The 120,331-nt window shown below is 41.5% G+C and overlaps 1 protein-coding gene and 1 long non-coding RNA gene across 3 annotated transcripts in view; one reads left to right on the forward strand and one right to left on the reverse strand.

Moving 5' to 3' along the window:
• The window catches only part of LOC116818841 (uncharacterized), a 32,864-nt gene extending 18,335 nt beyond the window's left edge, over positions 1-14,529 (reverse strand). The window contains exon 1 of the long non-coding RNA XR_012656118.1: positions 14,242-14,529. This is a non-coding gene — a long non-coding RNA (uncharacterized LOC116818841). The remainder of the gene's footprint in view (positions 1-14,241) is intronic.
• Positions 14,530-24,890: 10,361 nt separating this feature from the next.
• On the forward strand, positions 24,891-86,008 carry WDR36 (WD repeat domain 36). Of its 2 annotated transcripts, XM_032770079.2 has the most exons (23): positions 24,891-25,234; positions 32,982-33,009; positions 37,410-37,510; positions 37,997-38,114; positions 39,178-39,310; positions 45,061-45,118; positions 46,577-46,709; positions 47,493-47,668; positions 47,910-48,030; positions 51,576-51,641; positions 55,024-55,107; positions 59,137-59,291; positions 62,639-62,753; positions 64,124-64,289; positions 64,579-64,687; positions 69,829-69,908; positions 75,656-75,763; positions 77,353-77,450; positions 78,405-78,547; positions 79,209-79,331; positions 79,565-79,646; positions 82,529-82,716; positions 85,579-86,008. In XM_032770079.2, the coding sequence occupies exons 1-23, from the start codon at positions 25,040-25,042 to the stop codon at positions 85,726-85,728; spliced, it is 2,730 nt and encodes a 909-aa protein (XP_032625970.1). In that variant the 5' UTR covers positions 24,891-25,039; the 3' UTR covers positions 85,729-86,008. The 2 variants fall into 2 exon arrangements, with proteins under 2 accessions (XP_032625970.1, XP_074923251.1); XM_075067150.1 differs by lacking the exon at positions 51,576-51,641 and having other exon boundaries at positions 24,969-25,234; positions 85,579-85,888.
• Positions 86,009-120,331: the final 34,323 nt, after the last annotated feature.

A 120,331-nucleotide genomic window follows, 5' to 3' on the forward strand; every position in this document is an offset into this window, starting at 1 on the left:
TAATCCGAACTGTTAATATCGAATTTAGCGCTACTCCTCTCGTCGGGGTGGAGTACAGAAATCGATTTAAAGAGCCCTTTATATCGATATAAATGGCAACGTCGTGTGGACGGGTACAGCGTTAAATCGATTTAACGGCCATTAAACCAATTTAAACGCGTAGTGTAGACCAGGCCTGTGGGTAGAGGGAAGCAGAAGAAGAAAGGGAGGTAGAAGCAGAGGAGCCTGGCATAGGAGGACTATATAGGCATAGAGGGGGACAGGGTATTGGGGGGGTTGGATAGGAGCAGGTGAGTCAGCAGCTGGTTTGAGGAGAGAGGAGCTTAGATAGAAGAAGGAGGAGGGGGCAGAAGGTGGGATAGGGAGTGGATATGAGAGGGAGCAAGACCCAGAAAAGTCTAACCACTAGAATACACTCCCAGATTTAAAAAAAGTCTGACCATGAACACATGCAAGGGACTATTTAGGAATGAAATATTACCCTATGGGGTAAATGGTGTTGTCTTTTATTTGGATGACAGTCATAACTGGGAGAAATTCAAAGGAACATTTAAAAAACCTAGAAGAGATTCTAAAGAGACTCCAATGGGGTTCATTTGGTTTGCTTTGCTTTGTTAACCAAATCAGGTTACTGAGTTCAGGCATTGTATAGATACATGAGGGGGTGCACCTGTTAAGAGAAGACAAAAACAACTGAGAATCCTCCAGTAGCACAACAGAAATGCTCTGAGATGGCCATGTTAAACTATCCTGGAAGAACCATTCCAAACATTCAGCATTTATCAGCCCGATGTCTGCCTTGTTATGTAAAAATATTATGTGGATTTGACCAGAAAAAGAAAATATGGCTTTTGAGGAAAGCAAAAGTTCCAACATATTGGTACATTTTAATCCAGAGTTTCCTAAGACACTAGTTTGTAACACCACCCCTGTAGAATTTGGGGCTTTCATTGCACGTTTGTAAAGATGAGAGAGAGAAACCCATATCATTTGCTTCAAAAATATTTGGTATGTCTACACTACAAAGACTATATCAGCCCAGTGGACCTAGCCCCATAGTGTAGACACAGCCTACACTGTTGGAAGGGGCTTTTCTGTCCATGTAGGAACACCACCTTCCTGAACAACATTAGCTTGTTGATGGAAGCCCTCATTCACACCTCTGACCAACATAGTTAATGCTGATATAACTTTTCCGCGTGTAACAGGGTGCTAGCCAGGAGGTCTTAAGCCAGCCCCTGTTAGCCCAGCTCCAATTAAGAAGCATTAACTGGGGTTGGTGGGGTATGCCATACCTAATTGATAGAGGGGAAGCATCTGCTGGCCTTATTAGCCAGGGGGCTATATAGGACTGGCAAGAAGGAGCAGGGGAGTGGGGTGAACAGAGAAAGAAAAGGGAGGAGCCAAGGGCTGTGTGGAGTCCGAACCCCTCGGCAGGGGTTGAGGGAATAAAGGGTCTGTAAACAAGGCAGAGTCCCGGCCCTTCAGCGGGGTGGTTAAGCACACAGTCTGTAAGCCCAGGCGCTTGAGCAGGGCGGGGCAGTAAGTGGTTCACGCTCAGCTCCTTCAGCAAGGGGCTGAGCAGACACAGTTCAAACAGTGAGTCTATACAGCAGGCCTCTTCAGGCCAGGGGAGGGGGAGTCTGCCACCCTCAGACGGATGGCAGGGGGGGACGCAGGCCCTCCCACTCCACTGTGTCCCAGCTCGGGGCCCTAGCAGCAGCAAGGGTTCGCTGCAGTCAGCGGGGAATCCTGGCCACAACACACTGACATTGGTTCATAGTCCCCGGAAGCCAGACTAGGGTCAGCTTCCCCCGGGCCACTTCCAGTTTCCCCCTCTCCCGGTACCTGTCCTCCGCTGGTGTAGTCCGGCAGGTCCCAGACCATGGGTTCCTCTGGATATTGGGTGGTGGGATGCTCCGGCAGCTCCTCTGGATAGCGAGCGCAGGGCAGGTCAGGCCGGTGTTCCTCCGGATACCGGGTGTGGGGCAGGTCCGGCCAGCCCTCCTCCGGGTAGTGCGCACAGGGCAGGCTGGGCCCAGCAGGAGCTCAGGCCTCAGCATCTGTCCTCTTCGGCAGCCAGCCACCAACTGAGCTCTGGGGCCGGGCTCTTATACTTCCTGTCCCGCCCCTTGACTTCCAGGGGAGGGGGGGGACAGGCAGCGGTGGCTCCACCCACTGAGGCACCTGCTCTGGCCCAACCCCCTCAGGCGCGGCGGGGAGCCAGGGCGCCTCCTTACACCAGGCCATTATCAAGGAACTGAGAGAAGCTACTTACATGTAGAAAAAGAGGCTTTAGGCATCGTTTTTGGGGTTATTATATTCCATGAGTACCTGTTTGGGGAAAAAAATCATCCTCATCACTGATCTCAAATATTCCACTGCTAGCAGCAGGTAGTCTGTAGAGATGGGCTTTGATCTTAGCTGTTTAGCAGTAGGACATTTCTTATAGCCCATCAGAAAACCATGCTAATGCAGATGCATTGTCCCATTTGGTTCTTTACATGGGAAAACAGAGAGAGGAAAACTGTATGTACAGAGTCTCTTTTCTAGATCACCTTCCTATTACAGCTAAGGAAATTGCTCTGGAAATAGGAAAAGACCCCATATTGCTTAAGGTTATTCACTATATACTTTCAAGGTAGCCAAATTATATAACTAATGAGCAACTGAGCCCTTAGTATTTTATGCAACTGGACTCATATCCTTGGAGAATGGTTGTTTGCTGTGAGCACTATGAATACCAAAACATTTACAGAAAGGGATGCTAGTGGAATTACAGGAGCAGCACCAAGGAGTAGTAAAAATGGAAGGATTAGCCATTTTTAGATCAAAATATAAAAATGGAAAGTAGCCAGTATCCTGTAACAGCCATATAAACATGCCAAAAACAGCAATGGATGCACGTTGACTTTGCAGAAAAAAATAAGCAAACTTCCTTAGCAAGTTTACTTAGCAGCTTATTTTCGGTGGCCAAAGGATGTTCACATGGCAACAACCTCTTCTGCGAAAGAGTTGAAGTGTTTCACAATATGATTGCCACCTCTGGGTTACTTGAGGAGCTCATTTCAGATAGCAATCCACAATTTTTTTTCTGAAGATTTTCAGACATTTCTATGGCAAAATTCAGTGAAACCTATTTAGGCTTGGCAGAATTTGATTTTTATTTTTGTAGAATGATTGATAATATCAAAGTTTACCTTTGAGCTTTTTTAAAAAGATTTTTATCAATTTAAATGTTCACATTTGCAGGAAATTATAGGGGGCAGACAAGAATTATTTAATGATAGTAGACACTGAGATTCAAAAAGTTAGAGCTTTGTAACTGTTAAATACAAAAATTGTCAACATCACATGTTAAAATATATAAAGCAAATATTCTCCAATCAAACTCTAAGCTCTCAAACAGCATTTTTCTTTCTTTGCCTATGTTTAAATTTCAGTTGTTATTGATGGAAATATTTTTTCATCATTTCAAGCATGTATGGCAGTTACCAACAACAATCTAATCCCACCAAGCCTAAATATATTAGATCAACTCCCTATCATATAGCATCAACTGGATTGGCAGTGTTTTGTGCAGTCACTGAAATAAGCATTAGACAAAAATGATAGGAGACCCCTGCCATGCTGCAAATACTGTTTTTGTATATCTACCAGATTGTCACTCAGTAGACTCCAGCAGCATTGTTTTTAAGACGCTAGTTACATTCTAGATTTGATTTACTTAGACCAGACTTACTGAGAGCACTTGATGAAAGACAAACAGTGAAAACCCCACAACATGAACCTCCCAGGTTTTTCTGGCTATGGCAGACAGTGTTGGTACAAAGTTATAGGGGGAAAATGAAGTGGGAAATAAGGTGAGGTAAAGCAGATATTGGTACCGGTGATATGTTTGGTAGCAGTAAAAGGGGAGGTAATGAAGAGGCACATTGATCAACTTTTACCACATAAAAGCTCAGTAGGGTTACAGGATAAAGACCCTGAAGCTACTAAAGATGGCTGTAGTTTTTGTTGGCCGGAGGAGACGGAGTTGGTGCCAGAAGATGGTGGCCAAGAGAGGTGATCCTAACAGTATAAATAAGAAACAGAACAAAGGCCAGGTGCTCTTTGTCTCCCTGATAGGCATCGCCAGCTGCAGTAAAACTGAAGCCCTTCCATAAGGTTAAACTTGATATTTTTTTATTATTATTTGATTTGGTAATTGAAGAATTTACAGGACATGTGTGTGATGTATTGAAAACTGTGTTAAAATTGTGATCTATCACTTTAAATTCTCAGGTGTTTTGCTGGTCTTTCTTGCATAAGGAAGCCGATGGTCAGAGTCAGTCTGTAGACAGACAGCCTAGAGTAAGATGGGGTGAATTGTGCCTCTCTGTTTTGGGGTTCTTGTGTGGTGTTCTCAATTGTAAGAAATTAAGTAGTTATGTTGCAACTTTCCAGCAGGAGTATTTAATGTTTTTTATCCAATTTCTCTGTTTGGACACCAGGAAATCTAACAAAAGCAAGGGGTCCTCTTCTCCACCATACCAGGAGAACCCTCTTACCAATCATGGCACTGCCCTCGGTGACAGATCATTCCTGGGAAAGAGGGTGGATGATATGGAACCATTGCTGCTAACCCCTCTCTTCCCAAATAAAGTTTCTTACCAGTCTGGGATGGCTGGGTGGATGGGTCAAAAACCCCCAGCCTCATCTCAAATATCTTGGCTCTCTGAAAGCAGCAGTAGCTTATTCTGGTCTGTATGCCTGTCATCTAGGGGGGAAAAATGGTCCAAGTGAATACAGCAGTCAGATTAGTAAGCCATAATGTTAACAGTATGGATCGCAATTTGTTAGGAGACTTACAGAAGTCTTGTTGCCTTGGGATCTTCCCCTCATGCTAGTCATTCAAAACAATATCTCCTAAACAGATGATATCTCCTTCCTGAGGGATGCATGACATGGTGAACAGTTGTTCTTCAGCTTCAGCTTCTACTCATTATGTGGAGACTAGCCTTCACAGAGCAAGGGCAAACTCTTTTCTAGAAATTCACAGAATGTAGTGATGCTGCTCTCCTCTTCTGTGCTCCCTGCCTCATCTCCACTTGGTTTTGCTCCTCTCCTTCTCAGGATATCCTATGACCAATCCTGCTAGAACTTTGGAAGAAGCTTGAAGTTTCTAGTCAATACCAGGTCCTCAACATGGAAACTGGAAGATATCTTTCAAGATCCAGCTGGTCCTGGGGAATGGACAGATGTGTGGAACACACATAGGCCACGTCTAGACTACGTGCCATATCGGCGCGTTAAAATCGATTGCTCGGGGATCGATATATCGCGTCTAATCTAGATGGGATATATCGATCCCTGAGCGCACTTATATCGATTTCGGAACTCCACCAACCCCAACGGAGTTCCGGAATCGACATGGCGAGCCGCGGACATCGATCCCGTGCGGTGAGGACGGGTGAGTAAATCGATTTTAGATATTCGACTTCAGCTACGTTATTCATGTAGCTGAAATTGCGTATCTAAAATCGATTTTACCCCATAGTATAGACCAGCCCATATTGATGGCAGCTCGGCCCAACCTGTAGGAAAACTGAGTTTACTCACACAGATCTCCAGCTGTCCAAGGAAGACAGACTATCTGGGGATTCAGTACTCACAAGAATAGAAAGAACAATCTGCAAGGGACAGAGGGACCACAGGACAGAGTGCTGCCTTCCCAGAGCCAAGGCACAAGAGGTCACTCTAAGCCTGAATTGGCTTCTGAAGCTGACAGGTAAAGATCCATCAGTAATAGCTCATGTCGGCACCAATGATGCTGCATTGTGAGATATCACACAGATAGGTGATTTCAGGGAACTCAGAAGTGTGTGGAAGTATGTCCAAGTGATCTTCTCTGTGATCCTTCCAGTCCCATGAGCGAAGGAAAACAGAAAGGAGAAGATTCTGGAAGTAAGCTGCTGGCTAGATAAGTGGTATAGTGTGGAAAGTTTTAGCTCTTCTATGGGAAGAACAGTCAGCGTAGATTGGGTGGCCGACACCTCATTATAAAGTGAATCTATCTCTCTGGGGAAAAGCTAGCTAGAATAGTCAGGAGGGCATTAAACTAATAACAAAAGGGGAGGGTAAAAAGAGAGAAGATATGAGCATTTATTTAATACACAATCAAGATTTTGAGAACAGAACTAATCAAGGCATGAAAGGACATGAAAAGAAAATTTCTGATTACCTATATATGAAAGCTAGCTGCCTCAGTAACAAATAAGGAAATAAAAATTGCTCATTCATAAGCATAAATTTGATCTATTTGGTATTACTGAAACCTGGTGGAATGATTCATGTGGTTGGAATGTTAGATTATAATCATGGAGTTTAGGAAAGATCTAATGGGAAAGAGGAGTGGGAGTAGCACTCTGCTAAAACTAGCATTATCTGTTTCAGAGACATTGATAACTTGGAAGAAAATGATCTTGAATGCTTATGGATCAATGGCTGAACTAATAAAGTGCAAGATGGGGTATTAGATGGTGTCTGCTACAGATCACCAAATCACATAAGGGAATAGGATGACTGCCTCTTTACACATCTATTTGTAAAGGGTAGGGGGAAAAGCTGCACGATCCTGGGGGACACATGCTGGAGGTCTCATGCTGCCAGCACTAAAACTTCCTTGGAATTTCTAAACATTATAGATGACAATATCCTAACTCAAAATGTGCTGCATCCAAGCTGAGGGAATAGTATATTCAGGGGTGAAAGTAAGGCAGTACGGACCAGAAACAGCGTACTGGTAAAACGTGGCCGCCAGTACAGTACCAGCCCATACAGCTGACTTTAAAGTGCTGCCATGTCAGAGCTCTAATGTTGCTGCCCCTTTTGCACCCCCCATTGGCAGCCCTGCTGGGTCCCTGCAGCACTTTAACATTGTTTCCCCTACCCCTCCCCACCCCCAAACGCAGACAGGGATGGGGAAAAAGGAGCAGCTGCCCCAGGGCCAGCAATTTAAAGGGGCATGGGGCTCCAGCAGCCAGAGCCCTGGGCCCTTTAAATCACTGCTGGAGCCCAGGCGGTGCAGGCCAGGCAGCGCGGATGGGCTGGCTCGGGGATGCTGCCCTCAGCCCCGCCCCTTTCACCCAAGGCCCCTCCCCTTCCCAGGGGGCTGGAGCCAGCCCCCATACTGGTAAGAGTTCAATTTTACTTTCACCCCTGACTATATTAGACCTAATTTTGACAGATAAAAAGGAACTGATCACAGTACTAAAAATTACTGGTCACTTGGGAACAAATGATCCTGATTTGATTACATTTATAATGTGTAGAAGAACAAAGACCAGACCAGTAACATCTCTTGATGATTTAGAAGGGCCAATTTCACAAAGCTGAAACAATTATGAGCCAACTCAACTGGGAAGAAGAATTTAATCAGAAAGATGTCGAGGACTGGGAATTGTTTAAGAACACTGTACTGGATGTCCAAAAAGGTACCATCCCATAATCACAGTAGAAGGCTGAATAGGTTTAAAAAACTGAACTGCTGTACACCTCTACCCCACTATAACACGACCCGATAGAACACGGGTTCACGTCTGGCGCAGTAGCAGCAGGTCTCTGGCGGCGCTTTAAAGGGTCCGGGACTCCAGCTGCAGAGGGGAGCCCCGGGCCCTTTAAACCACCGCTGGAGCCCTGCTGCCGCTACCCCAGGGCTCTGGCAGCGGGGCTTGCTGGCGATTTAGAGGGCCCGGGCTCCCCGCAGCAGCTGGGGCCCAGAGCTCTTTAAATCACTGCCGGAGCCCTGCCACCCATACCCCAATATAACGGGGTTTCAGCTATAATGCGGTAGGGATTTTTAGCTCCCCACAACCATGTTATAGTGGGGTAGAGGCACATACACACCCCAAATGGAAGAAAGGAAAAGGAGATAGTAATGAATATAAATGGGACGCTAGGAACTGTAGAAATTGATACAGAATGAAAAGGGACACAAGGAGAAATCTAGCACCAAGAAATATAAGGACAATAAAAAGTAATTTTAAAATATATTAGGAATAAAGAGAATCCTAACAATGGTAGTGTTCCCATTACTAGAGGGAAATGCTAGAATCATCAAACATAATGCAGAAAAGGCAAAAGTATGCAATAAATATTTGTTTTTATTGGTAAAAAAACAACAACAACAGATGACTACATCATCTGATCTGGAAAAAAGGGTAAACAGTGAGGTGACAAAATTTGCAGATGATACAAAACTACTCAAGATCGTTAAGTTCAAAGCAGACAGAAGAGTTTCAAAGGGATCTCTCAAAATTGGGTGACTGGGCAACAAAGTGGCAGATGAAATTCAATGTTGATAAATGCAAAGTAATGCATATTGGAAAACATAATCCTAAGTATACATATGTGGTTTGAGTATTGGCCTGCTAAACCCAGGGTTGTGAGTTCAATCCTTGAGGGGGCCACTTAGGGATCTGGGGCAAAATCAGTACCTGGTCCTGCTAGTGAAGGCAGGGGCTGGACTCAATGACCTTTCAAGGTCCCTTCCTGTTCTAGGAGACAGGATATCTCTATTTATTTATTTAAACTAGCTGTTACCATTCAAGAAAGAGATCTTGGAGTCATTGTGGATAGTTTTCTGAAAATAACCATTCAGTGTGCAGTGGCAGTCAAAAAAGCAAACAGAATGTTGGGAATAATTAAGAAAGGGATTGATAATAAGACAGAAAATAGCATACTGCCTCTATATAAATCATGATATGCCCACATCTTGAATACTGCATGCAAATATGGTTGCCCCAGCTCAAAAAAAGATATATTCAAATTGGAAAAGGTACAGAAAAGGGCAAGAAAAATTATTAGGGCTATGGAACAGCTTCCATATTAACAAAACTGGGATTTTTCAGATTGGAAAAGAGATGACTAATGGGGGATATGATAGAGAGCTATTAAATTGTGAGTGGTGTGGAGAAAGTAAATAAAGAAGTGTTGTTGTTTACTCCTTCTCGTAACACAAGAACTAGGGGGTCACCAAATGAAATTAATAGGCAGCAGGTTTAAAACAAACAAAAGGAAATATTTCGCCACACAATGCACAGTGAACTTGTGGAACTCCTTGCCAGAGGATGTTGTGAAAGCCAAAACTATAACAGGGTTCAAAAAACAACTAGATAAATTCATAGAGGATAGGATGCTGGGAATGGGTGACAGGCTGGATCACTTGATGATTACCTGTTCTGTTCATTCCCTCTGAAACACCTGGTATTGACCACCATCGGAAGACCGCATACTGGGCTAGATGGACCTTTGGTCTGACCCTGTATGGCCATTCTTATTTTCTTCTGTAGTCATATCAAACAATACCACTCTTTCCATTCCACTAGTATCTCAGGAGTCTGTTAAACAGCTACAAAATTTAGGCCAATCAGCAGAGCCGGATAATTTGCATCCAAGACTTTTTAAAACAGCTGGCTGAAGAGCTTGTTGGACCGTTAATGTGGATTTTCAATAAGTCTTGGACCACTGGGGAAGTTCTAGAAGACTGGAAGAAAGCTAGTGTTATGTCAATATTTAAAAAGGGTAAATGGGACAATCTCAGTAATTATAGGCTTGTCAGTATATCAATCCAAGATAATTGAGCAGCTGTGTGTTGGGATATACAAATCCCATACTGAGATGGAAGGGGTTAAAGAACAGTAGTGGGCCCAAATGGCCCCGCCAACCCTGCAGCACATGCCCCAACTGGAGATGGGCTGCTCCTTTTTCAACCCTAACTCAGAAGCTGGGGAGGAACACAGATCTATCCTGAAGACTCCTGACAAAAGGTGCTAGAGAGGCTTCCTTGTGTATGCCAAGTTGGTGGGCCTGCCCCACAACTGAGGGGATGCTAACCACTAGGCCTCCCAGCCCACTGAGGACCCTATTACAAGCTGATACAGGATTCCATTAATAAAAAATTAAAGGAGAGTACTATAATGAATGCCAGTCAACATGGGTTATGGAACATAGATCCTTATTTGTTTGTTTTGTTTGTTTTTTAGATTACAAGTTTGGTTGATAAAAGTAATAATGTTGACATAATGCTCAGACCTGTGTAAAACATTTGACTTGGTACCGCACAACATTTTCATTAAAAAACTTTAACGGCATAAAATGAGCATGGCAAACAAACATTACATGGATTAAAAGCTAGCTAATGTGGAAGAAAACAAAACCATCACTGCTAAAATTTGCAGATGGCCCAAAAATTGGGAGAGTGGTTAAGCAATGTCCTGTGCTATACAGAAGGTCACACAAGATGATCACTGTGGTCCCTTTGGCCTTGGAATCTGTTAAGAAAATTAATCCAAAAGTAACTTCACATTTATGTACATCTTTTTCAATGTATCCTTTAGTTCATTAAGGTTAACATTCAAATGTATTTCGGTGGGGTGGGGGGAATTAATTCTATACAATGCCGGTCATCTTTTTAATTTACTGGTAAATTTTAATTTTAATCATTTTAACTAAATAAAATACAAACTTTTTTTATTCCTTTACACTTTGGGCTGATGGTACTGTTATGCTAGGGAGTTGGAAGAAACCTCAGTGAAGCTGGTGGGCATAACTGCTGATACAGTGCAAACCAGAGCTGGGGCATTGATTGAGCTGAATGGGGGAGAGAAGCAGCAGAAACACAGAACAACACAAAAAAGGAGTAAAGAAGCCCAGATATAGCAAGAGAAACCCTGGTAACATGACCTTGAGGGGGAAAAATGCTAAGAGAACACTTTTTGGATAAAGGCTGTCTGACAAGCTTGGAACTATGAGCAAAGAAACTCTCTCCTGTGGTTCAATTCCTACTTTGTTCAAGGAACCAAACTTTGTAGGGTGTTAGTAAATAAACAGAATTCCATCAAAGGAATACCTGACTCTATCAATTCCTCCTACCAATGGAAACAACTACTAGACGCTAGCAATTAGCTAACCATCTGAATCAAAAGGGATAACAATGTTGTCAGAAGACACAACTGCATGACTTTTGCCAACAAGACACATATTTGTGAAAATTAGAAGGTTTTTGGAGTGTTAGCTTTACACAGAAGATTAAATAGCTTGATTCCTTCTTTTTCTGGAGCTTGTTTTAGTATTTCCGTATATATTTCTGGGAAAGGGAAAGAACACCAGACTGTGGTGAGAAGTTATTCATCATCCTCAGTAGTTGTTGGAGTCATAAGAGGAGGGAAATTAAGCTAGATAACAGCAGAGTTTTTGGTGAGACATAATTTGACTTTACAGGATATTTTCATATGTGAAAAAAGCAGTTGAAAGACCAGCAAGGTTAGTGTTTCTTCTTTTTTTAAAATGTACTGTCTTTTTCATTAAAAATGTGGGTTAATATTAATGCATGGATTTTTCCCCATGTCCTTTTTATTCATTCCTAAAAATGATTTGATTTTATTGCTAATGTTGTTTGAAATGCTGTTCCATTGCTAATTTCAGTACCAGGAGTCTGATCCTGTTCCCTCAAATTTCTCTCGTCTATGTTCATGAACAATGGGTCCCAGCAGCACCTGCCAAGTGACCCTCACAAGCACCAGCCATATAGGAGGAGAACTCCAACGCCTCCATCTTCCTCAGATTCACTCCTTCAAAGGCTCCAGGTTCTCTCCCCATTCCTCCTCCCTGATGTCACACCTGCGTGCTACCAAGTTCAGCACCACCAGATAGGACCACAGACTCCTTCAGCAATAACTCACTGACTCACTCACTACCTGTCTATTCACTTGTCCTAGTCCCATTAATTGGTTTTGACCTCTCTGCCTGCTGCTTCACCATATCTCCTATTTCATTTTCCTAATCCTTGGTCCGTGCCCATTTCTTGCCAAGTCTCTCCCCTCTGCATGACCTCGTCAGCTTTCACACACCTTGTGACTACTACTCTCCTCGCATCTCACCAAAGAAAACAGAGAGGGATAAATTAAAAAAAACACCTTTATTCTATAAATAATAATATATATTGTAAACGAGGGTGATGTACTGCATGTTACTGTAACAATGGAAGCCTCAAACCACTCATGTAACCTTATTTTGTAACCCTTACTATTCCTTGTCCAACTTTCCTCCACCTCCGCACTGGTCTATTCATCTCATGTGTTGCATCTTGTCCTATATTTAGATTGTAAATATCTCAAGGCAGAGGATGTCTCTCTTTATTGTTGTTAGTATTGCCTGTAAAGCCCCTCCCCCCTACAGAGGTTGCTGTATTAATAAAAAGTCAGTGGACAAATATCAGCAGGCAAAGGACTGGGCCCCAAAACTATGTTCTTGAACATTCCAAACTATATCCACACTTAATTGTAGGTCAGAAATAAAATCATCTGAACAACTGATAGAACTTTAGGAGAATTGGGGCCTGATCCTACTCACATTAAAATCAATCTGAGTTTTATCCTTTATTGTAACAGCTCAAAGAAAAATATGTCATGTAGTAAGTCTCTATTTCATTCTAATATAAAATGTGTATCCACAGGATACACAATAAGACCTTAGTGCATCTGGTACACAAAATACTGAAATGGCCTGATCCTGCAGTCCTTCCTCAGGCAAATCTCCCACTGAATGAATACAGGGGGTTAGGAAATCCATGGATTCTAGTTCTAGCTCTTCTATGGACTTTGTGTTAAGCAAGTCATTTTACCCATGAGAGAGACTTGGTTTATACATCTGTAAAATTAGGATAATGAATTAAACTCCTTTGCAAGGGACATGTGAGCTTTAATTAATATTTGTAAAACATATTAATATCTTCAGATGCAATAAGCTACAGAAATGCGAAGGACAATGAATATGCCAGTTCAGAAAACCATCGTATATCCCAGCAAGGCCATAAGTTGATAATTCTTTAAGAAGTTATGTTCTTGGTAACCCTGGAAAACTGACAGCTATAAATGTCTTGACCAGTTGTGCTCTCTGTCATATGCAGTTTACTAAAGGACTAGGTAAATCATACATCTATATAAAATACGAATGTACTTGACATATAGAATCTTGTCTTCCAGACTCAACAATTCAGTTAACAGTATGTACTAGACTGGATAGCATTTCTCAAATTTTAAGACCTAACTTAGCACATTTAAAACTCAAATATCTGTGGTGTAACTTTGTGGCAATTTCAACCAGTATAATAAGAATGGATTTTTATTCTGATACAGTACTCTAAACCAAACTTATTGCAGGTTCAATACCACACTTTGAGAACCACTGATTTAGAACCAAACATTAAGGTGCTGATGCTGCCCTGAGCCCTTCACCAGGCAAACCTTCCCAAGGTGTCTCATGCTGGGCTCTAAAATTAATGTCCAGTTGTGAAAATGTGAATGCTAATAAGCTGCCCAAGTTCATACAGGATGTGTGTGATAGAGGTACAAATAGGAAAGAAATCTCCTGAGTCCTTAGTCCTGTCCTTTAATCGTCGAATACCAAAAGCGTATAGTGTAGTGTAAGAAAAATTAAAGCATAAAGTGGGAGGAGTTTCAGTGACTTACTGACAACACTACTACAGACTCTTTATAGGAAACACTTTGTTTTTCTGTTCATACTATCAGGGCACTGTTAACAAGCCTTCCAAATCTCTGGATCATAATGTTTGCAATATGGTCTGTTGCTTTACTACTTTCTATTCATGGGCTGATTATAGTTTACAGCACACTGATTCAGCCTTTGTGTTCTTAGTCTAGCACGTAGAGAATGTGAATGGTAAGTGGTTGTGATTTTGCTACATTTTATTAAGTGCTCCCACTGAGATCCCTAGTGCTGTGAATATTTCCTGCTCTTTTCTTAATACAAATTGGATTCTGAAACCAGGATGGCTCACAGTGTGAATGCTAGAAATGGTCCTGAATCACAAAGTCTGGGTACAGATCCATGCTTTCTATACCTTGGAGATATTCAGAGCCAGAGTCTTGGTTTAATACCATAGAACTAGGAACTATAGTCATAAAATACTAGCTATGGCTCCAGACTTCCTGCTAGAGTTTGGCTCTAGCTATCTCTGTTATTATACATTAATTATTTTGTACTCTATGGTCTACAGTGTCCTATGGCATATTGCAACAGTAAATTAAGGATAGTATATTTTAAATGTATTTTGATTTTTTCAGTGCCTGTCCAAAGTTTTAGGAGGCTTACATATTAAATAAAAAACTTGTAATAACATTATAAAATCTACAGTATACTTGCTATCTGAACTTCCCATATAACAAAAGGGTCTCTTACAGTGATCCCCAGACTATCCTCAGCTTTGAACCCATCTTCTTCTAAATGCCTGAGGAAGAAAAGGAAAAGAAAGAACAAGAAAAGAAGGTTGACTTTGCATGATGTCTGGTACAGTACTGCATGGCGAGAGAGACAGCCTTGTAACCCACCTCACTTAAAAACTACTTCCTTACAAAATCAGACATAAAAATACAAAAGTGTCACAGTACACTATTACTGAAAAATTGCTTACTTATTTTTACTAGATAATTATAATTCAACTGAATGTTAAAATTGTACTTACATTTCTATGTATAGTATATACAGCAGAATAAACAAGACATTGTCAGTATGAAATTTTAGTTTGTACTGACTTTGCTTTTTATGTTACTGTTGTAAAACCAGACAAATATCTAAATGAGTTGGTGTACCCTCTGGAAGACCTCTGTGTACTCCCAAGGTATGCATACCCCTGGTTGAGAACCACTGTTGTAAACAGGTCCTAGCCCATTTAAGGCTTTTTATTGGCTAAAAACATGTTAGGACTGTAGTTAGAAATCTTAGTGTTCAACATTATCAGAGTGTCCAGGTATCCTTGTGGTCAAAAAGGATTCCCTTCCTGAAGTGGGTTTTATTCAAAGGGAAACGAATGGGTATCCTCAAGATATTCTTCCTTACTTTATTTTTACTTATATTACATACACATCTCCCCAAGGCAGGGCATCCAATATGTTGAATGAAGAAATCAGTGGTGGGCATAACTGTCAGAACAGAGGGCTGCTGTGAGGTTTTGATCTACCATTAATTGAAATGTCAAAACCTGTATAGTAGGTGCCTGGCAGCCTAGTGAAAGAGCACTGTGCTTCTGCAGGAGATGTTGGGCCTTGTGGCAACCTACCAGGTAATCTCTTCTCCCCAACCTCTCTTCGCCCTGTTCTATCTAGCCCTGCAAGCTGCACTAGTCTGCACCCTTATATGTACAGTTGCCAAATCTCCAAGATTGTTGTCTCCAGGAATTAAAGATTAATCTTTAATTATAGGTTATGCCATGTGATAAAAGCTGGAGGAATCTGTCAAACCAGAGCTGGCAATCCTACTTACCAGGCCCTGCCGGCTGCATGAATTAGCAAAGGCAGGCTGTGCAGAGCCCTGCCCTGAAGGCTTTCGCAGACTCACAGAACTGGAGGGCTGCTAGGGACCCCAGAGGCCAGGAAGCCCAGCCCCTTGCACAGAACCTAGAGCTCAGCTGCAGGGGGCTGTGCAGTTCCGGACTTGTCGTGTTCCTCCCCTCCCGCCCTCGCTGTGTCCCAGCTCTCTAGCAGTGTTTTCCGGGAGAGCGGAAACCCGTCCCAATGGCTCAGTCAGTGAGCCAGTAATAAACATGCCCGGGCCGGCCCTCAGCCTTCGCGCGCCTAGAGCAAATCTGGCACGCGCGCCAGCTGCCCACTCGGGCTTTCTTTAATGACTCACGTCTCCGAGTCATCTCCTAGGTGACTCCAACTTCCTCTGAAACACCGGGTCGCGCTGAGTTCCGAGCGGCGGCGGCGCTCTGGCAGCCCCGCCGAGGTCAGCTTTCGCACGCGCTGGAGCCGGGGGCCAGCTGCCAGCTCACTGCTGCCCCCCGCTGCCCGAGCAGCCGGGGCATTGCACGCCTACCTGTGTGTCTGGAGAGCTTTCCGGGACACTTTCAATAGCCCCAGTCTTGGGACACACGCTTCAGTATCTTAGGAGGGCAGCGCTGGGGGTATCGTGGGGGAAAGGATGTTGGATGGGCACAAGGGGGATTTGGGAAGGCCAAGTTGTAGGATCTCTCTCGAAACACACACAGCTGCTGTTCTGGCCACTCGCAACCTTGTGGATACCATTCCATTGCTCGCTTGTTTATGCAGAGACGCTAGTGTGTTTACAACTTGTGGCACGTTACCTTCTCTCTACAGTCAACATTTTGATTTTTTACTGAGAACTTATTTTGGACGGGAAAAGGCTGTCTGGATCACCAGACGGGGTGTGTGTGTGCGGGGAGCATAAAATCGGTCAAACTTGTCAGTAAACTAATGGCTCCGGATTGGAAACTGTTCCCAAACAGCCTATTCTCAGCGGCAGGAATTCAGAAGCCCCTGAACTACAGCCCATCCAATACACATTCTGCTGATGCTACCCTCTTCCTTTCCGACCAGGCGCTATATACAGCCAATTTCTCCTCACTCTGGGGGAGTCCCGGGTAGGGTGGTGACCAGACAGCAAGTGTGAAAAATCGGGACAGGGGGTGGGGGGTAATAGGAGCCTATATAAGAAAAAGACCCCAAAATCAGGACTGTCCCCATAAAATCGAGACATTTGGTCACCCTGGTCCGGGACATAGCTAAATAGCTCTGCACTGGACAGCAGTGTGCATAATACAGTATTGAATAAGCAACATACTCCTCACTAAACACATCTAAGCAAGATGCGTCTCTGCTGGCACACAATAAAAAAGGGGAACAATCAACGAGTGTGCTTGGCTCTGTGTTCATTCCAGGGCTGCACACAGTATGATAACCCGATGCAAATAGACATCATCTGCCCCGTCGGCTATTTAGTTGTTACTAGGTTGGTTAAAAATCTTTGAAATAGGATTTTTCTTTGCGTCTTCGCTTTTGAACAGTGTGGCTTGCAGGTTTAGTGGGAAAAGCACACATTAGCCATGGACTTTCCCGCTCCAATCGTGTCCCAATCTGTAATGGCTACAAACCCTTCTCTGGGGACTGCTAGGTGTCCGGTTGATCTGCTTCTAACAGCATCAAGCCGAACACATAACATTTCCTTCTGGACAAAGTATATAACCCTAACGTTGATCGAGGTCGTGAAAAGGCAAATGTCAGCACATTCATTATAGCCTCCTCTCTCTCTCTGTATTCTTTAAAACCGACTTATATTGCACCCAAATATTGAGTGTGCATCTGTGTGTCTGTCTGTCTATTCAGACATACATATGGATATTCTGCTTCAAAGGTATATGGAACAAACTGCAGTTGTTGAACTTTGTGCACTTACTGCAAGAGTTGTCTTATTTTTTATGGAGGTATCCCCGGATTACAAACTTTGTTTATACTACAAGATTTCTCTATTTCTTTTTAAATTACTAATTACACAACTTCATTACAATACTATGAATAACTATTTTACAGCCCAGGAAAAGAGGTGCATGAGACATCAAAATGAGCCCCAGCTATGGCATTTGAAAATACCATTGACCGTAGGCGTTCAGATACATACCATATATATGTGAACCCAGCAAAGCATTGAACCCCAGCACTGAAAATCCAACTTCAAAGAACATAATGGGTAATCATCATGTTTCTCTAGTACTCAGAACTACAAGTATCACTTGATTTATTTATTCTACAGAACTATAGCTCTAATTTTTTAGTTTCGTTGCTGGTAATACAGTTCCTGATAACTAATGCTGGGTGTGTTGTTTTTTTTTTGTTTTTTTCCTTCTTCTTCTTCAACAGTCCTCCTGAGGTTGATCTTCTTTCTTCAGGTTGCTGACTTAGTGCTGATGTCTACTTACAATTTCAGTAACTGTAACCATGAAGCCATAAAAGATGCATTTCTTAACGTTATCTCGGTACATCTGAAAAAGGTACCGTAGAAAGTGAGTTTATAAGGCGAGGTTGTTTGTCTTACAGCATCAAATGGAAACTGGTGGCACAGTAGCTGCTTCGACAGTTGTCTTTAATGTTAGTGGAAAGATACTTTTAGAAAACGCTGACTGGTAAATCTGGGACCTGAAAAGCTTAGAAGATGGTTTTCTCCAGACAATTCCAATACATTTGGAGAGGAGTGGGAAATCTTCCCCTAATTTCCCAGGGTGACATGAAGCTGTGTTGGGCAAGACGGTTAAACGGTGGAAAGTATGATAGTAACATTTCTCTCCAGCTACCCTGTAAATTGTAGTAGATTAAAAGAGGAGAAAACAAAGCAGATACGTTCCTTACAAACCCTGCGGTTTATTCCACACTTCAGTGCTGTAAGAGGGGAGAAGAGGAGGGGGAAATAAAATGCACAGCATTTTGCAAGTGCTGAAGAAAACTGCTTATTATCACTGTGATAAATGTTTGTGATTGGGTGTAAGTAGTGCATGAAGGGAGTGAACATATGGCTCTACAGATACGTTTTAGTGAAAAAACAGAGCACAATTTTTTGAAGCTAAGACTTCCTCTGGCTAGGACCTTGGCACATAACTTGAGTAATTGGAGGTAAGTGACATGTTTATAAGAGCACAAGCTGTAGGAAGAAAATACAAGAGAATAATAAAAAAGTGTAAAATAAGGACAAGCCGATTTGCAAAATAGATATAAAACCAAAAACACGATGTAATTTTGAACTAAACAGGTCTGAACGCCTCTAGCTAGGACTTTGGCAGATAACTTAAATAAGCAGAGACAAGTGATAATCTTTGAGGGCATCAGGTCAGGGAAGAAAACACAACCGTATATACAGCTGTCGAGATCACTATAATTGATGTATAAAATAGATACAAAATCAAACAATACTTTAGAAAGTTCTCTGTTATAAATTGTTTTGCATGACCCTCTAGTTCTATAACTGACTCTTGGTTAATTAATACAGAAGATTATGATCTTCTTTCTTTCTAGCTAAATGATCAGGATTCTCACGGATGCGGGGAACAAGTGAGTGTTGTGTGTGTGTATGTGTTGTTGTAGTACGTCATTGCTTTCTGATGCCGCGCAATGATAGTACCATGGAGAGGTGCCAGAGCAGCCAGAAGTTTGAACTAGGTGAACAAATCCCAACATCGTTAGTAAGCGACCTTTTTATTATTAATTATTATTATTATTATTAACATATACATATATTATATGTATGGGGGGTGGGTAAGCTATTTTGAATGACAACAACAAAACAAAAAGACTAGAAGATGTAAGGGTGGATACCCTAGTGTCTCTCGCCTCCCTCACTGTGTTAAAAGATGTAATTGGAAGCGGGAAGAAGGTAGAAATTCATGATTATTTCTTCTAAGACAGTAATTTCAGATAGCGGGTTTAGAAGGAATACGGTTGAGGAAAGAATAAGAAACAGCTGGTTTAGTAGTGCTAGGACGGCTATAATAGGTGCCATCTATCGGCTACTACACGCCATTACCGCTGCTAGTCACAATATTGCTTCTCTTCGCACGTATCAGGAAGGCGAACTGCTGCAATGTATACAAAACACTGTCAGATGCTGCCTAGCGCGTTCACAGAATGAGGATGTCTGGACCTTAACTCGTGCCATTCTGACTGCAACTTGCGCTGACTATTTCCCAGGCAAGGTAAGAACAGGACAGAACCTATAGCACATCTTTATTTTCTTCTCGAATGTTTTGAGTGAGGTGGAGAGCGCTTATTTTCACTTTCGGAAATCAGCTTGGGAAATATGCAAATCACTTAGTATTTGAGGCTGCTTCTAAAACCAGAGGTTCTGTATTAGCTCCTAACGCTGGACTCGAAGGCAATCAAAAAAGGCAAAGGAAAATACTTCCCACTAAAAGTAGTATGCCAAAGATTCGTGGAGCAAAGTGAAAAAGACAGGCCCATAGATAATTGATTCTTTCCCAGAGATTTCATTCAGACGCAGAGCACTGTTCTGCAGCACCATACCTCTCCGGTCTTGTGTACTCAAATCAGACTCTTAATTCCCTACGGGAGCAGCTGATGATATCAACAGCGAAACTATAGCAGTCCTGGTCCAGGTGATTTTACCACCATAAAAAAATTGTAAAAATATCGAAACCCATCTGAGTTCTGTCAGTACTACAGTTTCTATTGTTTATGGAGTAACGCTGGTAATGAATTACGGGTCTTATTTTGCCTGTGTAGAGAAGTCTCTGAGGAAATCTTTTTCCTGTTTAGCTTAACGGTTAAATATGTTTGACATCCTGCTATTTCCCCCCAAAATTAATCTGTAGTATATCCTATGACTATTATTTCCCCCCCTGCTTTTCCACGCATATTATGTCTGATTTCCAAGATTGTCAAACCTATCCTAGGAAACACTATTTCACTAGGAGGGTGGTGAAGCACTGGAATGGGTTACCTAGGGAGGTGGTGGAATCTCCATCCTTAGAGATTTGTAAGGCCCAGCTTGACAAAGCCCGGGCTTGGATGATAGTTGGTGTCGGTCCTGATTTGAGCAGGACTAGATGAACTCTTGCAGTCTCTTCCAACCCTAATATTCTATGATTATCCCTCTTTGATAATATTCTATGATTAAGCCTTGCCTTTACTATGTATATTTTAATTGGACCTAGTTAATTACCCACTAGCTGGACGTGGTTAACACTGGTCTGATCTTTCAGGTAAACCAACAACGATTTTTAGCACAGAACAAACATGTAGGAGTGTCCAGATTAGCCTGTGCACACGTGTTAGCTACCAATTAATGGGAAGTAAAAATTCTAGTGTAGACATAAGGTTAGTAAGTAGCTAAGATCAGTAAAGTGACCATGTAAAAATAGTGCCTTCTTGCTCAGAGCTGCTCCCCCTCTACATATCGAATCACAATTGCTTCCTTTTACTGACAAAAATAACTTGTTTACTTTTCATTCTTATTAGCACACAAAACCACTACAACTATGGGAGAGTGAACCAGGTTCTATTATGGCTCATGCATAGTAGACAGAATTAACTAAAGGAAAAATAGTCTAGCTATTGTTTCAGAGGATGCATGGGGTAAAGATTCTTGGTCTTCACATGCAAAAGGAGGATGGATCTAAGCAACGACAAGACCCTTTAACCCCAACCATATACTGGCCTGCCCAGGTCTCACTCTCATCAGCTCAATGTTTATGGCCGTTCAGGGGTCCCCACATTGTGAGAGGGCTGTGCCATGTGTTGGTAGTCCATTGCTGATGAGGATGATGATGCTGTGCTGTGAAGGTAGTGTGTATCCTCTGCATTGCTTCCCTCTAATCCTGTCTGGTTTGTGCAGTTGAAATACTCTTGTTCACTGCCAAGGGCACCTCCATGGTCTCAGACAGAATTTGCCTCTAAACTTCAGCAGCAGAACTGATTACAACTGGTGATGTGTGAGCCAGAAAGAGCAGCTTGACTTTCTGAGCCCAGGTTAAGTTTCCAGTGCTGCAAGTTAGTGAGAGGGTAAAAACGTTCATGTAAACCCAGCAGTTTGTTCAATGCTGTCTTTGCAGTGTCATGTTTTAGAACATAACCACACCTAAAGTTACTGCCTGGCAGATGTGGCTTTTAGTTAAAGGTTGAGAGCAATGTAATGAAGGCTGATGGAAATCTTGGGGATACTTTAATGTTGATGCTCAAGATAGGAGCTGAGTTCTGTAGAAGTTTTACTGTATTTGGACTAACCTCTTGCCTGCTGTACTCATGCAAGTAGTCAAAGAGGCTGCTCACCTCACTCAAGAAAACAGGATTTGGCCTTTTGCAAGTAAAAACCAAAAGTACTCTCTTGAAATGCAGCTTTCCCCCACTGCATCATGTATTCAGTTTTTGTGGTAACAACACAATCCTTTCTGTACTAGGAAACTCAATACTTCTCCTGTTAAGTGACTGGCAAAATCTCACCAATTTCAACAAGCAGAATTACACACCTACGGTAATCTGCTCAATATATGTTGTTGTTCAGATTCCCAAATGCAGTTCAGCTAGCACAAGAACCGTGTGCCATTTAGGTCCTATTTACCTCTATGCATGAGGTGAATTTCACCTGCTGTGAATTGTGATGTGGTGAGTTTTAATATTGTTAAAGTCATCATTTTTCAGCTATGTTCCAGTGTTCATAATAATTATACTATTTTTCTTGTGCTTCCTCTGAATGTATTAAGTTCTTATGTATCACAAAAGGAAGTTAACATTTCAGAATGAATATTATTGGCCAAACTATTGGAAGAAACTAACAATTTAATCTGAATTATAACTCAAGATGAATATCGTCCTTGCACAAATCCTTTACAATCAGAAATGCATAGCAGACTGATAATTTTTTAGATGTAGAAGAAACAGCATCAGTATGAAAAACACTCTTGGGGCTTGATCTAGCATTCTTTGTACAGCCAGAACTCCCACTGGCTTTGGTGGGAAAACCGTTAGCCAGTGTCTTTGATCAGCCCTGTAAAATGTGATTACAGTTTAAAGTATAATTCACTGATCTCTGCTCTCACGGTCAGCAGCATGTTGAATGTCAAGAACCTAGATCCAATATCCATCGAATGAAAAAGCGAAAGAGATCTCAGAGAGCACGACCATGTGAGAAGCACAGACTTCAAGAACTACGGGCAATATTGAGGAGTTATATTAATACCAAAAAATAGGTTTCCCTCTTAATTCTAGAAATATTTATGACCAATGATGCAAATTTGTAAAGTGGTATATTTTACAAATGATTTTTTTTAATTCACATTTTAAATGTTTTTAATTTATTTTGTAAAACCCTTTAATATACAATTTGCTAAACAAATAGCTTACAGCCATAATGTAAGGATTAATTAAAACAATTTTCATGAAATTGTTTGCCATACTTTGTATGTATGTAAAGTGGATCAAAGGAGGCAGCTTGGAACAGATTAGAAAAGGTCCACAGGAATGGGAAATAATGGGATATAGGGAAAGGGCAACATATGGGTGCATGGAGAAAGATCAGCCAGGAGAGAGGCTTTGAACATTTTTTAAAAAGTTTTAGAAGTGTCTGGCTGTGTTGGAGGTGGTTAATCCAAATGCACCTTCAATGTTCATTCTTATGAATGCTGACAGTAGGTTGTGCGTGTCAGTTATTTTTCTAAATTATAGTTTGGTGCTGTAGCTGTGTCGTTTTAGACACGTTTTATCAGTTTTGGTAGTGAATATTGTGCATGTCCTTATCTGTATGTTTGGCAGTGTTAGTGGTAGGTTTTGCATGAGTCCATGCATGTATTTCTGGCAGTGTTGTTGCTGTGTTTTGTGCATATCCAAGCATGTGTCTGTAAGAGTGAAAGTATTAGTCACTGGGGTTTTGTGCAATTGTTTTTCCGGCCTCTCCAGTGTTTCATCATTATGAAGGCACATACATTATATTGGTATTTGAACAGAGCAACATCTGAGGTAAAGAATATAGGATTTAGTGGAGGTTTTGATTTTTGTCCTATTGATCTGGTAGGAGTGGAACTTTAATAACCAAACTGTCTCAGCTTTGAAGCCCTGGTAAAATTTGACCTAAAACACACAAATGTGCACACAATCATCTAGTGATTCCCAGATACCTGGTTTAATCAGAAAATGGTTTCATTTGTTTAAAGAATGTGGGCAGCTATATACAACATAATATTATCAAATAACATAATCGCCTCTCTCCCCCTATCCAACCTGACTGTGCAGAGCAAGGGGGTGGAATTCCTTGTTTTCACCTCTACCCTTCTACTGGAATGAAGGGAAGGGTGATCCTAAAAGCTACTTTACTTTGGCCTGGTCTACACTCAAAATTTAGGTTATGGAGCTCAGAGGTCTGAAAAATCCAACAGCTTTTGCAGCAACCACAACTATGGCACCCACAAAAGGCTTGAGGTGCTGGGAACAGTTCCAGGGGCCTAGAAAAATCTCCCAAAAGCATGAGACTCAGATCAAAAGCCTGAGGTTAGGCAGGTTTTGACAACCATTATTTCTTTAGTTTTCAGCTTTTCTTTTCTCTGTCACAAAGATTTGTCCATAGAAGCTATTCTGGAGCAAATATTTCTGAATAACACAACAACATGCTGAGAATTAGGGTAGCCACCTAATCATGTTTTCCCATACTTGTCCCTTTTTGGAGGTTGTAGCTGTCCTGAGAAATCTATAAGGGTGCTTAGTAAACACTACCATCTGTTCAGATTTTTGGGCTCAGGATCATCCCAGACATCCTGTGTTTTTCTTTTGGCTTTTTCGTACCTCGGTGGCAACCCTAGAAAATGCCAAATTTGTGTGAAACTAAGGGGGAAAAACCATCAATCCCGATCTAGATCATAAACTCCTTGGGACACCAGAGGATGTCTAAAAACTCAATCCTACACATATTGAGTTCTTACTTCTGTGAAGGGTCCCACTACAATCAATGGAGATGGCTCATGTTAGCATCAAACACTATGCAAGTTTGCAGGACTGGGCTGTTATCTGCATCTCATGCAAGAGGGGGAGCCATCTCAATGATTAACAAATAGACTATAATCATACAAAACTGACAGATACTTTTCCACATGAGGGCGTTGGGGCTCATTCTCCTGCTTTCTTTCAAGGCCGGTGATATCTGTTGTTTTTCTCAAAGCCTCAGCTCTTAGAGTCAGGTGATGAGACTCTCAGGTTGCACCTTTAAATAAACAAGTAAGATCCGAGCCCTGGTGGCTGGGGAGCAAAGTCTGAGACCCGTCACCTGGGACGGGAGCCCCCATTTCATTAGTCGGGGTCTCGGGCTGCCCAATCTGGAAGCAGGTGGGGCTGGCACACGACCGCACGTAGGGACACGGGGTGGGTGCGCTGGAGTACGGCTCAGAGACCGCGGTGACGTAGAAACACTGACTACGACACAGGGACCTCGACAGGAAACCAGTCGCCGAGCAGGGGGCAGCGCCTGCGCAGACGCGATCGGCTGTGGGGGGGTCTGTCTCCGCTCAATCGCGGCAGGCGGAACTCGGAGCGCGCAGGCGCAGAGGGGCGCCTTTCGCGGACGCTTCGGGGCCGCTGGGCCGTTGCTAAGAGCCGGAGGGGGCCGGCGGCGCCGGAAGGGGCGGGGCTGTTTCCGCAGCGCACTTGGACGGACACGTGCTTTTGTGGGTGCAGGCGCCGGCGACCCAACCTGGGGGATGTCGCGTGCGGGTAGCGCGGTGCGGGCGGCCCCCGGCGGGAGCAGCGGCAGCGGCAGCGGCAGCGCGCTCTTCTCGGGCTTCCGCGCTCTCGGCCTTTACTCCAACCACCTGCCCCACGTGCTGCGCTACCACCAGCGCCACCGCGAGTTCTACCTGGTCACCGCCGCGGGGAGGAGCTTCCACACCTACAACGTGAGTGACCCCCCCCCCGATCATGTGGCGCCCGTCTCCACCCTCCCCCGTGGGCTCCTATGCCCGCTCCTGTCCCGCAGTATGGTGATCGCCCCCGTCCCACCGGCGTACAAGCCGCGTCCCCTCTCCCGGCCCAGCTTCCTAGACCTACAAGGTGCCTTGTTTCTGTTCAGGGTTTTATACGACTGTTGCAATAACTCCCCCCATCCCTTCACCCACTTTTTAAGCAGGGAAAAGTGAAAACAAAGTGTAAGTCTATGACACTCACACTGTGCAGCCTCCTGCCCGGAAGCCCGCCGCTTCTCTGTTTTCCTCGATCAGTATGGACGTTACAGCACCTTCCTCTAGATCTGTGCAGATTTTCCTCTGTGCTGTAATGCCGACTCGCCTCAAATGCCCCACTTGGGCCACATCATACAGAGAGTTAATCTAATCACACAAAAAGTGACTTGTCAGTAAATGAGTGTTCTTTGAATGCCTAGAAGGCAAAAAGCAACTGGGGAGAGGCTGTTCTGGGTTTCATTTTTGATAAACTGGTGGAGAATTTCAAAATGGAAGGCGACTTGGGTGAAATTGATCATGAAGTGATAGAGTTCATGATTCCAAGGCAGGAGTGGGCAAACTTTTTGGCCCGAGGGCCACATCAGGGAATAGAAATTGTATGGAGGGCCATGAATGCTTACAAAATTGGGGTAGGGGTGTGGGCTCTGGGGTGGGGCTGAGGACGAGAGGTTTGGGGTGCAGGAGGGTACTCTGGGCTGGGATCGAGAATTTTAGAGAATGAGAGGGGGATCAGGGCAGGGGACTGGGATGTGGGGAGAGGCTCAGTGGTGCGGCCCCTGACCCAGCGCTCCAGCCAGAGTGGGGCCAAGCTGTGTGGTACAGCTCAGGGGACATCTTAAAACGGCTCACGGGCTGGATCCGGCCAATGGGCCATAGTTTGTCCACCCCTGTTCTAAGGAATGGTAGGATGGAAAAGAGTAGAGTGAAAACAATAGATTTCAAGAAGATAGACTTCAGCAAACTCAGGGGGTTGGTAGGTAAGATTCCATGGAAAGGAAGTCTAAGGAGAAAAACAGTTCAATAGAGTTGACAGTTTTTCAAAGAAAGATTAATAAGCGTTCAAGAGTAAACTGTCCCGCTGTGTAGGGAAGATGGGAAGTATGGCAAGAGACCATTCTGGCTTAACCAGGAGATCTTTAGTGATCTGAAACTGAGAAAAAGAGTCCCACAAAAAGTAGGAATGAGGACAAATTGTGAGGAATGAGTATAAAAAAACAATATGAGCAAAATGCATGTAGGGGCTAAGCTACACAGGCTAAGTCACAGAATGGGATTAAACTAGCTAGAAATTTAAAGGGTAGCAAGAAAACATTTTACATATATGTTCAAACTGAGAGGAAGGGTAGGATAGGCCCATTACTCAAAGAGAGGGGGAAAGCCAGTAACAGAAAATGTGCAAATGGCAGAAGTGCTGAATTACTTTTTTGTTTCGGTTTTCACCAAAAAGATTAGTTGCGATTGGGCATCTAACATAGTGAATGGCAGTGAAAATAAGGAAGGATTGGAGGCTAAAATAGGGAAAAAAATGAAAAATTACTTGGACAGCTAGATGTCTTCAAGTTGGTAGGGCCTGATGAAATACATCCTAGAGTACTCAAGGAGATGACTGAGTTGATATTTGAATCATTAGCCGTTATATTTGAAAAACTCATGGAAGGTGGGAGAGATTCCAGAGGACTGGAAGAGGACAAATATAGTGTCAATCTGTAAAAAGGGCGTTAAGGATTATCCAGAGAATTATAGATGGGTCAGTTTAACTTCAGTACCCGGAAAGATAATAGAGCAAATAAGCCAGCAGTCCCCAACGCAGTGCATCTAAATGCGCCTGTGTCCTGGCCAGTGGTCGAGCATCCGCCGAAACGCTGCAAAATTTCAGTAATGACGCTGCTTGCCACCAACAAGCGACGTCATCGCCGCCGAAATGCTGCCAAATTTCGGCGGATGGTCGAATGCCACCACGGTCCTTCATCTGGTGCCCACCAGACGAAAAGGTTGGGGGCCGCTGAAATGAGCAATCAATTTGCAAAAAAGTAGAAGATACTAAAGTGATAAGTAACAGTCAATGTGGATTTGTCAAGAACAAAGGAATGGTTTGACGGGGTAACACGGCTTGTGGAGGAGTGGGGATGTTGGTGTTGAAGTGTTCTCCTACTGGTTTTTGTATGTTATAATTCCTGATGTCAGATTTGTGTCTATTTATTCTTTTGCATAGACACTGTCCGGACAGTCTCTATGCAAAAAAGTAGGAGAACACTTCAATCTCACTGGTCACTCAGTAACAGACTTAAAGGTGGCAATAGAAAAGCTTTAAAAACAGACTCTAATGAGAAACTGCTGAACTTGAATTAATATGCAAGCTAGAGACCATCAATTTAGGCTTGAAGAGAGACTGAGAATGGCTGAGCCATTACACACACTGACTCTATTTCCCCCATGTTAAGTATCCTCTCACCTTCTTGTCAAACTATCTGAAACAGGCTATCTTGATTATCACTACAAAAGTTTTTTTTCTCCTGATAATTGCTCATCTTAATTAATTTAGCCTCTTAAAGTTGGTAGGGCAACTCCCATCTTTTCATGTTCTCTGTATGTGTATATACATCTCCTTACTATTTGTTCCATTCTGTGCATCTGCTAAAGTGGACTGTAGCCCATGAAAGCTTATGCTCAAATAAATGTATTAGTCTCTAAGGTGCCACAAGTACTCCTGTTCTTTTTGCGGATACAGACTAACACAGCTGCTACTCTGAAACCAGTCATTAGCAGGAGTGTTGTAAGCAAGGCATAAGAAAGTCTTCTGCTCTACTCTGTGCCGATAAGGCCTCAACTGGAGTATTGTGCCCAGTTCTGGACACTACGTTTTGGGGAAAAATGTGGACAAATTGGAGAAGGTCCAGAGGAGAGCAACAAAACTGATTAAAGGTCTAGAAAACATGACCTCTAAGGGAAGACTGAAAAAAATTATTTTTAGTTTGGAGAAGAAAACTGTTTCCCCCACCTCCCGCAGTCTTCTCAAGTACATAAAAGGTTGTTACAGGGAGGAGGGTGAAAAAATATTCTCTTTAACCTCTAAGGGTGGGACAAGAAGCAATGTGCTTAAATTGCAACAAGGGAGGTTTAGATTGGACATTGTGGAAAACTTCCCAACTGCCACAGTGGTTAAACACTGGAACAAATTGCCTAGGCAGGTTGTGAATCTCCATCATTGGAGGTTTTTAAGAACAGGCTATCAGGGATGGTGTACTTAATCCTGCTTTGAGTGCAGGGGACTGGATTAGATGACCTCTTGAGGTCCCTTCCAGTTGATTGTGTGAGTTGAGTTCACTGGTATTCATGCAATCATGTTATTAGTTCATCACCTGTATTCAGTTGACTACTTATTTATTCATGAACCTGTTTGAGAATCTGTTGTCCTCATGTTTTAAAAGTTTGCCATGTAATTAAGGAGCAGTAGCAGTAACATATGATCAGTCATGCACCAGAAGGAGCAAATAATCAAAGTGAAAAGTTTGTGAACAATTCTGAGGCTGAAATGCATGAATGCAGTCTGTTCCTGCATGATGTTTTTTCTCCATACCTCTGCTCTGTTTTGAAACACTGACAGCACCAGGGATTTGTCCTTCCCACATTGTCAAAATGAGTTCATACTATCCCTCACCTATCTCTGCAGCTCCAGAACCAGTCCCTCACATGGTGTGGTATATCCTTAATTTTCATTAAATCATTGTTTCCTTGGTATAGAATGTGCCATTGGGAGAGGGATGCTTGATTTAATGTGCTCACTGAACTTTCATCCCTGAAGATCTTGGTACAAGTTTCCATTCACATGTTCCACCCACTGGTCCAAACCAGGGTGGATAAAAATGGATTTTTTTGTTTGTTTTATTTTGGGAAGGAATTTTTTTAAGTCTGATTTTATTAATTGTATTTTTTATGTTGTTACTTAAATTATAATTGTTCTTTTTAAAAAATCTGTTTTAAAATGAAATGAATTTAATACAAAATATTAAGACAAACTTATTGTAATGAGCTTCTGTCAAAAACTTTGAATTAAAAGCTGCTTTTCTGTATAAGGAAAGTATTAGAGAGAACTTTTTCCTTTAAAGTCAAGCTTTGTAAATGACACGATAGGTCATGCACTGTATTAAGGGCTTGATCCTATGTGGGGAGTCAGGGGTTGTGATACTGGGTGCAAGAAACTGGCAAAGGAATTTAGGAAACTGCCCAATTTTCAAGAAATCTAGGCAAGTAGGACCTTAAGCTCTGGTCACTTTCATCTATGCATATCTAAATATTTTCCCAGGCTGACCTGAAATCAGTTTAATTCCCTGACCATCCTTAATCTCTCTGTTTAATAAATAATTTAGTTGTAAATGTGAAACACACCTTGGTAAGATAAGCTTGTCTACGAAACATTTAAGGTGGTTTAGTTTAATAAAAATACATTTTATGTGCTGTTTTATGTTTAATTAAATTCCAGTTACCATCCTAATGCAGCTTCACACAAATCATGAGCAAGCGTTAATTATCTAGGATATAAGCAATGTATCATTCACCATTTTCTAACATACTTAAAATTTACAATTAATAAGAATCTGAAAATATTAAGCTATATAATTGCTTAAATACAGTAACTCCTCACTTAACGTTGTAGTTATGTTTCTGAAAAATGCGACTCTAAGCAAAACGATGTTAAACGAATCCAGTTTCCCCATAATAATTAATGTGGGGGGGGGGTTAGGTTCTAGGGAAAACTTTTTTTGCGAGAAAAAAGGCATTATATCCATTTTAAACAAGCAATTTAATACAGGTATTGTACTATAGTTTGAGAGGTACCCCCACACAGGCATAGCCCACTGGCACTGCAGACGAGGCAGGCAAGGAGGCTGAAGATGCAGTAGGCTAGGAGAAGCACCTTTCGCAGCAGCAGCTTCCCAAGCACAGGCACCGACTTTGCTGGGGGCTCAACCCTCGGTCCACCTGCTCCACCTGTTCTCCCAAGCCCCCACCCTTAACCCGCTTCTTCTCCCCCCCCGCTCCACCTCTTCCCCCTTTACTCTGCATGACATGTCCTTGCTCCTCCCTCCTCCCCCTAGCCTCCGAAACACACAAGCATTGCTGCCCACAGGGGAGGAGAAGGCTGTGCGCTGCATCCTCGCTCCTCCCCCCAGCTCCTCCCCCCCAGACAGCTGATTTGGAGATGGGGAGAGCAGGGGGAGGTGCTGATCCATGAGGTCTGCCAGCGGGGAGGAGTTGCTGGGGCTGGGGGCTGTAGGGGAGCTGATGTGGGGGCTGCCAGCTGTGGACAAAGCAGGCAGCCAAACTGTTATAGGGGAGCACTGCACAACTTTAAAGGGGCATGTTCTGTAATGGAGCGGGGACATAACATCGAAATAACGTTAACGCCCTCTTGCTTAAGTGGGGAGTTACTGTAAATGTATATAATTATAGTGTACCATACTAGGTAGCAAAAAGATGTACAAAGATTCTATTTAATTGTAAATCAACATGCTTTAATAGTTATATTAACCAATGAGAATGCAACTTTCTTTTGAAAATAACTGAAGTACTAATGAAAATTGATTAAAATCCGTTTAAATTATGACTTTTCACTTGGTGATTTAAACATGATTTAAATTGCTGATTTTAATCAACCCACCCTACCCCAGACCACCACACAGAGTTGAGAAGCCCAGATATAGAGGGTAGTAGACATGTGTTTCAGATCAGAACTCTGGTTTATAGACACATTAGTGTGGAGAAAATTTGCAAAGATCACCTGCTATATGAATGACTGACTCCAATTTACAGCCTGAATTCTGCAAAAATTTAAGCAAATATGTAATTTTAATTTGATGGTTAGTCCCATAGACTTTAATAGGGCTACTCATATGAGTAAAGGTATGCATTTGTTTGCAGGATGAGGACTATGTTGTCAATTCCTTATTTTTTCTGAGCACTAAAGTCTCCACATTTTCCTCAAATATATAGAAAAGGAGTAATGAATAAAGACTAAATCAAAAGTGACTATATTAACAACCCAAGTCACTCTTCACAGAGTCAATTATACTTCAGTACTAGTTTTTATGCTTGAATTTACACAGATAACTAAAACCTTTCAGAATATCATAAATCTTACTTTTCAAATTACTACTTAAATCTAAAAATGTAACATGTTCCAGGACTTGCATTATAATCAAATTTCAAGCATACTGATTTGCAGGGGGCATCTTAGAATGAAGTAGGAACAGTGAATGATATGGAAAAAAGAAGCCTCAACCCAGCAAAATGGGTGTATACTTAATTTTGAGTACGAATAGTCTTGTTAAATTTAGCATTTGAGTAGTCCTATAAGTTTAAGCACATGGTTAAGGCTTTGCACAGAAGAGGCCAATATATTTGTGGCATGAACACAGGGTCAGTGGGGACATGGCTTCCTGATGAATTGTAGTGTCATATGAGAAGAGGATACATGACACAGAACAGTATTTGAGTCCAGGACTAGATCCACAATAGGACTTAGATTTGCAACACTCAGGATTGTAGTATCACCCAGGGCAATCCAGAGCCTCGTAAGGCACCTAGGTTCCCTGTACAGTGCATGGGCAGAAACAAGTGCCGAAGAAAAGCCAGAAAGCTAGTTAATAGGAAATGCTGTGCATGCCTCTCAAAGGACTCAAGTGTGTAAGTCTGGGCTGGAGGGAGGTGCCTATCTCCACTTAGGATTGATAGTCTTGAGCTCTCTTCTGGAGTGAGGCACCTAAGCCATTCCTAGTGTGTGCGTGCCATCCTCCTCCCCCTCCCCCCCCCCACCCCATCCAATAGTTAGAACATTTATGTGGGATGTTGGAGACCTATGTTCAAATTCTTTCTCCACATGAAGGTTGTGGAGGAGAAAATCTAACCTGTATTTTCCACATCCCCAGGTGAGTGCTCTCACCACTGGCCTAAAAGTTAGGAGTGATGCCCCCTCTTACCTTTCTCCTCCAGTTGTTTGTGTTGGCTTTGGTATGGTCAGAGAATGCCTGCCTACTAGATGGGGCACTGTAGGTGTGGAGAGCCACTTTGAGGATCCCAGTGTGGATTAGGCATGAGAGAGGCGTTTGGGCACATAGGCTGAGGCAGCTGTCCACGTGCTTGCTGGCAGAAACTTAGATTCCTGAGGAACTTTAATGGTGGAAGGGCATATGGGGAGTTGGGTGCCTTAAGAATTAGATGGCAGCTGAGCATGTGTTTTGAAGATCTCAGTGGTACCTAAGTGTTGGATTGGAGGAGTGTCTAAAGTGGTAGTTAGGTGCCTAAGACATTTGTGGATCTAGCCACCCACCACTTTTGTATATATATGTCAGCCCGTTGCAGATGTTTTGATATCCACAGAATCTTCTTCGGATCTTGGTGTGCCTTAAGGTTAAGGACCTGCTCCACGCTGGGAAAGGCAAATCTTATCTCCCAGATGAGATGATTATGAAGAAGTTCAGTGATTGGGAGTATTTGTTTCTGTGTCTGCTGGGGTTTTACACACTGGTTTCTAGTCAGATCATGGCTCTAAAGTTCAGGAGCACCTTTTTCATGCATGGTTCTGAATTTGCAAATGCTAATGTTTCTAGAATGCTGGATTAGTATTTGTAGGAAATTCAGAGCAGAAAACTACTAAAGATCTATCTTTTTGTTTGTTTCTTTACAGGTAAAGAAACTTGGTATAGTTGCTGTTAGTAAGTATACAGTTTGTTCTACATCATGCAAATTACTTTTTTTCTAAACAGCTAACACATCTGTATAGACATGAATTGTGTAATAGGAAGCAAATCTCATCTATAACTAGCTATGGCAAAGTATATTAAAATAATATTAAGGTTGTAGACTCAAGCACTTAAATGTCAGAAAATGCCAGAATTAAGATTGCCCGTGCAACCTTAATTTTGCGCCCTTGGTATCTGCTGTGATGAAGTCTTTAATTAGATTATCACATTTTTCCACAGTACCCCACCCTCATTTAGTGAATTGGTAGATATTCAAAATTTCTTAACCTACATGTAGCTCCAGGTCTTATATAACAAACTATTCAAACCCCAAACTGAAAACAGATTTACTCATTCCCTCATGGCCATTTCTGTGGAGCTCTCACCCATAGTATCTCAGTGCTTCGACACATTAATGTGTTTATCTTCACAACACTCGTATAGGTAGTTGTACAGTTGGGATACTGAGGCACAGAGAATTGAGGCCAAAAGTGCCTAATAAATTTGGGTGTCCAACTTGAGGCACTTAAGGTGTGATTTGTTTGTTTTTAAGTGTACTTAGCATTTTTAAAGTACTTCGTATTTTCAAAGCACAGTTGCAGTTGAGTTCATTTGCACTTGAGTGCTCAGCTCTTCCGCAAATCTAAGTGCAGGTGTCTCACTTTGGGCACTCAGAAAATGAAGAACATACAATTAGAGACCAACCATGAAAAGTTTGGTTTGTGTCTTGTCCATTATCCCATATGAACTCTGTATCAAAGGCAGGGGTAGAATCTAATTAGCCAGGGTGTCATTCATCTGCCTTAAAGGTGAACCATCTTTTCTCTTCCTGCAATCTCCTGACCCATTCACTACACATTTGGTAACACTTGCAGCAAATGAAGCAGGGATCCGTTAGACGACAAATTACACAGCCTTGATTAATTCCTTGAATCCCATCCATCCTGTTTACTGAATGAGGCAGAGGTCCTGTGGAGGAAGACTAGTATGAGATCATGAACTTAGACTGTACTGTAATGCATATGTGCACCTGAAATCCTAATTCAGGGTACACAGGCAGCCGTAGCATTTCCTAACTCCTGAGTGCTTGATTTTTGCAACCTTAACGTTCTTTTAATGTTGTTTTTTTGGGGATGTATATTTCCTAGAATTGAAAAGAAAAAAAATCCAGAAATTCAGTCACTTGGAACCTATTGACCCCCAGATTGGGTCATCAGCAGGTTTCAGGGTTCAGATTTCTGTCACTTGAGCTACCATAATAACTGATAACAGCAGAAGGCTGTCTTCATTCTGAGCTAGTCATTAGAACGGAGGATGATAAATACTTTGCCATTGGGTGTCAGAGCTATTTGCTGCCAGTAAAGGTATGTAAAAACTCAGGACTCCTGGATTCCACTCTGGATTTTGGAGGGGAGTGTTCTCTAGTAATTCCTTCTATTCCTGTGCCCTGGACCATTACCGTCCCTCTCTGCACCCACTGGCAGCGAAGCTCCCCTTACCCCATCCCACCTCCTCCTCCCCTGAGCACACCATATCCCCTCTCCTCCGCCTACCTCCCAGTGTTTCCCACCTGACCGCTGCCAAATAGCTGTTTGGCAGCATTAGCATGCTCCGGGAGCAGTGTGAGCATGGCACACTTGAGGGAAGAGGTGGGACCCGGGAGGGGATTTGGGGAAGGAGTTGGAATAGGGGCAGGGAGGGGGTGGAGTCTTTGGGGAAGGGGTTGGAATGGGGGCAGGGCAGGGCCTCGGGGTGGAGTGGGGTGGGGCTGGGCACAGGGGTCGAACATCCATGGGAAAGGAGAAGTCGGTGCCTATGTAAGTGGGGGTAGAAGGAAGGAAGAGAAGGTGGAAACGGTCAAGGGGAGGGGAATGTGGGAAGAAGGATGGAGAATCATGGGGGAAGTGGGAGCCTGGCATGCAGCATCTGCTTGGCAGCAGCTGGAGCTTTCCTGTGAAGCAGGTCCATCAAACCCTCACTCTGACAAGCCCTGCCCCCCAGATCCCCACCCCACTGATCCCCAAACAGCTGCACCTGGGCCCCCACCCCATCAAGCTCCGCTCCCCCTGCACCTGGGCCCCCCACACCCAGACACACCCCTACAGCTCTGCTGAGCCCCAACCACTTTCACCTGGATCTGCTGTACAGTCCCATTCTCCCATCACCCGGAACCCTCCCAACCAGCCCCCATGCATCCAGATCTCCCACTGAGCTGCCCGTACCCAGATTGCTCCACAAAGAAACCTCTCACACCAAACCTGGATCCACCCACACTAAGCCCCTCCACACTTGGATCCTGCTGGGCTGAGCCTGCTCACCCACACCTGGTTCATCTGGTGCAGAGGGGCAGGGTCCTGGAGTGTTTCTGGGGCAGGCCCAGCCCTTGCACTGTGTCAGGATCAGTTGCAGCCTCACTACTGGGTCCCTGTAGTGGGGGAGCGGGGAGGTTTAGGGTGATCACAAAATCACAGACTATCAGGATTGAAAGGGACCTCAGGAGATTATCTAGTCCAAACCCCTGCTCAAAGCAGGACAATCCCCAGACAGATTTTTACCCCAGCTTCCTTAAATGGTCCCCTCAAGGATTGAGCTCACAACCCTGGGTTTAGCAGGCCAATGCTCAAACCACTGAGTTAGCCCTCCCACCTCAGTGCAGCCAGTGGCCTGTGTTCCCCACTGGCATGCTGGAGCCACATTTATTTATTGACAAATAAAATCTGCTGAATTTTGCAGAATTTTAAAATATCATGTACATAATTTTTAGGTGCAGAATTCCCTCAGGAGTACTTTCTGCACCTATCCACTCCTCCAGACTCCTGCTGCCCATGATCCTATGGAAGCCCTCCCCCACGCAACAGGTTCCTGCTCCACCTACTTGGATCAGCCTCATTCACTCCCCTATCAGCTTCACCTCTCCTCTGTCTCCTGCAACACCCTCTCCCACCCCATTTCTCAGGCCATTTCTATAGGGACAGTTGTGACATAGCTATGCTGCTGTAGCTATGTCGTCATAACCCCATATTGTAGAGGCAGGCCTACAGTGATGGCAAGGTTTTTTCGTCAGTGTAGGAGCACAGCTTACCCAAATGATAGTAGCTGTGTCAAGGAAAACAGTCTTCCATTGACCTACTTGCATCTACACTTGGGATTGTGTCAGCTTAGCTACGACAGTTGGGGTGTGGATTTTTCATATCTCTCAGTACCATAGGTATGCCAGCCTATGTTTTTAAGTGTTTTCAAGCCTCATTCCTCTGCATTTCAGTATGGCTGCTTCCTCCTCCTCCTTACTGCTTGGGCACAAGCAGCAGGAGCATTATCTCTTCTGTGAACTCAGTCTCTCTGCTCTCTTCCTGTGCCCAGTGCCCAAGAAGCCTAATGGATGGCAGGCAGAATAAATACAGGGAAAGTGCTACTCAGACTTGCAGCCCCACATTGAAGCATGTTCAGTACAGACAGAATCTGCTAATCCTACCCCCCCCTTTCAGATTTTGAGTCCCTGCTCCAAAGCATGGATGCATTAGAGCTTCCAAATGAAACCATTGTGTGGGGGAAAATTAATATATTCAAAGCAGTGTGTGTTCTAGTAATCTCATTTTGGACTGTGTTAGCTAAAACTTTTAAGTAGTTAACCTGAAGCAGATGCTCATCATGGGAAGTTTCAGTCCAAATGATTTAAGGCTGGCAAAGGTATTAATCAGTGAAAGTGGGGATTTTATAATGGGATGTGTCAAGCAGCCTTAACTGTAGGCAGCATTAGTAGCTCCCTTAAGACTTGATGACAAATACAAAAATAGTTGACACTTTTTTATGTCACTTGTATTATATGCTCCAGTCTTAAGGTGCATTCAGTTTTCTTAACAAAGGCTGTTCTTGGGCTGTAGTAGTCTTGAAAATATTATTTTTGGGTAGCTTCTGTCATGTATAATGCAGACATGAGGAATAGCTCTGTGGTTTGAGCATTGGCCTGCTAAACCCAGGGTTGTGAGCCCTGCCCTTGAGGGGGCTACTTAGGGATTTGGGGCAAAATCAGTACTTGACCTTGCTAGTGAAGAGAGGGGGCTGGACTCAATGACCTTCGAGTTCCCTTCCAGTTCTAAGAGATAAGTATATCTTCGTTTTAAAAAACAAAAAATTTTCATGCCCTAATGCACAGCGTTTCCTACATATTTTCTCATTGTATTCACTCCTAGGAAAACATTTCTCATAATTTAGCCACTTGTTGCCCAAAGACAGTATTTGATAATCTTCTCTTCTTGATGTACCTTAATTTGTTGTGGGTAATTTGCAACCATGAATGTGTTGATACATTGTAAGGCATTAGTTTTTGTTATGAAAATGAAAACTGTCAAACTTATTCCTGTCTTTATCCATAGGTAATGCTTTATTACAAGACATTACTTGTTTGGCAGCAGACAGAATGTTGGTCTTTGCATCATATGGCAATCTTCTCCACGCTTTTGCCCGGAACAAAGAGGTTTATATAACTTATTTATTGTGTAATAACCAGACAGTAAGCTAATATTGATATGTTTTCTTATTTAAGTCACTTATTCATATCAACTGTAATTTAATTTTGGAGACAATAGCCTCACAATGCTCAGCAATAACAACAATGGATAAGTTAAAATGAAAAAGCTTTAAGGACAAATTCTACTGTGGTTGGGCTGTGACACTTATAAAATGACAGCACTTTGATAAAGAAATAATCTTCAGGACACAAAAGTTAAAATACAATTAAAATGATGACAAAAAGGATTTGCCAAGTACACTTTCTCAGTACCAAGGAAGCTATCATAAATGAGGCTTAATAAAAGCGCATATATACTAGATAAAATATAGTATAAAGTTGTATATTAACGGGTTTCTGTTACAGGTAGTTGCTATTGTTCAAGTAATATACCAAAATGTTACAATATGTGAAAAGGTCGTACTGAAGTTATGTGTACTTTTGAAATCATAGGTGGTTCATATATATGATGGTCACAAAGGAGAAATTCACCTTTTGCAGCCATTTGGTGATCATATCATCTCTGTGGATATTGATAATGTTCTTATTGTTTGGGATGTACAGTCAGAAGGTGAGTCACTATTTCCTCATTCTGTAAGTGTCCAAACTGTAGTATATGATAAGTCATAAGTATTTGATAATGTCGGACAATTTGTTTAATGCTTATGTCAGAGTTCTTAATGTTCTTAAGGCAAAACAAAATGGTGGTTGCATTAATGTTAGAAGTCTTGATCCTACAGTGAGCTTCATCGGTGCAGCCCTGCACCCATTCAAAGCTCTGTTGACTTGGGGAGGAGAAAGGGTTGGAGAGGGGCATGTGGGTGCAGAGATCTACTTACGGATAATTGGTATCTCTTAACATTCCCTTTGTTCATGAGAGTTCTGGTGAATGAAGTATTTCCATCAGTGATGACTGAAAACTTACAGATATGCAGAGTAAGAAAAGTCCCTGCTTGAGAACTCCTTAGAGTTTTGATTTAAGGCATTTATTCTGTGTATTTTGACATGTGTTTAAGTTATAAAGCTTTTAACTTATTGAACATTTAAATAGATAATAATAGAAAAAAATTGCTTAAAAATATTATCTATAAATATTATAAAGTCTAATTGTGTCAAGTTTAAATAAGATTTTGGTGGCTCGCTGTTAGGTGGGATCACACTTTGGTGGCTTAATTCTTTCTTTTCAAAGAATTCTCCGATTTTGGTATTGGGCCAATGACTCATTAGCTTGACAGGTTCTCTTATGGTGGTCTGTGACGTTTAACAATTATTAAAATAACTACTATGCTTCTAAGGTGGAGTTCATGTATTAACAAGACTGTTATAATGTAAACAGAAGACATACTAATCAAGTGAGGTGAGATGTTCTGCTCAGAAAGCACAATAAGAATCCTTATAATGATATAAATCTGTTCTGCGGGGCAATATAAAGTAAGCTACATAACTTGCTATGAGATGGGTCAGGCTCATATGAGGTTTCTGGTGCTTTCAGGGAAGAAATCCCAGTTGTGAGGACTTCTTCCCATTTGTGCATATAAAAGATAAAATTATTATTTCTTAAAAATTTGCAAACAATGGCTAACTTGGAATGTTTGTAATGGCAGCATGACTAACGCAGTTTCTTATGTCTGCAGAAGAATACCTACAACTGAATTTTGATAGGGCTGTTTTTGCAGTTTCTGCAATTATGCATCCAAGTACCTACTTAAATAAAATTCTCCTTGGCAGTGAACAAGGAAGCCTGCAGTTATGGAATGTAAAATCCAAGTAAGATTCTTTATTCTTTAATTACATTTCACTCTCTAGGTGGAGTTATATTCAGAGTTTTAACATTTTCTAAATAAAATGATCTCTTAATACAGGTCTATTTTTTCTAAGTCCTTCAGCAGAAGAGCCCCTCAGTGTTTTCGGAAATATGGGCAATACAGTTGCCTCTCTCATGTGACTGAAAATGCTATTTTTCAAGCCAGGATTTTTTTGCTGTGAAGTAACAGGGACTGTGCAGGTTTCTTCAGTAATCTTCCTTGCTTTCATTTCCCGACCCCAACCCCACTCAGCATTTTAGCTAGTTGTCTGCCTGATGAAGTATGGCAGAGGAAGTAGTTGTAGAACTCCTCCCCCTTAAAATTGTTGTCCAGCCTCTGAGTGGGCCCATGAGGAGGAGGGAGATAGGCCTAGCTGAGTGTGGGGAGCAAGGTTTTGTACCTGCTGCAGGATTTGGGACTGAGATCACTACTCAGATTATGGGTACGTCTACACTACTGGATTATTCCAATTTTACATAACCAGTTTTGTAAAACAGATTGTATAAAGTCGAGCGCACGTGGCCACACAAAGCACAATAATTCGGTGGTGTGTGTCCATATACTGAGGCTAGCGTCGATTTCTGGAGCATTGCACTGTGGGTAGCTATCCCATAACTATTCCATAGTTCCTGCAGTCTCCCCCGCCCATTGGAATTCTGGGTTGAGATCCCAATGCATGATGGTCCAGAAACTGTCGTGGGTGATTCTGGGTAAATGTCGTCACTCATTCCTTCCTCCGTGAAAGCAACGGCAGACAGTCATTTCGTGCCCTTTTTCCCTGGATTGCCGATTGCCCGTGGCAGAACGCCATAGCATGGCAACCATGGATGACCCGTTTTGGTCCTTTTGTTCGACTGTCCACCGTAGTGTTGACTGGATGCCTGCTGACGAGAGGCGGTTACTGCAGTGCTACACAGCAAGCATTCAATTTGCCTTTGCAAGGGTAAGCGAGACTTGGCGTAACCAATTGTTTCTTGTACCGTCTGGCCCCATGCCATTGTTAAAATGCGATGATTGAACGTTTATCACGTTCTGTTACGGTCTGCTAGCTTCATCGGTTCTTTGCTCACCGTCTCGCCCCCACCCTTTCCTCTGTCTTCTTCCCTCCATGGGTCGTCTCTCTGGCTGGTGGCCTTCGGCTTTGAGGTCGCCGGGGGGTGCAAAAGACAAAAATGGGAATGACTCCCCGGTCATTCCTCCTCCTTTGTTTTATCTAAAAAATAAGAGTCACGTCCTGCTTATGAAAATATGGGCAAGTGTACTAGAGAACCGGTGGGCCAAGTGTAACAAGAACCAGAGAGCACAGCCGCTCCATGTCAGATCCCGCAGAAATGAATGGAGCCTGCAGTGCCATTCTAGGGGGTAGCCCCCTGCAACAGTCCCCACCCGTTTGCTTCCCTCCTCCCCCAACCCTCCTAGTTGCTATCCGTTGCAGTGTCCCCCCCTTTGTGTGATGAAGTAATAAAGAAATGCAGGAATAGGAAACACTGACTTTTAGTGAGATAAAATGAAGAGGGAAGGCAGCCTCCCGCTGCTATGATAGTCCAGGCAGTTACAAAGAATCTTTCTTTAGACATGAGAGGGGGGTGGGGACCTGATGTGTTTGATCTCAGCCCCCAAGTTTGCGCTAATGATGAAGACGGTTGCCAGCCCAGTTCCTGGTGTCTACATTCTGCCCGGGAATGAGCGTGTGAGTCATTCCTATTTTTACCCAGAGCACCCCAAGTTCGAACCTCAACCGTGAGTGCCATGTCTCTTATGTAGCACTCACAGGATGAATGACGGCTATCAGTCATGTTCCTGTAACTGTAGTGTCTGCCAACAGAGGAGGTTGTAGGGGGAGAAGATGCTGCTGTTCATGTGCCGCAGCTACCACGCGTCTGAGTAAGCAGCATGCAGGATAGACATCGAGCTAGTCAAGCTGTGACATTTGAAAATAGTCAAGAAACAAGTTTTTTTTCCCTTTTCTCCTTCATGGGGTGCAGGGGAGTAAATTGACGAGCCTAATACCTGAACCACCCGGACAGATTGTGTTGACCCTACAGGCATTGGGAGCTCACCAAGAATGCAAAATGCTTTTTCGGAGACTGTGGGGATACCATGGAGTCCTCCAGTAACCCTCCCTCCTTCCCATGAGCGTCCATTTTGATTCTTTGGCTTTTCTGTTACGCTTGTCAACACGCGTGTCTGTGTATCATAGCTGGAGATTTTTTTCAAAAATGCATTTGTCATTTCGTAAACGGAGCGTGATGGAACAGATTTGTCTCCCACATACCACAGTGATCAGATCCAGTATCTTCCCCATAAGGTCCATGCTGGAGACTCTTTTGGATTTGGCCTGCCATCGCGCACTCGTGCTGATTAGAGCTTCACTCTGGGCCAAACAGGAAATGCAATTCAAAAGTTCGCAGGGCTTTTCCTGTCTACCTGGCCCAGTTCATCTGAGTTCAGCATTGCTTTCAGAGCGGTCACAAATGGTGCACTGTGGATACCTCCCGGAGGGCCAAATATCGTCAATTTGTGGCCACACTAACCAAATCCAACATGGCATATACCGATTTCAGCGCTACTCCTCTCGTCGGGGAGGAGTACAGAAACCGGTTTAAAGAGCCCTTTATATTGATATAAAGGGCCTTGTTGTGTGGACGGGTGCAGGGTTAAATCGGTTTAACACTGCTAAATTTGGTTTAAACGCGTAGTGTAGACCAGGCTTCTGCCTCCTCACGCTCCACTACAGTAATTCAAGATGGGGAAGAGACTTGCTGATTGGGGACCCTTCCTGGTTGTTGATTCAACTTTTTTTACGTTGCCGCAATTTGCCAGTATAGGCATCTGAAATTGAAAACACGTAACTGCATTGTAGAAGTTGTTGGGATGAAGGGAGTTGTACATTCCAGTTCTCCAAAATGCAGTTTTCAAAAATGACTTCTGCACTGAGGACACCACGTCCCATTGACTTTCAGTAATCACATTAATACAAAAGGCCGTAATTATGACTCATGGCTTTTGTAGTAGCTGGTACGCTTGTATCTCTCTTGCATGGTGGGTTGATTAGATGTTTGAATTCATATGGTGGCAAATCTCCAGGCTATTCATCTGCACTCTTTCTGCCAAACCACAAAACTCCACTGTGCAGAGTCCTCTTGTACAGACTCCTATGTTTTCTTCCCTCCTTCCTCTCATCCTTGCAGAGTGGAAGCTCTGCTGTATTTTAGGGCCTTCCATTTCTGTGTGAGAGGAAGCGGCATTTGACCCTTTGACTGAAACAATATCTGTATTTGCTTGCAGACTTGCCACTGCATTGGGACATGTTTAGAATATCTTCGCAGCCAGAGCTAGGAACTTAATTATTTTTAAAAATAACTCAAATTCTTTAAAGACTGTGCAGGCCAAATAAGTGTTAATCAGTGATTTATTGAAGGAACATAAATCCAAACCATGTAGAGGTCAAGCATAGGAGTTTATTATGCACAGTGCTGGCGGAGTGTCACCTTGCTTATTAGGCTTAGAGACCCTGTCAATCAATTGATTACAATAGAATATATAGATTTTCCCTGGGCAGGGGAAAGTGACAGGGTAAGCAGTTCCACTTTCCCAAATAGGTTTTGCAGCAAGACAAGACAGCACATTAGCCAGTGGTTAACAGGTTACATAATGTCTCCACCCGGGGTCTCAAGTTAGCAAATTAACATTTAATTAATACTTTGATAAAATGTTATTAGTATAAAATATATATATATCGAATTCTGATTTAGGGTCCACAGGAATGAAGCAACTCCTTTGATTGTCCAACAGGTACATTCGTAGGCGTTAAAGAAACAGTGAGAGTATATGGCAATAAAGATTGTCTCCTTTTGTGTTTTAAGGCAGGCATTGGTCCCTGGGAAAGGGAGGTGAGAGGATGCCATATCTTATGTGCCAGCCCTTCATAAACTCAGGGTTGGATCTGTGGGAAGAACATCTCCCTACAGAAGAAACTAACACAATAGGAACAGGGATTCTTTGTTCAATTTGAAACATAATTTTTCAGTTATTGCTTCAACATCTGGCATTTCTGTATATCTTGGCAAAGGCAATGTTATCTTGTTTGTTCTGCGTTCTCTAAGGCCTTGGCTACACTGGCGCTTTACAGCGCTGCAACTTTCTCGTTCAGGGGTGTGAAAAAACACACCCCTGAGCGCAGCAAGATACAGCGCTGTAAAGCGCCAGTGTAAACAGTGCCGCAGCGCTGGGAGCTGCTCCCAGCGCTGTAAGCTAATCCCCACGGGGAGGTGGAGTACGTGCAGCACTGGGAGAGCTCTCTCCCAGCGCTGGCGCTGCGAGAACTCTCGCACTTCAAAGCGCTGCCGCGGGAGCGCTCCCGCAGCAGCGCTGTGCACTTGCAAATGTAGCCATACCCTTAGCTAATCACTGTTTGCTAGGCCTCTGGTCTCTTGACCAAACTCTGGACTTTGGGTCTGGAAAAGAGCTGGCACAGTCCATATATCAGGTTGTTATATAAAATGCACATGGATTTTAACCCCTTCAGTTATATATAGTTTTAATGAGTTTGTTCTTTTTAATTTGTTTTTATATGTATTTTAAAAATATACTTTAAAAATCTGTATTTAGTTAAGTTTTATTTTAATATATTTTGGTTTTGGCACAATGGCCTGTGGCTGAGTCACTATTAATAAGTTTGACTTAAGTTGGTATTCTATCTTTCCATGAGCTGGCTATTTCCAACGCTTGAGTGGGAGACCTCATTATGGATGAACACACACTCTGTAAATGTGAAAATGTATAACTACAATTCATGAGAATTTACACCTGTGATGTGGTTCAAGGTTTTAGTCTCATAGCAATTACACATTTTCAATAATATCATTGCTATTTTATTTTTATTCAAGGTAGCTATATGGCGCGATCAGTGCTGTACAAAAACTACTAAAAATAGGATTAAAATAGAATTTTTTTCTTAAATTTATTTGTTTAAAAAGAGAGTAGGTGATTGCAGATTGAAATGAGTGCATTGCTTGGGCTTGTTTCAGCATCTCACACTGGTATGTAAACATAATCCTCGATTATGTTTTAAAGGCCTGATCTTGAGCCAGGTGCCTAGTTCAATGCTTACTGATTTAGATAACCCTATAGCATAAATGGGAGCATTTGTGGTAATCTGCACTGTTAGTGGGTGCAAGATTGAGCTCTAAATTTGGTTTAAATGAATCTGCCTTGTAACCCAAATTAAAAAAAAGAAAAAAAAATTGAATAATTTTTGTATAGCATGCAAAACTAAACATTTAGTTTCATTATTTGATAACTAATAAAATTAAGTTTGGCTATGTTTACCAAAATATTTTTATTGGTGCTTACAGTGAAAGTACATATCCTCAGTCATGTCATTTAGTCCCTACTGTTACATCATGCACCTCTCATGCTTCAAGCATTCTATAATCAGGGCCTTGAGTACGATTTCCTTTGTATTCAGTTTTACCACTGCTCTACCTGAAAATAGTCTTATCCTGACGACAGAATGCACCAATATAGTTTTCAGCTTTTCAATATAAATGATCATATTACTCTAATTTTTAAATTCCATAGATTTTTTTTTTAAATGTATGTTGCTAGCCTTCATTCCCTGTCATGCTTCTTTCTAGATGTGCTTGTTAGACATTCGTTTTGACGTAGACTTTTTCTAAATGTAACTTTTGAAACACTTTCTTTTCACAGCAAACTTTTATACTCATTTCCAGGATGGGGCTTAGGGGGTGTGACAACCCTTGAACAGGTTAGTGGTTTTGATAGTTCATTGGTTTATAAAAGGTAGCTATGGAACAGCAGTCAGTTGTGTTTTAACATTCTTGTACAGTGCTATAGGTGCATATTGCGTACAGAGAGTATAGATAATATCCCTGCTCGGAGAAGCATACAATCTAGGGGACAAGCCCTGTAAACCCTTACTAAGTCACATAGCTTTTGTAACTTCATTCTTGTTATTCCACTGAGTAAGGACTACTTAGGTGACTTAAGTTTTTAGGATATTGGTGTACCGTAGGTCAGCTTAATTATGTTGTCAGTTTCTTGCTTCTGAATTTTTTTTTTTTAATTTAAATCAGGGCAGGGGGATCAAACTTTTGCCAAAATGAAAAGAACAACTCCAGAAAGAAGAAAAACCAGGGGGCTATTACAAACAAAATAAAAACACCCTCTGGTATCATACTTTTAGTTTATCTTATAACATCAGCTGCTCAAGCTTCTGCGAACAATTTTAATTTCATATAAATGTATTTTTAGTGCAACATGTTCAATCTCTTTGATGCTTTAGAATGGTCAAATAATTCACTTATTATAATCTATAATTGATCGATACTGTGTGGTAGGAAACAAAGTGCAAGATTTATTAAGTACTTGACTATAAGATTAACCCATTTATTTTAGACCTAAATTTACTTGAATGTCATACATATCAGGTGTTAACTTGCTATACCTGTAACGTACTGGTATAGAAAAAGCTTATGGACCATGAAGTAGGTTACACAGAACTTGATATAGCATATTCCATACAGAAACTAAGTTTGCAAAATTAAGCACTCAAGTCAGGAAATGAGATCCATGTGCATATTTTATACTGTACAGATTTTAGTTACGTATCACAAACACACACATTGTGGTAGACTGCCTCCCTTACATAGTGCACAAGTTGGACAGTGAACGAGGAACATGTGAAATTTACTAGACTTATTTGAACATATTTAAAGGGAAACATTTATACATTACAGTTATCTACCAAAAATATTTTTATAGGAAAATTTTTAATTGCTTAAATGTATTTCTGAAATTATTTTTATGCTAAATTAATGCATTCCCTCCCATTGGCTGCACATCCATAGACATCCTCCTACTTCACTGCACATTGTTGCTGCTGTGCACTGAAGGCTGAATTGCTCAGAGTTATACTGAAATCAAATCCAAAGACTCAGTAGTTTTATTCTTAATTTATTAATTTCAAACGTAAGTTTTTGGCTAGAATGGAGCAGAATCCCTGCCTAATTTGCTAGGAAGAATTATCTCATCTGCTTTGCAAATTCAGCCAGTTCGCTGAATGAAGTAGTGATGTAATAATATGTCATGTAGTTAAAGAATATATTAATGCATTTAGCAGAACTTATTTTTTAATAGGAAAAATACAGACGGATGCAGAGGAATCTGTTTAATTTCTCTCTCATCATTTAATTCTCTCTTACAGGCACCAGCAATAGATGTAGTTGCAATAGGTCTTGTGTCTGGTCATATCATTGTGCACAACATTAAGTTTGATGAAACACTGATGAAATTTCAGCAAGACTGGGGTCCCATCACAGCAATATCTTTCCGTACAGGTAAATTTCTAGCAGTTTGATTAGTCATATATGCAGATCAAATTAAAACAATAATATTAATTGAAAAGTGGAAAAATTAAACATATTTTTAATATATTGTAGTCACAAAACTTGGGGTTTTGTGTCTTGGGGGTTTTTTAAAGTTTACAACGACTGATAGTAATAAACTTGTGATATTTTCTTACATAGTTGGGAAAAATTGCAAATCTTGCAGGGGAATATTTAAAATCTGTATATGGCAACATTTTGCTATTTCATAAATAGGAAATAACATTCACTCAAAACAGATCAGCCTAGCAGTAGGGGTCAGAGTATTCTGCAGTACAGCAGACTTGGCTCTTGCTGCAGAATTGTGCTCTAAGATGTGTGGGCAGCACCCATTCCTGTCGTTCATCTAACTCTGAAATCTAAAGATAGCCAGTTAAATATCTACTGTGGGGTTTCGTGAATCTTCCTCTGAAGCATCTGGAACTGGCCATTGTCAGACCTTGATACTTAACTAGATATACCTGGTCTGATCTGATACTGCATATCCTTTGGTCCTATTACTGATGGTGCTGCTCCATTCTCTCTGTTAAAAATTAGATCACTATGATAAATGATTGCTTTAATTTTATGTGCTGTTTAGGAATGAATTTTTTCCTCTGATGGTAATCTTTGTGAGAGAGATTTGCTTACATGAATTTTGAAAAGTTAAAATGATTGATTGATTGATTGAAAGCTATAAGCAATGTTTAGTAAATAAATAAATCCCTCCGTCCCCCCCTTTCATTTTGTGATCAGATGGTCATCCAGTCATGGCAGCTGGAAGTCCTATTGGACACATTGCACTGTGGGATCTGGAAGAGAAGAAACTAACTAGTCAAATGCGAAATGCCCATTCCACAGCAATAGCTGGTTTGTCATTTGTCCAGGGAGAGCCACTTCTTGTTACTAATGGTGCTGATAATGCTATAAAGGTAAGCTTTTTTTCCTGCTACTACCATTGTGGTAAATTTATTTTTTTCCAGTGGTCCTCCAAAGTATGAATACTTGTGTAGACTGAGGTAGCTCTTTTCAGTTGCATCAGCATGTACAGTAAAACCAAAGTTACTGAACATGACAGGTTGTTGTTTCTAACTACGTTATTCCAATCTATTTTTTCAATAGGAGTTAGTATTATGTTTACTGATGTTCCATTTCTTTGCATTTCTCAAGCAGATATGGATCTTTGATGGTCCTGGAGGTAGTGGCCGTTTGTTGAGGTGCCGTATGGGACATAGTGCTCCTCCAACAAAAATCAGATACCATGGGCAAAATGGACAGCAAATTCTTAGTGCAGGTAGAAATCCTCTGAACTTCTCAAATGTATCCATTTTGTGCCACTCTGTTGTTTAAATACACTTTTCAGCTTATTGGCTAGTGATAAAAGAGAGATGACTAGCAATGTCTTTTGATTTCATTTTGACAGTGCATTGCAAATTACTGTATTTAATCATTTAGGTACATTAAGCATACTGAGTAATTCTTTGGGTGATTGCACATGTGAATTCCTCGCTTGATGTCTACACCTAGCGCGTGGTTGTTTGTAAACTTTCCTTCAGCTGTACCTGTTGGGTGGCTTGTGCTCCTTCTGCTGCCATGCATCATTGTGTAAAGGGCAGAGCAGCTCCTTGTCCTGCTTAGTTTCTTCTGATCACCCGTGACAGTCATCAGAACCCTTGTTCATTACCAGAACAGTTCTTTCTTAGCTTTGTGTATGATGTGTATAGTAGAGGTAGTCTGGTAGTTAGTATAGCTGTAGGATTTTGATGTTTAAAAAAAACCTGGTTTTCCCCTCCGCCTCCCGTTTCAGGGTTCTGCTGATGGCACCAAGGTATGCCGTAGTCACTGTGCTTCTTGCTCAGGGCCTGTGCTAGTGAGCAACTCTCACTATAGTTGCCTGAGGTGCCTGGCTAAAGCAGAGTTAAGACTGGTGCCAGTTTTGCAGGGAGTTCAAGCCTAGAATGAAGAAGCATAGGGAGGCTAGGGTGAAACTTCTGCTGTTGGAGTTGGCAATCAGGCCTCCATAGAAGCCGGCCCAGTCTGACTTGGTGCTGAGTACTGCAGCTTCAGTGAGAAGTGCACCTTCAGCATTACTGGAATCTGGTCACCAATGTCTCTTGGCTGTGCTAAGAAAGAAATATAAGACTTCCAAAGAGGCTCAGAGCAGGGGAAGATCTCTACCCTTAAAGTCTGGTAAGAGGGGTTAGAACATATTGAATTGAGTGCATCTGAAACCTAAGCACTCCTCTCCCTAATCAGTGCTCTAGTCAGCACAGTTGGTTTCAGTGCTGCAAAGGGCACCATTGAGCCCGGTGCCAGAAGCGGCGCTGTCAGCTTCATTGTCACCATAAGAAGATACCACCTCAGTGCCAACTGCACTGGAGGTGCTTGAGCAAATTTCTTGCTGCCTCTACCTCTTGGTACTGGTGTCTCCATTGGTATTGGTCTCCCTCAGCACCATTGTCCCATCCCTTACCATCTCCAGCAGGCCAGCCTGTGATACCAAAGTTGCCTACTTCCTAGTCAGTCCATTCGTACCCTCCAAGGGGAACCTTGCAGTGATGATGACTCTCCCTCTATCACCAGGTTCTCAGTACTGGTCCCTGGTATTGACTGGATGAGCCACTTAGAGATGGGATCTTATGTCTCACAAGCCTGAAGCAGGACCTGTCAGTCTCCTCAGGGATCCTCTCTCCCTGCCTACCATTGAGACCCCACAATGGGAGTTGCCAAGAAAATGTGGCTAGGTCACCTGGGGTCTAGCCTGGTACCAGTAGCCATTTTGGGACGCTTTGAGGTTTTCCTAGTTTCCAGATCTCCCCCCTCACTGTGCCTATTCAGTGCCATGAGGGCTGCGCATCTTCTGGGGACAGCCTGTGCATTGGTCTGCTCTGTCTGCAGGATCCGGTTCCAGGACCAGAACCAAACATCAGGAAGATGTAGGAGAGCTTCAGTCTCCTCACTCTTGGCTTTCTCTTCGTCCTATCCAGATGATGTGGTTTCTCTGGATGAATTTAAAGTCTGAGGAGTTGTGAGAGAGTGGCTGCAGATTTGGCCATCAGGTCAGGGAGTCCTCATATAATTTGATTGACATATTATTAACTCTCGGTCCCTCAAAAGAGGTCAAAGAGAAAATACTATGTGCGCACCCAATGTTTCGAGTACCTTTATACCCACCCACCTCTGGGCTCATTAGTCATGGCAGCTAATGAGAGTGAGTGACCAGGACATCAGACTACTGCCCCTAAATCAAAGGACACAAAGAGTGGACTTATTTGGCAGAAAGATTTATTCCATGGAGGGTTTGCAGCTGTGTATTGCTAACCAACAGGCTCTGCTGGGGTGATACAGTTTTAATTTATGGGGCTCCATGTAGAAGTTCAGCAATCTACTTCTGGAGATGGCTAGGCAGGAGTTCTTTTCTCTGGTCAATGAGGGCAAACTAGTCGCAAGAGCATCACTGCAGACTCAGTAGCTAGGACCACAGATTTTGCAGTTGCTAAGTAAAAATTCTCCTGGTTAGTCTTCTGATCTCCCCTATGAAGTCCAGAATATTATTCAGGACTTGCCATTTGAGGATACTTCTTTGTTCTCAGACCAGACGGACAGAGTGTTCCATGGCTTAAGGACTCTAGAGCCACCTTAAAGTCCTTAAGTTTGTACATGGTGCTTTCTGACTGGGGAAAATCTCGACATCAAGAGAGACCGTGATTTACCTGCTCCCCTCCCCCCGAGCCTTGTTTTTTGTGCCATTGTTACATAGCACTGCATGGTCAAACGGCCCTCAGTTCCTTCTCAATCACCTCAGCCTGAGACTGAGCCTTTGTAGTTGTCCATGTTGCTGGGCAGGGAGGGGAAGGGAGGGGCGGCAGGGCTGGCAAGCTCCCTACCTGGCCCTTCCTCCAGGGCTCCCCGGAAGCAGCGACATCCCCCTTGCTCAGCTGCAGGCACCGCTCCCACAACTCCCATTGGTCGTGGGTCCCGGCAAATGGGAGTTGTGAAGCCAGCGCTCTGAACGGAGGCACGGGACAGCGTGAGGCAGGTTTTAGGCAGTACTTACCTGGGGGGGCTCCCCGGAAGCGCCAACATCCCCCGCAGCTACCATTGTCAGCAGTTCCTGGCGAATGGGAGCTGCGAAGCCAGTGCTCTGGGCAGAGACATTGTGCAGAGCTGCCTGGCCATGCCTCCACCTAGCAACTGAGCGAGGGGAATGTCACTGCTTCTGGGGAGCCCCCCAGGTAAGCACCACTCAGAGCCCGCCTCACCCCCTCCTGTGCCCGAGCCCCCTATCCCCTCCCACACCCAAACTCTGCTTCTTCTGGCAGCGGGGTGGCCCAAGATTGCCCCAACAGCTCCACTGCTCCCGAAATAACTTTCTCATGTAATGCCCATCTACAGCCTTGTATGGTCCCCACCCAATGCAGTCTTGCTTTTGTTCATCTCTGCTCCTTTTTATCTTTTCCCCCTGCAGCTGGCAGAGTTGGTTTGGTTGATTTGTGTATTTTAACTGTGTTTTGATGCCTTAGCCTATTTTGGTTTCTTTAAAGGTTAGCTTTTACTCATTTCCTGGGTTTGCAACACTTGTTTTGGGATAACTGTAAACTTGTGGATTTTTTTGGTTTTTGTACATGTAAATTTGTGTTTTTAACCCTAACTCCAAGTTGTTTTGTTTTTGTCTGGGTTTATTGTATATCAAGATTTGGACATAAACTGCTTGACTATTCCTGTGGCATTCTGGTTTATCATAGTTCAAATGTCTGTTTTTTTATTTTTGTGACTTGGGCATAAGCTGATATTGTTATGGATAGGTATTTAGTTTTCTGTTTCTTAATATTCCATCAGGTCAGGATGGAACCTTGCAGTCTTTTTCCACAGTGCATGAAAGGTTCAATAAAAGTTTAGGACACGGTAAGTAGTACAACAAATGTACAAATGATATTTCTACATAATATAGTATTAAAAATGACATGACTTTGTTTTTCCTATTTGTACAAGTACCAAAGCATATCCTGTAGGGCACGGTGAGCTTCAGAGCACATTTTACATACAGCACATGTGACTGAAGTGTCTTTGTGTGGTAGTATAGTTAACACTTTAAATTAAATAGAATTAATTTGCTGACGACTGACTTTTTAGAACTATATCATTCTACTATGGGAAATAATTCCTAGTTTTTTTAATATGAATTATTTTGTATTAGTGGAGTATAGAATAGTAGGCATTTTTACTATTTAATTTTTTTACATATTTAATATTAAACTTTTTGTCTTCCCCTCACCCTTTAGACTGTATCTGTTAAATCTGGCTGTCCACTTCCTCTTCACTTTCCAACAGCACCTCGCAGCTGGTTGAGTGGCTTTCAAGCATTTTTTTTTCCCCTGGTGGAACTACATTTTGGGAGTATGCTGTGTTCCTTATTTAGCCTCTTAACAAATTAATCTTGAAAGTAACTTCTACTGCATCTGAGGAACTTGCTTTTCTACTAATTGAAATTATATAATGGGGTTACAAATGTGCATAGATAAAAATAATTGTAAAAGTGATCATCTGGTGATGTCATAAATTTGTTTTCTGGGGAATTTGTAATACTTGTGATATCTAAGTACATTAATAAGCTAAGCCTTACGACGTCCTGAGAAACGTGAAATAGTATCCAAATTTTACCTAAGAGGAACTGAAGTTCGAAGATTAAGACTTTGCTAAACTCTCACAGGAAATTCAGATTTCTTGACTCCAAGTCTTCCGTGTTAATCGCTAGATTGTATTTTCTATTCCAATATAAAAATAGTATATATCATTTCTGAAAAGATCTAAAATACCTATCACACAGAAACGGCATTTAAAAAAAGTTAGTTGCAGAGTCAAGAGTTCAAAAGTTAGGAAATGCCAGCATTAAGCTTGCCTGTGTAATGTTTGTTTGGTCTCCTTTCGTATATGTATTATGATACATGATCGCATGCTATATTTCTCCACAGTCCCTCTGCCTCATTAAATACACAGAATGGATGGTGCTTACTGGATGAGCTTCTATTCCATATTTTGTTTCCTCCTCATTGAATTTGTGGCTTCGGCCTTATTTACTGCAGACTATTCAAACCCTGCTCTGAAGACAGGAGTGTTAATTTCCTCAGACTTTTCTGTGGTGCTCATCCCTATAGTATCTGAGTGTTTCACAAACCTGAATCAATTTTCATAGCTCCCCTGGGAGGTTAGGAGATGACATTATTCCCTTATAGATGAGGAACTGAGGCACAGAGATAGTGAGATCAAAAGCATCTACCAAGTTTGAGATTCCTAGGCGTGATATTTCAGCACGTATATATTTAAAGCTCAGTTCCCATTGACTTCAGCTACAGCTATGTGTATTGAGCTCCAGGGCCTCAAGTCAGACTCCCAGGAACACCTGAGGAACACACAGTGACCACTTGTGAAAAGTTTGATTTATGAGGCTTGTCCAGTATGATACAGACTCTGTGACAGAGGCAGGGATAGAATCAGTTTTTCCAGGGAAGCATTCAACTGCCTTAATTATGAGAGTGTCTTTTCCTGAAGTTTCCTGCCTCCTTTACTGCACACCTTCCGACTACAGCCACTGCAGCAAAGAGTACAGGAATGCTGAAGAACACATCTTCACTCACTACACAAACCTGATTCATTGCCAGAGCGCTATCTATCTGGTACAATGAATGACAATAGTATGTCATTAAAGACTGTATTCTAATGCATATGCGCACACATGTTGAATTATTTCCTAACTTTCCAGTGCTTGACTCTGCAACCTTTCATATTGTTTTAATGTAGGTTTTTTTGCATGTAATCTACTGGCTTTTTAAAAAAGCAAACTAGAAAAAAAGTAAAAATACTAACACATGAAATCATACTGATCCCTGCATGGTTCAACAACAGGATTTGGACCTTTAGATCAACAGCACAGATCTCTGCCACCAGAATGAATTGAGTAATTGATTATATTGGCTCGTCTACCATTACTAAGGGGTTTAGTGCACACTTTGCCGGTGGGTTTCAGAGATTTGCTGACAGAGGAATATTGAGGCTTGTGACTCTTGGTTCAATTCCAGGTTCTGGAGTGGAGAGTGCAGTAGTAGAGAGCCTTTTGTCCCCGGTCCCCCAGGAAGCCTGATCACACACCCCTCTCCATGGCTCCCAGTTCCAGTTGCTTTTGCTTTCTCTCCTCTTCCCTGCTGCCAGCTTCTTGTCCTAGTATACTTCATCTGTCCTCACCTCTAGTCCAGCTCTTGTTCCCTCTGCATTGGAGTCGGACTGCTACTTCATGCTGTTTGTGGGCTCCAGCACAGAGATCATCAAGAGCACAGGAGAGAGAAGCTCTCTGCTCTTGGTTCCAGTGCCTGCTGCCAAAGAAGCAATTGGAGGGAAAGTCCTGATTCAGCCCTTTTGCCATGGGCTGGAGTGTGCCCAATACAGACTCTCTCTTCTGAGAGTTTAGGTGCCAAACGCTTAAAAGTTGCTTCTGAGCATGTGTGAATTGTTTTTTGTTTTTTCAAAGGCTTATAACTTGGCCAAATTTGAGATTTTACCAGGAACAGCAAAAGGCACATCCCAAACACAAGAATAGTCTGACCCAGTATGGCCAGTGGTCCATCTAGCCCAATATCCTGTCTTCCAACTGTGGCTAGTGCCAGATGTTTCAGTGAGAATGAACAGAACAGGGCAGTTTCTTGAGTGATCCATCCCCTGTCATCCAGTCCCAGCTTCTAGCAACCAGAGGTTTAAGGACATCCAGAGCATAGGATTGTGTCCTTGACACCAGTGCAACAGCCCCCCTGCATGCTAAATTTCAAGTCCTGACTCCAAAGCATGGAGGAACTGGAGCTTCTCAGCAAAATGATTGGAGGAATTTTTTAACATGGGCAAAACAATTTTTTTCCCCTAATCTCAATCTCAGAAATGGCTGAATGGTTTGTGCTGAAACTTTCCCAAACTGTTCCACCAGAGGTAGGCGTTCAGTATTGAAAATCATACCCTGAGCAGTTACTGTGGCAGAATTTAAGCAACTGAAAACAAGGTCTTTATAGTAGGAAGTGCTGGACAACTTTATAAGTAGTGCTATCAGTTTTGTCTATTATGACTTTAATGTTAAAAGTTTCAATTTATACATTTTAGAAATTTTTTTTAAACAAAAGTTTAATGTCTTCTATATTTTTACTGTGAACTTTACATTTAGTAGATTGTCTATACCTTAAGGAAAGTTTGTGGCTACATATATTTTTAACTGACTGAGAGTTGCTGACATTTTTCTGGTATTTTAAAGGTTCTATAAATAAAAAGAAATCAAAAAGGAAAGGTCTTCAGTATGATACAATGGCCCTTCCACCTATTACTGCATTTGCAACAGGTAGGTAATATTTTATGTCATGTGTAGGAGAGAGTCGTCCTTCTGCTCACAGTAACCTGCTTCTTCATTTTTACATTTTTTGTAACATATTCAGAAACTTCTGAATATGTCAGAAGCCCTAATTAATCTTTTTGAGGAGATATTTTAGAATGGTACAGCTTTTCATACAGTGAAGTGTGACTAGGTGGGTAGAAAGGTGGCATTTTTATATAAACTGTTCCCTCTGAGAACTCTCATTAGAGCTTCACACTCAATACGGGTGTCTAAGAGTGAACTGGATTTTACTCTGGCTCATGGCTCATTGGAGATGTTAACTAAATTTTGATTGCAGGATCTTTATTGTTGGTGATACGCAAGTCAGAAACACCTTAACTTTCTTTATATTTTCACGAATGAGTTTATAGGACTAGTCGACAGGGGGACCAGCTGGGAGAGAAATTGCTAGTCTAAGGAAATAGCTATTCGTGATTAACACATGTTCATGACATAGTTAAATTATCTTACTGTTACTAATGTGTGTATCCTGCATTGTCATTAAAATTTTATGTAGATGAATGTATGCAGAGAAATATTTCATTATTTTTTGATAGTGCCTACAATATGATGATTCTCAGACTGGATTTTTTTTGTTTGTCATGTTAATACATTGGAAGGATTTTCTCCGTAAGAGTAAGGCCCCAAAAACTCATCCTCTTGCACCAGAAGCAAAAGCAATTGTGGTTGCAATTTCATTTTAATAATGTCAACACATTAATAGCCTACATATTGTAAAAACAAATGTTCAGTTATAATTTGTGTAATTTTAAAGCTTACATTTTGGTTGTTCATATATTGCAGAGGTCGGCAACCTTTTGGTAGTGGTGTGCCAAGTCTTCATTAATTTAAGGTTTCACATCCCAGTAATACATTTTACATTTACACGGGCCAGCAGCAGGGGGAGTTCCGTTCATCCAGGCAGGCAGGGATCCCGGCTGGTAGCAGAGTGCCACTAAAAATCATTGCATATATTGCATAACACACGCTCCTGGTTTGGCTCTTTCAGTAGTAATTGTTACTCATTGTTGCTATCATTGGGCTATAGTCAATGTCCTTAAGTTCCATAAATTTGTTGACCTAGTTGGCCATTAGTGCAGGTCTTTCAAGAGTGTTAAAATATTTAGAATTCCTCTCATGTAGAATGTGCTCTCGTGGATAAAGTTACTGGAGTGGGAGCCAGGAGACCTGAGATCTATTCCTAGCATAGCTATTGACTTATAATTAATAATAATAATTGGAGATATACCAATCTCCTAGAACTGGAAGGGATCTTGAAGGGTCATTGAGTCCAGCCCCCTGCTTTCACTAGCAGGACCAGTTTTTGCCCCAGATCCCTAAGTAGCTCCCTCAAGGATTGAACTCACAACTCTCGGTTTAGCAGGCCAATGCTCAAACCACTGAGCTATCTCTCCCCCCTACTGTGTGACCTTGGGCAAATCACTCCACATTTCAATACTTCTGTTTCCCTTCCTGTGCATTTTTCTTGTCTATTTAGGTTGTATTGTTTGACTATACTTGTGGTTCATTTTTTAAAAAATGTTTGAGACTAAATAACCAAACTTGGCCAAATTTATTGTTTAGAGACAAAGCAGTACAATGGAAAAAGGAGACATATGTACCCTCCTTTCAGAAGCAGGTTTTTGCAGCATATTCACCTTACGCAGAAGGAGTGCTTCAAAGATAGCATTTCAGATAGTAGTAGTATGACTTGACAAGTTACAAAACTTTTTACACATCACTTAAACTCTAAGTGTAACCTGTTAGTTTGTGCTAGCTTTGTCCTTAGTTCCTCTTACAATTGCCCTTATTTTGTTTTGAATACTACATTCCGGGTGTTAAGTTTAGGCCTTTAATATAGGTTATCAATTTCAATTTTAAGTAGATCTGTTTTTTTAACAAAAGAACTTGTATTTAATTTAAATAAAATTGGAATTTTAATTTTTTTAATATATTTTTATCCACACCGCTGTATCTACTTCCTAACTGAACATGGTATAAAGTATTTATGCATGTTTGGTTTGACAGATTTCCTATTTTTCTATTGCCAAAGCTGACTTCAGTTTTGCAAAGTGTTGTGGGGTGCTTGACATGGGTCAACAGAATTGTGGGAAGAGCATAATACATTCAGCTAACATAACTTCCTAACACCAATACAGATTATATTAATAGCATGCGCATAATACCTATTAATGTGGTGTATACTATGCCCAACATGTATGTATTGGATAACCGCTATAAGCTCTTTGGGGCAGTGGTGGCCTCATACTAGGTGTTTCGCATTAGGGCTTTGATCTCAGTTGGGGCCTCTAGGTGTTACTGCAATAGAGAAAATTAATAATAAAATCAAATTGTTGAACTTTTATATTTTGTTTTTGAGAGAATAGAGGGATGAGATACCTACAGACAATGCACCCGTACCTTGTTAGTGGGCAAAGTGAAAATCTTTATCCTCCAGTGAGTTATAGATTTTTTTTTTATTTTATTTTATTTTTTTTAATATTGCTGGTTAAATTTAAAAGTGCAAACCACTATCGTATTAAACATTTTGGGGGGCTGTATTACAGAAATTTGTGCCTCCAGTTTTCCTGTTCATGTCCAGTCCAGTTAGGTAGAGACAGAAAGTTACTATTTGACTCCACCTACATGGAAATAAGGTGGTAGTCTTGTTCCATTTCCTGGTGAACGCACAAATGACCGCGACAGCTGGCATTAATTGCGTCCTTTGGTAGTCTAAGGCTATGTCTATACTACTGTGGTAAGTCGACCTGAGTTTACGCTACTGTAGCTGGAAAAGTGTAACTTAGGTCGACTAACCGCAGTAGTGTAGACATAGCGTGAATAACATAGCTGGCGTCGATGTAGCTTAGGTCAACTTATGGCGGTGTCTACACCGCACTAGGTCGACTTACCTTAGTCCTCTTGTTCCCTTGAGTACCGGAGTCTACTGGAGAGTGCTCTGCAGTAGATTTCAGTCTCCAGGGCTTTTAACTAGCAGTTTTCAGAAGCATGAATTTCACTTGGCTTTTCTCTTATTTCAGTGTCCAAAGTTGTGCAGACTTACTGTTCAGTTAAGCCTGTAAAAGGGTACAGCAATGTGAATAAAAATCTATTAAAAAAATTAAAATTCAGCTTTTTATTTAATTTAAATGTAGGTTTGTTGTTGTTTAAAAAATAGACCCATTTAAAATTAAATTGAAATTGACAACCTATATTAAGACCTAACTTCTTATATATTATTTAGATTGAAATACAAAAAACAATATAAAGCAGTACATATTTGCTGCTAAGTTTTAAAGACATTGAAACTACTGAACTGGTGGAAGTCACTTGTTAAGTGTCTGGAACCAGAGTTTGTTCAAGTACTAACCAGTTTTTGACAGCAGTAACCTTGTCTGAAGGTGAAAGGAGAATATATTCTTCATTTCGGTTTATTTAACTAGTTCAGTTAAATGGTTCATTCAAAGTTTAAGAAACCAGTTGGAAGTTCAAAAAGCAGGAAAGCTTGGATTGTTTTTTGGTTTTTTTTTCTCTTCAAAGGTCTGAATAAAAACTTGCTGTGAGAGGTTGAAATCCACTAGTTCTAAAATCTTGAAGGATGTAGTGATCAGAAACAATCAGTTCAATTACTTAAATACAACAGATACTTACTTTTGTTTAATAAATCTGTTTTAAATGCAAAATATGTTTTGATAACTTTTTAAAATGTATCCACCCTGGTGTTCATAATGCTCACAAATCTAGATTATAGCTTCCTTATGTGGTTTCGGTTTATTAAAATCTCCAAAAATATTTTTAAAATATTTTTTTAGCAATGTTTACTCTAGCTTTTTTTTTTTCTTTTACCGTAGCCTTTTGACTAGTTAACGAAAACATAAAATTGCAATGGCTTTGTTACATAATGGCTTTTGGAACTAATTTTATAAATTGTAATGTAAGAATTACTCTTACTTCAGAATGTCAGTTTCTAGAGTAACAATTTGGATTGTATTACAGAGATAGCACGTCAGAATGACTGGGATGGGATCATTGCTTGCCATCAAGGTTATATAACTTGTACAACCTGGAACTATCAGAAAACTTCCATGGGAGCGCATAAACTGAAACCAAAAGCATTCAGCAAAAACAAGCCTCTTGATGTATATGCAACAGTAAGTTTGGTTTTGGGGTAATCATATTTCTTCCATATTGTGGCATGGCTACTAATTTGCTATCCAGTTGCACAGAAACTGAATACTTAAAACCTAGAAGCATTTGGTAAAGATCTAAATAAGTAGAATTTTGCAAGGCTTATCAACTACATTGGGGTTAATTTTTCTTTTTTGTAAGTGGATAAAATAATAAAGTAAGTGCTGACTATTTCAGTCTTATTTATCTTGAAACTCCAAGTCATCTAAAATAGTGTCCTGAATCAGAAATAGGTGGGGGAAGAAAACAAATTTTTTTTTATGAGCTCCAATTATTTGAAGAATTGTAGCTACTCCATAGACATTTAAATAGTCAGGGTGTACCTTTGTTCCTCTCACTTTCATCTTTGTTTATGGTGGGAGAGAAGATTTTGTGCCTGGGCTGGTAAACTGTCATGACAGTTTTGTAAGGGTATTTTAAGCAATATTTTCTCAAGATTAACACCTTTTGAAAATGATAGGTACAGTAACTCCTTGCTTAACGTAGTTGTTCCTGAAAAATGTGACTTTAAGCGAAACGATGTTAAGTGAATCCTGTTTCCCCATAAAAATTAATGTAAATGGGGGAGGGTTAGGTTCCAGGGAAACTTTTTTCACCAGACAAAAAACTATATATTCTATAGCTTTATCCACACAGTATATGTTTTAAGCAATTTAATACTGTTCACAGCTATGATGATGGTGAAGCTTGGTTGAGGTGGTAAAGTAAGAAAGTGGAAGAGGGAGGGATATTTCCCAGGGAATGCCTTGCTGCTAAGTGATGAACTAGCAGTGGGCTGAGCCCTCAAGAGTTAACACGTTGTTAATGTAACCGCTCACACAAGGAAACGCGATCACGAGGGTGGGGAGACAGCATAGCAGACAGAGACAGACATGCACCTTTTATATGGGAGAGAGAGATGCACACTGCTCCTTTAAGTAAGCTGACCCACTCTTAAGTGCATTGTCTTTTTAAGTGGATCAGGAAGTTGAGACAACAGATGCTGCCCGAAGCTCGCTCTCTCTCTCTCTGTCCGTGTCCCCTCCCTGCTTGAAATGGAGAAGGGGTAAGTAGGGTGCAGGAGCAGGGGGGAGGGGGACACCCTGACATTAGCCCTCTCCCCCTTCCCCCCTGCAGAGCAAGCAGGAGTTTCTGGGAGCAGCTCCAAGGCAGAGGGCAGGAGCAGCACATGGCAGTGGGGGATAGGGACAGCTGAACTGCCGATTGATAGCCTGCTGGGCAGCTGCAGCACAGGGGACTTAGGGAAGCGGGGAGCTGATAAGGGGGCTGTCGGTCCACCCCAGTTCCAAGCCCCCTCCCCCTCCCACTCCCCCCAGCTAGCTGCAACCGGCTGCTCTTCCTGCAAGCAGTGGACAAAGCAGGTATCTGCCAATCGACGTTAGAAGGGAGCATCGTACAACTTTAAATGAGTGTGTTCCCTAATTGATCAGCAACGTAACAATGAAACAACATTAACCAGGATGACTTTAAGTGAGGAGTTACTGTATATTTCTAAGTTGCATGCAAAAAAGTACATTAAAAGAATGTTAAGGGCGCAAAGTCTATCACTCAAAAGTTGGGAAATGCCAGATTTAGGATTGCACATGTAACCTTAATTCTGCCTCCTTGGTATTCAACCTGTGCACTGAATAAGTACATGTACTAAGTCTGGTTGGAGGGAGCACTTCTCAGTGCTCTCTAGTCTGAACCCATAGGAGTTGGGGAAGCTTCTTCACTATGTGGTGCCCCCAGATGAGGGAAAGTGAGGCTGGTGTTGTGTGCCTGGTCCAGAGAAAAGTGTGATTGGGGAGTAGAAATGGGACCCCCCCCCTTTACTCCTCTTGTCTCCGCTACTTTGGCAGCTCCCAGATGTTCCAGTGTGGTAGGTGTTGGGGAGTGTAGCTGTTGCTTGGCTAGAAGCATAAACCAGCCTTAGAAACTGCACATTAAATGTTGGCTTCCTGTCAAAACAATTTCCTGAGGAACCCAAGTGAGAGAAGGAAAATGGTGACTCTTTCTTAAAACAATTTATATCATGGCTACATCTGAGTGGAATTTCAGGGGACAAAGAAAAGACCCTTCTCTAGTTAAGGGCATTCTCCCTGCCGAATTTCAAAGGTCTGCTGCAAACTATGGAAGTGTGAGGGCGTCTCAAAGAAAAGATCTTAATCCTTTATAATGGAAAAAGGCAGCCTAAACATAGACATTGCTGCTACTCCTTCTATAATGACTTCCCTAAACTTAGTTCAGAATACATTTTTTATTTTCTGTTATGTTTTCTCTTACGCAATATCACTGATCTCTGCCCACAGTTAGTTCTTTTCTATTTGGTAACAGGAATTGATGGTAGTTTGAGGTAAGTGCATATAATAGTTCTGTCATCAAGAATAGCAACCAAAATACAGAGTGCTTAGTACAAATGAGTGTGAAATCTTTTCCAACTGAGCAAGTAAATATATTGCTAAGCAGCTATATTAGGCTTCTTTAGACATGGATAATTTAGACAAGAGAATTCTTTGTATATATTGAAGGGGGTAATCAGTGGTACATCAGGAAGTTTCCAAGTTATCCCATTATAGGAAAATAACTAGCTAACTATATGGAATTTGGTGGTGGGTATAACTATTAGATTGAATTGTGGGTCTTGGATTGTTTCAGTTCACACACATGTATCCAGACCCTTCTTTGTGATGTCCCTTCCTTCTTAAACTCTTGGTTGAAAGATCTAAAATGTAAACTCTCATCTCTTTTCTGCATGCATCATAGTTGATTGTTTTCAGATACTGTTACTCCATTTCTAGCACCAAACTACGGTGGCAGCAGACTTTGAAGTTAACTTCCCTCACATGTCCTTTTGTGCAATGAAGGGCTAATCATATAGATTTGGTATTTTAGGTTACACTGATCATATCATATATCCGGCATTAAGATGCATGTGACTGATGATAAATGTTGTTTTACAATTAGTTAGGTGGGTATGAGAATTTCACTAACTTGTTTGTTTGTGTACTCTCATCTTCATTGCGTACTCTTTCTGCCATGTGCTTATTTTTATCATAACTTCTCTCAAGAAAGCAAATATAGCTTTCCATTCTGTGCGGGAGAAGGCAAACCATCATTTATGTTGTTAATGTTAAAACCACAAGAGAATTGTAATACAGAGATTTTGAAGATTTTCCTTTCTCAGTAGGAGATGCTTTGTAACTGCTGTAGATAGATAAGCGTATCTACAATTAAACATTTTTTCTTTGCCAATGAGCTATGTGCTTTACGTTCATGTCTCTTTTTTTTTTTTTTTTTTTTTTTTTTTTTTTTTCCCCTCCCTTCAAAGGTAGTTGACATTACTACATGTGGAAACTTTGCTGTAATTGGGCTTTCAACAGGACATGTGGATTTATACAACATGCAGTCTGGCATTCACCGAGGACGTTATGGAAAAGAAAAAGGTGAACTTTTTTTAATTACACCCTAAGAATAGCTGCAAATCAAAAGACTTTTTTTTATTGTAGTTTCTGGATGGAATGCAGGAATCTTGCTATTGAAGCAACAGATGGTTGTGATTACTCTACAGTTGTCTTCTATTCTTTCTGGGTGAAGGACAACGGCACTCCTGCTACTGTGGATAGTTGTGGACTTGGCATCTATTTAATTTTAAGTAATATAAACTTCATGGTTTTCAAAGGTGTTGGGTATAAAACTCTGGCTTTGATTAGGCTTGTGGCCGTGCACATCATATCCCCCATGACCTGCTCTGTTCTACTTCCGTAGCAGAACACCAAATTCTTGTACATGTCAGTATGCTCCCTGCTTCAAAGAATGTAGGGATAGCATGCATGCCTGCAGATTTGTAACCCAGCCCAGTTCTTTGGGTTTGCTGTTGAATTACTTTCTTGAAAAGTTGTGACTTCCGCTGTGTTGCACCTTTGTTTCAGACAACTGACTTCTGATCTAAACAGACATGTTTCAGTGAGATGTGGTAGTGGGAGCAAGTTACTTTTAGGTTAGATTTGGGGCCCTCAACTTTGGCATCTGGGTTTTAATTAAGATGTTAGTGGAGGCTGAGGAATGAGCTAACCTGTGGTTTCTCTGTCCCCCAAGAGAGGCATAAGACAGTTAACATGTTTTTGGTAATACTTGAAGTTCCAGGTTGGGGACAGAAAAGCTGCTAGCCTTTTAAGGCTTTTCCTCTCTAAAAGTTAATGAAGTCTTAGTGCCTTCCTGCTTATATTGTTTGTTGCTGATTATTGCCGTATATTCTATATTTACATATGGATTTACCAATTTTCAGAACAGGAAAACCTACATCAGAAATATATATAATTCAATGTCTCAAAATTTCAGTGTCCTATTAGTGGCAGAATAGGAAGGTAAAGTAATTGAAAGCAATTCAGAAACCCCAAACTGCAAATTCAGAATCAGGATTTTCAAGCAAATAATGAAGGCTAGTATTCTGCTTTGTGTCAACATGAAAAATTGTTCAGTTAAAACCTTCTGAATTGCCATCTTAACCTTGTTCTGTGTGTGTGTGTGTGTGTATAATATGTCACTGTCACACTGATGCTTAGTTATCTGTACCTTAATCAGTTAAACAGAATTGACCTGGGCACTGATGGAAAGCACTGATTAAGTATGTAAACTTAAAATATTCAAGTAATAGTATCAGGGGGCTTTACTATTGTTTGTTCGATATTTACTATTGTTTGTTCCTCTTGTTTAAATCTGTCTTTAGCTCTGAAGGAACCTAGGTGCCTCAGTAATTGGCACTATGTAGGTATAAAGCCCTGAAATGATGTTTATTTTTTGCTTTTGGATTAAGCACATGAAGGTGCCATTAGAGGGGTAGCAGTGGATGGATTAAACCAGTTGACAATCACAGCTGGAAGTGAAGGATTAATTAAATTCTGGAAGTTCAAGACCATGGACCTAGTTTACTCTGCAAATCTCTCTTCTTCTCCAAGTGCAATGCTGCTTCACAGAGACAGGTGAGAATCTAAAACTATTTCAATTACAGCTTAGATTGTTGTGTTGTAATCTTAAAGTCTAAGCCTCTCATAAAAGACCACAACAAAAATGTCTTTAATTTCCTAACATTTTAAGCTAGAAATGACTATTAGTCCTTCAAGGAGCTTTTTATATTGCAGAAGGCCTGGAAACTTGTCTTGCTTAGGAAATTTCAGTAGAACATAAAATTTTGTTGGGTAATATTAGGATATGCTTGTCTGTTTTATCTCTGAATATTAACTGCCAATATGTGCTACTAATTCTTTCCAGTGGTATTCTGGGAATTGCCTCAGATGACTTTGGCATTAGCGTTTTGGATATAGAAACAAGAAGGATCGTCAGGAAGTTCTCAGGACACCACAGCCAGATTAATGACATGGTGAATGTATATACTGTACATATTTATGTGCTGATAATCTGCAACAAAAGTAAATTCAATTTGAGGGTGATAGATTTGTTGTCTGTATATAACAGATAATAAAATACAAATGTGCATTTTAAGTTGGATCCCTTCTTCTTGTGTTCAGCTGCAGAAGTCAAAAAATTCAGGGTGCCCCTTTGGAAACTGCAACCATACATTGTATATGTCCTCTTAAGAATTAATATAGTTTGCTGATTGAGCATTTTAATGTTCAAATAGTAAATATACAAATTTTAGCTCACCAGTACAGACCTGGAGTTTTATTGTAATTTTATTACCAAAGGACGGACAGTTTAAAAAATGAATGTGTCTGAAACCTTATTTTTTGTTCTTAATCAAATGAAAAGTTAGAAGTAACATAACAGATATTTGAGGCCACACTAGTGTCGTTGAGGGCAGCAACTGGGAAGCTATCCTTCTTCGAGTGATTGCTCATGTATATTCCACAGTAGGTGTGCGTGCTCGCCACGTGCACAGGTGCCGAAAGTTTTTCCCTTAGCAGTACCCATACTGGGGGAGTACCACTGCGACCCCTAGAGTGACACCTCTATACTGTGCTATAAGGGGACCGCGTGCTTCCCCCACCCTCAGTTCCTTCTTGCCGCCAGTGAAGGTAGTCAGAACTTTGTGCTCCAGCTCTGCTGCAGCCTTTCTACTTATCCTTAGTGGTACCATTTGTGGAATTGTTACTTCAGTTGTTAGAATGGGCTCGGGGCATGCCCTGTGCCCTAGACTTCAAGTCGTGCGATTCCTGTCACCGTTCTCTGCCTAGGAGTGACCCGCATGCTGAGTGTCTCCGCTGCTTGGGTGAGACTCACTCGGCGAATGTTGTAAGATCTGCAGGTTATTCAAGCCGCAGACCAAGAAGGAGAGAGACATTAGACTCCATGCTCTAGTCAAGTAATCAGTGTTGGCCCCAAGCCCGGTGCACTGAGTGGACTCAGCTCCCACCGCTGGGTACGTAGCGAGGCACCCTCTACTAGCCAGTACCGTTCTCCCTTCAAGAAGCTGGAAGAGGGCCCTACCTCACAGCGGTACCGAGGCAAGGAAAGAGGGGAGGCTGGTCCCACATCGGGCAACCCACGGTCCCCCCCGGACTCAAGGTCTCCAACTCATGTTTAGCGGAGCAGCCCGGCGCTGTCCGCGCACACATCTCCACCAGTACGGATGCTGTTGATGATAGAGGCATTGCAGGCTGCAAAAGACATTGAGTCTCCTGGTTCCAGGCATGCAATCAGTGACAGATCCCCAGTCCCAGGGCAAACCCCCATTGGGGGTCCATCGAACCTCTCTTGCGGGTCGCAGTTCCCGCTCCGAGGACTGCTCCCTACACCGTTTGGCGCGCAGCGATCAGTTGTCCGGCTCATGCCCTCACTCGACGCTGACCAGACCATCCCGATCACCACCTGGACAGGAGTCTTGGGGACCCGCTACGCTGCCTGCCAGGCAGCATCAGGATTGAGGGAGGCACCAGGAACGTTTCTCTTCACAATGGGACTACCGCAGCCGGTCTTGAGGGGGTAGACGTTGTTCTTGTTCCAGTTCTCGCTCAACTAGATATTGCACTCAAGATTCCCCAAGGCCCATGGCTCCGTGCTGGCTCTTTCCCTGGCACTGGACGACACCATAATGGCGCCTCCATCACCAATCCCTCAGGAGGATTTTAAGGCACACCAAGACCTGCTAAAGCGAGTGGCATCCAGCCTTCAGCTGCAGGCTGAGGAAATGGAAGGCCCCTCCAATTCCCTCTTTAACATGTTGTCCCCCTTGACACCGGGCCGCATGGCTCTGCTCCTGCACCAGGGTGTAGCCAACTTTTCCAACACCCTGTGGCAAACTCCCACCTCCTTGGCCTCAGTCTCCAAGAAGGCTGAAAGGAAGTACTTTATGCCCACCAAGGACCATGAGTACCTCTATTCTCACCCGACACCTAACTCGCCTGTGGTAGGGTCGGTAAACCACAGAGAGCATCAGGGCCAACCCACACCTACCCCCAAGAGTAAGGATGCCAGACAACTGGACTCTTTTTGGTAGGAAGATTTATTCTTCAGCAAGTTTCCAGCTCAGGGTAGCCAACCACCAGGCCTTAATGAGCAGATATAACTTTAACCTGTGGGACTCCCTGTCTAAGTTTGAGCCTCTTCTCCCAGACCAGGACAGGAAGGACTTTAAGGCGCTAGTAGAAGAGGGGGCGGCAGCGGCAAAAGCGGCGTTGGATGCAGCCGACACGGCAACCTGCTCGATGGCTTCGGCAATTTCCATGCGCAGGTGTCATGGCTCCTCCTCTGTGGCCTGTTGATGGAGGCCCAGGACCTCCCTTTTGATGGGAAGGCGCTCTTCGTGGACCAGATGGATGTCAGGCTACGTAGGATGAAGGATTCCCACATCACCCTGCAGACATTGGGCCTCTATGTCCCTCCAGCTAAGGACAAGGCCAAACCACAACCGGCGGCTTAGCCTGCGAGGAGCAGATACTAGCCCCCATATAAGAGACTGAGAGACCAAAAACGCCGGTCTCAGCTGTAGTCCCGCTCTGCCCTGCAGCCTGGGCCCTCTAAGGGCAAGAGGCAGGGAAAGAGGGTGGTTTTGATTATTTTGCAGGGAGGGACTGGGCCAGTTGCCAGGGAGACCCCCTCCCCCCAATTAATAAAGTTTGTGTTCCGCAACTGTTTGCCTTCTGCATGGCGTGGTCCCGTATCACATTGGACCAGTGGGTCCTCAGCGCCATTTCCCAGGGCTACATGTTGCAGTTCACCTCACCCCCTCCAAACCACCAGCCCTTCCCTGTAGGCCCCGGGGACCTGAAGCATACCCACCTCCTAGGGCAGGAGGTGGACCGTCTGCTGCATCTGGGGGCAGTGGAAAGAGGTACCAGTAGAATTCCAGGGCAAGGGGTTCTGCCCCCAGTACTTCCTGATCCCAAAGGCCAAAGGGGCCTCAGCAGATCGCCCCAGCAGGGTTTTCTCCCCTGGTATGAGAGGTTGATCCACTTGGAAGTCGCTCACCAGCCTCTCCGAGAGTGGAGAGTTCCCCAGATCGACTTCTTTGCAACTCACCAGACGTCTCCCTCCTCCCCACCCCTGAGGACATTGCCGCTTCACCTGGACCTATTCTTCCAGGATAGGGGCTGCTTCCTCTATCCCAACCTAGCCACGCTCCACCTGACAGCATGGTTGCTCCGTGGCTAGATGAGGAGGAAGGCAGATGTTCGAAGCAGGTAAGGCAGGTCCTCCTGGAATGTAGGAAACAGTCCACACGCCACAGCTGGTCCAGGTTCTTCAAGTGGGTGAGTGAGCGGAGAGTCTCCCCTTCATCCATGCCTGTTAAGCTTATCCTGGACTATCTCCTGTCCCATAGGACCCAAAGACTGGCACCCTCCTCTGTCAGTGTATACCTGTTGGCTATATCGGCCTTCCACCCTCCGGTGCAAGGGCTTCTCCCACTCTATGACCTCCCGTTTCCCTAGGGGCCTTGACCACTCATTCCCATACGCGGGACCCCCTGTGCCGCAATGAGATCTGAACCTGGTTTTGTCCCAACTCACAGGCCCTCCCTTTGAACCCCTGGCCACATGTTCCCGGTCTCACATCTCATGGAAGGTAGCCTTTTTTGTGGCAATCATGTCAGCCAGCCGTGTCTCGGAACTCAGGGCCTTAACCTAGGAATCCCCTCTGTACAGTCTCCCACAGGGATAAAGTCCAGCTTTGCCCACACCCGGCATTCCTCCCGAAGGTGGTCTCCGCCTTCCATATGAATCAGAGCATGTTTCTCCCTGTGTTCTGTCCTAAGCCCCATTCCTTCAATGAGGAACGCTGCCTCCACACACTCGATATACGTAGAGTACTGGCCTTTTACCTGGATCAAACCAAACCATTCTGGAAATCCTCATAGCTTTTTCTTGCCTCGGCTGAGCGGGTGAAGGGGCAACCTATCTCCACCCAGTGTCTTTCCTGCTGGATTACCTCATGTATATGCACGTGCTATGATCTGGCAGGGGTTCCCCCACCACCAATCATTAGGGTACACTCAACCAGGGCTCAGGCCTCATCAGCTGCCTACGTAGCCCATGTCCCTATCCAAGACATTTGTAGGGCTGCCCCTTGGGCCTCAGTTCACACATTCACTTCACATTATGCGATCGTCTCCCAAACTGGGGATGATGCTGGGTTTGGCAGGGCAGTGCTCCGTCTCAGGCTGTTGTGAACTCCTGCTCACCTCCAACAGGTATAGCTTGGAATCACCTATTGTGGAATACACATGAGCAATCACTCAAAGAAGAAAAATCAGTTACCTGTTCCGTAACTGACATTCTTCAAGATGTGTTGCTCATGTCTATTCCACACCCCGCCCTCCTTCCCCACTGTCGGAGTTGTCCAGCAAGAAGGAAACCAGGGTGGAGGGAGCACGTGGTCCCCTTTATAGCGCGATATACAGGCACCTCTCCAGGGGTCGCCACGGTGCTCCCCCAGTGCAGGTACTGCTAAGGGAAAAACTTCCGGCACGGGTGCATGTGGCGAGCACGCACACCTACTGTGGAATAGACATGAGCAACACATCTCGAACGCCAGTTATAGAACAGGTAACTGTCCTATCTCTTCAAAGTCTATAATGGCACAAGAGATTCCCTACAAACCAGAAGTATAAACAGTAGTTTTAAGCATCTGTCGTAACATAGTTATATTTGTTTATTATACAGCGCTAAAGAGTGACATGCTGATGTGAATTAGATATTTGTTTTCAAAATGCTGTCAGGATTTGTATTCATTTACTAATTTATTCCAAATACCAAGAGATGAGTACATCTCTGATGTTGACGTCTTATGTTTCTATATATTTTTTTCTTTTACATTTTGTGGTGAATATCTGTGTGTGCAAAAGTGAGGGCCTACAAACATAATATGGGTCACTTCACTTATACGGTATCCTGCTACACCCTTGCTTTTCTAGCCTTAGGTCTTCTGTGATCAGAGACTATCAGTTTTGTTGTGTGGACAGATGTTTGCCTAGGGCTGGGATGAAACTATCAGTGCAGTCTTCTCTTATGAACTAAAGAAGGATGTGTGCTCGAAAATACTCATTTAGATTTATTATTATTACAGACTTTCAGTTCCGATGGCCGTTGGCTAATAACTGCATCAATGGATTGCACTGTTAAGACTTGGGACCTCCCATCTGGATGGTAAGTCAATTTAAGTAATGTAGCAGAGAGCTCTTACTTGCATATGAATTCCATGCATTAAACCACAAAAAAGGCTTGATGCATTGACGATGTCCCATAAACGTACACTAATTTAAAAAGTTGATATTTGTTGAACATTAGTATTTGAAACTGACTTGTTTTGTCTGGCATTAGTAATTTTTTATAGCCATTTTATGAAGCTCTTGTAAATGGGAATTTATAGTAGAAAATTATATAATTATAGTATAGGCAGTGTTTGAAGCCTGACATTGAAATTGTGAACAATAAGACTTCTTGGTTTTTTACTTTCAAGCACATGTACAATTAAAAAGGTTAGAAGGTCAATTTTACTTTGATGATAAAACCACATACCATTCAGGAAAGCAGAACATAAGGTTGCTTCCCATGTCAATGCAAAACACTTTGTAAATTCAAAAGCATAAAATGACTGTTTGTTATCATGTCTGTAGTATCAAACACTACGTTAAGATTGCAAATCAACTTTAGTTTTCCATTTCTACTTGCTTATAAACTTCCCGAAAATTTCTGCTCTGCTCAGAAATGTATATTCTGCCCTGAATGTTCAGTTTTGGCTGAGAAGTACACAGAATAATTCAGGAGGTGGGGAAGATGTATACAGAGGGGACTTCAGGCTCCCTTTGTGCTTTCCTGATCTAGGCTGATACCTTAGGGCATGTCTACACAGCAAAGAAAAACCTGTGGCTGGCCTGACTTGGGCTCACAGGGCTCAGACTACGGAGTTGTTTCATTGCTGTGTAGATTTCTGGGCTTGAGCTGCAGTCCAAGTTCTGGAATGCTGTTACCCCGCAGGGTCTTAGAGTGCAGGCTGCAACCTGAGTCCGAAGTGTACACAGCAGTGAAACAGCCCCATGTCCCAAGCCCCTTGAGCCCAAGTCGGGCCAGCCACATGTTTTTCTTTGCTGTGTAGACATACCTTTAGTGTAAGTTAGAGAAGCCTGCAAGCAGCTGGGAACCAACTGAAGATTTGCATTGTTATGTTGCTATGACAATATTAAAACTGAAAATTATTTACTTTCATTTAAAATACATGATGTGAGTTGTATCACAGAAAGATTGGTCAATAGATTGTTAAAAGTCATGCCTCAAGTTAGAGACCAAAAGATTAATGGATGAATTAAATTTAGAACTTCTCTCCTCAAAACGATTACAGATTCTTAATGTTGATTTCATTTCTTATTAAAGAAATGACTTGGAAAAGCATATGATAAAGTTTTTAAAGGCAATCTAAAACAGTCAGTGCACTTGCCTGGAGTGTTTAGCTTGTTTAACATTTGCATCTGTCGCTGTGGTACATAGATGCTATTATATTTTATAATGGAGATAGGAAGTCAACAAAATAACTCTAGCAAAATTCTTGTTGATGTGGAATCAAAATGACATGACATTCTGTCTGAAAAAAATTAAGGTAATTTAACTTGCTTGGAATTTAGGATATACTGAAATAGAGCAATGATGCTCATTAAACATTCAACTGCAGGTCTTGCTTTCCCTTAGTATGGTTAGGAATATGAGCTATTGTACACATACAAAAACAACTACTAATTTTGAAGCTGTATATAAGAGAAATTATAGATGTTGTTTGATTCAAAAACATCAATCTTTTACAAGTTATGATACATCTGTTTTTAGTGTGCACTCTGCTATCCACTCATTGAGCACGTTGTGTATAAATACTGCTGAAATCTGAATGATGATTAAATGGTCTCCTTAAATTTCACAGAAATAAATGATCCATCTGTGCTTGATTGTATGTCATTTAATTGTTGTAACTGTATGCAAATTTCTCTTTGTACTCAGTGTAGCTTGGACAAATTAACGTTAATTTACATGCCCTGTACTCATAATCTGGGTTATCTTTTTAACTCTTTCTAGCATTGAACTTTTTCCTAGTGCATACTGAGATCACCAACACATCCTTCTGCCTCTCCCAGCCTAACTCATCATACTTACATTTCCTTTTTGAGTGCTAATGGATTCTCTCTTGGTGAGAGACAGTGGTTTTATACAGGCATCTGCAGGGCTTCTTTTGCTCACCGCCCGCATTCACTGCTATGCTTCTGCTCTTGTGCTGTTGAGCAGCTCTGTTGGAAATCCCATGACCTGGCTGACTTCCCACATTACAGATTTCTCTCCTCTTTCAGTTCTGCCATCTTCCTTGCTAAACAACTCTACTACCACAACTTAATTAAATCTCACACCCACAATCCCTCATGCCTTTTTGTTACTTTTGGCTCACTGCTCAAACCCTCTGCTCCCCATATGCCTACTTCTCTCTCCACCCAGGATCGCTCTGATTTCTTCGAAGGGAAAATTTGACAAAATACAACACGAGGTGACTTCCTCTTCCTACAACTCCTCTCATCTTTCTCCGCTGTCACAGATGGAGAAGTTTCCCTCCACTTGCCCCAGTGGTCCCGTCAGATCTCCTGATCTCCCTCATACCCACTCTGATCACTTCCCTTTTGGCTCTTCCCCTCACAATACAAGCATGTTCTGGACTTTAATAAGTCACCTAGTTCAGTCTTCTGCACTCAAGGCAGCACTGAGTAATAACCAAACCGTTCCTGACAGGTGTTTGTCTAACTCACTGCCTCTCAACCTTTCCAGACTATTGTACCCCTTTCAGGAGTATGATTTTTGTCTTGCGTACCCCAAGTTTCACCTCACTTAAAAACTACATGCTTACAAAATCAGACATAAAAAGACAAAAGTGTCACAGCACACTATTACTGAAAAATTGCTGACTTTCTCATTTCTACCATATAATTATAAAATAAATCAATTGGAATATAAATAATGTATGTACATTTCAGTGTATATTATGTAGATTAGTATAAACAAGTGATTGTATGAAATTTTAGTTTGTACTGACTTCGTTAGTGCTTTTTATGTAGCCTGTTGTAAAACTAGGCAAATATCTAAATGAGTTGATGTATCCCCTGGAAAACTTCTGCATACCTCCAGGGGTATGCATAACCTTAGTTGAGAATCACTAGTCTAACATATTCTTAAAAACCTCCAATGACCGATATTCCACAGCCTCCGTGGGCAATGGTTTTTTTTTTTTGGTGCTTACCTGTTCTGACAGAGTTTTTTCTTAATGTCCAACTTAAACCTCCCTTGCAATTTTAAGCCCATTGCTTTTTGTCCTGTCCTCGAACATTAAGGAGAACAATTTTTCACCCTCCTCCTTTGTAACAACCTTTTATGCACTTGAAAACTATTATACTGTCCTCTCACAGTCTTCCCTTTTCCAGACTAAACAATCTAGACATTTAATCACTTTTTTTTTGCTCTCTTCTGGACTTTCTCTAACTTGTTCAGATCTTTCATGAAATGTGGCACCCAGAACCGGAGACAATACTCTGATTGAGGCCTTATCAGTGCAGAATAGAGTGGAAGAATGACTTCTCATGTCTTGCTTACAACATTCCTGCTAATACATCCCAGAATGATGTTTGCTTTTTTTCCCAACAGTGTTATACTGTTGACTTATATTTAGCATATGATTCACTATAACCCTCTGGCCCCCTTCTGGAGTACTCCTACCTAGGTAATCATTTCCTGTTTGGTATGTGTGCAATTGATTGATCTTTCCTAAGTGGAGTACTTTGCATTTGTCCTTATTGAATTTCATCCTATTTACTTCAGACCATTTCTTCAGTTTGTCCAGATCATTTTGAATTTTAATCTTATCCTACAAAGCACTTGAAACCCCTCCCAGTGTGGTATCATGCACAAATTGTAAGTGTATACTGTATGCCATTATGTAAATCATTTATGAAGATATTGAACAGAACCAGTCCCAGGACCAATCACTGCCGGGTTCTACTCGATATGCCCTTCCAGCTTGACTGTGAGCCCTGTTAACTACTCTGTGGGAACAGTTTTCCAACCAGTTATGCACCCATCTTTATAATAACTCCATCTAGGCTGTATTTCCCTAGTTTATGAGAAGGTAATGTGAGACCGTACCAAAAGCCTTAATAAAGTCAAGATATACCACATCTACTGCTTGCCCCAGATCCACAAGCCTTGTTACCCTGTTAAAGGAATGGTTTGACATGATTTGTTCCGACAAATCCATATTGACTGTTTACTTGTCACAATAGCATCTTCTAGGTGTCTACAAATTAACTGCTTGATTATTTGCTGCATTATCTTTCTCGGTACTGAAGTTAAGATGACTGGTTTTGTAATTCCTCGGATTGCCCTTATTACCCTTTTTATACATTGGCACTATATTTGCATTCTGCCAGTCCTCTGGAATCTCTCCCACCTTCATCTCTCTCTTCTCCTCCCTTCTCCCCCCATCCTAAGCATCTGTAGCTTCCACTGATATCTTGGTCCAGGTGTGACCACCTACACTTCTAAAAATCTTACGGTAAGTGACTCAAGTTGGACATTTAGAAAATAGAGAAACACAGTGGGCACGTGTAAAAACTTTGGTTTAAGTGACTTGCATAGCATCATAGAGGACATGTGTTGCAGAGCCAGGGAATGAACCTTTTTCTCCAAGTGTAATTAAGCCTTAACCAAAATCATCCTTTCTCTTCCTGCAGACCCGTTTCATTCACTTCACATCTTCCAATTACTTCAATAAATGAACCAGGAATCCTACAGTAAATGGATTGTTCACTACTGCACTGATTCATTTACTAAGCACTGTCTCTCCTACACCATATAGAGTAAACAGTTCTTTATTTCAAAGTGTCTTTGCATATGAAGAAATGCTCATTTAAAATAATAACTTCAAATTCCTTGCTTAGCAGGGAGTTTCTTGCCAGACTGTGCAGATTTTGAATTTCAGGAAAGGTTATGGAAAGTGGTGTATACAATGTTAGGACCTGATCATGTGTAACTTATGTAGGATCAAAAATATTAGTCTTGGGAGACACGTGTTGGTGTGACCAATTAAAACTGTATAATGAGTTTATTATAGGCTGATGTGCTATTAAATTAAACTGATGTTGCCTATTTAGTTTATTTCTGTTTTCCTCTTCATTATTGTCAAAATAACAGTTGTAGTTGAGGTTTTTAAAAAATACAAAATCCAATGGTTTTTTTTAATCTATTACAAAAAACTAAACACTGAATTTTCCTTTAAGTTATGATGGGAGAAAAATGAGAGAATTCAAGTACAATTGAGGATGCTATGCTGATTTTAATGTTTAGTTGGGAGATGCTAACAGTTTGTTTTTTGTTTTTGTTTTTTATGCCATGTAAGATGGCACAAGCTAACAATCAGTGGCAGTCCATTAGTGGGAACATGGGGAAGTGAAAACAAGATGAGAGCCCCAAAACATAGTGTGTCTATATAGATCTAACTGAAAATATAAAATGTATTTTCTTGCCCCTAAAAACCAATTTAGTAGTAAATCTGTGGAATTGGCGGTGGAGAAATGGTTTCTTGACTTCCACAAAATATGTAAAACTGGTGTGTAGGGGGCACTTAAAACTTTATTATATTGCCTCAAAAAAGAGGTGACTTAAAGTAATAAAGATTAGTCATCCACCTGCTAAAATACACATCATTTATTGGATTATTTGGAAAAAATCTAGTTTGTATGTATGCTTCCATAATCTAAGTGCAAATGTGAAAATCACATCTGTTTCACGACATAAAGTTAAGAAAATGAATTCATTGCCCTGTATATAATCCTTTTTGTTTGTTTGTTTGTTTTTTGTTTTGTTTGTTTTCATAGCCTCATAGATTGTTTTTTGTTAGACTCAGCAGCTATCAGCATTTCTATGTCTCCTACTGGAGACTTTCTAGCTTCATCACATGTAGATGATCTTGGAATTTATCTATGGTGAGTACATAATACATTTTAAAAAGTATTCAGAAATATACCTATTTGGGCATAGAATTATGGAAACTGGAGATGGAAAAAGGCCTCTTAAAGTCTATCCTTCTACTGCAAATTAAGAATTGTTCCTTTCAGTATATTCTTCATTGTTTTGTCTTTTCCAGTTCAAAAATCTCAAAAGGCTTCTGTTCTTAGGGGGACAGTTCTACCATTAAATATCTCATGATCTAGACACTTTCCTAACAGTCAGCTGATATTTTCCTTTTTAAAAATTTCTCCTCAGTACTGCTTAATCTCAGGAGGAGAAAGAGGAGCAGAAAGCCTAGCAGCTCAGAATGGTACCAGTCCCTCCTTCCCTGTCCCCTCCAATGGAAGGCTCCTTTGCTTCTTCCTCCCTTCCTTGCAACAGCCCAGGAAGGGAGTGAGGGGGCCCTGATACAACCTGTCCCCCACCACACCTAGGAGGAGGAGAGTGGAAATCCAGGAGCTGTAGGAGGACCAGATAAGAGGGGCTGAAGAGGGCAGAACAGATGTGAGAGCAGAATTGATGGGAGATCTGGGAGTGACGGGATTGACTGGGGACAAGACTTGACGGAGGGACTAGGGAGACAGGATTGATTGGGTTGTTTGGAGCAATATGAACTGCTGGGCAGAAATAGGGGTGGTGATAGACTTCCTCATTGTTTTTAGATCACTTTAAAAACTGCCAGTATAACAGTACTGGCAAACTCTCCTGGTGCAGATTCAGTATATACCAGCAAAAAGGTCCTTTTGATAATTATAGCTTATACCATGTCCTAGAGTGAATTAAGCTAAACCATTCAAATGGACTTAATTTTGTAGGTGTAGCTGTGTCTACACTAGGGCTTTTGCCAGTATAGCTAGGTTAGCAAAAAATTATATTTTAATCATCATGACTATGCCAGTAAAACATCTTAAGTATAGATTAGGCGTTATTTGTCACAAGCTTCCCTCAAACGTATTTCTGCTGGTCATAGAAATTGGGGGAATAATTGCTATTTGATGATGATGATGCTAATAATAATTAACCATAATATGGGAAATCCTCGTGCAAGCAGTGTAAATGTAAAGCACTTCACAAACATTAAGCCTAAAAACAGTCTCTTCAGGTGGGTAAGTCTAACTTTTTAGAGATAAACTGCAAAGATTAAGTGAAGTGACACAGTGAGTCAGAGCCAGAAATCCCAGCTCTTGTCCTCCACTCAACGTAATAAACACACATTCTAGGGAATGAGAAATTTAACATGTGCTGCTGCAATTTACATGGTAGCAGAAATAATACCGTTTGTAGTAATGGCTAGTTATTCTTGAAATGTGCTTTTGCAGCATGATTGTTTAAAAGCATGGGAGTTATTTTTCACTTGTACCAATATTTTACAGAAAACTTTTTCCAAGTTTTCAACTTTCTGGGTTAGGTTTTGTAGAGATGAGTGAATCTAACCTTGAGAAAGGGAGTCAGTGATGTGTCATATCATAATAGTATCAGAAATTTAAAAAACACTGTTAAAAATAATTGTCCACGTTTGTCTGAAAAAAATTCTAATAATATGTCATCTGTCCCGATTATTCAGGTCTAACTGTTCCTTGTATTCGCTTGTCTCTTTACGGCCACTTCCAGCAGATTATGAACCTTCTGTAATAATGCTTCCCGGAACGTGCCCTACACAAGGTAATTATGGGATGAAAGAGGCTTATTTCTAGTTGTGTAATGAACCTCAAATAGCAGATGTTTAATTTTCTCAGTCTACAATTCAGTATTTTCAACCACGAAGAAATTCATGTAACAGGAAAAAATTCCTTATAATTAAAATAAGGATTCTTTTTTTTCTACCATCTCTGGGGAAATTACTGTTTTTAAAATGTAACACACTAAGGTTAGTCACTAAAATTAGTTCTGCTTCTGGAACACATGACTTGCTCAGTCACACAGGGAGACTGAGACAGACATAGGGACAGAACCCAGATCTCCTTAGAGTGCATTAATCATAAGACCATCTTTCCTTTCATGTATGTAACTGTATGCATATTTGTCTATGAGCAATTCTATAAATATTGTACACACTTCAGTAGGTGAATAGAGTCTGAAGATTGTTACCAGAGTACCATAACTAGTAAACATTTCCCTTTCCCTTCTCTTGGTTGCCCTGTCTGCTTTTCCACACACAGAGATCATAAATTAGTTTGCTGCCATAATATATATTTGGATTATCAACAGCTACTCTGAAAGACACATGTAACTGTGCTAACCAATCACTTTTGTTATTTTAATATATTACACAGGCAGTAACATCAAATATTTTTGTTCATTCTGTCAAAATTTTAATAGTAGTCACAAAACTAGAAAAAACTGTCAAATTAGCTGCATTAGATCAAAATAAAGTTGATCTCAAATTAAATTTGGCCATACTGGTACCGGAACAATTTTTTTAATCTTTTCAAGTTTCCCTGATTCTAGGTTACCAATAATGTTTTGTCATTGTTGAAATATTAAATTTTATTTAATACAAAGTATTTAAAATGATCTCTCTAACTCAAATATAGTTCCATGTTAACATCCTACATCAGTGCTGATACCACTTGTTTTGGTTTACATGTGTTTATAAATGAAATTTGTCTCTGAAAGATGTGGACATCACAGGACATGAAGAAACAAGTGATGAAATGATTGACTATAGTTCACCAGAGCAATTGGAAGGGCAGCTAGTGACCTTGTCATCACTATCTGAATCAAGATGGAAAAACCTCCTCAATCTTGATGTTATCAAGGTAATATTACATGCACACCTCATACTGAAAAGCTTTATTATTGTGGCTTCTGGGTCAGATCTTGTGGTTCCATCCCACCTCCTTTGGATAGTTCTGGTGGCACAAGACAGACAGCTGACTTAACCAGTTGCCTTAGGACTCCACTGAAGTGGTGGGACTCCTTGGGTTGTATAGGAATTGCATAATGACCCTTGCATCACCACCTCAGCCACTATGGGCACTACACTGGCCTCTTTGAGGTCACTTTCCAGTCAGACCAGCTTAAACACCCCTATGAATCTGCTCTACGTTGAGTCACCAGACCAGTATCTGGAAGGGAGGGGAATGGAAAGTGGCATAAAGATAGCTTTACATGCCCCCCATGAGCTGCATCAGGCATAGAAGAGCTTGTCCAAAAGACCATCCCTCTGTCTTCAATATTACTTTAGGATTTTTCATTTGGAAAATATGTAATGCATTTCATAATGCCTGGGACAGTTTTGTAGATGTTTTATTGATTAACATTAGGAAGACTCAAGAGAGTACATTTCCAAAATATAGAAGTGTTGGGTTTTTCTAACAGTCTTGATTATCTTCTCAATAAAGATTTCTTTTTCTTAACTCTGTAAAATCAAAAACTTAAATGATAAACCTGATGATTTTAATTCAAATATTTAAACAGAAAAGGAATAAACCAAGAGAGCCACCGAAAGTTCCCAAATCAGCTCCATTCTTCATCCCAACAGTTCCTGGCCTCATACCACGATATGCTGCTGCTAAGGAAGAAAATGATGATGAACAGCAGGTAAAGATAAAAACTGAATAGCGTTTTAAATATTTTTGTGTGTTTTTCCCCCCTGCATATCCCAGACATACTTTAAAAGTCCAGCGCCAACTGTGTATGTTTAATGCATTCATATCCAGATTCCTCAAATGTTTTGTCCTGTCCATGAAAAATATCTTCGTAGGATGTGAAAGTACACATTGTATATTGGTATATGCTCCAAGTGATGTGTGTGACCTTTTTGTTTTGTTTAGTCAAAGGTAGTAAACCTCGGAGTATTGGCACAAAAATCTGATTTCTACATTCAACTTGAAGAAGCCTTGAGCAGTAATGAGTGTAAGTCAATGTGTGAAATTTCATTCAAGCGTAACGCACTATTAATATTGGGAATGAATGTTTGAGTTCTGATGAAGAATTAGTACGTCATGGAAAAGAGGTCTAGCATATATTTGCAAAGACAGCGGCACTAGGCAAACAGTGTCAAGTTAAAAATTAAATAAAATATAACCACTACATGTGAGAATGAGATTGACTTCTTAAAGACAATATGCTGCGATACCTTGAAACTTATGATGATCTAACACTGGTCTACGAGGCAGGCAGTAAACGCTTAATGTAATGTCTGCACATCTGATCCTTTTAAGCTGGTGATTCTTTAGAACTATCTTAGCAATACCTTTTTATTAACTTTTATTGTGAATGGCCTGCTCACCATATTCAGACAATTTAAGACTCTTGATCTTCCTGATTATTTAAACGTAAGGCTTAAACAGAAATAATTGTTTATAAAAAATAATCCTTTGGGTAACTTAACACTTAGTGCATTTTGAAATTTAAATGCTTTGAATCACCTGTAGAGATTCATGTACTTGGTGGATTTGTTTGTTTAAATGGTGCCCCTGCAGAGCCACTTTAAAATAGGATTTTAGAAGCAACTGTTAATTAAAAAGCACAGAACTGGAACATCAGTAGATTGTCATTAGAGACTTGTTTGCAAGCCAGCTTTGCTAAGATTTCTTGTGTTGCTTCTTAAACCCTTCAAATAAGGTTTTTGAGGTGAACCAGCTTATTCTGACATTCTCCTTTGTTTGAGTGTGAATCTCAGATTTAACTGGGTACAAGTGAAATTTGCAGACAACATAGACTGGCAATTTAAAGTAAAGCAGTTCCTGATAGGGTTGCAGAGCGGTTTCCATTGTAACACTTTCTCCTGTTTTTACATGTTCTCAACTTCCACATTTTGGATTATTTTTTGTGCTTTGTCTGTCCTGAGCTATTTTTTTAAGTTTTGAGTAAAAAATTTTCAGTAGTTTGAATTGTGGGAGAGTGAAACAAGAGAGATCCTTTCCATTTTTAAATAAACTCTGCTCCTTTTAGTACTAAGTTCAGCAAAAAGAACTCAACATCAAGTTCTGGAGTAAATCTCAAGCATGAAGAAATAGTCACGTTTTTAGTCCATGCCATTTTACTGCATTCTAAAATAGTTTGCAAACTTGATTTTTCACTTAACACGTTTGTATTTTTCTGTTGCAATGATAAAGCTGTCAGTATGAAAACAGAGGTGCTGCTGTCCTGTCAGTCAGTTTCTACAGAAGACTGTCTCCAGCCAAGTACTGAGCTTCATCCTTCAGCCACTTTGCTTGTGGAATTTCCATAGATTTCAAAGGGAATTCTGTGTATGGAGTGACTAAGGAATCAGGCCCAGTGCAACTGGGTGGTGGGGATGGGAGTGGTTTGGAGAGGGCTATTTCCTCACACCCCTCTACCAAGGTCATTATCGCCCAGCCTGGTTATTTCTTACTGCTTTAAGAAAATTGAGGATTTTAGTTTAAAGGAACTATCAGAATTAGTAGACTCAACATGTATCCATCTTTTTTTTTTCCTTCCTCTGGTGTCAGTAGGTACATTTTATGTAGCATATTCTATCATTTGGTGACTGACACTTTTTGGTTTAACATTCCCTGCCATAGTGCTAGTTGGTGATTGAACATGAGATAGATAGATAAAATTAGGTACTTTTTGTATCCTATTTTGTATACAAGAACTGCTATAATCAGCTGTTACAAACTGATATACATTTTTATGCAGTGCATTTAGTATCTCAATACACAGCCCTGTATTGGATCTTTTCAAAGCTGCTGTATAGATAAGTGTAAAGACTCTTTGAACAATTACAAGTATTCTCTGAATATTAACTCTATAAATATGTTGCATATTTGTATGCTTTTTTTGTTTGATTATCTCTAGAAATTAGATGCTGCATTTTAGCAGCACTATATTAATGTGACTTTTTTTTACAAATAAAAATTAGCTTTGTGGTTCTTGCTTCATATGTAGCTACTATAACACTCTAGATTGTAAAGTGTTTTGGCAAACAATATAGTGAAAGTTGTGGTCTCTTCTCAGTAACTTCAGAAACTCAAACTCTAACAGAATACAAAGAGAATTTAAGATCACTAATTTATGAACAGCTGCATTAGAAGTTGATCTTGTCATCAGCTTTTACTTCTGAGTTTCAAAAGAAGCATAACTAGAGGTTGCAAAAATCAGGTAGGATTGTAGTATTTGGCAATAGTGGGTAAGAACAGTAATGAAGAGAAAAAACACTTAAAATTACAAAGTGGCCATCTTTCTGTCACCATGCTGGGGGAAATTAATCACTAGCAAAAGTAATAACTGTTGAAAAAGCATTATATAACTTGCATGTTTTATTTACTTAAATAAAGGCTTACCTCAGTCAAAGTGCTATTCAACTCACATGTCTTGGTATATATTATATTAATAGCTTGAAAGTTCCAGTTTGCACTTTTTCTTATGCCAAGAATTAATGGTTTATTAGTGGTTAATGATAAACTGGTGGTTAATGGTAAGACTAAGTTCTTAATGATAAGCTGTACAACACTTTGAAGGCACCAAAGTCAAGGCATAAAAAATATTCATGAAGATACTTATAAGTAGTCCTTAGGGCAAGCCAAACCCATACTACTGATGATGAGATTCAGATACTACTTCCTCTCAATATGTGGTGGAATAGTAATTGCAGACAGATATGGCATTCTGAAGAAACCAAAAAGAAAAAACCCCAGCAAACTAAGAGACTCATCCAGAATGCCACCAAATAGTTGTTCAGAGATTTTGAAATATTTTTTTTCATATTGAGCATTTCTATATCACTTCATTGCAAATGTTTAACTTTCTTTTTTAATACTTTAATGCAGATAAATCTCCACTTAATATTCTAAAGGAAATGGGACCAGCTAGTATTGAGATAGAGCTAAGAGGCTTGGCTCCAGATGCTGGCGGCTCTGTAGAGGTGATGAAAAGCTTTTTGAGACTGATTGGGACAATGCTGAACACAAAGCGTGACTTTGAGCTGGCCCAGGCATATCTTGCATTGTTTTTAAAGGTAACTGTATATGTTCTGATACAATTATTGTTACTACTGCTGCTACTTATTATACCATAATGGTACATGGCTCTGTAAAATGGATAAAATCTGCCCAACAAAAAACAGCCCTGCTTTGAAGAATTTATCATCTTCTATGGTGATGGATTCAGGTTTACCAAAATGATTTACTGTATCTATTGACTAATATGATAACCCTACATGACCGTAGTCTTAACAACTTAAATGAAAAAGTAGAGATGATGGCAAATACAATACTAGCAGTTTTAAAAAAAAAAAGCATTTGAACGTGATTCATTGCCTATGATCATTTGGGTTTTTTTCCAGTTTGCCATTCGAATATGACTAAGTGCTTTTCTTAACCAACAGTTACTTAAAATGTAGTTAAATAACTGTTACCTATATTTTTGCGAGCATAAACGTTTGATTGCATTTGTTCTTTTCACCCTGGGAGTTATAGTTTTCAGCATGCATCTTAGCCTGCTGAGTTTGAGAAACGAGTGAGCTAATAATGAATGTATGTCAGGAGGTGTGAAGATAACTAAGTTGTCGTACTTTATCGTGGCAACAGGCACTCTTTTAAACAGAAGTGGCTTTTTAGTAAAATGGTTCTTTAAGTTGTTTTCTAATAATGATAGAATGTGTAGATTCTGCTGGTTGAGAGACTTTTTATTGTACTATAGGGTAGGAAAGGAATTACAATTGCAACTTTTTAAAATTTTGTCTTCAGATTCACACACCTGTGAGAGTGTCCATTTAACTGAGGCAGTTTAATAATCTTGCAGAGAATATAATTTAAGGGAGAGGGAGCTATTTAAAATTAGTTAGGCTAGAGAAATATAAACACATACTTTATTTAGAGTCCAGGGGGAGATAGACTAATATATTGTAGAATTTAGGCAGAACAGAAATTCCAAGCTCAACATGACTGATAAATTTAACTATGGAAAGAAAAGTGAACAGTGGTACTGTTGCTTGGTGTGTTGATTGTATATTGATTACATTACTGATTTAGTTTCTCCAGTTAGCACTCTGAAATTTGGTAGGTTCTTGTCCCAAGATCAGGCCCCGTGTTAGCAGAATTACTGTTCAGTTGGGAGCCCCAGTGTGTACAGTTGCAACACTCAGACTTAGGAAATCACACTGTATTTATAATAGTTAGCAAAGTCACGAATATTGTAAGCCAGCATGGCAAAGACACACAGAATGAGCTAAGCATCCATGTACTTATACCATTCTTGCAAAACAATCTGAAGTGTTGGTGATCATGGTGAGCAGGAAGATGACAACTATCACTAGTGGTGATCATCCTGGCATATCGCCGCAGGCATATAGGCTGGGATACAGCTTTTCTAATGTTGTTATACTGACACCACTATCCCTAATGCATGTTCAGTAGGGATTTCAGCCCCTCTTCCTCACTTGTAATTTCTTGCCCTACTAATACTGTGGTGCCATTCTCCCATAGCTAATTAATTCTCTTACCTCAAGTTTATTACCAGGGTAAATGAATTGACGTATATGCTATTCTTGTGGTCAGATATCTGTTGATGTCCCTAAATAAAAATATCACCAGCTGGTGTAAACCAGCATCTTCAGTTGTGATTATTACAAAACAATAAACAAAGCCTTGTGCCATCTTGTGATGTAAGGTCACTGTTAATTTACTTATGTATGTTAACTTATTGAGCAACTCCTCCTCCTCAGGCTATAAGGCCTTATACTTACGCTAACTGCTTAAACTACCCTTATAGGGCTAGGCGATCAGTCTCTTGTGTTTCTGCTATCCGTTCCTTACTCCTTTGTTTACTTACTATATAACTATGACTACTACATGGGCTATAGCAGTGGTCCCCAACCTTTTTGTGGCCAGTAGCACATTCATGTTTTCAGAAGAGTGTGGTGGGCACCAACAATTTTTCAAGACTTATTTTGTATTTGTACATTAAATAATACAAAAAAATTCTATATTATGTAATATTAAATATGATGTAAGAAAAAAGCCGTGAGGAAAGAGAACACTGGTGCCTGCAGCCCCGGAGTTCTCTGTCCCTGGCAGACATGGGGCCGCAGCTTCTCTCTCCTCCTGGGCACTAGGCAGGCCCCACACCTGCCGGGAACAGAGAACACTGTGTCTGCAGCATTAGTTCTCTGTTCCCAGCAGGCGCAGGGCCGTGGCTTCTTTCCCCTGCTGGATACTAGGCGGGCACACACAAATGCCCTGGCAGGTGCCATGGCACCCACGGGCACCACGTTGGGGACCACTGGGCTATAATATAGTAGTGTAGCGGTATGCTTCCCTGCATGGGCTTAAAGTTTGTTTCTGAGCTCTGTCCCTTGCTCCAGGTCAACATGTGCTAACTGTGTGAAGTCACTATGCTCCGCCCCAGATAAGAGGAGCCTGGCATCATTCTTCTTGCATTAGTCAGTAAAGGGTCATTTGAATAAACAATGCTGGTTGGCTTGAAAGTGCTGCATCCAGCCTGTCTGTGCCAGAGGGAGACTGGCTGTGATGCAGGTTTTTGAGGAAAAGCAGAACTACTCCCTGGGAAAAAGATGGGAGTGTGCAATGAGCATATCTTTTCATTCATATATCTGGTTTGGCATTGTTTGAGAAAATTTGCTGCCTTCTCCTAGTTAATACATATATAGTAGTAGTAGAGTAACTGATGGTAAAAGGGATCTGACAAAATAAATTCAATGTAATGCTGTCTTTCTTAAAAGAAAATAACATTACTTGCTTTACTTGGGGCATCACTCAAAGGAAGATGTGGGGTGAATAGAAAAGTTGATTCTCGCCCCGCACCCCAAAAAGGTGTGATCATTTGAATTTAAATAATTGACTACTTCTCTTCATTTCAGTTGCACCTTAAAATCCTTTCTTCAGAGCCAGTCTTGCTGGAAGAAATAGCCAAAGTGTCAACCCAACTAGAGGAAACCTGGATCCATTTACAGACTCTCTTCAATCAAAGTCTGTGTGTGTTAAATTATATGAAAAGTGCTTTGTTATAATGTGCCTTTGTTCCTATTTAAGAATGCTAATGTTGGATAAAAATCCTCTCACATTGATGATACTTTTAACATTGCAGATAAGTTTCTGATTCCAACAATACACCTTTGTATGTCTTTGTTAAATAATACAGAATTAAATATTTAACTTTTTTTTAACTCATTTAAATTCATTGTCAAAATTTAAATGTACAAAAATTTTAAAATGTAAAGTGCCCCATTAAATGACTACTGGAGGCAATGTAAATTCTTTTTAAAGATGAATAAACATTAAGGACAAATATAGCATAGCAAAGCTATATTATCATGACCAAAAACATATAATGGAGGAACAAATTATGACAGAGAAAGCAATAAACCTGCCAGTCTCTGTATAGAAAATACTTTGTGTGTGTGTTAGACTTATGCTGGAGCTTAAAAAAAGCTATTGCTTTGTTAACTGTGAGGTAAAATAGTGATACAGAAACTGCACAGCTCCTTGAAGCCCAATTGTCATTGTCATGACTAAGTTCTTGTTAAATCCAATTTGAAGAAACTAGTTTGTTTTCACACTCTTGTAACTCGTTCTTTTTATTTAAATCCTTTTTACTCAAGCAAAGATTGCCAGCTGTAATATCAAACGTAGAATGTAAAAAAAGTTGATCATTTGCGTGTATCAAGTTTATTATCTTGAAATTTTGTGAGACTCTATTAGTGATAATGGGGGATAAAAAAGCATTCAGATTGATGTTCATTGTTAGCAGCACTGAATGTTACTGTGCAAATGAATATTAATCTCAGTAAAAAAAGATATCTTGGTTTTTCTTTCCAAGAGAATCTTGAATTTTATAAGGGTCTTTTTCAACTGCTGCTGGTTCAGAGTACTTCTAGAAGCCCAAGAATGCTTTGTTGTTGCACAGGTTAGTTAGTTCATTCTGTTTCATGCACTACAGGTAGAAACATTGTCTCACTGAGAGCTGGTGTGTATATGTAGTTTAGAAAAAATTCTGATTAGAAGGGGCTGGTGCCGACCTAGGGCTATGATTTTGTCATGGAGGTCACAGAAACTGTGAATTTGAATAAAGTCCATGAAACAGAATGGTGTTGTGATCTGAGCGTGAGGGTGCAGCACCACTCAGATTTGGCCCATCCGTCCCTCTGTCTCCATCTGTGGAGGCACACATGAGCTAAACCTGAGTGGCATTGCAATCCCATGCACCAGGTCGCAATGCCTGGAGCTGGGACCAGCCGTGCAGGACAGGAGCCACTGCTTTCAGGTGAGTGTGAGCTCACTCTCCAACACCCCTCCAGTCCCCAATACCAGGCCTTACTTTTCAGTACCCTCTGACCTTACCATGAATTTTTTCTTCACCTCTCTGCCGTGAAATTTACACAAAATTTCTGTGCCAAAATTCTAATCTTGGGTATATACCATATGACACCATAAGAATGAAACAGAAGTAAACTGGTTAATTGCCATAAATGCATAACTTTTCATTCCACTATATCACAGACCTCAGTTTCATTGTTTTCTTTTTAAGTAATCTGTTCTAGAGAAACTCATGCTTATTTATCAAAGTGCACTATACTACCTGATGCAAGCTCTGCATTAAATTTTCAGGGTATGTGTGTATGTGGGCCGGGGGAAGGTGTGTGTGTGTGTGAAGCTATAGCAAGCTTGCAAAAATGAGTTGAAAAACAAATGTGAATATTTTACAAAATTCAACTGATATTTTTCTCCTCTGTGTTCTTATTATACTGGAGGCAGTGACCTAAAATGCTGTCAAATGTCAAAGCATCCCTTCCTTCAGCCAGGAGAGGGTGTAGTGTTCATACTTCAGAAGGTATGCCCTCTACAAAATAAATTGGCTGTCAGGAGATATTTGAAGGAATATGGCTGCTCTTATTTGGGATTTTAAAAAAAGAATTTTCTGACCTCTGCACTGGTATCTGGGTGAATTTCACTTAAAAATGTACACGTGTAACAGTAATTGCCAACTTTTACTAAAAACCCATGGTGAAAGAGAGGCTTTTTATGGGCCATGACCAGATTTTGGTATTTCCTGTGCAACAGGTAATGAACTCTAAATGTGAAAAGCAGCACAGGAGCTGAATTCCATGCACTGCATTTTGTTCTGCCCAGCTGTTAAAGAAACATAAAATCTTGCCTGAAAGAGGAACTGATATTTTTTTCAAGTATTCTTTTAAATTTCCTATTTATAATTGAAATCTGGCCATATATTCTGATATAGACGTGGGGTCTTGGTGTAAGTAGTCCTGCAAGGTGTGGAGTACCTCCTGAAATACAATGAACGTCCTCAGCTTGCTTTAATGTTGTTGGCAAATAGGAGTTCAGCAAGTGGCAAGATTAGCCCCAGTTTTTAGTTATGCTAGTTCTGTTTTTCATCTTAAAATATGTGCTTGGTTACTTTGAAATGTCTAGAAATAGTTGGTAAGATATGTCTAGAGATAAATAGGATTATACAGCAGGAACTTAAACTGTACTTCAGAAAAGATTAAGTAGAATTACAATTGAACTCCATAGTTAGGCTTTTGCATACTTAACACAATTCAGTTAAGTCACTCAACTCATGTCTAAGCCTAGTAATGTTGCAGCAGTGTAAGGTTATATGTCAAATAACTAACAGTAGAGGGAACTTAATTTATGATGATCTAGCAAAAATTTCAATACTTCAAAGTTAGCTAGAAATGTAAACTAGAAACCAAAGGCTTTTCTTGTTACTAATCATGAGGAGATTTAATTGTGGACCCATTTGTGGTATGAAACCTGATTATATGCAATACAGTTCTAACTGAATCTGATTGAAACAATTAATCCTTAAATAGCAATGAAGAAAAGTATGCCTGGCCCAATTGCTCCTCATTCAGTCTCCTTCCCCTTCCTGATTAGCATTTCAACTCTATGAACTGCTGATCTTCCGTTTGTCTGTCTTTTTGGAAAGAGACCTTCCATCCTACAACAATCGATTCCTTAGATCGTATTAGCCCTTTTGACCACAGCATCACATAAACATAAGAGTGGCCGTACTGGGTCAGACCAAAGGTCCATCTAGCCCAATATCTGTCTACCAACAGTGGCCAATGCCAGGTGCCCCAGAGGGAGTGAACCTAACAAGCAGTGATCAAGTGATCTCTCTCCTGCCATCCATCTCCATCTTCTGACAAACAGAGGCCAAGGACACCATTCTTTACCCATCCTGGCTAATAGCCATTTATGGACTTAGTCACCATGAATTAGAATCCCAGTTCCCTAATGCTATTTATACGTCTAAGCCCACAACCTCCTCAGGCAAGGAGTTCCACAATTTGATCTGGCCTGTGGAAGAAAGAACTCCTTTTATTTGTTTAAACCCTGCTGCCCTATAATTTCATTGTGACCCCTATTCTTGTATATGGGAAGTAAGTAAATAAACTTTCCTATCCACTTCTCACATCCACCATGATTTATAACACTCTATCATATCCCCCTTAGTCTCCTCTGTTCCACGAAAGCGAAGAGACCTAGCCTCTTAATCTTCCTCATATGGACCCTCTGGAAACCCCTAAATCATTTTTAGTTGCCCTTGCTGAACCTTTTCTAGTGCTAGAAATATCTTTTTAAGGGAGGAAGACCACAATCCGTACACAGATCGTGAGATGTGGGCATACCATGATTATATAAGGGCAACATAATAAACTCTCAGTCCTATTCTCTGTCCCCTTTTTAATGATTCCTACATCCATGTTTGCTTTTTGACCCTTCCTCGCACATACGTGATATCTCAAAGAACATATCCACAATGATCCAAAGATCTTTTTCCTGACTCATTGTAGCTGAATACCCCCATCATAATTGTTATGTAAGTGGAGTTTATTTTTTCCAGTCATTACTTTACATTTATCCCACATTAAATTTCCATTGCCATTTTGTTGCCCACATCACTTTAATTTGTGAATCTTTTGAAGTCTTCACAGTCCGCTTTTGGTCGTTAACTATCTTGGAGCATGTTTAGTATCGATCGCTAAATACTGTGTTCCACCTCAATGTAACCCTTTCTCCAGATCATTTGATGAATAATATGAATAGGAATTGGTCATAAGACTCGACCCCTTGGAACCACGACTAGTACCCCTCTTCCATTCGAGAATTTACCATTAATTCTACCCTTATTCCCTGTTCTTTACATTCTCAGTCCAATGAAAGACCTTGCCTGTCTATCCCATAAACAGCTAAGTACATAAACAGCCTTTGGTGAGGGACCGTCAAAGGCTTCGATAATTCTAAGTACACTATGTCCACTGGAGTCCCTTGTCCGCAATGTTTTGACAACCTCCAAAGAACTCTAATAGTTAGTAAGACACACAGTTTTTCCCTTAGCAGAAACCCATGTTGACTATGCTTACAACAGTTGTTCTATGTGTCGACAATTTTAATTCTTAACTAATTGTTTCGACTAAATTGTCCAGGTACTAGACTAGACTTACCCGCGGTCGAATGCTCGCGACCCTCTAAGAGCCCTTTTAAATATTGGCGTTACATAGCTAACTCCAAGTCACTGTGGCGTACTGAAAGCCGAGATTAAGGAAAGGTTACAAACCTAGTTAATAAGTTCCGGCAACTCACATTTGAGTTCTTTCAGAAACTCTTCGGGTGAATGCCATCGGGTCCTGGTACTTGTAAAGAGTGAGTTTTATACAATTAATTCCAAACTCTTCAGTGAAACCAATCTGGGACAGTTCTCAGATTTGTCACCGTACACAAGGATGGCTTAGGTTTGGAACCCGCTAACATCCTCAGCGTGAAGAACCGAAGCAGAATGAATCCATTATTTCTGCCTCTGCAATGACTTTAATCGTTAAGCATCCTTGTATTTTGATCGCAAAGGGGTCCCACTGGTTGTTAGCAGCTTCCTGCTTCTTGAGATTAAAAAACATTTATTACCTTGGATTTTTGGCTAGCCGTCAAACTCAAAAGGGCTTTTATTAGCCCTTGCAACTAAATTGGCATGTTATGCCACTTTCTATTTGCTCACTAGAGTTGACTGTCCACTCTTTAAAAGGAAGTCTTTTTATCTCTCACTGCTCTTTTACATGGTGTTAGCCCAGACGTGCTTCTTTTTTAGTCTTTTAACGTGGTGTTCTATGGGTAAAACATGAAAGTGGCCTGTATATGTGCCTTAAAAAGCACGCCATAGCAGCTTTGCAGGATTTCACTTAGTACTGGAATCCTGTGGCACCTTATAGACAACAAGTTTGAGATGAGCTAAACCGGGGTGAATCCCCCACTGTCGATGCCACAAGGATTCTTTGCTGCTTTAACAAAGATCCAAATAACACGGCTACCCTCTGACACTTTAGGCACTGCTGTTACTTTTTAACTTTTGTTAACTAACGCCCACTCATTTTGTATAGTCCCCTTTGAAAATTAAATGCCACAGTGTTGGCTTGAGATCTCCAGCACCAGAATGTAAATGCGTATATTTATGGCCACATGCAAGCAACCTGCTATAGGTACCTCTGAGAGCCACTCCTGGCGCCTCCACTCAGGGTTAAATCAGAGTGCCTCTCCCTGGGTCCCGTGACCAGATCCCCATGAAGCAGTCATTCAATATCAGAAATTTATTCTCATTTCGTCTGATAAAATTTCCCAGTCAGTATGGATATGAAAAATCCCCCACGGATATTGGTCTAATTTATGCTACTAATTTCCCTACATTTCATCATCACTATTAACCTGTCCTGGTCAGGTGGTCGATTAAATAGATCCCTAATGATATATTTTATTAAGAGGACAACTACATTATCTTCCATAGAGATCTAATGGACATCGTGATTCGCTTAAAGAATTTTACTTCATTGAATCTACATTTCTTCACGAATAGGCCACTCCTCTCCCTGCAACACCGTTCTGTCCTTCTGAATATTTTACCCCGGAATGATAGGTGTCCCATGAATTGGCTACAGTCCACCAGGTATCTGTGAGCCTATATATATCAATATCCTCCTTTAACAACAAGCACTTCTAGTTCACTCCATCTTTACAATTTAGATTCTCAGCATTTATGTCAGAAGCACTTCAAAAACTTGTCCCTGTTTATTTGTCTGCCTTTTCGTATGTGCCAGATTCTTTTTATGATGTTTATACATCTGATCTGGCCCTTTACATTATCCTCTTCTGTCCTCTGCTCCTGAACATAACCTGGATATTCCTCGTCACTAAGAGAAGTCTGTGTCCGATCCACATGCTCCGCTCAGCAGTCGGCTTCCTCCATCTCCTAGTTAAACAAAACTGCTCTACAACCTTTTAATGTTAGTGCCAGCAGTCTGGTTCCACTTTGGTTACGTGGACCCCCATCTCTCCTGTATAGCCCCCGCATCCCAAAAGTTTCCCCAGTTCCTATGAATGTAAACCCCTCCCTCTACAACCAAGTCTCATCCACGCATTGAGACTCTGAAGCTCTGCCTGCCTACCTGGTCCTGCGCGTGGAACGGAGGCATTTCTCTGAGAATGGCCCACCAGTAGAGAGTCGCTGTGATTTCCAGCGTTCCCTAGCAGCACTAATTTGCGTCTTCCAGGACATCTCTCCTACCCCTCTCCGTTATGTCATAGGTACCTACATGCATACTTGCGGCACGACCACGCTCCTCCCCGGCACTCACTCTAAGTCCTGTCACGATGCCTTAGAGATCGCGAGCCTTTGCACAAGCAGCAGCAAGTCACCAGAATTACCAGTCCCACTAGGCCGACTCATTACACCCGAACGTTCAGCCATACTACGTTTCTAATGGTCGAATCTCCCATTACTAAGACCTGCCTTTTCCTAGAAACTGGAGTTCCCTCCCCCGGGGAGGTAACTTCAGTGCAAGAGGCAACCCCAGCACCATCTGGAAGGAGGGTCCCAACTATGGGAAGGTTTCCCTCTGCTCCCATTGACTGCTCTGCTTCCCTGGGCCTTTCTTCCCCCTCAACAGTGTAGGGTCTGTCTGACCGGAGGTGGGACACTTCTAGAGTATCCCGGAAAGCCTCATCAACATACCTCTCTGCCTCTCTTAGCTCCTCCAGTTCCGCCACCCTGGCCTCCAAAGTCTGTAGTGGTCTCTGAGGGCCAGGAGCTCCTTGCACTGACTGCACACATACACCACTCGCCCACAGGGCAGGTAATCATACATGCTACACTTAGTGCAATAAACTGGATAGCCCCCACTCTGCTGCTGGGCTTCTGCCTGCATTGTCTCCTCGTTACTGAAAGGGTGGTTTAAAGATACAGGTTTTGCATGTAGTTTTATAGGTTTTAAAGGGGCATGGATAGGACCGACAAGGGACCCCCGCTCCCTTCCCACTCCCCTGCCAAACTCCCTTGCGAAACTCCCTGTTAGTAGCCCGTGGTCACAGAGCTCCCTGGTCACTTGTGCGTGGCTTTATAAAGCCCTGGCCTGAGTGAGTGCCCCGCCCACTGATTAAGGCTCAGCCAATTACCAGAGGCTTCTAGCTTTCAAACCTTCCTTTTGAAGCTCAGTCCCCAACTGCCAGCCACAGCACACGGTCCTTCAAACAAACAGACTGACAAACACAAGCTCAGCACACAGCAAGTAACCCCCAAACACAAACAAACACACTACAGTCAGTCACTTAGCCCACAGATGCTGTATTTGCTGCTCCTTCACCTGGAGAACTCCCTTGTGAAACTCCCTGTTAGCAGCCCCTGTTCGCATTGGGACACCATGTTCAGCTGTTTACAGATGACACAGAAATTGGTGGGTAAACTATCAGTAATGATTTTGTTTCCTCCCGGTTATTGATTAAAAATGTTAAGTATCACAGAAACACACATGCTAAATGATGACTTCCCCTTTACAAGTACATGCTGAGGCCTGTCAAAAAGCTTTAAATCTATTTAATGTGTGCCATATTCATTTTGTATTGAGAGAAAAGTCCACGTCAAAAATGATGCCCAGGTAATAGGCCCTAATAAGGCAGGTTGGTGGACAGAGAAAGGTGGAGGCAAAGAGCTTGTGGGAAAAGCCTAAGAGCTCTGTTTTAGCCATGTTGAGTTTGAGCTGATGGCTAAATATCTGCAAAGGCATGTCAGAGACAAACTGAAATTTTTGTGTGAACAGCAGGAGACAAATTTCCAGTAGAGGTAGATCTGTGAGTTTGTGTAATTGATTTTGTGTTTGTAAATGAGACTAAGGTGTAGAGGGAAAGAGAAAGGAACAAAAATGGAGCCTTATGGAACTCCCACAGAAAGTTGGAGAGGGTGATGAGGAGGATCCTCCAAAGGACATGCTGAAATAGTGAATAGGGAGGCAGGAGGAAAATCAGAAGAGCACAGATTCATGAAAGCCAAGAGAGAACAAGATTTCAAGAAAACAGCATAGTCCAAAGTGACTGAGAGGTCAAGGAGGATGAGGATGGAGTACTGGTTCTGAGCTTTAGCTAGGAAGAAGTCATTAGAAACTTTGGCAAAAGTAGTTTCAGTGGAGCATGAGACACAGAAGCCATATTGGAAAGGATCCAGGATGGAATTGGAGGGGAACTGCAGGCAGTGATCGTAAACAGCATGTTCAGTGAGCTTAAAGATGAAAGGGAGAAGGGGTGATAGGTGGAGTGGCAAGTGAGGTCAAAGGTTGTTTTAAGACAGAAGAAACTAGACAATGCTTGTATTGTGAGGGGAGAGGTTAAGGGGAAGAGTAAGGGGGCATGAGGGTGAACAGGAGATGAGATGGAGTCATGGGGCAAATGGAGGGGTTAAAGGAGGAGAGCAACTGAGAAACCTTTACCTGTGACAGAAGGAGATAAGCATTGTAGGAGGGGAAGGGGAATGGGAAGGCAGGCTAAGGGGAGAGGTAAGATCATGTCATATTTTCTCAATTTTTCTCTTGGAAGAAATCAGCAAGATCCTAGGCACAGAGAGAAGTGGAGACAGAGGAAGGGCGTGTTTGAGTAGTGAGACAAAGGTGCTGGGACTGAGGACATGGGATTCAATTAAGTTAGAGAAGTGTTATTGTTTAGTTGGAAGATAGCAGAATTGAAGGAAAAGCAAACAAATTGTAGTGGAGGAAATCAGCCTGATCACAAGTTGCATCAAAGATGCTCTGCAGTGCAAGAGCAGGGTGGAGAAGTGAATGTTGGGTGTAAGCCAGAACATGGGTTTGGCAGGCAAACCTTGTGATGCGGGGGAGGGATAAAGGAGTCAGGGATGGAGGAGAGTGAAGCACAGAGAGAATCACAACATACTAATGGAAGAAGGGGAAGGACAGGACTCAGTGCAGTTGAAAAGTCATTAGCATTGATGGACTGAATGACACGGCATGTGGGGAAGTGGGGTAGCTAGTGAACTATGTTGAAAGTCACCAGGTGGTAGTAGAAGAGGGGGATCTCAGCAACTTAGGAATCAGAGGAATATTAATACTTGGCAAAGACCAAGTCAAGTGAACAGCCCTTTTAGTTAGTGGGAGTTATATCAGGGCTGTAGGTCAAACAAAGAAATGAAGGTGAAGATCAGATGTGTCCTCAACATGGAGACTTCTGTGGCACAGGAATTCCAGAAGGATTGAGTTAACCTCTAATTGTATTGGGGAACATTTCACAATTACTACAGTTTTGAATGACTTTGCTTTTAATAACTGACAGTCTGTATGAACGGTGAATTAAAAGGATAAAATTCTGTTGCTGAGAAAGATCTGAACAGGATCTCTAACCACTGAAGAGAGAAGATCTCTTCTGTACTCCAGGATACCCTACTGGTAGGGATTAGAAGAATGTGTTTTTCTTATAATATGTGGGAATTCTCTACTGCTTTGCTTAATATACTAATATGCTACTTTAAAGCAATTTGGAAACTCCCTATCATTTTAAACAAAAGCAACTCAGTAATCTGATGAAGACAAGATTGCTGTATGAAGACCCTAGAATCTTAACTAATAATTCAGAATTAAATTCAGAAAGAACAGCTGTTTCACTTATGTGCAATGGGGGGGAAAGTGAGTTAATCAACCCAATTAGATTAAAGAGAAGGGGAGGTTGATAGTATTCTTAGCAACATTACCATCTTTATTGATCTTCTAGAACAAGCGTAGGCAACCTATGGCATGCGTGTCGAAGGTGGCACACGAGCTGATTTTCAGTGGCACTCATGTTGCCTGGGTCCTGGCCGCCGGACCTGGGGGCTCTCCATTTTAGTTTAATTTTAAATGAAGCTTCTTAAACATTTTAAAAACCTTATTTACTTTATATACAACAATAGTTTAGTTATATATTATAGACTTATAGAAAGAGACCTTCTAAAAACATTAAAATGTATTACAAGCACGAAAAACCTTAAATTAAAGTGAATAAATGAAGACTCAGCACACCACTTCTGAAAGGTTGCCGACCCTGTTCTAGATAATATTTAGTTCTGCCATGAGTGCAGGGGATTGGGCTAGATGAGCTCTCAAGGTCCTTTCCAGTCCTATGATTCTATTAAAATAACCCTATATGATTGATGCATGCAATAATAGGTTTTACAAAAATCAGAATGAATGAAGAGTGAAGGGAGGGGTAATCATATTCTTTCATAGACCTTTTTCTAATCTGTTTATCAAAATAAAGAGAAGGTGATCACAGATAAAGTTTTCCATAAATGTGTAACTGAAAAGATATTCTCAATATGGTAAATTATAAACCTTTTATGTTCTGACGTTGCTTGCTAGAACTATCGAATTTCTCTCCTTTCCTCCTTAGGAACCCTGTTACTAAGATCTTAAAATGCTTTTGGAAAAACAAGTACTTATCTTCAGCTCTTCCTCCGAGTTATAATTATGATCTTCCCAACATCAAAAGAGCATAAGGTTTGTTAGTATTAATTAATGAGGTTCCAATTATTCCTTCCATTACTCTCTCTCAATCACATTTTTCACTGTATTCCCATCTCTGCTTCCATTTATCATTGCCAGTAATCACAAAGGATGAATAAAACATTATAGTCACATTTGATCATCTCAGCACTTTCTAATCTATGTTCCTCCTTTTAAGCAGAACTTTATTCTTACATTGTTTAGGTATGTTTCTTCCTTTAAACAAAAGAGAAAGTGTTTGCTATGAGTAATATTGGGGAGTAAAGAAAAATCTTTCTTGTTTGATTAGCCCTTTAATTACCCTAGAAATGCAGTCTCTTACCATGGTTGAACTCAATAAAATTGGAGTAGTTTCTCTTTGCAAAACATGAGATGACCAGTTTCAATGGCCACCAACATTTCTCTGCCAAAAATCCATGTCTTAGATAGGCAACTTCAGTCACACCACCATTTGGGGATACCTCAAAAATGACAACAAGGGGAAAGAAGCTGAGAAGTGAGCCACAACAAACAACTTGACCTTGTTTTATGACTTCAAGGATTAATGTATCTTCCAAAACTCACAATGGAATAAGAGGTATAATCCCAACCTAGCTGTTGTGACCCTGATAATCCAGGCAACTCCAAAAGGGAAGTCATGATAGTAATCGCAGCATAGACCGGTGCAAGTGACGAAAGAGGCTGCAGTACCACTCAGGAAAGGCCTTCCTAGGCTTACACATGGGTTCATCTAATCCAAAGGTAATATTATTCCAACACACAAGCACGGTGGAGAATTTGTCTCCCTGGTATGAAAGACTGCCGAAAAGCGCATCCTTAGAGCAGGGGTTCTCAACCTTTTTCTTTCTGTCGCCCTCCCGCAATATGCTATAAAAATTCACAGTCCACCTGTGCCACAACAACTGTTTTTCAGTAGATTAAAAGCCGGGGTATCAAGCAGAGCAGTTATCCAGGGCCTCGTGCCACAGAGAGCCCCCGCAAAGCTAAGTTGCTCAGGCTTTGGCTTCAGCCTGAGGAGGAAGGGCTTCAGCGTCAGCCCCAAGGAGTGTGGCTCAGGATTCGGCTTTCTGCCCTGGGCCCCAGTGAGTCTAATGCTGACCCTGCTTGCTGGTTTATTTTGGTGGACCTTCTGAAACCTGCTTATGGGCCCCGGATCCCTGGTTGAGAACCACTGCTCTAGGGGATATCAGACACTATGGGAATGTCTACACTGCAATTAAAAACCTGCGGCTGGCCTATGCCAGCTGACTCAGGCTTTCAGAACTTAGGCTAAAGGGATGTTTAATTGCAGGTGTAGACATTTAGGCTCAGGCTGGAGCCTGGGTTCTAAGACCTGCAAGGTGGGACAATCCCAGAGCTCAGGCTGCAGCCTGAGCCTGGAAGTCTATACCTCCATTAAACCGCAATGTGAGCCTATGTCAGCTGGCATGGGCTAGCCACACAGATGTCTAGCTGCAGTGTAGACATACCTTCTATGTACTTGGGCTTTCAGAGCAGACAAACCAACAATATGAGAGATAACAATCAGAAATCTTTGAGCTGGATCCCTTCAGTGAAGAAATCACTAGGCTTGAGGAAATGCTAGACAGAGAGGGAATAGGAGTGGTGTTGCCATGGGAGGGAGCTGATTGAAACAACAAATCTATGCCAGAAGGGCAAAAAAGTGTGGACCGCCATTTGCAAGCTGAACCCTGAAGAACAACAAGCAAAGCACATCATTGCAGTTTCTCCCAACCTAGTTGCATGCCTATTCATCCAAAATGGCAAAACAGCCCACAAAGCGTAGAATGAAACAAGTCAAGAAGGAACTTTGCTCACTCCTCAGAGACATCAGAGTCCCTCAATGAGCAGCTCAACCCTGAGGAGCTGACAGTAGCCATGAAAACCCCGTAATATGGAAAGACAGCTGGACTCAATGTTATAGCTGATGAACTATTACTACACTTGATGAGCCTGCAGAAATGACTGTTTGACGACTTTGACTCTTGCACAGAGACAATGCAGATACCCAGGCTGTGGAGACTGGCCAAAGTAGTTGCACTACGCAGACCACATAAAGACCTTAACTCTGAAAAGAGTTACTGCCCAATATCCTTACTCAGCTCAGCTAACAAGCTACTTCAGACACCACCTATGAGTCTGAAGTTCAGAAAGAGCTTTGCCTTTGAAAATCTCTTACCCCAAAATACTGCTGTAAAAGGCGACAGAGGGATAAAATTTACAGGAAATGCTGCTGGTCTTGGGGAGCTTGGTTCCTTCAGAACAGCTCCTCCTAGATCCTGACCTCGAATGAATACACTGGTGTACCATAAATTGAGCGAGAGGGGAGGTAGCAAAGACAGGTGACAATGTGCCCAAGTGGAAATTCAAAACTGATCTCAAATGTGAATGTGGAGAGCCATTGATATCCTGTACTCCGAGGAAATATTTGGGACAAGTGACAACACCAGGTCCTGGCTGTGGTTTTTGGAGTGACAAACTATGATGATGACTCCAGAATTCAAACTGTAACAATTATGCTGAGGGACTGTCTACCTCTAATCTGCCTGCTTTGGAACTGAGCCAAGAAACAGATGCACACTCTTCCTGTCGTCGTTCAGTTAGTGACCCAGCTGTGATGAGCTAATTCTAAATCTTAGCAGTGCCCACTCCATAGTATGAGTAGTAATTTCCACTTACTGTATATAGTACCTTTCACCCAAAGATTTCAAAGCCCTTTACAAACTGACTAAATTTTAGCCTCACACAGGTGGGCTAAAGCGTTATTAGATTACACACAGGGAAACAGAGGGGCTAAATGACTTGTGTGAATTTCAGTAATTCAGGGGCGGAGTCAGGAATAGAACTATGGAATCCTAACTCTAAGTGCCTTGCTCTGACACCTAGCTAACACTACCTTCATGACCGGTTAAGATCAGGTGGTGTGGACGTTTTCTGCATTGTTTAACTGGGCACCTACTTACCCTTTCTTTCTGCTTCCAAATTAGTCTGATTCCAGAACTGGAATGCTAGTACTTTTGTAATGAAAGCCATCCAGTCATTTTATCCCTGAGCTTCCAGTAATGCCCCAAATCTTCTCCTGCTGTCCATTTGACATACTAAGCAATCTTCAGAAAAGCCTTCTCCCTTCACCTGCACAAGCAGTGTTACTGTATTTATTCAGGGAAAACATAAATAGTGCTATGTTGGCATTACTCACGGTCTTAGTTGCATGACCAGTCAAACAAAGGGCCTCTTACTGTGCTGCAATAGGAATTGAGGACAGTCTCAGCACTTCTAAGAGGCTTTCAGCAGCTCACAGATTTATGCATAAATAACAAGAAAAAGTCCCTGGCCTGGAAAATTTACAATCCAAGGTCTTGATTCTGCCCCTATAGAAGTTAATGGCAAAACTCCCTTTGACTTCAGTTGGATGTAGGATTGACCTTATATTACACATCACACAAGAAGAGATAATGAATAGTTGTGGGGAGAGAAGAGGAGTAAACATTACAAGATGTGCTTTTGCTAATGTCCTGGCTTTTTCAGAATGTTTATTATACACAGGGATAGCTCAGTGGCTTGAGCATTGGCCTGCTAAATCCAGTGTTATGAACTCAGTCCTTGAGGGGCCCGTTTAGGGATCTGCAGCAAAAATCTGGGAATTGGTCCTGTTTTGAGCAGGAGATTGGACTAAATGATCTCCTGAGGTCCCTTCCAACTCTGATATTCTGCCACCTCTTTTTAAGGCTGTCAGACACTTTCCATTATAACATCATGGTTTTCAGTTGTTTATATCTGTGAAACTTTAATCATTTGGACTGAAATTTTCCATGCTGTGTGTCTGCCTCTGGCAGGATTCTTGAAGTTTCAGCCAAAACATTCCAGCAGTTTCCAAGAACAAACTCCCCTCTAGAGCCTCAACTGGAACCCAAGATTCTTGACTAGTATACGATCATATAATTGAAAAGTGCATCATACACCAACGGGCTAAATTCCGGCATTTATTAACTTTTGAGTGCTTGACTTTGCAAACTTAATGTTCTCTGTGTGTGTGTGAGAGAGAGAGAGGAAAATACAGTTTGAGGAAGCAAAGGTATCCTTATGGACAGGATTGGACCCTTTTTTTTTTTTTTTTTAATTCATTTCTGGGGTGGCAAGATGGGTTTATGATCTGGTGTTGACATGGCAGCTCCTGTGCAGGCATCCCAAGATACATATGCATAACATCAGGAATCCCACATCAGACTGCTGTGCATTTCTTTAGGACCTGATAAGCCATCATATGGGTTCTAAACTCAGTGGACTACAGGATGTATATATCAGCCCTTAATAACTAATTAAGCATCCCAATCCCTCACAGTAAATCAAAAGTACCAGTCTTCATAAATGCCCCCACACATCAACAGAGCAATTTCTAAGTTTGGCCAGTTTTGTGCTATGATGAGCCAAATATATAATGGTTTAGAAGTGAAAGCAATCTCTGCTTCTGAGATAATATATCTCACAAATAGTTTCCTTTCCCTTATTTCCTCCAACACTGCTATAAAATGTTACCTTGAGCTGAGAAAATGCACATGAAATTTCAGCCTGATTACTCTAGTTCTGGTGACATTTTAGAGGGCAGCATAATGTGATTGGAGTTGTAATGGAAAGTTACTGCTTTAACTGAAATATAGACAAATGGCCACTCTTTAGGAAGTGACTAGTGATTTTGGGGTGACACCATATTTTGGGTGCCCACCTTGAGGTATATTAAGGGGGGCCATGATTTTTCAGAGTTGTGCTCTTTGTAGGGTAAACCACAAACATCTGTGTCCTGGAACAAATGTTTATTCATGTTAGTTAACTCCAGTTAACTGACAGTCAATTAACTTGAGTTAAAACAGGACCCCAAACTCTAGTCTAGACCAACCCCTTGGAAACCACATGTGGGTTTGAGAATTACCCAGTTAGGCAGTGGAAAATACATCCAGTTACACAGCACAAGTTGCAAACTGAACAAACAACAATTAGTTTGCAGACAAACCATTTATTAAACAGTTGCGAAAAGACGACTAATTCATAAAAACTGCTGTTTGTAGATAATTAGCAAACAGAAAAGGGGGCCACGTTTGCTTAATAAACCACTCACTGATAATTGTTCAGCACCTTACAGGATCAAGCCCAAAAGGCTCTGGTTTGCCATATTGAAGGGAATATGTTAGTGTCTCACAGCACTCGGCTCCCTTCAGTGAGCAGTAATGCAAATATTTTGGACAAGATTCTGGCCCAGTCACTTCATGTTGCTCCAACAGTCTAGAAGAGACAGAGGGCACCACTGGGTAATCTTCTGTGTAAGGGAATTTCCCCCATCAGAATGGGGCTGAGAGCATGTTGAGAGAGTGGCTAAGCTAGGAGTGGTTGTGTCACAGGCCTGGGTGGAGATTGACTGAGTGCTCTGCCTCTACTGGGCTGCAGAGCAGCCCACTGGCAACTGCCCACAGCTGTGGTACATTGGAGAGCACCAGGAGGCTTTGCTGGTCCTAGACCAGCCCGTAACTTCAGATGTTCAAAGTTAACACAGTCACCTTTCCCCTCCCTGCCCCTATGTTGTGCTTTGCAAGAAGCACATAGTCTGACCTTTTATTTTGCTGCTTTGTTAAATATAACTGCTGGGAGGTTACAATGTTTATTATATCTTCTATTTTAAATACAGTATGAATGTTTTGTTGTTTTTAATAGGATATTTTACACCTTATGAGAATCAGTAATTTGTCTGTCACTCAGTTTTAAAGCTAGTATCATATTACTAGAGACCTCCACAGATACAAAATTTGTATCTGCATCCAATCCGTGATCCTTAGATATCCACATCCACGGATACAGATATCCGCAGATATCCACAGATTTGCAGGGATCTAGACACAAAATTTGTATCCACATCCGATCCATGATCTGCAAAACTGTTCTGCAGATTTCTGCGTCCGTGGATAAAAAGTGAATATCTGAGGATTTACAAGGGTCTGCCTATTGCCTCTGAATTTCGTTACCAATGAACTAGAAAATGTCTAGTGAGTTGATATCTTTTAATAATGATGTTCTCACCAACATAGATATGAAAACAATGCATGTCAATTGTTAAAATCCAAGCACTTCAGACCTAATGCAGCATATTTATAAATTAGATAGGATTCTTGTCATTGCAGAAACTACACAAACCCCAAAGGTGCTGAAATTACAAGTGCTCTATTTCACTTTTATAATTTGTTCTTTAAGAGTGGCTGGTTATTTAACCACACAGATATTCATATTTTACACTGACCAGATATGATTTGACTGGTCAGAATTTAAGGTTCCTGATTAATATTAGGCTTTTTTTTTAAAATTTGACTAACTGACAGTCTGATAATTCTTTACTATTTATTTCTTTTGAATCTAAATAAGATATTTTACTTTTTATTTTATTTATTTATTTTAGATTGGCAAATAACATTTGGTCAAAAATGAATAAATATTAATATTTAGTGAATGAAAGGGACCCCCATCTGCCTTCCCCAATTTTAGCTCCAGCTCTCAGAGATTCAAGTACCTGATCTAACACTGATCTACAGCATGTAATGGACTTGCAGTTTCTTCATTCATGCTGCATTTCAGTTCTCTATATGATTGCTAAAGATGAGTCCTGTGAATCTCTGCCCTTTGTACACCCATACCGTGAAGTTTTAACTAGAGAAATGGTATTTGGAAGCTGTTATTAGAAAAACTAGTGAAAAATACCTTTGGATCAAGCTCTCTGCTCCATGTGCATGTGAAAATGGTAGACAACTATGCACATTTTTAGGTTTCTCAGCTTCTCAGAAAAAAATCGTCATTTTAAGGGCCTTAAATTGGAATCTACTAGCTATGGTCACTATTTGAGATGTTTTCTAAAGGGGAAGGTGTTTTTGTTTGTGATAGTGAAGCTAGCTCCTGTGTGTCACTTTCTCCAACACCTGGAGCCAGATCTCTGGGTCCAGCTGAGCTGCTTTCCCCTAATCCTCAGCGTGATTGGGGGCTGAATCAATTTCCAGAGTTACTTAGAGTAGCTGTGGCAGGTCGTGCTGCTCTGTAGTTCCACTGTAGAACCAAGCATGGTACCTCAAGCATTCCTTACTTTAGTCAGCAAGCTTTAGGCCACCTGCTTGGAGCAGGATGGCTTGTGCCATAAGCTCAGTCTCAGTCTCTTAACAGTTAAGTTACAAATTAAAAATGCAAAAACTTAGCTGTCTGACGCTTTAAAAAGAGAAACAAAAACTTCAATGCAAGCACTTAGTTGCAGCACTTGAAGACCTGGCCCTGACCCAGCCTTGGGTTTCTGGGCCAGCACAGAAGTGCTCCTTCTCTGCTGTAGTCTTCCCTCGCCTCTGAGAAGCAGCAGACAAGCCTTCTTGACTAGCCTCCTGGTCCTTCCAGGCCTCTGGAGGACTGTCTTGTTGGTAGCACAGTCAGACTGGGCTATCAGGGTGCTAATGCCTCCAGCAGTGGACACAGAAGACCTGATAGATCCCATCACAGTAGCCTAAGAACAGCTCTCAGTTACGCCATCTGGAGCAGTTTTGTTAAGGATCTCTGCACCAGCCAGGGATTCACAGAATGTTTCAAAGGGAAGGAGTCCAAGGCCAGGATTTGGGGTATTAATCATACATTAATACTAACTGGTAGTTATTGCTTTCTAGATAAAGTTTGCTGTGGCATGTAATAAAATTCCATAGTCATATTTTCTAGTTACCGTCTTTATCTTTCTTCTTCCAACTGTGATGGGGCAAGGCCAGATGGCTACAGTAAAGTATTGAGAAACAGGTATGTTAGCCCCAGGCTAAACAAATCCCTAGTACCCTGGCAACCAAATGACAGTTGCTCCAGGTTAATCAAGGCACCTGGAGCCAATTAAGATCTTTTTAGAAGGCAGTAGAGATAGCTACTTTAATTAGAACACCTGCAGCCAATCAAGGCAGGCTAATCAGGGCACCTGGATTTAAAAAAGAGCTCACTCCAGTCAGGCAGGGAGAAGCCAGAGGAGAAGGAGCGTGTGTGAGGAGCTGGGAGCAAGAAGCTGAGAGTGAGAGAGTGTACTGCTGGAGGATTGAGGAGGACAAGCATTATCAGACACCAGGAGGAAGGTCCTGTGGTGAGGATAAAGAAGGTGTTTGGAGGAGGCCATGGGGAAATAGACCAGGGAGTTGTAGCTGTCATGCAGCTGTTACAGGAGGCACTATAGACAGCTGCGATCCACAGGGCCCTGGGCTGGAACCCGGAGTAGAGGGCAGGCCCGGGTTCCCCCCAAACCTCCCAACTCCTGATCAGACACAGGAGGAGCTGACCCAGACTGTGGGGAAGATTACTGAGGTGAACAAATCCACCAATAAGCGCAGGACCCACCAAGGTAGAGGAGGAACTTTGTCACACAACTTAAAAACAGCAATGTTAGATGTCCACATCTAGGTTGGCGATCCAATTTATTGCTTCAGTTGACATGGAGTGAATGGAAGAAATACCACCAGGATATGATCATTTGGACATTGGTTGGCAAGGAGCTCCAGAGTCTGAAGTCCATTTCTGCAGTCAAATAGGATTGTGTCTCAGTCACCATTTATGCAGGACGTAGGCCCATCTGCCCATGTGTGGATGCAGTCCAATGTGAACCATATTTTCCAAGAAAGTGAAAAGCCACTGGATTCTTCAGTTGGATCCTGATAATGTCTTTGGTCCTTGATCCTTCTACCTTCCTCACAATTGGTCTCAAAGGGAGAATCCTCAGTCTTTGTGGACTTTATACTACAAGCCAAAAAGGTTTTCTGGATTTGAGTTGGACTCTTGGCATATTATTTAGGTCTTCATATATTGGAAGATCCTTGTTCTCTAGAATACAATCAAATTCCCAAAGAATTCTCATGTCATGATGAATTTGGGGTGGATAGATGTGTGCCAGTATGGGAATCCATGGCTGTGAAGATGATTTACTGTGCCTGCAATGATCTGCATGACTGTGTTAAATTGAAAATCAACAAGTGTTGTATGGGAGCTGTGTCCAGATTGATGAGCAGTATTCTGCAGTAGAGTAGAAGACATGGGCCAGTAATGAGGTCCATGGAGTTTTTTGCATTGGCTCCCCAGGTCATTCTTGGCAGTTTCTGGATGAAATTTACACACACTCATTTTATCATGGATATTTTTGGGTGGTGGGGGATTGTGGTATTTGAGGCTTCAGTCTAATGTCACAACAAGATCATTCGGGGTAGGATCATGTCTGCTAGCCACAAAAATTCACAAGCACTTCTTTGTTTTCATTGTTTAAATGAAATGCTGAGACAACAATCTTACTGGGATTTGGTTTTAGCCGCCAATATAAGAAATACTCTTCCATGGTTCTAAGGTCCTTGGCTAGAATTTGTTCTATAGTCGGTAGATCCTATGCCTATGTAGTCAGAGCAATGTCAGCAGCATAGACAAATTTCTGTGATGTTTGAGGAAGGTCACTGGTACAGATATTAAACAGGATCAGAGCTAAGAGTGATCCTTGCGGTAAGCCATCTTTGAGAGTGTGTGGCCTGTTGACCTGGCCACCCAGGAAAACATTAAACCTACAATTGGTCCGGATTTCTCAGAAGAATTTTACTGTTGCATTGCATGAGGTAATTTTACTGTCTTTCAGGAGGCCATTCCTCCATATGATGTCATAGGCAGAAGACAAGCCTTAGAAACCTTCTCCAGTCTTGACTTTTCACGGGAATTCTGCTTCAGTGTCTGTTGTTAAGGCTAATATGGTTGGTACAGCTGTGGCCTGGTCAGAAACCTGCTTGTTCATTTGGTAACATTGCTTCTATAAATGGCATAGTCCTTTCCAATAATATTCTCTCCACGAGCTTGTACAGTGTGCACATAAGTCCTGTGGGCCAGTATGATGAAGCATTACTGGTCAGCTTCCCACGCTTGGCAATGGCAGTGGCCAAAGCCTTGTGCCAGATCCTTGGGACAAGCCAGGAGGAATGGATAGTGGAGAATTGTGTGACCAGCTATTACTATCCATGGGCTCCAAGGTGTTTAGGAAATAATATACCATCAGGTCTTGCAGATTTTCTGACTTTCATGAGTAAGAAGGCCTTATTTACCTCCTCAATGGTGAAAGGCAATGATGAGAGGAGGATGTGGGTGGTGAGCTTACTATTTGTTAGAGCTTTCTGCACACTTGCTGGTGGTGTTTGCAGACTGGAAACCAGGAGACATAGATTTTATTTCCAATTCTACCATGGACAAATCAGTAATCTGGGTTTCAGTTTCCTCATCAGTACAGCAGGAATACCAATACCCACCTTTTCTAAAGTGTTTTTCAGTGTTTGGATGAAAAGCGCTATATGGGTGCAAAGCATTGTTGTTATCCAAGGTGGTGTTCAAGAAGTGAGTAAAACAAAGCAGCAAATTATGAAAAAGCATTCCACTCAGCACACATTCATTGCATTGGCACCAAAGAGTTACATTCTGCTCTATGGCAGCCTGTTATGTAGTGCCCCTGAATCTCTTGCTGGAATAGAACAGTTTCAAGTAGCTTTCATGAAACGATTCTAGCACTTAGCCTCCCAAGACAGTCCAAATAATTGATTCATAATCCTTTCTGAACCAATTCCTATTCCAAAAAACTAGATGGTTTCAGACTGAGCTTATCCTCAAGACCCATATCAACTACAGTTGCCAGGCGTTTCTGTTCCAGGAATTGATGGAAACAAGTAGAGTTGATTGACACCAGTCTAGCCTATGTGTTTTTGTCACTTGTGTTGGTAGCTGTTAATCACATGGCCTCATGGCAACACTATCCAAGTAGGTTCCAAATGCCATAATGTGACACACTAGGCTAAACAGATGCCAGCGAAGAAACTAAGTCCAATAGCTGTCAGCAAAGCTTGCAGTGAGAGACTTTTACGGCTGAAGCAGTACCTTCTAGGGAAAACCATGAGCACTGAGGCCCTCACCTGATTGGTAGTCATCTTTGGAATCAGCAACTGATGCCACTCCATGTTCAGATCCTGCTGTTTCACCCAAGAGGAAGAGGAGTCATTCGCCTGCCTCTGGTGTGGTGAGAAAGAGGTCCCATAAGACTAATCAGGCCCACCTTTGGGCTTGGCAAGACTCTTCTGCATCTTCTATGAGGAGTGTTAACTGGCACCGAACTCTTGGTATGTGGGATGCTGTAGGTCTGTCTAAACACTCCCAACTACTACACAGAGATCAGCAAGAGTCTGTACCATTGCCTCCAGTTCTGGCCGTGAGTTCAGAACTGATGACCTCAGCACTAGCGCCGACTGTCTCGATGCTGGCAGTTTCAGACCTGCTTTGCCTCTCAGTGCCTGACTCTGCACTAGCTCAGGCGTTTTCTGGTTCTGTAGTTTCTACCACCTCATCTTTCATTATGCTCCTGGCACTTTCTGGCTGTGTTGCAGAGCTTCTGGGTCCATTGGCACTACAGCTCACATTGCCCATGTCCCAGGCAGACACCATGCCCAGTACCAAAGACCCCTCAGTGAAGGTGTGCCCATTGGCACAGTCAATGCCCTGGCAACAGAACCTGTTGTCGAGTTTGGTATTGTCCTTGGCATTGGTGCCTTCCCTGGTACCAGGTGGGAGTGCATCTCATTTGATACTGCTCGTGCCAATTCCCTATTCCTCTTTGGCACTCATGACATCCCTGTGTTGGGCATCCAATGAGTCTGATTGTTCGCCCCATCAGGGCTGGCTCCCTCATTCTCACTGGAGACTCTTTAGGACTCCTCGAGATCCAAGCTGGGGTTGTCCTCCCCTTCATCATCACTCTGTAGGCACCAGAGACCATCCTTGGATCACCGTCAATAATGAGATTAGCATCAGTCCCACTGTCAGGACAGGGGCTCTTCACCTGGTGCCTAATGGCCACCAATGCATATCCATTTTCCCAGTGACACCTCCCCCCTTGGAATCTTTGGGGTGCTCCTCAGTCTTTTGAGGTCCCATTCTTTGAGGTCCCATTATTTGATCTGCTTTGTGGGCTGGTAACTGGGCAGGGCCCTGAAATAGCTTTTCATAGCTTATAGTGGTCCATTCCTCCACCCACTTCAATTTCCTTCTGTTTTTATCCACTTTGTCCGTAGAACAATGACCTTTATATTAAAGGGTAGCCACTATTTCCAGAACAATATATCACATCACCGTTGTTTGTGATCAGAGCAGTAGAAAAGTGATTTCCCCACACACACACTTATGTTTTGAACATATTGCAACAAATTCCTCAACATCCCACAGGACTTCATTTCCAATAATAAATAGAAGTGACTGCTCCAGAGCATGCTTTCCATTTGCAAAGGGATTTTTTTTACATGGAAAAATCCAACCTGCCTATTCTTCAAATATTTGAACTATTCTTGCTTCTATTTCATTTATTAGTTCTGTTCTGCACTGAATTATATTTGGTCATGGGGACTATCTAGCAAACAATCTAGGAGATTGCAGAGCCAGTCTCTGGAGTCTTTGCCCGCTGTCTTATTTACAACAGTTCCTGATAAGTCTGTCTGATTTAGGGGTCTTTCAACATTTCCATTTTAAGATCCACTTCTCTAGAATTTAGCAAACAAAGGCTGAAAATTAGAACATACAGATAGAGCCTTGGAGGGCTTTCTGTTATACTTGGCTTCCAAGTTTTTCAAGAAAATGTATGTTTAGGTGTTTTTATATTCAAAGCACATAAGGTGACGATACTGCTGGCTTTAGAAGAGGTTTTTTTCCCTCCCACTATAAATCAAAATTGCTTTGTCTCAGACTAAAAATGTGTAGACTGCAATTTGTTTTTTGTATCATAATATAGGCAACTAGGCTTAGAGCTGAAGCCTATTTCTATTGAATGCAACGAGTTTTCCTATTGACTTTATTGGGACCAAGGCTCAGGTTCTGATTCACCAAAGCATTCAGCACCTGCTTAAGTACATCTCTTCTTAGCAGAACACACATGTGCATAGGTCCCACTGAAGTCAACAGAACATCAATGGAATTTTTTAAGCATGTGCTTAACTGTTTTGTTAAATCAGGACCTGGGTCCTTAGGGCCTAATCCTGAGCCTAGTAGCCAGCCAGGCACTAGATAGATGTGGCAGGAGGAATTTTCCCTGTAAGCCATGTAGCAGCCTCTGTGGAGTGACTCTGCAGAGCTATCACAGCCTGAACCAGGGGCAGCTTCTGTGGCTCCACCATAGTATTGAGGGGCAGGGTGTGGGACTACAGGAAGATCAGCATAGAGCGGATCCTCCAGCCCTTCCTCATCCTCATCTTCAACCCACCCTGCTTGATCCTCAGCCTCACCATGCATGGACTACCCAGCAGGGAGCTCCCACAGAGGAGGGCTGCTGCAATGATGGTTCTGACTCTGGTGCAGTTCCCTCTTTCTCTGAATCTGGCTAAATTGTCCCTACTGGGAAGGATTTATCCCTGGAGCTCATAAATACTCTGAAGAGCAATTGCAGTCTTCTAGCAGGAACTTGTTGGCATCAAAGTGATGTGCCTCCCTCCTTGGTTACAGGGAGAAGAAAATGTTTTTGTTTTAAATGAGAAAACAAATGAACAGCTTTACTCATCCATCACCCCTCCTCTGTATAGCACTTCCTTCCCTACTGGACTGTCAAGCTAGGGGGGTATATTGTTTGTGGAAGCCCTTGTTAAACTAGTGATAGCATGTCATTGTCAGAGATGGGCTATATTGTCCCCCATCCTCATTGGGGTTGTTTTGGCAGAGTGACTGGGCTGTAGGAATCCTACCTTAAAATGGATAGAATCCAGAGATTTCCCACCAGATTATAAGTACACTTTTGTAATTTTTAAATCCCCCACTTCGTCACCGCAGTAATGTCAAACAAGCAAGCCTTTGTATGAAAACTATAATGCCTGTTTTCTAGAGTTGGATCCAATGGGTGTAGTTGCAAAAATGCATGAATATTCACTGTCTGTGGAAATACCTGTGCAAACAGGTAAGTGTGGGCTTTTGTGTTACCTCCACGTTTTAAAAAGATGGCCCATGATGCTCTGGGACATTTTGCTGCAGGACCAGCAGAGGGAGCCCATGTTAAATAATACAGCCTCTTCTCAGAGGAGTTTTTACACAGTGATCCCCGAGTCAAATAAATAAAAGAGTCTTCTTTGCTTGTGCTCTAAATAATATAATAAAGACTAAATAATGAATAGTTTTACGTGAGAAATAAACCCAGTCAGTGTCTGCAAATAAGAAAGGACAAACTCGCAGGGAGAATGTTTTGTTTGCTTATTTTTCAGGTTTTAAGTGTCTGTACACAATAGACACTGCATGTATTAAGCACCAGTTAAACTTTGGTTTGAATAAAGGATTTTGTGGGGTTACATTAGCTGTGCTAGCCAGAAGTGCTATGATTTTTTTAACAGATACCTACACCGTGACTCAGTGTACTTAGCACTCTTCAGAGCATATAAACTAAATTTTGGCTGGAAACCATGAGCAGGAGGTCATACTACAGGAAAATATCCATCTTTAAATAACTACAAAGAAAGTGAAAAATACAGCTTACTTAAAACTGTAAGCACATATCAGTCTAGACAGCAAACTTTATGTTATATAATCAGCAATGCAGTGCATCTTAATTAGTCAGCTATGTCAACTTTAAATCTTTATTTTAAAAAGAAAAGTAAAGAAATCTAAAAGCTAAAATATTATGGTAAAATCATTAGTAAGGTCAGTAAAAGTGTGACTATCTTTTTATAGGTAGAAGGGGCTAGGGATCAGTTAACCTCTGTTCCATGTGAATTCTTCTAAGGTTGCTTGGATTTACAGAGGAGACAAGACCTAGCAAAGGACAGAGGCAAGTTTCGCAGGGGTGGGGGAGGAAGATGGTCCTGAGGAAATAGTTACAACTCAACGTACAGTTTTTTTAAGGAGTGGGATGAGGAGCCTTGTACTAGAGGGTGAAGGGCAAGGCTCCCCTCTCTTCCAGCCAGTGGAGAAAAGCGCTAGGAAGGAGGGAGTCTCCTCTATCATGACAGGGAAGAGGCCACCAGGAAAAGTAGTGCTCACCTCTCTCAGCCCAGAGAAGAAAGGGACTAAACTACGTAAGGGGACAGCTTGGAGAGAAGCCAGTTTAAGGCTGTAGCAAGCCTGAATCAACCCAGACAGCAAGAAGTAGGGTAGGGTGCTCCTGAATGAAGGAGAAGGGTGGGACCTGAAAAAGTCCTTGTTTTGGAAATAAAATAAGCCCCACAAAAGAGGAATCTTGTTTTAGCATTCTGGCCTGAGACTGAGTCATTACAGGGAACTGAAAGCAGGAGGCCATGAAAGGGTGCTTTGTGATTTGACACCTATCCATCAGACCCCAATGTTTCAGACACACACATGCTTAATTTTACTCACAAGAATAGTCTCACTGAAGTCAGTGAAGGCATTTGAGTGCCAAATTTGACATCTTAAAAGGCCTGATTTCTCAAAAGCGCTAAGCACCTTCCTTTTGAGAATTTCTTCAACATCTGAAGCTGGGCACTGAAAATTTGAGGCACTCATAAACATTGTCACTTGTGAAAATCTTGGCCATGCGCATACGTAAGTGATGGTGATAGCGATGTGGTAAATTGTACTTACTGTGCTTGTTTGACCACCTCAGTCTCCTCTGGCCACTAATTTTTATCCCCAGAACTCCATCTGAATTTCCAAGACACACTGAGCAGCTTCAAACAAGCATCCATTTTAAAAATACACCAGCAACAACACTGCTACCTTCTTTCATCCAAATGTAAGGCTGTGGCTATGTTAGAGAGCTTACATTGGAGCTGCTGCACTAGTGCAGCTGTGCTGTTGTAAGCTCTCTAGTGTAGCTGCCCTAAGCCATTGGGAAAGAGCTCTCTCGTTGACTTAATTAATTCACTTCCAACTAGCAGCTCAGCTATGTCAGTGGGAGAAGCTCTCCCGCCGACAGCGTTGTCCACACCTGCGCTTAGGTTGCTGTAACATGTCACTCGGGGGGGCAGCTTAGTCACACCCCTGAGTAACATACATTGTATCAGTGTAAGTAGTGGCATAGACATAGCCTAAAATCTGAGGTCCACGACAGGCAGTATTAAGTCCTGAGCCGGTAGCAATACTCTCCTTTCAGATCCTTCATTGTGCAGGTCAACTTTGATATTCTTCCTTCCAGAAATGAAGGAACGCTGAGAACTCAGTTCTGCTGCAGACATCTGAGAAGAGAATTTGATTATTGTTTTTACCTGGGAAACAAAACAGGGTTGTTTACTACCTTCTTTTCTGAAGCATGTACGTTAACGCTTATTTTGGATATGGTTTGGTTTTTACTGTTGAAAATAATCATACTAAAAGTCTTTACTGAATTCTGAGAAGACTTCTCCAATAGGAAAGAAAAAAAATACATTTTGTATAATTTCCTGTAAATAAGGAGGAGGAGCAATAACAAATACAAAGATTTTTTTCAAAGGAAGTTCTGGAGCCTGACAGATTTATATAGTGGCCAGTCTGCAACGTGAGATGAAGAAACTGTAGTGATGCTTCACAGGTCTGAACTGGGGAGAAGACAAACACACGGTGAAATATTGGCCCCATTTAGGTTAATGGGAAAACTCCCATTGACTTCATTGGGGCCAGGATTTCACCCCAGAGGTATATAAAAAAGCATTTATTACGCTTGCACACATAAATTTGGCTCCAATCCTGTAAACGGTGATCCATGTGAATAACTGTGTATATGAATAGTTCCATTGAGTTCCTGAGTTATACTCTTGTGGAAAGATTGAAAGCTCACTGAAATCAAGAGGAGTTCTAATGGACTTCAGAGAAGATTGATATAGTCCCTCATTGCATTCATTGAATTGAATGCAGGTGTGTAATTCCATAGAACTACTCGCATATATAAAACTATTCATGTACATCAATATTTGTAGGACTAGGGGCTTACTCTGAGTGGATGAATACCCTGGATGAAATCTTGGCTCCATTTAAGTCAATGGCAGAACTCTCATTGATTTCAGTGGGACTAGGACTTCAGCTATACCTGTTTATCTCTGTGTATGAATTTTTATTTGGTACAACTTTGGCACAGATATTTTAAAATTTGGCCTCGATTGCCCTCAGTGTTCAAATTTACTATCCCTTGTTTCATTCAAGTACTTAAAATTTGTTTTAAATGTCAAAGCAGTGATACTTGGGTCATGCTAGAGAATGAAGGGTTAAAAACATCTCTGCTAATACTGAGTTCTGTCAGTGGTCATAAACGAACTTAAAAGAAAAATGATGTGCAGGTCACTGTCTGGGATTACATTCAAAGACAAAGAACTTGTCTTAAAAAAATTAAGAACTAATGACTATATTTTTTTGGACTTGAGGGCAAGAGTAATTTGAACCCAAACTTTTGCGCTTTGCATAAGTCAGTTAAAAATTATTAAAGTTCCACAGAAGTGTGTCAGGAGCATGACTGAATATAATGTAGGAGAGAGAACAGAATTTGAAATAGGGGAGGAAAAGGCAGCCAAAAATGATGTAGTTAGTGTACCTCTCCATCCCATCGCCAGCCATGTCTTCTAGAAACCCCTTTTCAGTTCTCCATTTCTGGGAAATAAGGATGAGGAGAGCATAACTTGTTCTATAGCTTTCTGTAGGGGGGAAATGCAGTCACAATTATCATGGCATGGGTCAAGAATCAAAATTTATTAATTATGTTGTGACTGGAGTCCCAGTGCAGGCCAGCTTGGTCACTCTATTAGGATGAACAGCAAAGAATGGGGCAGACAATCCTCATAAAACTGGTGGATATTCCAATACTTAGATTCACCAAGCCAGCATAAAACAGCTTCTTTATTACCTTACTGGTTACTCAGAAGGCCAAACAGCACAGTTCCCTTAAAGTGATCTAGCCTCAGGCCTCCATCCAGGTACCCATATCAAATATGATGAAAATTTCTGTAAATCTTATTTCATCATATAAAAGAAAAGGTTCTACCAATCCCAAAGGATTGGACACATTACCTCCCAGGTTACTGAAGAGCCCAGATCTTACCCAAATAACACTACAGCCAATTCTTATTAACTAAACTAAATTTTTTAAAAAAACAAAAGAAAGAGTATGGTTAAAAGATCAATATACATACAGACATGAGTTCAATTCTTAAGTTTCAAATTCATAGCAGAGATGGTCAGCTTTGTAGTTGCAAAGAGTTCTTTCCAAAATAGTTCATAGATTATAATCCTATGTTCAAATATCATATTCAGGGCCTTTAGCAAGCTGGGAGTTCCTTCAGACCAAAAGGTAATTTAGGATGACTTCGAAAAGAGGTCCATCACCAGGTACTTAGCTATAGAATTAACATAAGGCAATTTGCTTGTTCCTTCACCATTCATAGTGCATTTCAAAGAGAGATGAATACAGAGATATCCCATGTTTACAATTTATTTAAATTTTAGGATGTTCTTTTGATCTCTGAACTATCAAAAAACAGCATAGACAGGGACTGTTTCACCCTACTCATACATATGTAAATAAACAAACATCATCCTTCCGCATGTCTTTTGAGAGTTATTTATTTCGCAGGATGTTTAACCCTTTCTGGTCATGCATCATAGATGCTATTGGTTTTTGTTCATGGATCTTAAGTTCTGACAATGTCTGCCTAAACAGATAATAAAAACAACCATAGGCAACATAGGAAGCTATGTTTCTTTATAAAACTATTAAACTTTTCCCTCACAACACTGGTAGGGCAAAGACTGCCAGCACATCTGAAAGCCACTGATCTGGATATGATCATGCTTCTTGGGAGCACTGGGAGAATTCTTTATGGGGAACCAAAGAGTGCTAGTGATCTTCCAAACTGCATCCTGTAATGTGCTGCTTTGCCTCTCAAAGGTGGATGCATTGACCTGAAGTTGATCTAAACTGATACTGAATTTACTACTTAAATGACTGGGATTCACTAATTCAATCAATGCAATAGAACATTCGAAACTTTAGGAAAAGTACGTCTAAATTAACATGGATTTCTAAAGCTTATCTTAACCTTGCTTCCCACCATGCCCCTCAATTCTGCCCTGCAGAGACAAGACCACTTGTAAATGAAAGTACTGATTTATTTGCCTTCTCTGATAATTGATTCCATATGTCAGTTGTCCTTCAGGTCTGAGTTTTTATTGGGATTGCTTTGTTCAGTCTAGTTTAAAACATCACATACAGGCTCACAAAACATTTCCTTTCAAAGACATTAGTTTCAATGAGTTAGCCACATAAAAATGGAGGCTTTAGCCCAGATCTGTAAAGATGACTCTAAAAAAGAATCGTAGCTCCAGTGATTAACTAATTAGCACCGATACTCAATAGGGCATGATCCTGCAAGCTGCTGAGGGTTATAGCCCCTGTCCAGTAAAGCACTGAAGAATAGGCTTAATGTTAAGCCCATAAGTAGTTCCGTTGGCGTCAATGTGGCTACTCATGCTTAAAGTTAAGTACGTGCTGGATTACTTGCTGTACTGGGGCCAAAGTGCTCAGCCACCCAACAGATCAAATCTATAGTGCTCTTTCATTTAAAGATCTCTAAGTGATTTACAAAGGCTTATTAGTTATTAATATCCCTATTACACAGATGAGTAAATGAAGGCACAGAGGTTGTGACTTACTCAAGGCCACACATTGAGTCAATGGGAGAGCCAAGAATGCTCCTGATTTTCAGGGAAGTCTTAGATGTGGCCTCAAAGTTATTTTCTGTCTTTAATTTTTTAGAATCCCTGTACCTACCACTTTTATGTTGTGACAAGTGGAACAGCAAGTCATACAGCTGAAGAAACCATATTTGATGAAAAATCACATGCAGGATAACTGATTTGAAGCTGTTTGGAAATGCTATAATTTAATCAAGAATTCTGGCAATGTTATAAACCACACAAATAAAGCTGGAATACTTTACAGTATAATTTGAAACCTGCATAAAATTACAATTTGGTGATCTCATCTCATCTGTTATCAGACTTAGGGAAGATCTGTAGCTTTTATAAGTTTATGATATTGAAATTTATTTAAGCAGGGGACAATTTCAGAAAGAGAAACTGAAGTTTTATTTTACATAAATAGAGGGGGGAAACTTTATCAATAATTATGCTAACAAAGATGTTTCTCCATTATGCTGCAAGAATAGGACAATTATGAATAGGCCACTTTCTGCAATTCTGACTCCATTTTTAATCAGGAGTGAGCCCTTCATCTCTTCTACAGCTGCACATTGCTCCAGATGCTGCAGAACCAGAACAGTTCTGAGTCAATGGAGTCTCTGGGGCCACTGTGTAATATACAGCCAAGCTCCTCAGGACTCCTGCATATTCTTCTGAAGTGTAGGGTTTGAGGAATAGGAAGTGGGGTGAGACTGGTGGATCTGCATAAGCTTAAGCCACCACGTACTGGCCACGGTGGAGTAAGAGCTACTGAAGCCTCAGAGCTGCAAGTACAGCCATAAAGTGTCTCTGCTACTACTTTGTCACCTGGAAGGTAGGATTATTTCCCTTCCATAGAACCCATGTGCCAAGCCTGATAGAGTGGCAAGGATTTACCCCCCTCTCCTTACTGAGCCAAAACTCCAATGACCATTTTGACTGAAAAAATGTGTCCCTCTTTAGTATGACGCACATTTAAAAGTTTTAAATTAGCCCCCCAATTAATAATGGTTGGTTGGGAAGGGAGATATTTTTTGGGATGCAGTGTTTGTCTAAGCCTCAGCGCTCAGTAGACTCTGTCGCTTTTGCTATCCTACACTGGCCTGGCCTGAGGCTCTCCTCACACATCCAGTGACATGCATTCAGGATATGATCACAAGGCAATGCTTTCATTCTGTTTGTTTCAATAGCTCCTTTAGCGTCTATGCCTGAAGTTATATGAATGTCCCAACAATTTGGTAGGGCTAATTCTGGGCTCACATCTCATCACAAGTGAAACAACTTCATTCAGATATTCCAGCAAGGAAAGGAATGTCTACGCTGCCAAAAAAAGATCTATGGCAGCAAGTCTCAGAGTCCGGGTCAACTGACTTGGGATCACACTACAGGGCTAAAAACAGTAATATAGATGTTCAGTCTGGAGCCTGGACTCAGAGACACCCCCTCCACATTGGGTTTCAGATCCCAGGCTTCAGCTCGTGTTCAAATGTCTACACTGCTATTTTTAGCTCCATGGTGCAAGCCTGAGTCAGTTGACCCCAGGTTCTGAGACTCACTGCCGTGGAGATACATATATATATATATTTGCAGTGCAGACATAACCTAACAGCCCATCAGGAAACCAAAGCAAAAACTCATTATATTGATTATATTTATTATTATTCACATAAAAACATAGATATGCTTATTAACATAAACATTAACATCTAAAACTATACAGCTATCAAATTGATGCTCTGTTTTCTGCTTACTCTTTCTTTAAGCTTCTAGAACCTCTCCCCTCTTTGCAGAGGTCAGCATTTTGTTATCAAGGTTGCTTCTAGTCCAGGGGTCAGCAAACTATGGCCTGGGGGCTGCATCTGACCCTCCACACATTTTAATCCAGCCCTTGAGTTCCCTACGGGGCTTCCTCTGCTCTGCGCAACTCCCAGAATCAGTGGCATGTCCCTCCTCCGGCTCCTACAAATAGGGGCAGCCAGGGGACTCTGTATGCTGCCTCCATAGCTTCCATTGGCTGGGAACTGTGGCCAATGGGAGCTGCAGGGGCAGCACCTTGCGACAAGGCAGTGTGCAAAGCCACCTGACTGCGTCTCCACAGAGGAGCCAGAGGGAGGACACGCCACTGCTTCTAGGAGCTGCTTGAGGTAAGTGCCGGTTGTGCTGCCCAGAGCCTTCATCCCTGACCCCTCCCACTCTCTGACCCTTTCCCATGCCTCAACCCCCTGCCCCAGCCCGGAGCCCTCTCCTGCACCCTGAACTCCTCAGTTCTGGCCCCACCTCATAACCCACACCCCCAGCCAAAGCCTTCACCCCCTCCTGCACCCCAACCCCCAATTTCATGCGCATTTATGGCCCGCCGTACAGTTTCCATACTCAGATATGGCCCTCAGGCCAAAGAGTTTACCCAACCCTGGGTTAGACAAACACCTGTCAGAGATGGTCTAAGTAGACTTGGCCCTGTGTTAACATTGGGGAGTGGACTACATTAACTCTTGAGGTCCTTTCCAGTCCTATATTTCTGTGATTCTGTTTTGCTCTCAGCGTATGGAAACATAACGGTAGTGTTGATTTTTTTCCACTGTGCTTTACAGGCAGAGAGAATGCACATTTCCTTCCCCAGAAGCATAGAGATGCTTATCTGCAGGGTTACAAACATTTCATAACAGTCTTTCTTTTACATTCACACAAAAGCATAACAGTGGTAAGTAAACTCATGTAAACTGACCTGTGTTATCACAATGCTCTCTTAATGGAAGCTTTGGCTAAAGAATGATTGGTTGGCTTGTCAGTAGATATTCACAATAAGATCAAAGCACATCTTAACTGGTATAAAAAAGGTGTGTTTGTTTTTTAACTATTAACATTTGAAGAAAACTGATTGGGCTAAGTTCATTTCTCATTTCCATCTGTGCAATAACACTTATTTCAGTGGATTTGCACACACGTATATCAGAGCAGAATTTGCCCCATTATTATTATTTTATTTGTGATTTGATAAAATGCTCAGCACTTTACAAGACACAAAATAGACAAATCTCAGTCATAAAACATTAACAATCTAAAAGACAGACTAGACAGAATGCATTGGGAAACCCTGAAAGGCAATAACCTGGAGCTTGTTCTTCAGTTATTTTTAATGTTAATATTGGCTTTCTACCTCTGGGCTATGGGAAGAAGAAAAAGTGTGTTTTTTTCCAGAGTCTTGTCTTCCCACTTGCATAAAAACAGGAATTATGTGTGCAATCACAGTAATTATGTGCACAAGTCTGGCCCTCTACTTCCTAGAAATTTGGTCCTGAAACTTAAGTGGTCATTTTTTGTCAGTTTATACTCTGCTTCATATTTTTCTCCATTATTTTCTAGCACAACGGAGCTGTGTTTTTGAGTGTTGAGTACTAAAAAATAATGTTTAAATCCAAGAATAAAATGTTTTCAGTTGAACAAGGTACTGAATAGTATTCAAAACATTTCAGCTCCCGTTTAGACAAGGAAGAACAATAAAAACATGTAACTGCTTCTTGACAGTATAGTAATGGAAATCCAGTGACTAGAAAGGTTCAAATGTTACCTGGAGACTGTAGAAATATTATATATACCAGCAGTCTAAACAATGTTAAGTATAGACATATTTTCAAAACAGGGGTCCTGGAATAATTTTTATAGTGGAGATGCTGAGAGTCATTGAACCAAACTGATGGAAACCACTTCAAGCCAAGGGGTGCGGCCGCACCCCCAGTTCCAGCATCTATGCTTTCAACGATAGCTAGCCTTTTGGGCAAGGAACAGATCATGAAAATTGTTTGCACAAGCGCTGAATGATTAAAGACTGTTACTCACCTTTGTAACTGTTGTTCTTCGAGATGTGTTGCTCATATCCATTCCAGTTAGGTGTGTGCGCACCGCATGCACGTTTGTTAGAAGATTTTTACCTTAGCAACACTCGGTGGGTTGGCTGGGCGCCCCCTGGAGTGGCACCGCCATGGTGCCAGATATATATCCCTGCTGACCCAACCGCCCCTCAGTTCCTTCTTGCCTGCTACTCCGACAGTGGGGAAGAAGGGCGGGTTTGGAATGGATAAGAGCAACACATCTCGAAGAACAACAGTTACAAAGGTGAGTA

The sequence above is a fragment of the Chelonoidis abingdonii genome, chromosome 6 (genome assembly GCF_003597395.2).
Source record: "Chelonoidis abingdonii isolate Lonesome George chromosome 6, CheloAbing_2.0, whole genome shotgun sequence".
In the NCBI taxonomy this organism is placed as follows: domain Eukaryota; kingdom Metazoa; phylum Chordata; order Testudines; family Testudinidae; genus Chelonoidis; species Chelonoidis abingdonii.

Coding starts and splice junctions, on each gene's coding strand:
- WDR36 (XM_032770079.2), top strand. CDS start 25,040: ATGTCGCGTGCGGGTAGCGCGGTGCGGGCGGCCCCCGGCGGGAGCAGC. Junction 37,511..37,996: donor CTTTTGCCCGGAACAAAGAG/GTTTATATAACT, acceptor TTGAAATCATAG/GTGGTTCATATATATGATGG. Junction 59,292..62,638: donor CTCTTGATGTATATGCAACA/GTAAGTTTGGTT, acceptor CTCCCTTCAAAG/GTAGTTGACATTACTACATG.